General features: G+C 39.5%; 1 protein-coding gene and 1 non-coding gene across 2 annotated transcripts; both read right to left on the bottom strand.

Annotated features, from left to right (window-relative positions):
• Positions 1 to 36,852: 36,852 nt before the first annotated feature.
• On the bottom strand, positions 36,853 to 112,407 carry LOC124617417 (U11/U12 small nuclear ribonucleoprotein 48 kDa protein-like). The gene is made up of 6 exons (XM_047145262.1): positions 112,191 to 112,407; positions 99,226 to 99,394; positions 93,086 to 93,136; positions 50,053 to 50,203; positions 40,333 to 40,462; positions 36,853 to 37,985 (listed from the first exon to the last, which is right to left on the bottom strand). The coding sequence occupies exons 1-6, from the start codon at positions 112,314 to 112,316 to the stop codon at positions 36,966 to 36,968; spliced, it is 1,647 nt and encodes a 548-aa protein (XP_047001218.1). The 5' UTR covers positions 112,317 to 112,407; the 3' UTR covers positions 36,853 to 36,965.
• Positions 112,408 to 113,458: 1,051 nt separating this feature from the next.
• Trnas-uga lies at positions 113,459 to 113,533 on the bottom strand. The gene has a single exon. It is a non-coding gene; the product is annotated as a tRNA-Ser (tRNA).
• Positions 113,534 to 144,179: the final 30,646 nt, after the last annotated feature.

The following is a 144,179-nucleotide window of genomic DNA, read 5'->3' as shown; positions in this document are numbered from 1 at the left end:
AGTCAACATTATTCCATTCACACATCATGTTCGATAGACCCCATCGCAAGAAATAATTTTCAGCAATGGAGATTGTGTCAAGATAAACATGATGAAATGCCTCTGTAATGTACAGATCGTTAAGGGTAGATAATATTTGTTATCTTTTAAAGGTCATACTCTACCTCATAATTAAGAATTTTTTGAATTAGTGTCTTACATAATTACTCTGGTGGAAATTGCAGGCTGTGAGGAGAGATGCCATGTATTTATGCAGAGAGAGAATGTGTGACCATGTTTAAGGTTCATAGTAAAGATTTATATTGTGGCTCCATAAAAATAGCTGTCCATATTAAACACACAAGCCAAAAATACTGTCCCCATTTTATTTTAATCTCTCACATTTTGTTATTTTTGCTGTTATTCCAGCCTTCAGGCATGTTATTGGATTGAGATCTTCTGTGGTTTTTAGTTGGTAGCTCATTCAGCTTTTCCCTGGCTTGCCATATAACAATTTTAATCATTTTCATCTCATTTTGCAGTGTCAGGTTTAACGTAATGTCCACTGCAATTTTCTGTGGGCTGCTCTTTCACACTGGAGATATATCAATGGCAATATGGATAGCTTATCGCAGATGTAGTCTGTGCAGACGTACATGTATGACACTGCCCTCATATATCCCTAAATCTGTTAATGTGTGGTGGTTTATTCACCACTGACTTCAAGTGGTATGCTAAGAATTCTTATATTTCTGATACCTGTGGCTGTGTTAGTGACTGTTCAAGGGGGTAATCATAAAGTTTTAATTTTCACTCTGACACACTACAATTACATAATTTTTGTTTGTTTGCAGTAATATGTCTGTGGTTCTTGTAACAATGAAATCTCACACCACAGTACAAAAATTCACTACTTTAGGCGCCAAAAGAAGATGGTGGAGCCCACTAACAAAGTGGAGTATCGTTTTCTGCATTTGAAGGGCAACAACAGGCCTAGTTGGTAGAAGTGTACAGAAACAATACAGAAGCATATGTCACAGCAGTACATGCAACAGGTGCTTCACCCTGTGGTCAAACAAGTCTCAATAATGCGCATGAAACGGCAGACCACCCTTCTGTGAAGTACAGGGAATCACAAGATGACTTGCAAATTCCAATTGAGGTGACAATGGAAAAAGTGAAAATCAGTCATAGATCAGTTCTCAGCATATTACATGACAGTTTGCTTCAGCTGCTTCATCTTCAGCAATGAAGCAACATTTTTTGTGAATGGCACAGTGAACAGGCACTATACCGAATCCAAGGACAGAGAATTCTCATGCTATTGTGCAGCGCATTCAGCATTCACGAGAAGTTAATGAATTCTGTGCAGTCTCGTCATTTAAACTTTACAGTCCTTTTTTTCTTTCGTGAAAAGACCATTAAAGGACACTTGTATCTGGTTGTGCATGTAAACTGGCTCATGCCACAACTGGAAACTGACAGTGTGGGCTTCATCCACCAACTTCCATCACGATATTCATGAATTCTTAAACAGGGAACTGAGAAACTGATTGATCAGTCGTGGTGTGTAGATGATCAGCATTTCATGTCATGGCTTCGAACATTTCCTGATCTAATCCCACGTTTTTGTATGTGTTAATGCCTGCTCTACCAACAAACCTATCAGAACTGCAGACTCATATCAACAGTGTTTTTGAACAGGTTGATAGGGAAGAAATTGACTATCGATTTGATATCTGCAGAATCAGTAGTGGGGTACATGTGGAGCACTTATAACTTGTAAAAAAAAAGTTTGAGTTGTTCTACTTGTGTGCAATGTCCTGTGACAAAATGTCAAATAATATACCTATATCAAATATGTGAAATCACTTCTGTCATTTGTAATAACCTTGTATACCACCCACAAAGCCAACTGTATTTCACATACAGGCATGACTTACAACCCCCCTTACAGTTCAGTCATAACAGTTTTGTCTGGAAAGTGTGAGGGTTCATTCCATTCCAACACTAAGTTTTCATTTTTCATGAAGTGTGTACTTTTCCTTGGAGCCAAAGATTTATTCTGGAAACAACCCTACATTGTGGCTGAGTATTTTCCTTTGGAGTCAAAGTTTTATCCTGGAAACAGCATCTAGGTTGTGGCTAAGCTATATCTCCATAATATCCTTTCTCCCAAGGAGTATTTTTGGGTGTTCAGGAGAGCTTCTGTGAAGTTTGAAAAGTGGGATTCAGGTAGTGGCAGAACTGAAATTGTGAAGGTTAGTTGCAAGTCATATCTGAACAGGTCAATTAGTAAGAGCTTTACAGTGAGAGGCTTTAAATTACTGTATGAAATTCCTGTACAGAGTAACAGGATTTTACCACAATAAAGTCTTTCCACATAGATTTCAACATCTGAACTTGCAGAAAAGTGCAAACCTTTCTGTAAAATTGTTGAAAAAATGTTAAAACAAATTTAAATTAGTTTTCTGTTCATGTCACTGAATGACTGCTGCCATTCTGTTTGAATGAGTCCTCATTATTAACCACGACTATCACAATGGAATATTACATATCTACTGAGATAGAAGAGTTATAATCAAGCTGCATACAACAGCCTCCATGAATTTCAAAAGCAGACAATCTGGTCATTCCGACTGTTCTTTTCTACAGTAAGGACACTGTTTTGGATGCAAAAACCTGAAAAAAATATGACACTATATAACAGACCAAAATTAGACCAAGAAAACAACCATCCACAGTTCATTGGAGAATATTCTTACAGTGGAGACAATGGCTTCCACTTTCTGCATTTTTCATCTATCTTCAGTCATAATAATTTTAAATGTTTGACTTGATGTGGTCTGGCCAGTCTGTGATAATAATTATAATCATTTGTGTTGTGTTGCAGTTAGACAGGTTGGCAGCCCTGCAGCCAGGCGACTAGCGCGAGTTTTGGTGTTCTCGTAAAGATAAGTTATTTTAGATTATAAAACATATAGATTAGTACTGATTACGTGGTAAATAAGTGTATTAGTGTGCCGTTTAAGTGTACCATTAAAGGTTTCACTTTTCTTTACGTAATATAGCAGAAAACGCGAAAAGACCGTACAGTCGTATTTTTTGTTTACGTTCTGCTGCAGCAAACCTATAGAATTTCGCTTAGTTGTTCCTTGCTCTCTCCAGCAATTTAACTTAGCTTACCTCTTCATTATTTAACTAGCATTTCCGGAAAGTAGCGTAAAGTTTAACTTGTTGTTTCAGAAACTTTGCACTTTTGTTTTTGTTTACACACAGTTGCGTATAGGCCAAATTTGTGTAACCATATTTTCGTGTTTATCTGTAATTTAACTGACTTATTCTTAATCAACTATTACGTTTATCATGAGTGAAAAGTGCTTGACTTGCCGTAGAATTGTTAGGTCGGGGCTTTGGTGTGATGGGTGCTGTAGTTTTTTCCATGTGGGTGACTGTAGTGGCGTGGGAATAGGGGAAGTAAATGAGACTCATCAGTGGTTTTGTAGGATTTGTAGTAGAGATAGGAAGATACTGGAACAGGAGGGGAAAATTGCTGCCCTTCAGGCTGAATTAGACAAGGCCATGGGAGATCTTGACAGGTTAAGGAGGGAGAAGGGTAAAGAGAGGTGGGAAGTGGCAACAGGCAACAGGAGGAACAGGCCTAGAACTTTGTCTGACAGCTTTATGGTGAATGTGGAAAATAGATTTGACCTGTTGCTTCAGTTAGAAGCTGGTGAGCCTCAAGCAGTTGCAGGTGTAGACAGGGCACAACAAACTTTCAGCAGCAGATTGAAAAGTAAGAATGTAGGGAAATCAGAAAAGAGAAAGAAAGTGTTGTTGTTAGGTAGTTCCCATGGAAGAGGTGTTGGCCAACTCTTGCAGGATGAACTAGGATCAGAATACCAGGTCACCAATTTTTTTAAACCTAGTGCTGGTCTGGAGCAGGTGACAGAGGATTTAGGATCACTTTGCAAAGATTTCACTAAGGAAGACACCGTGGTTATAGTGGGTGGGGCAGGTAACAGTATTGACAGAAATCCTGGGTACAGTATAGAGTGTGACCTGGCGAAGATTGCATCAGCATCAAAGCATACTAGTGTTGAGTTTGTATCTGTTCTTGGGCGCCATGACCGACCTCATTTGAACTCTTCTGTCAAGAGAGTTAATTTGGAGCTGGAACGGCTGCTCATGTCGGGTGCGGGGTCACACATTGGTGTGGTTCATGTTGATTCTCTCAGTAGGTGGGATTATACTAGGCATGGCCTTCACCTCAACAGGAAGGGGAAGGGTAAATTGGCTGGGGAAATAGCAGGAAAGTTAAAGGGCGGAGGCACTGTCATGAGTGGTAAAATACCAGTGGTTATAGGATTCAGAAAAGACCCTTTTTTAGGGTAGAGAGGACAGAAAGAAAGCAAATTTTAAGAGAGGTTAGAACTGAGACAAACCTTCAGTTTGAAAAAGAAATCAAAAAACATAATTCCAGCTTATTACATCAGCATAAACAGCCATTGGTTAAGAATTTTCAACTGTCAGCAGATATTTTAACTCCACCCAATTTTAACTCAGACAATGTGAAATGTCAGCTATCTTTATTGCATCAAAATATTCGAGGACTGAGAAATAAAATTAATGAATTAACTATATGCATAGATGAATTAGAGTCTTCAAACCCAGCTGACATAATCTGCCTCTCTGAACATCATGTGACCACTGGTATAGAACTTTTAAGTGTTACAGGGTTTAGGTTAGCATCTCACTTTCGTAGATCAGAAATGGAGAAAGGAGGAGTTGCCACATTCATCAGGAACTGTCATAAATTTAAGAACATAGACATTCATAAATTTTGCCTAGAACAGCATATGGAAGCATGTGCAACAGAATTAGATTTTCACAAAAAATCTTTCATAATATTAAGTGTATATCGAGCACCTGCAGGTAACTTTAATCTGTTTGTAAACCACCTTGAAGCTGTACTGGCCCATTTAATAACCAAAAACAAAGAAATAGTGGTTGCTGGTGATTTCAATGTAGATTTCCTTAAAGACTCTCCGAATAAGAACTTATTTGAGTTAGTAACACTATCATTCAACTTAATTCCCACAGTAAAGTTCCCCACTAGGATAGCCACTTGCTCACAAACAGCCATTGATAATATCTTTATAGAAAAGTCCAATGAACAAAATTATATTACAAAACCAATAGCCAATGGCCTCTCAGACCATGACATGCAGTTCCTTCTGTTAAATGTTAATACTGAACAGGATATAAAATCTGTTAAATCTGAGCTCAAGAGGGTAATCAGTAAGCCAAAAATTGATTATTTTAGGACACTCCTCAGAGACATTCACTGGACTGATGTTTACAGTGCTCATGGCATGAATGAAAAATATAACATTTTTGCTAATAAAGTGCTTACCTTATTTGAACACTGCTTTCCCCCAAAACTTACCAAGGTTAGAGGAAAATCTACAAAGAAGCCATGGATTACTCGAGGAATAAGGGTATCTTGTAAAACAAAAAGAAAACTGTATCTGTCAATCCGAAACATTTCCAATGTTGATGCTATAGCACATTATAAGAAATACTGCAAAATATTAAAGACTGTAATATGGATGTCAAAGCAAATATATTACAAGGAAAAGATAGTCATATCAGATAACAAAATAAAGACAATATGGGATATAGTGAAGGAGGAGACCGGTAGGACCAGACATGAAGAGGAACAAATAGCATTAAGAGTAAATGATACATTGGTGACAGATGTGTATAGTGTTGCAGAACTTTTTAACAAACATTTTATAACTGTTACTGAAAAGATGGGGTTGTCAGGTTCGGTAGATGCTGCTATGGATTACCTTAGACCAGACATTTCAAGTAATTTCCATAATATGAATTTGACCCTCACTACCCCAACAGAAATAATGTCCATCATAAAATCTTTAAAATCAAAAACATCTAGTGGGTATGATGAAATATCAACAAAGTTAATTAAAGAATGTGATTCTGAACTAAGTAACATATTAAGCTATCTGTGTAACCAGTCGTTTATCAGTGGAATATTTCCTGAATGGCTGAAATATGCTGAAGTTAAGCCACTGTTTAAGAAGGGAGATAAAGAAATAGCATCAAATTTCCGTCCAATTTCACTGTTACCAGCATTCTCAAAAATTTTCGAAAAAGTAATGTACTGTCGTCTTTATAACCATCTTATCTCAAATAACATACTGTCAAAGTCACAGTTTGGATTTCTAAAAGGTTCTGATATTGAGAAGGCTATCTTCACTTACAGTGAAAATGTGCTTAATTCATTAGACAAAAAATTGCAGGCAACTGGTATATTTTGTGATCTATCAAAGGCATTTGACTGTGTAAATCACAATATCCTTTTAAGTAAACTAGAATATTATAGTGTAACAGGAAATGCTGCAAAATGGTTCAAATCTTATATCTCTGGCAGGAAACAAAGGGTGTTATTAGGAAAGAGCTTGATACATGTCTATCAGGCATCATCCAACTGGGAACTAGTTACTTGTGGGGTCCCACAAGGTTCCATTTTGGGGCCCTTACTTTTTCTTGTGTATATCAATGACCTTTCATCAGTAACATTACCAGGTGCCAAGTTTGTTTTGTTTGCCGATGATACAAACATTGCAATAAATAGCAAATCAAGTGTAGTCTTAGAAAGATCAGCCAATAAAATATTTGTGGACATTAATCACTGGTTCCTAGCCAATTCTTTGTCACTAAACTTTGAAAAAACACACTACATGCAGTTCAGAACTTGTAAGGGGTGTCCCAAGAGTATATGTCTAACATATGATGACAAGAAGATAGAAGAAGTGGACAGTGTTAAATTCTTGGGATTACAGCTTGATAATAAATTCAATTGGGAGGAGCACACCACAGAACTGCTGAAGCGTCTTAACAAATCTCTGTTTGCAATGCGAATTTTGTCAGACGTAGGGGATATAAAAATGAAAAAGCTGGCATACTATGCTTACTTTCATTCCATAATGTCATATGGGATTATTTTTTGGGGTAATTCATCAAGCCAAGCTAAAGTTTTCCGGGCACAAAAACGTGCAGTAAGAATTATATGTGGTGTGAACTCAAGAACATCCTGCAGAAGCCTGTTTAGGGAACTAGGGATACTAACTACAGCTTCCCAGTATATTTATTCCTTAATGAAATTTGTCATTAAAAATATATCACTTTTTCAAACCAACAGCTCAATTCATGGAATCAATACTAGAAATAAGAATAATCTTCACAAGAATTTAAAGTCACTTAGTCTTGTACAAAAAGGTGTGCATTATTCAGGAACACACATTTTCAATAACTTGCCAGCAGCCATAAAAAGCTTAACAACCAATGAAATTCAGTTTAAGAGAAGCCTAAAGGATTTATTGGTGGCCAACTCCTTCTACTCCATTGATGAATTTCTTAGTAAAACCAACTGATTTGTATATAAGTACAACATAACTTCTGCACAATTTCAGTGCAGTAATGTGTTCACTGAAAATTTGTGTGTGTGTGTGTGTGTGTGTGTGTGTGTGTGTGTGTGTGTGTAAGTATAATCTAACTTCTGCACCATTTCAGTGCAGTAATGTGTTCATTGTAAATAAGTATTACAGTAGTTGTATTACATGTTTATTACCTCATAAATAAATAAAAAACGTTTTTTATTTTAAATTCAGTGCATTAGTATTTGTAAAATGACTCTTAGTGTTCATTAAAAATGACGATCATTCCACTTGGGACCTGTGGAATGGTACATTAGTTTATTTGTTTTAGTTGTAAATATTTGTCATGTATTGTTGTTTTTCTGACATGTTCCACATCCAGGAGGACCTCCTCACTACGGATCAATTGGAATGAAAGTAAATCTAATCGAATCTAATCTAAGTGTATAGCTGACAACTTTTGAAAAGGGCTATAAGTAAAACTCACACGTGACAAAAAATCTAACGATTTTTGACATAACCCAGCTTGACAAAAATAATAATACTTCTGAGCTACAAGATACAATAATTCATGTTCTAAACAGGATACTTCAATGAAATCAAATCATCATAAGCCAATGATTTTTAGATGAATATAACAATCAAGAAGAAATCCATGGTAAACAGCTGCAGCTGTGGTGAATATTGGTCTGAAGCATACATAACAGGACTTCCCTAATAAATTAAGCAGATACGCAATAATTGAAAAAAGCTTTACACACTAAAACTTGTAACACAGACAAAAAATAATGTGATGTGTACTGCAAACTACATGCTAGTTTGACTTTAAGTCATAGTTGTGGACTTTTTAGCTTCCTGAAAAAAGTCTGGAGAAAACATTTTGTTATGACAGGAAATAGAACGCCTGGTCTTTAAAATAGAAAGACTCCAGAGATTCGTTGGACATGGATGATCTGAATTCTGTTCTATTTTTCTTCACAAGGCTGAAAATGCTTTCACATTCTGGGATTTGGTGAGTATAGAGAGCATTACTCTAGAAATTCGGTTATACTTAAGAAGTCCATCAGCTCCATGAATTCTTGATATTTGTGCCCAACTGGAATCACTTGCAGCATCTTGATTTGCAGCCAAAGTGTCATCTACCTGAAGACCTGTGAACTGCCTCTGAAGCTCATTCACCATCTCATCTGTTGTTTCATTCTCTCCCCCACATATTACGAGAGGAAACTTTTCCAAGAAAAACGAATGGAAGAAATGTGTATCTACAATTTTGTCTAACCTAGCAACTTGAGCATGCTTTAACCCGTCATCTTGAGTGGAAACTTGTTGATGATATAGTCACAGGCAGTACAAAAGTAGTTTCTTACTGATGAGAACAAAAGGGATTTATGTGTATCCTGGAGATCATTGACTATGTTCGAAGTCTCAATGCCAATAACTAACTCATCGTCACTTCTTTGATTTTGAAGCAAGTTGTACTGAACTTCAAGCAAATGAGGAGCTTTTGATGATTTTTGACTTAACGAATTTGGTGAACAACTGCTTTAGCAAATCCATTAGAAATTCTAATAAAAAGTGAACTCGTGGGGAAGAAGTCTGAATGGCAACATTCAATTTAGCAAATACAGGAATAGTCACATGAAGGAAAATGCAAAATGCCATGTTCCAGTTTGAGGAGAAACAAAAACAATTTTTCCTCACATGTTGTATCATAAGTCTTTAATTTTTAGGATGGGAGTGTCACATTTGGAAGAATAAAGATATTCTTGTAGGGGCAATAGCAGAATCAAGAATTGTCATCTCTTTGGATCCACGTCGTTCAGTTCTAGGTATTTTGAAAGATGTCAGTCTTGTAGAAATGTTATGGGTACATAATATTACTTCTTCCTTGAAAAAAGAAAGAAGCAAATCCCACTGGTCCAGTAGTCTGTCCAAACATTTGTCTCAAGATAACCACCTAGTATACACATGCTTCAGAATTTTCTTTGCCTCTTTATTGTGAGAGTTCTGAAATTTCTGAAGACATTCTTTTCTTTTGACACTCTTCTCTAAGAAATAAAATATAATCAGCAAGGATCTCATTCACTTTAAGTGATAATCTTCCAGCATCTTTTTCAGCTGCTAGATTAATCAGGTGACAAATGCAACCTATGATGCCAATACCTGGCTGAACTTCCTTCAGAACTGCTGGATCCCCATTTTTTGTGTTCTATCATAACAGCAGCATTGTTGGAGCAGAAAGCGACAGTTTTCAGTTGGTTATGAGAATCTAGCTGTGATAAAATCAGGTTACCTATGTTTTGCCCTATTGAATCCCTGTCTAACGCTGGTCTGGGTAGCACAGTGTTCACTACTTTTTCCCACAGAATATCATAGAATATAATAACAATAGGATGCAACTTGGCATTGTATCACTGCTTCCATCAATTGCCAAAGAAAATGGTCCATTCTGAAGGCACTTAAAAACTTCAGATGATGCAGTTTTTGCTATTTTATTTACAATGCATGTTGTTTTCATGTGTCCACAACTATATTTCTTTGCAACTTCTGATGTGGGAGACATCTCCTTAGAGTACCAGCATGATCAGCCACACTTAAGGGCACATGGTGTTCCACTGAAAAGGAAGTAAACAGACAGTCCACCCTAATTACATCACTGTCAACGTTTCCAGATTTGGCAAAAAATGTGATTTTCTTGTTATTTCCCCTTGATTTAACATAACTTATGTGTTCACCATGCTTCAGGTGATAACTTAAATTGTTTCTTCCACCATGTGCTATATTAATATCACACCCACATACTAATACTGTGCAAAAGGCAAATTTTCCTCCCTTTCTTGATTTTAATATGAATGGAAAATCAACAGAATATGATTCTTTAACTGTCTGGAAGTTCTGTTTCTTGATGGATTTATTCATGAATCCTACAACAGGAATATAATGTATAAAAATGTCCAAGAACAAACGTCACATAAACTTACAACATGAACACTCAAAAACCATTTAATGAACACGATGCCAACCTTGGAAGAAAGAATATGCACATGGAAAAAAAACCATACACACACTTGGAACAAATGTAATTAGTTCACACATGGTCAAAGAATATAGGTTAAATCACAATGAGTGAACTCAGCGGAACAAAGAATTTGTGGAGCAGAGCCTGTCGACACATTTACTTGGAAGAACAAGAACTGTTATCCCTGCTTTAAATTCAATTCCAATGACAAAACCAACATCACGGTTAAAAGCACCAATCATATCACAGAATGAGTTATTGACTACTACAGACTTGCCTTCAACCCATGCAAACAATTGACCAAACAGAAATGGAGTGCTTACCGAACGTTAACGTTTCAAATTTTTGTCCGCAAAGTTGTAAAATGCTGCAGTTTCGTAAATTTTACAGATAAATGTAAAAGTTGCCATGTTTGAAATCTGTTGTCTATTTTTAAGTCCAGATCCCAACATTTCTTTCTTTAAATTTAATTCTGGTAATCAGTTTCAGTCTCTAAGGTCATACTCAGACCAAAGGCTCGAGATGGCCTGAGGAGCCAGTTCACAGAGCCACTGTGTAGCACTAACTGACACGTCACAAACTACTTTTTTTCTTATTTATTTATTTATTTATTTAAAGAAACTGTCTGGGCTGCTTTTCATTAAAATATTAAACATGACTGCTGTCATTCCACAACAGCATCAAAAATTTTATATATAAGCCATGAGCTCATTTCACATAGTACACTATTTGCTAACTCATTTACACTCTATTCCTTGAGATTCATATTTTGACAATAAACAATTTATTTTGAAGAGTGGTGGCTTGCTAAAACAATGTAAAGAACAAAACACTTACCATTTACTACAGTACCCAACAGCAAAGCAGAGAGAGCCAAATCTTAGTCCTTTCACATTGGTCTTACGACAGTATTTCATGATTTCCAAAATTTCACCAAATGTTAGAGCACTTTAAATCAAAATATTATTTATCATGACCCAGGAGCCCTCAGCACTTTTAGTACTGTGGTCAGGGAGATGCAAGCACGAAGTACAAGCATGTCGGAAACGTATGAGACAAGTTGGCTAGCTGCATCACCATCTCCAACACCAAGGAATACATAACACCAGCTGCTGGGATGATTCACCAGTGCTGAAGATGCCCTTGGTGTAATACAGCATGATGGAGCACAGAGGAGTCTGGTAGCTTCTCTGTTGTTCTTATTGTGATAAGCTCCACATACCTCTCTTGGCTACATTGTTGTTTTCATCGAGTGCTGACACAGACTTACATTTAGAGTCCAGTCACAGCCCACTCTCCCAAAAAAACGAGAAGGTGGCCCAACTTATTGCCTTGGTTTAGTGAAGAGCAAATGCTATTTTCACTGGATGCCTTCCTATAAGTACCCAGGGAACTTACTAAAGTTAATTCATACCCCTTGCCTCACGTCCTCTTCAGCTCCATGAAGGATGCTAGTAAGATATTTAAAAAATTCCCATTACTTTATGTCTCTCCCCTGGACAGGTAAAAAATGGGGCCCATTATTTCAGAAAAGAAAATTGCACTGAAAGCTAAGGAGCCAGTGGCAGTATTATTCCGCCACTGTATCTGGAAGCTGTCCACTGGGCAAACACCAAGCAGAATGGTGCAATGGTTAGCACACTGGACTCAAATTCTGGAGAATGTTGATTCAAAGCCCCATCAGGCCATCCAGATATAGATTTTCCAGTATTTCTCTTAACCATTTAAGGCAAATGCGAGATGGCTTCTTTCAAAAAGGCACAGCAAATTTCCTCCCGATCCTTCCCCAATCCTAGCTTGTGCTCCGTCTCTAATGACCTTGTTATTTATGGTGCATTAAACTTTGTTCTTCCTTCTTGGCCATATACCCCTTTCCAACAAGAAAGCACTGTAAAGTCATCCCTGTTGGGTTTCAGTGCTTTTGAACACATACCCTCTTCTGCAGAATAGTTCAAGCAAACATTAGCATGAGATGAATTTCATGCAAACAAAATTTTCAATAAAGGTCTCCTACCACATCATTTTTTCTTAATTTGAATAATTTGAGCTCACATTAGCTTCTAAAATCATTCAATAATCATTAACAAAGTGGAATGAGGTGAAAAGGAACAACAGACCCCATCTCAGGCCCATACACATGGAGAAACTTTTTAATATCTGCAGTGGCCTCTCTCGACCAAAACCAAATTGTTCATTTTAAACATTACAGCTTTTGCCTTTTTGTCATGTTATGTCACTTGGTTTGTGGCTCTGTTTTCCATTCTACATAAAGCTTCAAGTCCTAGTTGTGTTGTCGTTAAAGTTTGCAGTAGTGGAAAATAACCTCCTCCTCAATAATATTTGAGGGCTTTTTTTCCAAACATCAGTTCATGTGGAGGGACACTCATTGATTCATGCCACAAATGACTTATGATTTATGTAAAGGTCCCCAAATAATTAGCCCACATTTCACCTCAGTAAGCTTAGGAAAATATGATGAAATGCGAACATCTTTGGCCTGCTTGCTTTCAAGCAGGGCAGTAAATTTCCTGCAAGAAACTGCGGTCCATTGTCTGTTAAAAGTGCTGTTGGCAAGCCCACATGCACAAAATAATTCTCCTGTAGTTTACTTCCTAATACTGATGCTGTAGCCCTCCTGATCAGGTAAAATCTCATATATTTTGAGTATGGGTTCAATACAACAAAAATAAAGACCACCCACCACAAAAAGCATGTATGGGACCAAAGAGATCTACCGCAATAAGCTGTCATGGCCCCTGAGGTATGAAACTGTATATATTTGCTTGAAAAGGTATGGATACAGATCTGTTTCTCTCACACTAAACACAGGCAGTTACCCACTTCTATTCTCCGTCCCATAAGTCATTGAACATCACTGTCTCCTGTACTTTGGCAATGCATTTTCGCATCTTGTAATACCCATAACAGCATCGGAATGCTCATCAGGAAAACACAACTTTCATTCTTCCCTACCAGCCTTCCTTCTCCTAAATAACACATCCTTATTTGTATTTGACTTCAACTTTTGGGAGTTTCTTTGAATGTAGGAACTATTTAAATATATTCATTTGCATTCTGCTCTCTCCCCACAAACTTTTCATACCTCTGATTTCACATTAAATAAAACAAGTTTAGTCCCTCCAGTCACTCTTCCTGATAATCACCTTCCCTACAGACTGGTAATCATGACAAAGCATCTAGAGTTATGCTGCTTTTTCTCTTCACAAACCTAATTTCCATATCAAATTGTTACAAATATAACATCCACCTACCAAAGCGAAAATGCCTCAAGCTGTATCTCTTCAGGAAACTATGGGTTTTGTGGTCAGTAAAAACAACAGTTTGATAACCCAGCAAATTTAAGAAAACCATACATTATAGCTGATGCATCTTGCTCAGAAACCATGTAATTCTTTTCCACGGCAGATACTGTTTTGGCGGCAAAGGCTGCAGGATATAGAAGATACACTGACTGCTGAGGCCAGACTGTGAGCAAAATTGCATGATGGGAGAAGTAATCTGGTTGGTGACGGTAAGGAGGAGACTGGGGTGGAGCAGGTGTAGTATGTAGGAGTGGAGGATGTAAAAGTGTTGCTTGTGGGAGAATAGAGGGATGAGATTGGAGAGGGGGGAGGGGGGACGACACTTACTAACAATGGTTGAGGCCCAGAGGATTACAGGAATGAAGGATATACTGTATGGGGAGCTCCCACCTGCACTGTTCAGAAACACTGGTGTTGGTAGGAGGGTTCCAGATGTCACAGGTTTTGAAGCAGTCATTGACATGAGGAACAGTGTGTTGGGCAGTGTGCTCAGCAACTGGGTGGTCCACCTGTTTCTTGGCCACAGTTTTCAGTGGCTATTCATGTGGACTGACAGCTTTTTGGTTTTCATGCCCAGGTAGAATGTAGCACAGTGGTTGCAGCTCAGCCTGTACCCACATGACTGGATTCACAGGTAGCCCTGCCTCTGATGGGATACTTAAGGACAGGACTGCAGTAGGTGTTGATGGATGGATGTGTGGTATAGGTCTCGCATCTAGGTCTGTCACATGGATATGAACCATAAGGCACGGGTTAGGGAGTAGGGGTTCTGTTGGGTTCGCTAGGATACTGTATAGGTTCACAGGGTAGCAGAATACCACTGTAGGAGGGGTGAGAAAGATGTTGGTAGGACATTTCTCATTTCACGGCACACTGAGAGGTAGTCGGAAACCTGGTGGAGAATGTGATTCAGTTGCTCCAGTCCTGAGTGGTACTGAGAAATGAGAGCAATGCTCCTCTGTGGCCGGATGGTGAGACTTTGGGAGCTGGTGGGTGACTGGACAGATAAGGCACGGGAGATCTGTTTCTGTACAAGGCTGGGAGGGTAATTACAATCCTTGAAGGTCTCAGTGAGGCCCTTGGTGTATTTCAAGAGGGACTGCTCATCACTACAGACACACAGGTGGCTAGGCTGTATGGAAGTGACTTCTTGGCATGGAATGGGTGGCAGTTGTCAAAGTGGAGGTACTGTTGATGGTTGATAGGTTTGATATGGATATAAGTACTAGTATAGTCAGTCATCTTTGAGGTGGATCAACATCGAGGTAGGTGGCTGAGGGTGGAAATGATGTCATCAATGAATCTGAAGTATGTGAGGGGTTTGGGATCCTGGGTGGTTGGTACGGGTCCCTCTAGATGGTCCATGAATAGGTTCGCAAAGGGTGGTGCCATGCAGATGCCCACTGCTCTACCCTATATTTGTTTGTAGGATAAATTTGGTTGTGGTGACTGGGAAGGAGGTTGTAGGTTTTGAATCCTTTGAGTACTGGGAAAGGTAGTGTTCAATACTCGCAATGCCATGGGAATTAAGGATGTTAGTGTGAACGGAGGGGGCATCAATAGTGAAAAGCAGGGCAGCGTGTGGTAAAGAAATAGGAACTGTTGGGAGTCGGTGGAGAAAATGGTTGGTACCTTTTATGTAGGATGGTAGCTTGTGGGTAATAGGCTGAAGGCATTGGTCTATGAGAGCAGAAATTCTCTCAGTGAAGGCACAGGAACTGGCCACAATGGGGCGTGCTGGATGGTTGGATTTATTGACTTTAGGAAACAGGTAGAAGGTTAGAGTGTAAGGAGTGGTACGGGTGAGGAGAGAGAGAGACTCCAGGAACAGGTTCTGGGGTGGATCTAAGAATTTGAGGAGATACTGCGGATTGTGTTGGATTTCTAGAATGGGGTCACTGTGGCAGGGTTTGTAGGTGGATTGTGGTTTGTTATGTGGATGTAAGGTTACCTTACATGTTGAAAGATTTAGGGAATGATGGTGAGGCAAGGTTTGAGATTAAGAAATTCTGAAAATTTAACAATTCTGATTTGGGACAGTGGGGTTGGATCACGATTGGATGGTGGGGTGAAGCGAGGTGTGCAGGGTTCAATGGCTACATCAGTACCTCCATCCACTTCAAACCTACCAACACCAGCAATACCTCCACTTCAACAGCTGCCACCCATTCCATAACAAAAAGTCCCTTCCCATTGCCGTCACATTTGCAGTGATGTGCAGTCCTTCTCGAAATATACCAAAGGTCTCACTGAGACCAACCTTGCACAGAAACAGATCTGTACATCTCTCCAATCACTCACCACCTCCCAAAGTCCCACCATCTGCCCACAAGGGAGCATTCCCCTTGTGACTCAGTACCACCCAGGACTGGAGCAACTGAATCAAAGTCTCTGTCGGTATTTCGACTACCTCTCGTCATGCCCTGAAATGAGGGATGTCCTACCCACATCCTCCCCATCCCTCCCACAATGGTTTTCTGCCACTCACTGAAACTACACAATACCCTCATCCATACCTAAACAACCCCTATTCCTACCCCTTGCTTCATGGCTCATATTCCTTCAATAGACCTAGATGCAAGATCTGTCCCATACTTCCACCCACCACCACCACCTACTCCTGTCACAAGCATCACCTATCCCATCAAAGGAAGCACCACCTGCGAAATCAGTCATGTGATCTACAAGCTAAGCTGCAAACAATGTGCTGCATTCTACAAGGGCGTACTGTACGCATGAAATCTACTGACAAACTGTGGCCACGACGCAACTAGACCATTCAGTCACTGAGCATGCTGCCCAACACAGCATTTGTCATTTCAACGGCTACTTCACAGCCTGGATTCTTACTACCAACACCAGCTTTTCTGAATCACACAGGTGAGAACTTTCCCTGCAGTAAATACTTCATTCCCATAACCCTCCTGGCCTCAACCTTCATTGGTCACTATCCTTCACCCACCTATCCGTCCCCTATCCCCATTACATAGCCTTCAATTCCAGCAATGCACCCACAGTCTTTACACTTCTCTCCTTCTCTGATTCCCCCCCCCCCCCACCTCTTGCCCCCCATAGCTGCCCTACCCTCTTCCCACCTCATCCTTGTATGCTCCCACAAGCAGTACTTACTGACCGCTACCCCTACCCTGCTCTCTTTCTCTTCCCCCTCCCCCCCCCCTCCCCCAATCCTGTCCAAGCCTCCTCCTTACCGTCACATCACCACCAAGATTGATTCTCACAATATGCACTGTTGCTTGCAGTCTGGCCTCAACATCCAGAGACAGTGGTCATGTGGGAGAGTTGCGTTTGCTTGATCCAGAAGGAGGTCTTTTGGCTGAAAGCTTACTTGTTTAGCAATCTTTTTGTGACCCAACAATCTACTAAATTGTGAGTGAGTAGCAATACTTTCATTGCATTCTGAAACAACAACCAGAGGGTTTATGTAGTCTTATATGAATAATGATGATGACTTTTCTAAAGAATAGAAATATTTTTGTTCAGTCCAGATCAAGCAAACTGTGCATTAAAACGTATATTTTCCTAAGCTATCAAACTTCTTGATTTTGCATTAATGTTCCTAATACCTTTAGTTAAGAGGAGAACTCACCATCTTTATAGTACATTCAGTCTTAAAAATCCTATATAATCTTTTATAAAAATTGTAGATTTTTGATAATAATATTTGTATTCAAAACTTTCTTCCTGACATTTTTTTAATTTCCTGACCAGTGCGTTGTTTCTACACCTGTTTCAGAAAATTTTTTTCAGCTAGCACTTTGAATACTCCGATAGAACATGAAAAACAGCTGGTTTCCTTAAGTTCTTTCCAACACTGCACTTGCCTAGAAAGGTTATCTGTCATTTTAATAGGACCTCCTACAACTACAGAAATTTGTGCTTGTAAATGTCTAAGGTCCAGAGAAGAGATTATGTGAGTTGTAGATGGATATTGTGCATATCTTCAAGAATAACACTTCAAGAATAAAATCAAGAATAACATTCCAAGGATAAAACCTACATACTAAAAAATGTTGGACAATGCACGCTGATCTGAATGGGAGGTACACGAAAAAAAAAAAAAAAAAAAAAAAAAAAAAGAAAAAAAAAAAAAAAAAAAAAAAAAAAGAAAAAAAAAAAGAATTTTTAAACTATTTAATATCTCATTGCATGTACAGTAACTTTCTACTTTGCCCTCACAGTAATTTCAGTGAAAGTAGTGGTTTCTCATTTCACTAGTTCATTTATTATTACTTCTCAACAAAGCACCAAGGATTTTTAATTAGTAAGCAAAGGATATCTGATCACAGTTAATGTATCAATAACGTATAAATGACTTTTACTTAAATTTGCTTCACTTATCAAATAACTTACCTATTGTAGCAGCCTTTGTGTTTCGAAGAATATTAAAATCAGTGGTTTCTACAAAATACAGAAATGTTACAATTAAAAGGGTGACAATCATCTTTGTACACAGGAAGAGTATCCAAAGTGTGTGTTCAGGGTTCTGCAGTAGGGTACTGACTGCAACATTTTCAGCTAATCAAAAGGAAGCAATACTGCCATGTCACTTTATCAAACCACTATCTGTGACTGGAGAAAGTTACTTATCAATCTGTGCTCTCTCGCATAAGTAATTTCAACATTAGCATGCCTTAGCTTCCAAAAACAAGCCCAACTTCCTGATAAAAACTACACAAGACTCTATCTGCTAATGAGTCATAGTAATTTCAACCAATTATGTGCCCCCATCACTGGTAATGTCTGTAGTAATTATGTGAGAGCCATATAAGTCAGCTTCAATTCAGCACATGCCCAATCGAGAGTTGCTCCATTCAATTAGTGTTGAAGCACATTTTCTTCACAAAACACATATGCTTGTTAGAATTGTTGGCATGTTTAAATGAGACAGAAGGAACAGATCACATCACAAGTGACAGCATACGCACATGAAATACCACATAATGGACACAACGAATGCCAGTGATGCCAAACAAAAAGCTGACAATTTTGAAAAAGTGAATATTATATGACAAATAAGTTTCCACACACTTTCTATTACTTGTAGAGTGGACATTTAATTTTTCCTCCAAAATAAAATGCTCTTTCTTGTTTGTAGTAACAATGATTGAACCATCCACACTAATTTCATACAAGACAAATAGCAAAGCTTCTGCCACCAACTAAATTAAATCTACATTTACACTCCCCAAAGTATGTGAGGGAGGGTACTTCTGAGACCATCGCCATCCATTTACACATTTCCTGTTGCCACTTCATTGGAAACACTGTAAACTTTTTTTGAATCTTTGAATGAATAAGTGCCAGTTTAACAAGGACTAAGCTTTAAATATCCTTTGCAATAGCTTAGAGGTATAAAGAAACACACCCTCCCTGGTCTAACTTGTGGAGCATTCTGATGGATTCTATCTTAATACAATGTCGTTAGAGCATTATGTTGCCTAAGTGAGGAAAGACAACCAAACCTCTTACTTCTAGCTGATCAATGCATGGTGCTGTAGTTCACCTTCTTTGGTTTTTTTTTAACCTTTCTGAGTATTTCACCAGGCAGTGCAGTAATTTGGAAAACGGGTTTAATTATAAAGTCACGAAATAATTCTCATCACGAAGCAGTGTTGTCACAGTAGCAATATACACAAGTGGAAACTATGCCACAGGATATTAATAAAGTATAAATAATATTTAACAACAGACTGGCTGCAACAACAAGAAAAGGCGCGTACATTCGCAAGTGAGTGAGCCGTCTAATAACTACTGCATTTGGGGATGATGGTAAGAAATTGCAATTATTGTAAAAGTTACTCACATATGACAAATAAATGGTAAAGACAGACACACACACGTATTTTCTTAGATTTACCTTTTTTTGTGGCCTGATTACAAAGAATATTGGTTATGGTGGAAACAAGAATCAGATAAAAATTATAACAAAAGGAATTGGACTTCGTTAGAAAAAGAGAAATGATGAAGATTGCACTTATTAGTGTTGCAGTAAATGACCAAATTAAAAAATACGGAAATGACAGCCACAAGGGAAGAAATGGACATGTTCACCTACCATCACTTTCGTAATGCGCCGTCACGAAGATTGCCGCAGCTATCTGTATCCATCTTGTATAAATAATAACAATATTGGTGCAGGAGAATGTTTTATTAGGCTTACACAAATAATGATAAATGCGGAGATTTAGTTACACAGCGTTCTCAGCAAATGGGAATTTCCTATGGCTCTATTGAAACAGCTATGAAATTGGTAAAGTTGCAGCCCTATAAAATAGCACCTGTGCACAGTCTTAAACTTGGTAACCCGGAAAAGAGATTGAAGTTCTGTGAAAGGATTTTGAATATGGTGCAAGACAGAGAAATTGACCATAACCTAACTTTCTTTTTGGATGAATCATGGTTCCAGTGGGTATGTTCATTTACAAAATAACACAGCCACCTGATTCAGCTCATATCTGGGAGGTCACTTTTGTACATCCTAAAATAAGAAACTTTTCAGATATTTTGGCTCAACGACCTCTGAAGTTCATAGTGAGCAATAAGACCCAAAACTGACAGGATTGATAAATAATTCAAAATTGAGCATTTTTCATCATCGTATATGCGAATCACACACACACATTTTCTAGGGAAATGGGGATATAAACTTGTTTGATCGCTGTTATGCACAGATAAGATAAAGGCTATTAAATAAAAGTGTCATGGTCTAGCTACAAAGGCATCCACAGCCTTCCGAGATGCGCTGTGTGTGTGTGTGTGTGTGTGTGTGTGTGTGTGTGTGTTTTAGGTTTTAGTAAAGAATTAAAACTTTAAGCCTTGTTGTATGAAAACAGATCCAAGTGAGACTGTTGTGAAGACAAGCATTCAACACAGGAAAGAACTGTTGTCACAGCTGGTAGTATACATAAAATAATGGATTTAAACATTATGCTTTATTCAATCATAGCATCTGGAAAATTGTTGCCTAAAGCTTCTAGTACTTACAAGAAACCAATGATTAATTTGGTCCTCAGTGTGTAGAAAAGTCAACTGTTTAACTGACTCGTTAAAAAATGTTTATGTAACTTGCTCCAAATCCAGGAAACTGACAAATCCAATTTACAACACATATCTTGAGAACATTTTAAAACCATAAGTTGCAGATAACAAGTTTTGTCTAATATTGATCCCTAGTGTGGACAGACTCAGACCATCATGTACAACTGTATGATTATAAATGACAAGGGTGCTTCAGCTTAGATGACAGAAGTAATATTGCCAAACTGTAGAACTGTGTGCCAGCCATGTGATGTTCATTTTTATTGCCTAGCTAAAAACTTTATTTTGACACTTCAACATTGCAATCTGGTTCTGGAAACCTGGCAGGAACTGCCCAACAGTTTAGGTGCAATAATGTTTCACAGTGTAATTCAAGACCAACTTTCAGCACTGATTTTTTGGCGATGTTACTGTAGGCACGACATGCATCAATTGCAAATCCTGAAAAAGAAATCTTTTTAAACATAAACTAAGTCTGTCTTCTGTCAAATCGTTGGAAGGAATGATCTACTTGCACCAAGACTGCATTCTTCACATTTTATTGGCTTTGAATGTTTATTTGACTTGGAGATTACAATTACAAATAACTTACATTGGAATGATCAGATAGATAATGTTGTGGGGAAAGCAAACCAAAGAGTGTGATTTATTGGCAGAACACTTAGAAAATGTAACAGGTCTGCTAAAGAGACTGCTTATGATACGCTTGTTCTCCCTCTTCTGGTCCCATTTTTTAATACCACAAAATATGGGAGAGAGTGCCACAGATATGATACAGGAATTGCAGTGGCAGTCATTAAAACAAAGGCGTTTTTCACTGTGGGAGGACCTTCTCATGAAATTTCAATCACCAACTTTCTCCTCAGAGTGAGAAAATATTTTGTTGGCACCCACTTACATAGGGAGAAATCACCCTAACAATAAAATAAGAGAAATCAGAGCTTGCATGGGAAAATTTAATTGTTCGTTTTTCCTGTGTGCTGTTTGAGAGTGGAACAACAGTGAAGTAGCTTAACGGTGCTCTGATGAACCCTCTGCCAGGCAGTTAAGTGTGAATTGCAGAGTAATCATGTTGATGCAACTGTAGACGAGTACCATCCATCTACCTGTTCAAAGGAAATTGAGGACATGTAACAGAGTTAGTGGAAGAGAACTTTTAAAGCGACCAGGATTAAATGTTTAAAACATTGGAGGTATGAATTAAACACCACCTTCAGTCACAACTTTTTTTTTGTTTTATTAACTACACGATGCATTTCGGACCCTGTGTGCCCATCGTCAGGTGTAATTTGTCTTAATACATATTTTATTTCTTCTCCTGAATGAGGAGAAGAAATGAGGAATTCAGGAGAAGAAATAAAACATGTATTAAGACAAATTACACCTGACGATGGACCCACAGGCTCTGAAATGCATCGTGTAGTTAATAAAACACGAAAAAGTTGTTACTGAAGGCATTGTTTAATTCATACCGCCAGTGTTTTGAATACAGTCATGTTTTAAGCTGCAAAATATGGATAAAATTAAATTAAATGTTTAATTCTTTACTTGTCAATGTCATCTGAGAAATTTAGTTGCCTACTTTATTATTCTTTATTGATTCACTTTAGTGATTAACCCACCTATTCCTACTAATTTCAAAACAGAAAAGAATACACATTTGGAAACCAAACACCGTGTGAGGGTGAAAATATGGGACTTAATAATTCAGGAGTTCATAAAACACTTGCTCTGTAACAGCTGATTTAATTGACAAATCATGGCTAGTTGATATGCAATCAAGTTTAAATTATGATATTATGGTTAGTCAGAGTACTGACCCAGTTCTGGCCTTGATATGTTTGGATTTTTTTGTTAGAGATGCTTCTGGGGCGTCTTGCAGTGGAGAAAAACCATCTTATGGTGAAACCATATCATCATAAGTAGCTACAGAGTCTACAGCGTTGTGTGTCGCACCACTGAGCCCCTCCACTATGAAGTTCCATGACGGTGGTCAATGCTGACCTAAGAGTGTTGAATGAAGTAAAGGGGAATTCTTTCAATAGCCTTGGAAGAGTCAGTCATACTTGTATTACTAACAAGTTGTAATCTGAGTTGTGAATTCAAGTCTGTTTGTAATCTGACAAATAAAACCAGATAATCTTCCTGAATAGTTCTTCTTTGTAAAAAGCAATTTTCACGTAGAACGTATGGAAGAAGTGGTGAGTTCCGTGAGTTGAAGGTAAAAGTGAGCATCAAATGGCGAAACCATTGCAACAGCCAGATGCTTTGGTCACTACACCAGCAGCACTTGCAATGAACAGTCTTTACCTTACGGGTGCATAAGTGGCAGTTGTAAAAGTTTCTTGCCTCGATTTCCAGAAATACACACTTTTGTGGATCTAAACATGATGAAAAATGCTCAGTTTATAATTACCCATCGATCCAGTCAATTCTGAGTTGATTGTGTGACATGAACTTTAGGGGTGGTTTTCTCAACAATACCTTACAGTATTTTATTTTGAACTTTAGGTGTGGTTTTCTCAAAAATATCTTACAGTATTTTATTTTAGTTTGTACATAAGTGACCTGCCAAACACGAGCTAAATTGCTTGGCTGTGTCTGAGGTCCTCCCCCTGTCAGTGAACCAAGATTTATTTGTAATACATGACTCCCAGGATCATTTATTCAACAATTATTATGGACAACAGGCCTGCCATTGATAGTATACAATACAGCAGGGTCACGCACACTTGTGTACCTAAAAATACTAGTTAAATGAATGTGAATGCCATTTTAAATGGTCTTTTATATCTAACAAAATTATCTTTTACATGTGATCTTCAAATAAAAAAATTAATTTATAAAATGATTTTTCTTCTTCAGTCACTTTTTACTAATACTTAATAGCACAAAACGTTTTGGCAGCATGCTGCCATCATCAGACTGTTTTCGTTATTCCTAATGTTCCCTATGAGATCAAAGTTATGCCATCTGGGCTACCTGATGCTCCAGCCTGCTTCGGACATAGGATGGACAACCTCCTTCGATACCTCATATGGTCTATCGTTATTTGCTAATTGAATGACATTGTCGTTTTTTAAGACATTCAAGGAACATCTACTGTAAGCCACCTGACAACTGTGTTGAAGTGTGTTCAGACTGCAGGACTCAAACTGTATCTGAAGATGTCCTCTTCATTGAAATAGAAATACAAGTCTTGGGGCACCTAGTTAATGGGAAGGGAGTACGCCAGAGAAAATCAGACCAGTCACAGATTTTCCAACTCTTTGGCACATTTGTGATGTGATAAATTTGGTCAAATTGTGTCTTACTACTGGCAGTTCATAAAGGATTTGCAAGTACTGTTGCAGGGAGACACCAAACTGTCCTGGAACAAGGTACAATAAAAATCCTTCCTTGTCCATAAGGAGGTGCTAACATCTTTTCCAGCTCTGGCAATTTATGACAAGAACACCAAAACAGAACTTCACACAAGCACTAATAGTTAAGGGATAGCTACAGTCCTAGTTCAGATTCAGGAAGGTGATGATAAGATGACTGCTTATGCATGCACAGTACTCTCGTAGTCCGAGACAAACTACTCTACGAATGAAAAAGAGTGCCTTGCAGTTGTTTAAGCAATCAACAAGTTCCAATCATGTTTATTTGGCAGATCATTCACCATTGTGATGGATCACCATTCCCTTTGTTGGCTGATTTGCCTGAAAGTTCTGGCGATTCAACTAGTGATATGGTCATTGTGTGTGTGTGTGTGTGTGTGTGTGTGTGTGTGTGTGTGTGTGTGTGTGTGTTTTTAAGTCATCAGTCTTCTGACTGGTTTGATGCAGCCCGCCATGAACTTCTCTCCTGTGCCAATCTCTTCACGTCAGAGTAGCACTTGCAACCTAAAAACCTTAATTATTTGCTGGATGTATTCCAGTCTCTTGTTTTCTTCTACAGTTTACACCTTCTACAGCTCCCTCTAGTACCACAGAAGTAATTCCCTGATGTCTTAACATATGCCCCCATCCTGTCCCTTCTTCTTGTTAGTGTCTTCCATATGTTCCTTTCCTCATCGATTCTCCAGAGAACCTCCCTTATCCCTTACCTCATCAGTACACATAATTTTCAACATCCATCTACAACACCCCACTTCAAATGCTTCAGTGGTTTTCCCACAGTCCATGTTTCGCTAACACACACTGCTGTCATCCAAACGTACATTCTTAGAAATAACTTCCTCAAATTACGGCCTGTGTTTGATACTAGTAGACTTCTCTTGGCCAGGAATGCCCTCTTGCCAGTGCTTGTCTGCTTTTGATGTCCTCCTTGCTCCAACCGTCATGGTTTATTTTGCTGCCTAGGTAGAAGAATTCCTTGACTTCATCTACTTCTTGATTATCAAAACCAATTTTTAAGTTTCTCGCTGTTCTCGTTTCTGCTACTTCTCATTACTTTCGTCTTTATTCGATTTACTCTCAATCCACATTCTGTACTCAAGACTGTTCATTCCAATCAGCAGATCATGAAATTATTCTTCACTTTCACTCAGGGCAGCAATGTCATCAGTGAACTGTATCATTAATATCCTCTCACCTTAAATTTTGATTCCACTCCTGAGCTTTTCTTTTAATTCCATCATTGCTCTTTGAAGCACAGATTGAACAGTAGGAGCAAAAGATTACATCCCTGTCTTACACCCTTTTTAATTGGAACACTTTGTTCTTGGTCGTCCACTCCTACTATTCCCTCTTGGCTCCTGTTCATATTGTATATTATCTGTCTCTCCCTATAGCTTACCCCTATTTTTCTCAGAATTTTTAATATTTTGTGCCACTTTACATTGTCAAACGCTTTTCCCAGGTCAACAAATCCTATGAAAGTGTCTTGATTTTTCTTCAGTCTTGCTTCCATTATCAACCGCCATGTCAGATTTGCTTCTCTGGTGCCTTTACCTCTCCTAAAGCAAAACTGATCATCATCTAACACACACACAATTTTCTTTTCCGTCTTCTGTATATTATTCTTGTAAGCAACTTGGCTGCATAAGCTGTTAAGCTGATTGTGCGATAAGTCTCTCATTTGTCAGCTCTTGCAGTCTTCAGAATTATGTGGATGATATTTTTCAAAAAGGCAGATGGTATGTAGCCAGACTCATACATTCTACACACCAACGTGAAAAGTCATTTTGTTGCCACTTCCCCCCCAGGTTTCAGGAATTCTGATAGAATGTTATCTATCCCATCTGCTTTATTTGATCTTAAATCCTCCAAACGTCTCTTAAATTCTGATTCTGATTCTAATACTGGATCCCTTATCTCTTCTAAATTGACTCTTGTTTCTTCTTCTATCACATTAGACAAATCTTCCTCCTCATAGAGGCCTTCAATGTACTCTTTCCACCTATCTGCTCTCTCCTCTGTATTTAACAGTGGAGCTCCCAATGCACCCCTAATGTTACCATCCTTGCTTTTAGTTTCATCGAAATTTGTTTTGACTTTCCTATATCCTGACTCAGTCCTCCCGACAATCATTTCTTTTTTGATTTCTTTACATTTTTCATGCAGCCATTTTGTCTTAGCTTCCCTGCATTTGCTATTAATTTCATTCCCCAGTGACTTATATTTCTGCATTCCAGAACAATTTTGTACTTCCTTCTTTCATCGCTCAACTGAAGTATTTCCTCAGTTACCTATGGTTACTTCGCAGTTACCTTCTTTGTACCTATGTTATCCTTTGTAACTTCTGTGACTGTCCTTTTTAGAGATTTCCATTCCTCTTCAACTGAACTGCTTTGAAGAACTTCAAGCATATCTCAGCATTACTTAGTACTTCTGTATCCCACTTCTTTCTGTATGTATTGATTCTCCCTGCCTGGCTGTAAAGATGAAGATGCTAACTGCCTTTCAAGGAATTGTTTGGTGGAACGCAACACCATAAATGAAATCTCAGTAATTACTGTGCTGAATGATATTTATGCTGAAAAGAGAGGAGATCCAGCATTTCGGAAAACCATATCTCTGATGGAGGAAGAAATGGTCAAAGAAGGGTTCCAATGAATAAATGGAACACTGTATAAGAGGAACTATGAACCAATGGATCGAAAATGGTTGCTTGTCATCCTAGCTCATCTACGGCCAACTAACCTGCAATTTTTCCATGAAACTTCAACATCTGGTCACTTGTGATTCAAAAAGATTCGTGACAATAGCAGGCCCTAGTATCACGGGCCAGGTCTTTACCAATCCTTTAGACAATGTATGGGCCACTGTAAGGAATGCCAGTAGCAGAAACAGATGCTGCAATTACCTCCAGGGTGTCTGGTACCAATTCCACCTGCAGCAACACCATTCCACCAAATTGGAATCAATCTCTTGGAGAGCTTCCTGAAGTTGACAAACGGAAATTAATGGATAATAGTCTGCATCAACTACCTCACCTGCTACACTGTGGTGATCGTGGAATAATTTCCCAGCCAAGACTTGTGTCAAAGGTAATTTCAGATCATGACATAGCAAACATGCTCTCCTGTGAGCTTCTGTAAAGTTTGGAAGGTAGGAGACGAGATACTGGCAGAAGTAAAGCTGTGAGGACGGGGCGTGAGTCATGCTAGCTTAGATGGTAGAGCACTTGCCCTCAAAAGGCAAAGGTCCCAAGTTTGAGTCTCAGTCCGGCACACAGCTTTAATCTGCCAGGAAGTTTCGTATCACTGCACACTCCGCTGCAGAGTGAAAATCTTATTCTGGAAACATCCTCCAGGCTGTGGTTAAGCCATGTCTCCGCAATATCCTTTCTTTCAGGAGTGCTAGTTCTGCAGGATTGCACGAGAGCTTCTGTGAAGTTTGGAAGGTAGGAGACAGGATACTGGCAGAAGTAAAGCTGTGAGGACAGGGCGTGAGTCGTGCTTGGGTAGTTCAGATGGTAGAGCACATGTTCGCAAAAGGCAAAGGTCCCGAGTTCGAGTCTTGGTCCGGCACACAGTTTTAATCTGCCAGGAAGTTTCATATCAGCGCACACTCTGTTGCAGAGTGAAAATCTCAAGATGACAAGTGCCTACCGCCTACTGACACACCTACCATCTACTGATGAATGGACTCACAAAACATCTTATTAATATGTTGGCAAATATGCTCTTGATGTATGGTGATGTTGAACAGAGAGACTGGGATAAAATACTACCTGTCTTAAGATTTGCATACAACACAGTAAAGCATGATATTAGTGGCTTCACTCCATTCTTTCTGTTACATGGTCAGCAGGCTGAAATGACAATGGGTACACTGTTGCCACTTCAACTCTGGATGACTACGTGAAACATCTCATCACCAGGATCAAACAAGCAAGACAGCGGACTTGCATATGGACTCTGGATGCCCAGGAGAAGGACCGAGAGCACTATAACACCAAGCACCAGTCAGGGAGATACAGCTCATAAGATATGGTGTGGTATGGATTTTTATGCTTGTGTGGAAAGTGTGACTATTGGAAAAATTAATAAAGTGCTACTTTGGGCCATATCATACCCTTCATTGCCAGTCAGATGTCACACAAGAATTTGAAGATTATGACCCTTCACCAAGAAGATAAAAGCACACAGACCATGTCCGTGTCCTCTGTATGACATCCCACTACAGTCCTGAGACACAGATCAACACTGGGAGCTTCTCATTCAGTTTCCTTGAAGACACGCTCTAAGACTGAAAATCTTCAAAGGGAGGGGCTACCTTCAATGCTCATAGTAGTGAAGAGGTCGTGACAAGTTGACCAGAACTCAAGGATTCACCTGTACGGTCATACAGAGGACCATTATTAAGGGGTTGGGTTGTTTAAGGGAGAGGAGACCAGACAGCGAGTTCATCGGTCTCATCAGGTTTGGGAAGGATGGGGAAGGAATTCGGCCGTGCCTTTTCAAAGGAACCATCCCGGCATTTGCCTGGAGCGATTTACAGAAATCACGAAAGACTAAATCAGGATGGCTGGATGTGGGATTGTACTGTCGTCCTCCCGAATGCAAGTCCAGTGTGATAACCACTGCGCCACCTCGCTCGGTCCATTATCGAGATCTAGATCCAGGGTACTGTAGCAGGCTTCAATGAGAACTTCTGAAACAGCAGGTGGTTATTTCTCCAGCAGAGGGAGCACTGCTGTGCTGCATGCAATGTGACATTGTGATCAGCCGCTGACTGACATGTGAAACAGTTACCAGTTCAAATGCAATCACCAGCTGTTATTTGTTATATAGTATTTGCCATCTCCGGAAAGTCCATGAAATTTCTTAAGTTTGTGTATTCTGGAATATGCAGTGTTTCTGTAAACAGCAGCATCCACTGTCCAGGAGTTCTCTCCTGCTTGTTATTATGTTGTGTTTGTAATAAAGATGATAATCATGTAATCATGCTATCAGATTTGGAATTGTGATTGTGGTTACAATGCGACAATATTCTGATAGTAAAATAGCCCCCATTAAGATCCCCAAGCAGAGCCTATTCAGGAGGATCTCGTTATTAGGAAAAACAAAACTGGCATTCTATGGGTCACAGGGTGACATGTTAGGTCTCTTGACTGGGAAGATAAGGTATAGAATTTGAAAAGAAAAATGGATGGGTGGAAGATAGATTTGGTGAGAATCAGATTAGTGAACTGCGGTTGCAGCAAGTACAGGCTTTCTAGTAATGAGAGTATAGGGTTATCAACATAAATTCAAACAGTGTTGTGCGTGAGTCGGTCTAATAATGAATAAGAAAATAGGAATAGCATCTTGGCCAAGATAGACAAAAAGCTTAATTAAAACTTAATAGTTCCACAGATAACGAAGAGATTTTATAGATGTATGATGAGATAAAAGAAATTATTCAGTTTGTTAAGGGAGAAGACAATGATTAGAATTTAATAGTAGGAAAAGAAAGACAAGGAAAATAGTAAGCGAAGCTGGACTGAGTGAAAGGAATGAATAGGGAAGCCCCTTGGAAGAATTTTGCTCAGATCACAATTTAATTCACACAAACTCTTTGTCATAAGTGATTATGCAGTGGAACAACAAATTAAGAAATCAGATTTTAAAACTGAGAACAGAACTCAGATAAAAATTCATTGGGCACAAAATGCAGATTGAAAATACAAAAACAACAGAAAGGAAGGAAACTGGTCGTGGATAAATTGAAAGAACTAATGGTTGTTACTGTTTCAAAGGGCAATTATTGACAAACAGAAGAAAGGAATGGAATACAAGATGTATGAGTAGCTTTGAGAAGCCAAATAGTGAAGGTAGCAGAGGATCAAGTAGGCAATGAGATAAGGCCCACCAGAAATCATTGGATAGCACACTAGATACTCAATTTAATTGATGGAAGAAGAAAATATAAAATTTCAGAAAATTAGGTAGGTGGAAGGGAATGCAGATGTCTAAAAACTGACAAGGGGGGGGGGGGGGGGGGCACAATGCTGGGATCACAGATTTACTTCAAACATTGTGCTTCTCCAGTAGGCCATAAAAACAAGATAATATGCAAGCAGTAAGGTGCACTACTCTGGCAATTCCGAGAAAATCGCAAGAGAAGTTTTGTGTGTCTATTACGTAAGGGACATATCTGTATATAAGTGCAGAATGTGACAGTTCATAGTGGTCAAGTGGTTAGCATTCGAGCTTACTAAGATGAACATGTATGAGGTGATGGTTCGACTCCCGCTCAAACTTAATTTTAAATCTATACTTATTTCATCATTGTTCATATTATTTAATTTATATGACATTTGAGAGGTAATATAATAAAAAAAAACCAATTGTGTTTCCAAGGAGTTTTAGCGAATTTCATGTTATTCGACTACTTACAACTTTTAATTAAATTTAAGTATTAGAACAAACATATCTATTACAATGAAATGAAAACCCTTAGTTGCTTACAGGCGTTGACATACACCAATGGGGACAGATGAAAGTGTACGCCCTAACCGGGAATCGAACCCGGGATCACCTGCTTACATGGCAGACACTCTATCCATCTGAGCCACTGAGGACACAGAGGATAGTGCAACTGCAAGGATTTATCTCTGGCATGCCTCCAGCGAAACCCACATGCTCAACGTATTGTCCCGCACTACATTCATAGTGCCCTCGCCCATTATACTCATTACTCACGGCGCATTGCCGATTCCCGGCACTGTTTGTGCATCCACACAGAAGAAGTAGATGGTTAAGTGGCCGGTGAGCCATAACTATACAGGATGGTCCATTGATTGTGACTGGGCCACATAACTCACGAAATAAGCGTCAAATGAAAAAAACTACAAAGAACGAAACTTGTCTAGCTTGAAGTGGTAAACCAGATGGTGCTATGGTTGGCCCCATTTTTTATTACATATTCATGTAGTACATAAGGAAATATGAATGTTTTAGATGGATCACATTTTTTGCCTTGTGATAGATGGTGCTGTAATAGTCACAATTTTAGACGAACAGTTGGTAACAGGTAGGTTTTTTAAATTAAAATACAGAATGTAGGTACGTTTGAACATTTTATTTCAGTTGATCGAATGTGATACATGTACCTTTGTGAAATTATCATTTCTGAGAATGCATGCTGTTACAGCGTGATTACCTGTAAATACCACATTAATGCAATAAATGCTCAAAATGATGTCTGTCAACCTCAATGCATTTGGCAATACGTGTAAGGACATTCCTCTCAACAGCGAGTAGTTCGCCTTCTGTAATGTTTGCACATGCATTGACAATGCACTGATGCATGTTGTCAGGCATTGTCGGTGGATCACAATAGCAAATATCCTTTAACTTTCCCTACAGAAAGAAATCCGGGGACGTCCAATCGACGACAATCCACCTGTAATGAAATATGCTATTCAATACCGCTTCAACCGCACGCGAGCTATGTGCTGGACATCCAGAATGTTGGAAGTACATTCTGTCATGCAGTTAAACATCTTGTAGTAACATCGGTAGAACATTACATAGGAAATCAGCATACACCGCACAATTTAGATTGCCTTCGATAAAATGGGGGCCAATTATCCTTCCTCCCATAATGCCGCACCAAACATTAACCCACCAAGGTCGCTGATGTTCCACATATCGCAGCCATCATGGATTTTCCATTGCCCAATAGTGCATATTATGCCGATTTACGTTACCGCTGTTGGTGAATGATGCTTCATCGCTAAAAATCGCAAAAAATCTGTCATCGTTCCGTAATTTCTCTTGTGCCCAGTGGCAGAACTGTACACGACGTTCAAAGTCGTCACCATGAAATTCCTGGTGCACAGAAATATGGTACGGGTGCAATCAATGTTGATGTAGCATTCTCAACATCGACATTTATGAGATTCCCGATTCTCGCGCAATTTGTCTGCTACTGATATGCGGATTATCCGCGACAGCAGCTAAAACACCTACTTGGGCATCATCATTTGTTGCAGGTCATGGTTGATGTTTCACATGTAGTTGAACACTTCCTGTTTCATTAAATAACATAACTATCTGGGGAACGGTCCGGACACTTGGATGATGTCGTCCAGGATACCGAGCAGCATACATAGCACACGCCCGTTGGGCATTTTGATCAACACGATATCGACCTTTTCCGCAATTTGTAAATGGTCCATTTTAACACGGGTAATGTATCACGAAACAAGTGCCGTCCGCACTGGCGGAATGTTACGTGATACCATGTACTTATACATTTGTAACTATTACAGCGTCATCTACCACAATGCAAAAAAAGTGGGCCAACTAAAACATTCATATTTCTTTATATACTATACGAATATGTAATAAAAAAATGGGGGTTCCTATTTTAAAAAATGCAGTTGATATCCGTTTGACCTATGGCAGTGCCATCTAGCAAACCAACCATAGCGCCATCTGGTTTCCCCCTTCAAATTAGACAAGTTTCGTTCTTTGTAGTTTTTTCGTTTGACACTTATTTCGTGAGATATCTGGCCTGGTCATGATCAATGGACCACCCTGTATATATACACTAAGATGGTATCTGTTCTTTTGGATATGTCCGAAAGAACAGATACCATCGGTGACCATGCAGCTCGTTAGAATAAATTACAATGAAATGAAAACCCTTAGCTGCTTACAGGTGTCGACATACATCAATGGGGACAGATGAAAATGTACGCCCCAACCGGGACTCGAACCCGGGATCTCCTGCTTACATGGCGGATGCTCTATCCATCTGAGCCACCGAGGACACAGAGGATAGTGCCACTGCAGGGATTTATCTCTGGCACGCCTCCTGCGAAACCCACATGCTCAACGTATTGTCCCGCACTACATTCGTAGTGCCCCCACCCATTATACTCATTACTCGCGGCGCACTGCCGATTCCTGTAAGAGTTCGGGCACTGTTTGTGCATCGGCACAGAAGAAGATGGTGAAGTGGCCAGTGAGCCTTAACTACATATATGTACTAATATATACTATACTAACATATATACTAATATAAATATACTTATAACTATCAACAAGTAAATGAAGAAATGCAAAGAGTTTTCCTGAAAAAGTATGCTTGTCATGATTTGCGAAATCCCTTACACACGCAATCTGGTACGGTACCCGGAACTACTTTGCACCTCGATGCTTTGAGCAGTAGGCACAGAAGCAGGTGCCATTTGGCAGTTAACTTGTGTAGCAGTAAGATGTTGCTGATGTAGCAAGAATGAAAAGTGGATGGGCAAATTTTATGAATATCACAGAATTTACACTTGCACTACAAAATAAATAGCTGAGCATGAGTCAAACAGTCACTTCAAACACGTTCGTCTTACGAACCTCGAACGCAAACCATTGACCACTGTGTACTCTAACATCCAGCACCTATGCACAGATACATCAGTTACATAATACATGCATAAAACTTCTCTAGCGATTTCTCAGAATTGCCAGAGTAGTGCCTCTTACTACCTGCACATTATGTTGTTTGAGTGACTTACTAAAAGTGTATAAAGTTTGAAGTAAATCCGTGATCCCAACGTCATGGTCTCCCCTCATGACATCAACAGAATATGCAAAACAGGAGGCATATATGACTGTGGGCAAGACAGATGCTAAAGAGAACTAAATTGAACTCCATCCAAACAGGCCTCAGAAGGCCCAATGGTACCAACTAGTCACCGTGTCATTCTCTGCCAATTTGTGGTGTCGGATGCAGGTACGGAGAGGCACACAGCACTCTCCTGGCCGATGTCAGTTTTCGTGACCGGAGAAAGGTAAATGCAATCTACAGAAGAATTACAGAGACCTTACGAGAACAGAGACACAGCTGTGTGGATATCAAGCCAGTATCGAGTAAGGAAGGGAAACGTGAAAGGCATACATACAAAGGGTATACATGGGAAATGAACTCGAAGACAATATTACAGAAAGTGACACTGCACTGAAAGTACTACAGAGAAACAAGAGCCCAGGAGTAAACAATTTTTCCTCATATTATTGAGGTCCTTGGGAGAGCCAGCCATAATAAAACTATTCCACCGCTTATGAAAGATGTATGACATACAAAAAATATCCACAGGATTTCAACATGAATGTAATAATTCCTGTTCCAAAGAAGGCCGGTTTCAATAGGTGTGAATATTACCAAGCCATATGGTTAATAAGTCATACTTGCCAAACAGTAGCACAAATTATTTACGAAAGAATGGAAAGAGTGGCAGAAGCTGATGTCAGAAAAAGATCAGTTTGGCTACCAGAAAAATGTATGACCCCATAAGCAATACTGATGCTACAACTACTCGTAAGAGGCTAGACTGAAAAAAAAAAGGTAAACTACGTATACAGCATTTGTTGATTTACAGAAAACTTTTGATGAATTGTGACTGGAATACACTGAAATTCTGAAGTACCAGGATTAAATACACAGAGTGAAAGTTATTTACAGCTTGTGCAAAAGACAGACTGCATTTATAAGAATCAAGTACAAAAGGGAATAGCTGAGATGGGAATTAAACATCCCTGATGTTATTCAGTCTGCACTGAGCAAGCAGTACAGAAAAACCAAGAAGAAATTTGTTAAGGGGATCAATGCTCCAAGGAGAAGAAATAAAAACAATAAGGTGTGCTGATGGCGAGATTCCGTAAGGAACAGCGTAAAATGTAGATCAATTGTACAGAATGTATAGTACCTTGAAAAGAGGAAATATGATGACATTAACAAGCGTAATGGAATGCTGTCAAATTAATTCAAATGATCCTGAGGTAATCAGGTTACGAGATGAGACATTAAAAGTAACAGAGCTTTGCTATTTTGAAGGAAGAAAAAGTGGGGTTAAATGCTGCATCAACACCAAGGTCATTACAGACAGGACACAATCTCAGATTGTTTCAAGGATGGGGTGGAAATCAGCTGTGCACTTTCAAATGAAACATTCCACAATTTGTCTGGAGTACATCTGATAAAATTAAATTTTTCTTGAGGCATTGGAGTGTCATCTTCATCTTCGATAATGACGGAAGCTGAAGAAATTAATTAAAATTTGTGCCAACTGGGACTTGTACTGGGGTCTCCTTGTGCTAGCTACCTGGATCCTCGTGCCACCGCAGCCATATAGCAGAAACAGCTGCACGGACTACCCTAGTCGAGTGCTCTCCCTAACACACATTTAAATTCACATCTTCAGCTTATTTTCCCTTTCCAGATCGCCACTATTGCTGAGGCTCTCTGTTATTATAAAAGCATTGCAGCATTGGAGGTAATGGGGAAATCATTAATTTCTTCAGCTTTTGTTATTATCGCAGATAAATATGTGACTCAAATATCTCAACAAAAATTTCATTATATCATATCTATAGATCACATATGTTTGAGGTACAGGCAGGATTTCCCCATTACGTCCAATGCTGGGGTGATATTCCAATACCGGAGAGTCTCGGCAGTAGTGATAATCTAAGAAGGGTAAAATAAGCTTAAGAAGTGAACTGGAGTTTGTGTTAGGGAGAGCACTGGAATAGGGTGCATCATGCAGCTGTGTTAGCTATAATGCTGTGGTGGTGTAATTACTAGCACACCTGTCTATATGCAGGGAGACCCAAGTTCAAGTCTCAGCTGTGGCACAAACTTTTAATTCATTTTTTCAGCTTCTGTCATTGCCTGGAATAATTTAGGGAAATCACAGAAAATATAAATTTGGATTGCTAGATGTTGACTTTAACTTCTGTCCTCCTGAATGTGAGCACAGTGGGCCACCTCACTCGGTTCTTTATTTGCGGACCAAAATAACTTATAAAGGCTGAGCTAGAGAGGATATAAAATGCAGACACTCTATAGCAAGACAAGTGTTCCTAAAAGAGAAAAATATTTTACCACTGAATAAAAAATTTAAGTGGTAGGAAGCCCTCGCTGAAAGTATTTCCCTGAAATGTAGCCTTAGACAGAAAAATGTTGAATATTAGATGGAAAAATTGGACAGCAAATGAAGAGGTATGGAATCAAAATGAGCTTTATGGCACTAACTGACTACAAGAAGTTGACTGAAAACATCCTGAGGCATCCAGGGATACACTTTGCTGTTGGAGGGATGCGTGAGAGGTAAAAATTGTAGACGGACACCAACGTTTGATTACAGTATGCAAATTAAATTGGATGTAGGTAGCAACATTTATGCAGAGATGATGAGACTTGCACAGGACAGGATAGTAGGGAGAGCTGAAGAAATCAGTCTTTGGGCAAAAGATCACAACAACATATGTCAGTGACAAAATGTCCTCAGCATAGTCACGACAGAATCTCTTAATTCATAAATAATCTAGGCCCTACTTGTGGTTGCATGCAGACGCTACACGTTCACACTGATTACACTGGAAGTACATACTTTCTAAGCATTAATTCCATTTATTTTTTTGATGCACAAAGCCGTAAAAGTGGTTATACCTACAAAAGCAAAAGTAATTATTCAAGGACATTTTATATGGGCAGGTAGATTGAATCACAGAAATTAAAAAATATTAGCACTTTATTTACAAGAACAAAGAAAGAATAAACTAATGTTTTAACATATTTTCCTTTTGTCAAAAGTTTTAAAGAGTGCCAGGTTTCTGAGTTTCTTAACTCACAGAATGACTAAAAAACAAAGACAATCAATTACAATGCTCTGGCACCTCTGATTCATCTTAAATTGCCTTCAGTCAGATGAGCTACGATCTTCATATTTAGATTTTTTCTTCTTTTTCTTTTTCTTGTGGTGTCTGCTTTTCTTCTCAGACCCTTCTTTCTCCTCCTTGGTTTGCTTCCAATATGAATAATAACTATTAGAGATACTCTCTTCCTTATCATGAACATACTCCTCTTCTGATGCATAAGTGTGGGCAGTTTTATGTTCTTGAGCCGTTTGCTTGCCGTACGAAAATTCACTACTCTCTGAGTCACTTCTGTGAAAGTTCCTGCTCACTGCTTTCAATTTATACTGTTTGTGTTTTACATCATGGTATTTTTGTTTCTCAGAGTCACATTTGCTTGTTTCACCATACTCAAATTCGTTAGTGCTCATAGTCTCATACATTCTTTTCTTTCCATCTTTGATTCTCTTCTCTGATCTAGAAAATGAACTTTCGTGTGACCTGTGAGATTCACATCTATGGCCATGTTTTTTGTGATGTTTGCTACGTTCTGTTTCATAATAAGTAGATTCCACTTTTCTTGCTCTTTCATTGTCTCCACTTTCCCAGTCACTACTCTCAGATCTCTCTCTCTTTCTTTTGTAGTACCAATTAGTATTTTTTTCTCTTCTACTTTCACTTTGAGTGCCTGAATGATCATCATAAAGAACCTGACTCATGTCTGTATTTGTTGAACTCTGTTCATACTTATCATATCTTAAACCAGCATCTCTTCTGTAAGACCCATTATGAACCTTCGACTCAGGGTCCCTCTTCCTAGAACCATATTTATCCTTTGTGTACCATTCCTGTGAATCATGCCTTCGTAACCTAGAAAAATCTCCACTGCTGTCATAAGCATTTGTTTCACTTTTTGTGTCACGATTATTCCGCTTCCATTCCGGTATATCGATCTCAGTTGTATCATTCTCCACTTTTATAATATTAGTTTCTGAACTTCTTGTACTTCCAACATCTTCTTCGTTTTCTTTACTATTGATTTCCCGAAGGAAATCCATCTGATTTTGTATAACTTCCCGTAATATCTGCAAGAAGAAAAAGACAAGTAAACACATGCACAAAGCATATCTTTGACACTTATAGGTTAGTTAGGAATAAAGTAATCCACTGAACAGCCATTACAAGTATTATATGATTCATGGAACTGTGAGATTCATAGTGACAGATTTTAAGTAATGGTACTACTAGCATGTCAAGGCCAAAGAACTATCACAAATGGCAAAGGAAATTAAGAAACTATAGAATAACAAAATAAGTGTAAAATATACAAAAGCAGACTTATTTTTGATGAGAGTTTTAATCAGAAAGTACCAGTTAAGAGACTCATGGTATGGTTACTGGAGGATCAGATCAGAAATATACCATACATTTACACTTACAAGAGGATAACTTGGCAATAGGATTTTCATAATTTTTTATGTTTATGGTGTGTGAAGTTCAGAACTCAAATATCAGTCCCCCAAAGCAGTTCAAGTCAACTCGCAAAAAGGCTTGAGAAAGTCGACTTTGAAGTTTTCTAAGGAAGTGTCATTCATTATTGTTAAGGTGTTTTTGTTGACAGACCACATGGCTTAAAGGCTAATGTTGGAGATTGGTAATGGGATAATCAATGGATTGCTGGTTCAAGCCTCACTTTGGTCAGTTTCTATCTCTTTTCCCCCCTGTTCAGTTCAAATATCTATATCATTCAAATACAAAATCCATCAAATATATGCTAATTAACAAATATCTAATCATCATGTTTTATAAAAATGTATCCAGTCGTTGCCCCTAGTCTTAATATGTCTAAAGGAAACAACAAGGTCCTTTGGACGTAGGTTTCAAAAATTGGTCGACAAGCAAAACAAAAAAATATCAAAATGTCAGAGTCATGACATCGAAATTGGCAAACGTGACTTCAAAGCTATATAAAGATTTTTTTAATCAACAGTGTAAAGCCATATGTAAAAAAGGAAAGGTTTCTCTTACTTACTTATTCCTGGGATGGACAAATCTATTCCGCATCGCACAATGAAATTTTATTAAATGGTAGACATCTGACTACTTACACTGCACAAGTACTTCCACCAACATGAACCTTATTAGTAATTCCTAGCGACATTTATTTGCACCGTGAAGTAAAAACTTAATTAAGCAATTATAAAACTGCACCTACCTGATCAAATAAGAATGCAAATTCAATGATGGAAAAATTGCATAAAAATTCATTCAATTGTTCATCAATTGTCCTCACCAGTCTTTGATGAAATGATCAGATTTGTGTGGTTCACTTCACAACTTTGCTTTATTCTCATCTTTATGAATGTGAATGACGTTCGCTTTCCAACAGATATCTTGAAAAACGAAATTTACACCTGTAAAAATGCAGCATTTGTTTGGTGTGCTCAGTGCCATGAAAATGACTGTTCTCCATGGTTTTACGATGCTTATCACTCTGGTTCTACACCTACATCTACATCTATACTCAGAAAACCACCAGGCAGAGGGTAGATACATCACATTGTGCCAGTTATTAGGCTTTCTTCCTGTTCCATTCATGTTTAGGACGTGGGAAGAATGACTGTTTGAATGCCTTTGTGCATAAAGTAATTATTCTAATCTTATCCTCATGATTTCTATGTGAGCGATACATGGGGGTTGTGGTACGTCCCTAGCGTAATCATGTAAATCATTTAAAGCTGGTCTTGAAGCTTTGTTAATGTATTTTCTCAGGATAGTTTACATCTATCTTCAAGAATCTGCCAGTTCTGTTCCCTCAGTCTCACTGTGTCAATCTCCCACAGATTAAACACAACTGTGAGCATTTGTGCAGCACTTATCTGTATACATTCAATATCCCTGTTATTCCTATATGGTATGGAATCCACACACTTCAACAATTTTCTAGAACTGGATGCACAAGTGATTTGTAAGCAATCTCATTTGTAGGCTGATTGCACTTCCCCGGTATTCTACCAGTAAACCGAACTGTACCAACTGCTTTTTCCTATGACTGACCCTATGTGATCATTCCATTCCATATCCCTACAAAGTGTTCTTGCCTCATGCGTCCTTCTCTACCAGCTTACCACCTCTAGCTGCCCTGACAGCTGCTCTCAATAATTGATCATCAATAACTAGTCTCGTCACTGCTATGACGTGCGTGTGTGTGTGTGTGTGTGTGTGTGTGTGTGTGTGTGTGTGTACTTTTGCAAGAAAAAGAGCAAGAGCTGGAGCTTGAAAGCTAGTGTGACGACTCATTTCTGTTATGGGTTCCTATATGCCATACATCAGTCTGTTATAGGTGAGTTGTTAGCTTTCCTCTATTTTATGTATTGTTCCATCAAGGAATTTGCATTGTTGTTAGGTATTAAAATAAGTTGCGCAGTATACCTCAACATGGCTTTTTCGGTTAGTATGAACTTTCTTGCTACGATAACTAATTCTTCGTCGCTTTGCATCCCTCATTTCCATTAACAACTCCAACTTCGTTTTTGCACGTGTTCCCTCGTCCTTCTTATAGCTGTAAACATAAATGAAAAACTTTAAATCAAATTACAATTCAGTCACTAAACATTAATGAAATAATGTATTAAACCACAACAAAACAGAAATTTTCCACTAACAAACTAAACCTTACACAAAGAAAATAAAAACATAAAACAAAACCCTTTTAAGGAAACCAAAGGAATGATCCAACTGGCATATATTTTTAGTATAGTAATCAGAGTTGTAGCAATCAATAAAATACACAATGGCCCTTGTAGAGCAGTCCACAGTTACAGCACCCTTACAGTGCAAACAATGCTTACATCCACAAATATCATGAGGCTTCTGTCAGTTCATTTTTACAACATCAAGAGTGTACTACAATATTATGTACTATAGAACATACAATCCCACAGCTTTCTGTGCTTCTTGTTGCGAGAGGAGGTAGACTCTCCATAACACATTGTGTTCTCCTGTAAATGCTGCAGCCATTATATAAGTTAACTATTGCTACTACACACAAGATTTTCTTACCTACAGATCTTAAATGGCTGTGTCTGAAGTAGTTATATATTCAGGAGCCAGGACTGACGACAAATATCACTGCATAATTTTCAGTGTTGAATGTTGTTGTTGTTGTTTTTTGTGGTCTTCAGTCCAGAGACTGGTTTAATGCGGCTCTCCATGCTACCCTATCCTGTGCAAGCTTCATCATCTCCAAGTACTTACTGCAACCTACATCCTTCTGAATCTGCTTATTGTATTCATCTCTTGGTCTCCCTCTCCAATTTTTACCCTCAACGCTGCCCTCCAATATTAAATTGGTCACCCCTTAATGCCTCAGAACATGTCCTACCAATCAGTTCCTTCTTCTTGCCAAGTTGTGCCACAAATTCCTCTTCTCCTTAATTCTATTCAGTACCTCCTCATAAGTCACATGATCTATCAATCTAATCTTCAGCATTCTTCTGTAGCACCACATTTCAAAAGCTTCTATTCTCTTCTTGTCTAAACTATTTATCATACATGTTTCACTTCCATAAATGGCTACACTCCATACAAACACTTTCAGAAAAGATTTGCTGTCACTTAAATCTATACTCGATATTAACAAATTTCTCTTCTTCAGAAACGCCTTCCTTGCCATTGGCAGTCTACAATTTATATCCTCTCTACTTCAACTACCATCAATTATTTTGCTCCCCAAATAGCAACACATCTACTACTTCAAATGTCTCACTTCCTAATCCAATTCCCTCAGCACCACCTGATTTAATTTGACTACATTCCATTACCCTCATTTTGCTTTTGTTGGTGTTAATCTTACATCCACCTTTCAAGACTCTGAGCATTCCGTTCAACTGCTCTTCCAGGTCCTTTGCTGTCTCTGACAGAATGACAATGTCCTTGGCAAACCTCGAAGTTTTTATTTCTTCTCCATGGATTTTAATTCCTACTCCAAATTTTTCTTTTGTTTCCTTTACTGCCTGTTCAATATACAAACTGAATAACATCAGGGATATGCCAAAACCCTGTCTCACTCCATTCCCAACCACTGCTTCCCTTTCATGCCCCTTGACTCTTATAACCACCATCTGGTTTCTGTACAAACTGTAAAATGCCTTTCATTCCCTGCATTTGATCCCTGCCACCTTCAGAATTTGAAAGAGACTATTCCAGTCAACATTGTCAAAAGCTTTCTCTAAATCTACAATGCTGAATATCAGTTCATTATTACTGTGCAGGGTCATTCAAATAAGACAATGGTCACCCACAAACGGCACATGGACCTACAAACTGACAGCATTACGAAGAAGTAGTCTGATAACCAGCGTGACCTCTCAATATAAATTCAATGTGATTAACTTTGACAATGACTTGGATCCACCATTCATTTACAAAATATATAAGTGCCAGCTCCAGTGGCTGTTACCCAACATACCTCAGGACATTGAATACGTGTGTAATAATCTCCAAGTGAATAAGTGTGTAATAATCTCTAAGCGAATAATAATCTCCAACTGGCCTGCATCAGAATTTTATAATTGTACATCAGAGTGTTATGCATCTCTCAGGGCATGCAGCTTCACAACATTTCTGTTGTGCCTTCCAAGAGTTAGATTTCCGATATGTGTTTATTATGTATTATAAATTAGGTGTGGTTTTGTTCATTGTTTCATTGGTAAAGTACCATTAACACATCTAAAGGTCTTGCGATCAGTACTTGGTCAATTTTTATCTGTCACTTATCACTTCTTTCATCTCTAACAATAGTTGTTAATGTGATAAATGCACCTTGGTTCTGAGTCCATGTTAAGGGGAGGAGCCCTATGACTGGCTAGGTAAGTCAGTTTGAAGGTCAGAGGAATACAATGGCATGCCAACTCCAATAGGACCATGATTATAGTCTCAGTAAAATTACTTGGTAGTTGACACTTCACATGTTGGAGCTGTCATTCTCCAATCAGAGTGCACACTGTCACACTTGACCTGTTCACTTTTGCCAAACTGTCACAACAAATGGTCAGTTCACTTACACTGTTGGCCCTAGTGCTGTACATTAAACTTGAATATTTTGCTACAAGGTTTGCGTTTATTTGTTTTTAGTGTGATTGTCACATCTGATGAAATGCAAAAGAAAAGAGAGAGACCCAGGACTCTGGATGCAAAACACATCAGGAAAGAAAGTCGGGCAACGAATTGCGCTTAAAAGACACTAGCTCGTGTGTAATGTGTGGGAATGCTTTGAGTAGGAGGTGGAAAATTAGAGACACCTCTTACCAGTTCCAAGGTAATCACACAAACCACAGCCACAGTTAATGCTAGAGAATCAATTGTATTTCGAACTGGTAAAGAAAAAACAAAAAGGAAAGAAGTGAAACAGGACTCTCTTATCTTCACACACTTGGGAAGAACAGAAGTATTCAGAAATGAGTAACAAATCTGGATTCCTTCCCACAAGAAGCAAGTCAGTGTCACATATATGATTATAATCATAACAAAGATCGGCCTACATTAAATAAGCTTTGTACGACATTGCGTGAGGGCGAACTTTTTGAAGGCAGCAAATCGTTGTCATGACAGATTCTGCAGAGTCTCAGTTTTAAATACAAAAATATTTCAGGATGTAAAATGTAGGTGGGATGAGAAGACACAGTCAGATGATTGAATTCCTTAGCCAATGACCACCAACACTATTGAACGTCACCGTATGATTCATACCATCTTGCTCATTATGTTTGTTTGACCTCCAACAGTCCCCTCCTGTATTTCATAATAGAGCAACCAACAACTTTATAGCCTGAACAATTCTTTCTTTTTTGGTTGAAAGAACAGGAATTAGTAGTCATAAGGCTGTTATAGCATCACTGACTTTGGGTGTCAGCAGGAATATAAGAGAGCTAGGAAGATATTTCTGCTTGTTAAATGTGACATGAAACAGATTTTAGACTACCTGGGCAATCATCATCAAACACTCATCCACAAGACTGAGAATACTGAGTATAAACAGACTACCTGGGCAATCATCATCAAGCACTCATCCACAAGACTGAGAATACTGAGTATAAACAGACAAACTTCAAGACAGTATGTCTTGCATAGGTATGTAATGGGTACAATTGGAAGGAGTGGGGAAAAACCATGGAGGTTCAAGGCAGTGTTAGAAAGCTGCTCCAAAAGCAAAGAGAGCTCTGCTGCATATTTAAACACAAACAAAGCCTCTTGGAGCAGGGCAAAGTGGAGGGGTGGGGAGGCGATCGAGACCTGAACCAATCCAAAATTAGCGTAAGGATAGCCTATGTGATGCATTCAACAAATTCAAAAGTAAATTTCTATCTACTGATCATACAGCAAGCCCTAAGGAGTTTGGTCTTACATTAAATCAGTAATGGATCAAAGCCATCTGTTCACACACTCACTGACCATAATGGCACTGAAACAGAAGATTTTTTCCAAAAATGTTTCACTGAGGAAAACTGTACTATGTTCCCTCCTTCCAATTGCTGCATGAATACTAAAATGACAGATATTGAAATAAGTGAGTGCCGGATAAAAAATCAACTAAAATAGCTCAACAGAGGAAAGGTGATTGAACCTGATGGGTTGCCTATGTAAATCTAAGAGGGCTATTCAGAAAGTAAGATCCAACTGGTCATGGAATGGAAACCACAGTGAAAATCAAAAATGTTTTACTTGCTACAGTTGGCTACACCTTCCAGCTACGGGGTTGCCCAGAACATAATGCACTGCATTTTTTTTTCAACAATTCTTTATTGAACATAATGAGAATTACACACACAACAGAATGGTGTTCTATCTACACACCCTGTTTTTCCACATAATCTCCATTCCATTCTATGGTCTCCCTCCAGCACAAAACAAGCCCTTGTCAGTACCAACCCTTGTCCTGGTGGCGGAGACAGTGCTTCACTGTATGAATCACCCTCTCAAAGTCCTACAAATGTCTTCCACGAATGACACCCTTTTAATGGCCCACACAAGTGGTAATCCAAGGGGGCTTGGTCAAGGCTGTAGGGTGGATGGGGTAACACTATCCACCTCTTTTTTGGGATGTGTTCAGCAGTCCTCAGACTTGTGTGGGACTGAGTGTCATCATGTTGCAGCAAAATATCTCCTGGGTTGCTGTGCCGCGTAAGTCACCAGAAGTGTGTCTTGAGTTTTGTTAATATGTTGGCATATGCTTCTGAGTTAATGGTACCACATATTGGCTTCACATCAATGAGAATCACACCTTCACAGTCCCAGAGCATGATGATCATGATCCTACCAGCGGAAGCAGTTACTTTGAATTTTTTCTTCTGTGGGGAGTGGGAATGGAGCCATTCCATCGAATGTCGTTTTGTTTTGGGTTCAAAATGGTGAACCCAGGTTTCATCACTTGTCACAATCCAAGACGAGAACACCTCCCCCTCAGCTTCAAAACGTTGCAACAAATCAAGACAACCATTTTTTCTGTGCAATTTGTGATCCACTGTTAGACACTGTGGGATCCATCTTGCACACCCTTTTGAATATCCAAGAGTGTGGATAACTGCATTCACACTTCCTTTGTTGATTGACAGATGCAGCATCAACTACCGACTTGTAATGCATCTGCCCTTGCGAATGACAGCATCAGCTTGCTGCAACTTGTCAGGTGTGACAGCCGTGGATGTTCTCCCCGACAGTTGCAAATCGTGGAGATCCGCCGAACCACCTACTGATGACCTGACCCTGCGTGAACAGCAACTAACTGTAATTCTGTCGACAGCAGATGCTCATTAGACTTTGCACAAGCGTTTGTGAATATTTCCCACAGTTTCTTTCACTGCAGTCAGAAATTCAATAATGGCACATTGCTTGTAACATACGTAACTTACAGACACCATTTTGAAACTGTCCTGCAACTACGTTATCTGTCAGAAGTCACAGACACTTGGCGTGCTCACTCAGGAAACTTCAAATAACACATATGTAACATTTTGCATTCGTAACATTGTTTGCAGCCGAGAAAAAAAATGTAGTGCATTACTTTCTGGGAAACCCTCATACTTCTCTACATAGTCACCAGACATTTGTCTTAGTGTGGTACCAACTTTCCGAGCAGACATGAAAATCTGGCCTATATGGTGAGTAGTCAGACATTTCTCACTGAAAACATTGTAGGGATGTTCTCATTGCCCCTGCACTGTGAGTCTGAGAACTGTAGGGCAGCAGGCAATGCACGACAGTTATATTCTGCGAGCTGGATGAAATCACACGAAATCTCTGTGGCAAAGCATGCTGGGATAATTTTACTTCCCCTCTTGTTTTGCCATCTGCCTCCTAAAATTCATTTTTTTCAGTTTTAACTGATTATCATTAACATACGTGAATATAATCTGCATTTTCATGAAAGAGAAAGGTTAACCCTTAGTCCAAGTATATAACACCAGATCTAATTTTGTGCTTAGTTTTATGTATGTAATTGATTTTCTAATTTATTTTGACTATTACTAGTTAGTATCTTTTATTACAGTGTCTAATCAGTAATTGTTTCGTAACGTGAATTCTGTTGTTGACATATAAACAAATATAAATTCTATACTAATTATAAACATTTGGAAGACGAAATACTAGTAATCTTAAAGTATCTATTTGCCTCTACTCGAAAAAATGTTAGCAAAATCAGCCCTTCATTAATTCCAAAGTACTTAACAGCTTTGTCAAAAGTATTGTTTACATAACGATGTATGTTAATTTCATCATTTAAACAAATAATTCAGCCTAAACCTTGTAGTAGAAGAAACTGTTAAAAGGAACAAATTTTTTTATGTATTCAGTTAATTTAATGAGTTAAGTTTTAGTTGTAATTTCAGTAAATTAAGCTTCAAACAATGTGTGGTTTAGGCCCCTATTATTGTGGTGATATGTAAGGGCCCGATTTTTGGTCCCGAGACAATCAGTCCACGGCCGAGTTTCAGATGAGGAACTTGTGTTGGTTGAAACGACATCAATGTATCAACTTAACAATGAAATAAGTGTTACACCAATAGGCTGTGTGTTAAAGCAATTTATTCGTAAGACTGTGAACTGTATGGTTAGGTTTTTACTGCTTGCTGATGTTCAACAGGAAACTATTGTAGCAGTATGTGGATGTTCGCCTGCAAACTATTAATGAGGCTTATCAAAAGTTGGACAATAGTGCACTGGACATATATAACTGTGTATGATTGGGGGGTTGTGAAAAGTGAAAGTAAAAGACTGTGAATGGCAACTGTGCATCTGTCGACTACATCATTTACAGTAGACAGTAGCTGCACATCCAAACCCTAATTTTTCAGCCAGTACATCGACACTGAGGTCAATCAAAGAAGAAATACAGTAGGCAAATTGCTACATCTCCCACAGACACTCATACTTGGTGGGAGACACTATTTTCTATGCATCTTTGTGTGCTCACTGTGCACTCAGAACTGAAAAGAGCAACATGACATGATCAATGAGCATAGTGTTGAACCCATTTATGTAAATCTTCATTGGATTTTCACTGAGGTTTCCATTTGGCGACTGATTGGACCTCACTTTCTGAACAGCCCTCGAACATACAGTACGTGAAAGAAATTATCTTCTTCCAGCAGTAGTATACTGTTAATCAAAGGAAGTATGAAGTGTTCCTACTGACTGGAAACATAAGCACTCATTCCGCATTTTCCAGAAAAGTTTTCAACCTGACACAAAAAAAACAATGGGTCATAGAATTTTGAAATACTGTTTTATGCTTGTGTATTTTGATCTCTCTGGTGACCAAAAATCTGTTTTATAGGAATCAACACAGATTATGTAAACAACAGTTGCATGAAACACAGATCGCTCTGGTCATCCAAGGATCCAGAAGTAAGTAGATTCTGGCACCCATGTTGATGCCATAGTCTTGACTTCCAAAAGGTGTTCGATAAAGCTTGCAGTGTTACCTAATGAATGAAATATTTGCATATGGAATATCAGACTAGATTTATGAGTGGAATGAGAAGTTCCTAGCAATTACAATACAGAATGTCATTCTTAACGGTCAGAAATCTTCAGAGGCAAAATTAACTCCAGGCATGCCAGAAAGGATTTTTATACGATCATTATTGTGCACAGTGAAAGTGGTACACAAAGTACCCTTCACCATACACTATAATGTGGTTTGCTGAGGATGGATGTGGATGCCGGTCTTTCTCGATAGTGCTCTGGTTTTGAAAGGCACTTTCATGTTTTCATTTCAAACAGTTGGGCATTTGGATTTTGATTATTCCCACAAAAGAAAGAATGGAAAGAAATATTTATGGGGAGTGGCGAATATACGTAGAATTCCTAAGGAAAGTTATGTATGAACAATAACATTATACAATAAAAATTTGAATTAATGGAAAGCTACTCAAAAATTACTGATGGAAAGATTTAATTTCATGTACACAATGAAATACATCTCTTCCAGATTCAATTTTCACTCTGCAGTGGAGTGTGCACTGATATGAAAGTTCCTGGCAGGATTAAAACTGTGTTAACACTGTTCACTTTACTTCATGGGACCTTCATCATGATTTTTTGTATCCAGGCCTCATTCAAAAAGAGTGACACAATGAGAAATGTAACAATTACTGCAACCTTTACAGCCTACTAAATGCAGAAATAAGTCAAAGCATTAATATCTTACAATTAGTCATAGTCTTATGTGTTTAATTAACCTAAATTGTTGCCCAAGATGAACACACATCATGAATACATAAGAGAAAATAAATTGATAGTACGGAAAGTTCTCACAGAACGTACATATTTTAGGAGTCGAGGGGATCATTCTGTGAATAGCAGAAGCATTGAGTCACGTGAGTATAAACCGAGAAGAAAAACACTGGGAACAAGGCTGAATGACAATACAGGAGAGAGAAAGTTACGAGACAGTAACAAAGGGAGGTCGATAAAAGGTTTAGGATAGAAGAAAGCCACTAGGTAGTATAAATAGTAACGAAAGTTCAGGCAGAATGTAGATAATTTAAGAGTAAAGAAGACCACTCACTGAATAAGCGTTGGACTGATGACAGGCACACACATGAAAGAGAAAGCTCCACAATTATTTATGAAAACTAAATTAATGCAATTCAGTTATAAAAATAGTTAAAACAGAACACAAAGTAATTAATTTTAATGCAAACCATTTAACTCTAGTCAACACATAATGTAAACGGTATTACCCTCTGTTACATGGTGTTACCATTTGGTAACTAACTGTAAATTTACTTATAATGCTAAGGAAACTGCTTGTATATGCATGATGTTGACATCTGGCAACAAATACAATCTGGCTGCTTGAAAGTAACTGAAAGAGTAAATTATTTTTGACATTTAGATCACAAGTAGTTACATTTTTAAGGTATGTAAAATGATTTTTAATGATATCACAGATTTTGTTTCCATATCTCTGTAACACAATGATTAATAAATAACAAATACTTTCAGTTTGTCGCTATATGGCAACAGTTACTGAATAAATCTAAATTTATATTTTCAACCTGTTACATAGTATTTTGTGTTCCAGATATTTTTTTCACTTTAATTGGTCCCCTAAAAAGGGTCATGCAATACAGGGTTAATTTCTGTCATAGAAATAATTAAAAATATTTCATATGTTGACTAAGAATATTATGAAAAGGATAGTTGCTACTCACCATATAGTGGAAATGCAGAGTTGCAGACATGCACTACAAAAAGGCTATCAGAAAATGAGTTTTCAACCAACAAGGGCTTCATTGGAGATGAAAAACACACACACACACACACACACACACACACACACACACACACTCTCATGCAAACGCAACACATACATGACCGCAGTCTCTGGTGTGTGTGTGTGTGTGTGTGTGTGTGTGTGTGTGTGTATGTGTTCAAAGGAAGCTCATTTTCTGAAAGTCTTTTTGTTGCTCATGTCTGCGACTCAGCATCTCCGCTATATAGTGAGTGGGAAACAACCTTTTGTAATAGTGTTACACTCAAAACCGGATTTTCCATGACTGAATATCTTAACTAAGAGCACAAAAGTTTCAGGTACTACGAGACTTTATAAACAAATGAAATAAATAATATATGATATCAACTTACGAGATACTGAGCTCGTCTGCTTTCAGAAATGCTGGAGGCATTGTATTTGCAACCGCATAATTATAAAGAGCGAGCCTTTCAGAACTGCTAAAGTCGGACATTAGCCTCTCTGCTGTCTGTGGCACATTTCTCGCCTCAAGTGTTGAATTATCTGAAAAAATACCATTTCATCACATTTACAACAAATCTATTTGTCAACTGCATCACTGTGACTTAAGTTCATCACAACAACTTCATTACAACAATATTATGTTTATGCTCATCATGAAATACAAAATAATGATGAAGGACACATTATCTTTGCTGTCAGCCTTGTACAATAACATTCTAATGGGATATCTATTTTTTTTTTTCATCATTTTAAATCATGTTGTTTTGAGAACTAAATGAAGATAGTTCATCCCATCCTCCATCGAATATTTCATACAACATGAATTAAATCAAAATTGGTTGCTGCTCATGACACAGAGGAAGCAATCAGTGGCAGACAATAACATTTAAATGTAGGCTACACTGATGCACAAAATCAGATTTACACACACACACACACACAAACACACACAGAGCATTTGTTGCTTCTAGCCACTGAGCCTGAGGCCTGACTTATCACATGTAACTCTATTTTATAACATACTTACATTAATTTACTTCCTCTCAGGCCTCAGAGCCCAAAGACGACAGAGGTAGTGTGTATGAGTTCTGCATGTAAGAACATTTGTGTGTTTTTCTAAACCTGAAGAAGGACTTCGTCCATTAGCTTAGCCTAGTTTTAAATGTGCCTATCTGCTGCTCAACATTTCCTTTACGTGGGAAGCAGTAATCTAGTCTAATCTGCATTGTTGTTATTCCAGTTAGGATTTTCAATTGTTTAAATACTTCATACAATTTAACAGACTAAATATGTCTGCCTGTTTGAACTACACAACAAATCAAGATTGATAACTCAGCTATGCCAATTTGCTTCTAAATTTACATCTATACTCTGCAAACCACTGTGAAATGCATAGCAGAGGGTACTTTTATTGCACCATTTATTAGTAGCTTTTTCCTTTCTATTTGTATACAGAGCATGGAAAGAGTGCTTACTTGGAGGCCTTTGTATGTACTGTAATAAACCCTATTCTCTTTGTGTTCGCTATGGTGGTGATACTTAGGGCTTGTTGTATATTCCTAGATTCATCACTTAAAGCTGCTTCTAGAAACTTTCCAAGTAGGCTTTTATGGGACAGTTCGCATCTGTCTTCAAGACTCCACCACTTCACTTCGCTTAAACTCTCTGCGACACACTCCCAAATGTCAAACAAACCAGTCACAATAAGTGCTGCCCTTCTTTGTATATGTTCAATATCCCCCGTTAGTACTATTTGGAACACATCGTACATACTTGAGCAATACTCTAGGATAGGTGGTATGAATGTTTGGCATACAATCACCTTTGTAGACCGATTTCATTTCCCTAGTATTCTACCACCTGCTTTACCTATGGGATCATTCAATTTCATATCTCTACAGATTGTTACTCCCAGGGATTTGTACAAGTTGATTGATTCCAACTGTGACTCACTGATATTGTATCGTAGGATAATGAGTGTTTTTTTTATTTTATTTTGTAAAGTGCACAAAAATATGTTTCTGTACATTTCAAGCAAGTACGCAATCTTTGCATGAAATCTTATTGAGATCTGACTGAATATTTGGGCTCCTTCTTTTAGATAGAATTTCAATAGAGACAACTGCATCACCCGCGAAAAGTCTAAGATCATCTGCAAGGTCATTAATATACAATGTGAACAGTAAGGGTACCAACTTGCTTCCTTGGGGAACGCTTGAAGTTACTTCTACATCTGTTGATGATTCTACAGCCAAGATAACATGCTGTCTCATCTCCACCAAGAAATTCTCAATTCAGTGACAAATCTCAATCAATACACCATATGATCATACTTTCGATAATAAATGTATGTGTGGTACTGACTCAAATGCCTTTCAGAAGTCAAGAAATACTGCATCTACAAGACTGTCCTGATCGATGACTTTCAGGGTGTCGTGTGAGAAAAGTGAGAGTTGAGTTTCACACAAATGATGTTTTCAGAATCCGTGCAGGTTGACATGGTGGAAGTCATTCTGTTTGAGGCATCTCATAACATTTTAGCCCCAAAAATGTTCTAAGATTCCACAACAAATACATGTCAAATATATTGGATGGTACTTTTGTGGATCACTTATGATGCCCTTCTTGCATATGGGTGTGACCTGTGCTTTCTTCTAACTACTGGGCACAGTTTTCATTTGGAAGGATTTTCAGTACATTTTGTTTAAAACAGGGGCTAACACAGCCACAAATTCAATATAGAATCTGATATGGATTCCATCAGGCAGCTCTGGAGCTTTGTTCAGTTTTAAATATTCCTGATATTTTTCAATGCCACTTACACTAATATCTTTTTCACTCATCTTTGCAGTTAGTTATTATCATGTTACACAGATCATTTGCATGGTACATCATAATGATGTGGAAAGAGTTATTTTACATTCAAATTACACATTCATTTGTAAGTGTGGCTAAATGCTGATCATTTAAAAGGTGGTGTGTTTTTTCTTTTTTTAGAAATTCAGATTGAAGTTAGTAATTCCTACCCACCACCTTCTATACATTATAACTACAGAAATTCTTCAACAGAACGGAAAGAGTTATCCAGCAGTAACTTTTTCAGTTTGTTATCAAATTTTACTTTGCTGACTATCGGACACTTTATATCATTGGATAAGTTATCAAAAATGTTGGTTGCAGTATTGTGCACCCCTTTCTGCACCAAGACAAACCTTAATATGGAGTACTGAATGTAATTTTACATTCTGGTACTGTAATTATGTACATCACTGTTCCTTTTGAGCTACAGTGGATTATTTACAACAAACTTCATGGGAAATAAATATTCTGTGAAACAGTTGTCAGAATGCCCAGCTCCCTAAATAGATGTCTACAAGATGATCATCGGTGAGCACCGCATACTGTTCTTACAACATGTTTTTGAGCAATGACGAGTTCTTTCTTAAACATGAGTTATTACAGAACATCATTCCATAAGTCACTCAATGAAACTATGCAAAATATGTCAACTTAGTGATTCGTCTCTCCCAAAGATTTGCAATGATTCTAAGTTATTTTATACATTTCAAAATCATCTTTTTCCAGTTTAAATTCTCACCATTATGGATAGCTAAAGTTTTTGAAATTTCTTTGATAGTTGTTATTTCCACACTACATATCATACATATACATTTTTTTTATAGAACCTCTAAATGTGCAGAACTGAATACGTTGTGTCTTTCTGAAATTTACAGTAAGACCCTTTACGGAAAACCAGTCAACAATAGCTTTAAGATACTATTTACCATTTCTTCTGTTGCAGTATGCATGCTTGGGTTGGTTAGAACAGTAGTGTTATCTGCAAAAAGCACTAAATCTGCTTGTTGTATACTGGACAAAATATCGTTTACACATACGAGGAACAACAGCGAATCTAAAACTGAGCCTTGGGGAACCCTATATGTGTTTTCTCCTCAGTCAGAAGAATCTTCCCTGATTACATTGGTTGAATTATTAAGTACAACTTACTGTATTCTTTTGGTTAGATATGACGTTATCCATTGGTTGGCTACACCACCAATTGCATAAAACTTCTGTTTGTCTAGATGAAAACTGTGATTCACAAAATCAAATACCTTTGATATGTTCCAAAAAATACTAACCGGTATTATTTTGTTATTTAATGCTGGTAAATTTGATGAGTGAATGTGTAAGTAGCAGGGCTGATGATAAAATATCAATATATCGATATTTTTTCCAAAAGATATCGATATATATTGGCAATATTTTTGTCACTTATATATTGATATCGAAATGGCAATATCAAGTGCCAGTATTTTAATTTTATATCAAATTTTTCACAATTTTCAATACATATTTGAAGTTTTTTTTTTTTAATTGTAGTAGAACATAATATTACTTTCACTGTGTGAAGGATTCTTTCTACTTTTTCAGCTTTCATCACGTCCAGTCTTTCCCTCTGACTGTTTGAAGCAAGTACATATGGCCCAAAGAAGAAGTCCAATTGCACTGAGGGACGGCAGTGAGAGTGGAATAACAAGGTATCTGATATGAAGAAATAGCACACCAATTGTGTTAAAAAAACAAATTTATATAAAATTAGTGCACTATTTCTTCACATCAGCACTCTTCACAAATGCTTGCTGAAACTGATAAACAAAAATCTAAATGACAAGATTGGACTTTGCAGTGGAAGGAGACGTGAGAGGAAATGCTGATGTAATCGGCGCTTGGTGCTACCGACAAAAACTGCACTGTTTAACTTCACCACACTATTTTGACCCAACTGCTAGGTCATTGGTGTTTGTAGAAATGAAAAGACAGGGACATCAGCAAGAAGAGTTCCAGAGAAATCACATACGTGACAAAACCGAACGATGGACCCATCAAACACCTTCTATTTTGTCACTTACCTGTAGTTACCATTGTTAGCAAAGTGATTATCACCAAGCATGAAAATGTAAACGTGCATTTTTTTCCCTTCAATTCTTGCTCTACAGGGGATAAGCAGGCTGCTACATCATTTATGTACAGAATATCTAATAATAAATCAATACTTAAATATACAGCTCTAAAACTGGCAGTGTATTTACAAAGTGCACCCGATATTTTTGCCGTTGATATATCAATAATCAACGTACCAAAGGCCGAGACATTTTCTTAATTATTGATATATCGGATTCCCGATATTTTTAAAAAATATCAACAGTCCTAGTAAGTGGCATTCTCAATTGAGCAATTCTTCTGAAATTCAAATTATGATTCATTGAGGATATTATTATTGCTCAGGTGGGATGCTATTCTAGAATACATCACCTTAAAAATTTTGGAAAAAGGTGTCAGTACTGGAACAGGTCAGCAGTTATTGACATCACTATCACCTTTCTTATAGAGGGGTTTCACAATGACATACGAGACATAATCAAAAAGTAATGGGATTTTTTTAATTTTACAAGTTTTACAAATCTGATTTTCAAAACTTTTTTTTATCTGGTTGGCACACAAGCTCCTGATGTATGTTTGCATTTTCAGTTGTAATGAATATTTAGTTTGTGGTTGACAGCCGGGAAGGTTATAGTTTTCGTGTTTTCAAGTTCTTGGCGGATTTTTACTTACAAAAAAGATGGATCGAAGAATTTGCATTAAATTTTTCTTGAAAAATCGAATTAAGTGCAGCATGACATTCGAAATATTGACTGTGGCTTTTGGCGAATCTATTATGAGTAAGACAAGAGTTTATGAGTGGTATAAATGTTTCTAAGAGGGTCAAGAAGGCTTTGAAGACAATGACTGATCTGGATGCACTAGCTCATCAATTACTGATGACAATGTGGAAGAAATTTAAAAAAAAAAAAAAAAAAAAAAAATGGTTCTAGAAAACTGCCGAATCACTGAAAGACGGGTTGCTGATTATGTCAGCAAATCCTTTGGCTTAAGCCAAGCAATTTTTTCAGATGTTTTGCACATGAAACAGATTGTAACAAAGCTTGTTCCAAAATTGTTGAATTTCAACCAAGAATGTCATGTACACATTGCTCAGTACGACATCGAAACCAAGGCTCAATCGCCTCAATGGAAGCTGCCTTGGGGACGGGGAGGGGGGGGGGGGGGGGGGGCAAAAAAAAGTTCAGACACATGGGAAGTTCTCCTCACTGTTTTTTTAAAATTACAATGGGGTGTTGCATCATGTGTTCCTGCCTTATGGTCATACAGTGACTAAGGAATACTGCCTGAAACTTACGTGCTGTTTGTATGACCAGGACTGTGGCAAAAGCGCTCGTGGAAATTGCATCATGATAATGCTCCCACTCACACCTCAATGCTTGTTCGTGATTTTTTGGCAAAAAACAAATCAACTTTTTTCTACTATCAAAGCTGAAGGGAACTATGAAAGAACATCATTTTGCCACCATTGCTGAGATGATAACAGAATCGCTGAAGGAGCTGAAACCCACAAAGGTAAGTTAGTTCCAGAAGTGTCTCCAAGATTGGAAAAAGTGCTGGCAGAAGTTATTATATCTGAGAGGGATTACTTGACGGGGATGTAGTTGATTTCCATTGCCTTTTGATCATACCCTATGTTTCAATCTCTCTGGAAAAATGCCATGAGTTAGTGATGCATTACATATTTAATGTAAGGTTTATTATACGTGTATGAATCTTTAGCACTCTGCTTGGAACACAATCAAATCCAGATGAGTTTCTATTTTTTAGAGAATATATAATTTTCTTAATTTCAGAAGGTGAAGTTGGTGAAACATTCACGTGACTGAATTTTAAGAGAGTTTTTTTTTTTTCAGTGAACTGCTGCAATTCTTTTCTTGAATAGTTTGTCCTTATATTTTCAACTATATTTAAGAAATGATTGTTAAACATATCTGATATATGTGACTGATCATTTGTAGCCCTTCCATTTTATTCAACAGTGATGTTATCCTGTTCTGTGGCCTGTTATCATGCCTCTCATTTCACTACATTCTGTATAGCCTGTTGTCGGAAATACTGATTTCTGGCATGAGGTCAATTTTCCTTTATTATTTAAATAACTTTTCTCAGTAATTTTGAGTGGTTTTTGTAGTGTGAGACTATTGCAGGATCACACAGTTTCTTTTCTTTTCCTTTTTTCTTTTGTTATATGGCTGTTTAATGTCCTTTCTAACAAGTTCATTCGGAAAGTTAATTTCAAATAATTATTAAAATTTGTCTTGTAATAGATTAAATTTTATGTTAATATTTGTTTCATAATAAATGAAGTGGTATGTGTGTTAAATTGGGGCAACACTCCTAGGTTTCCCATTCTAAAGGAACATTTGAAAATGGATGCAAGCATTTCTGCTTTTGTTTTCCTACCCTTAATTTCAATTCCTGTCTCATCCATGAGCTCCTGGACACTAATTTTTGTACCACACACAGCTTTGATATACAACCAACACTTCTTTGGCTTTTGTGATATGACAATATTCTGCTGCAGCAGATGTTGAAGGGTTCTTGCTTTGCCTTCTTGACAGCCAAACACGTTTTATTCAGCACTTCTCTGCCTATAGCCCTATGCTTTGTTTTAAAACTACTAAGCTGTAGTCTCTATTTCCTTGGATGTTTGTTTATAACGACTGCATAGTATGAAGGATCGCTCCCACCATGAATTGTTCTATTCACTACATATCTATCAAGTGCATGGTCAATTGTTCTTTTAAAGCTGTAGATCATCTACATGCTCCTGATCTGAGCAAAAGTTTCAAATTCCTCACTAAGATATGACACTACTCTTCATTACCTAAGTTTACTTAGCATATAAAATCTTTCTACTCATTTTATTTTCATTTTTACTTTAGTAATCAATGTTGCTACAACTGTCTTATCGACACTGATACCAGCTCTAACATGGACATTCTCTTAAAGATCATGTTTATTTGCTGCCATTTGATTCCATATATTTTCATCGTGTATGGTGATCCAGTCTATCTATTCTAGGCAGTTTTCAGAGAAGCTGTTCAGTAATGTTTTGCTGGGTGTGAATGTGTTAAGGGGATAGTCTACAAAAACTGTTTTTAGCTTGAAATGTTTTCTGGGATGTCTATTTTATTGTAGTATTCATCCTGACTTCCTAAGAAACTCCATTACTGAGTTACAAAGCGATTTGTGAAAGTGTCTCTGAAAACCACTCACAGTGTGGAAAAAATAGCTGACATGTAATTTTAGTGACGGTGTTAGAGATATAAAAGAAATTATGAATTTCCTCGATCTTGAGACTAGAGCAGCCTGTTAAACTTCTGCACAAAAGCATATGAAAATCATACTGAGCAAGCAGAGTAGCGGATGACAGAAGCTGACAGAGGACCGCAGTACCATCAAGGCCACATGGAAGATGGAAGAGGACCTGCTTTTGGATCTGGGGGGATTGCAGTAAGGTCCAGGGATTGCTGACTGGGGAGTTAAAAACAAAAAAATGTAACCCAAAGCTTCAAATACGTTTTTCCTGAAACTGTATTTTTCAAATTGGCGGTAAACATAACTAGAGAACAATACAAACAATTTTGATTGGAATTTGATGTCAGCATTCAAAACTGAATTCTCTATCAGTGTACAGAGCCAATTTGTGACATCTTCAAAAATCTATTATTTTCAGTGCATGCTTTTGTCTTAATTTTGTGAATGACCATATGACATTCATTTCAGCACATCACAATTTTGTTGGACCTTAATATTTTTCAATTATCCTATGTTTTCTGATAGAAAATGTATTGCAAATGACTTATAAAAAATTATTTTGTTACAGGTCCAATAGGAGGACTTCGGAAATTCCTGCCGACACCAATGTTCCAACTGCTAGGGGTCATTCCATCTGGTGCTGCAGTTGCAGGAAGCATCCAATGTGGGCACAAAAAGATTTGTTAAAGACAAAAGTGTAGGGTGTACAACCATATCATCATCCTTTTATTTTACTTGAAAAAAATCACTAAAATCACATATTTTTCATGCATTCAAAGTGAGCTACCCCCTTAAATGTACTGTAATGTAAAATTTTGCACTTCACAAAACCCAGAAAAGTAGTATCGTGTAACTACAATAGCAATGAGCCACAACTGAAATCTGTCGGGTCACACACACAACACATTCGCATCTCAGGGTGAGGTCACTGAATGCAACATGAAAAGGGGCAGAGGAAGACCTTTCATTTTGCAACAGTTGGCAGTGTGCAGGTCTTCTTGGCTGCTACATCCAGCCAATAATTATTGTAAGTAAATGAATGTCTCTTGAATGAACTTAACTGCCTTCCCTGTTCACTAAATGCACTGGGTGGCTTGCAGTTCATACAAGACTTCAGCCCAGTTGAAATTTTATAGACTGAATATGTCTCGTCTGTTCTAGAGCCCTCAAAATACAGAGTGTCTGTAAACTGAAGTGGGAGCAGCACTTGCAGTGGGAGAAGTGGCCTTCCCAGAAGAACATTACAACTGACATACAGGATCACTAAGGATGTGTTTCTCATATTAATTACAAACAATGGAAACTCCAGGAAGGAATAATGACAATATTATGAGAAGGATAGTTGTTACTCACCATAAACGAGGGCTGTTCAATAAAGAATGATCTTTTTTTTTATGGTTATAATTTCTCGCGCTATGATAGTCTATTAGCTTAATATGCAACAAATATGCCGCAGTAGTTTCATTGTCCGGACTCCTGGTTCCCGCCTGTGAGAGGCAGGCAAGGTCAGACATGTTCAGTATCACCTACCACTGCAATGGAGGTAACACACGAGGAACAATATGCCACTTTGAAATTCTCCTTTCGTCTCAACAAATCTTAGCTGAGGCCTATACAATGTTTCAGGAGGCTTATGGAGAGTTTGTTCTTCCCCACAGCACAGTTCGAATGTGGTTTAAAATGTTTAAAGAGGGGAGACAATCAATTTCAAAGGAAGGTGGACCCAGTACTCCAGTTACTGCTCTTATGGAAGAAAACATCAATACTGCTGCTGTCATTGTGAGAGAGGATCGACAACTTACCTTAAGATCACTTTCTGAAATACTGAACATTTCATTGAGTGCCACCCACACGGTGACAGAAAAAATTACACGATCTGTGCACAGTGGGTTCTAAGACTGCTGATTCCCAAACAAAAGGACACTTGAGTGCTGGTCTGCATGCAGTTAAAGTTGATATTAGAGGAAGATTCGGAGTTTGTTTCAAATGTAATCACTGCTGATGAAACATGGCTACATCATTTTGACCCTGAGAGCAAATAGCAAAGCTCAGGGTGAAATCTCCTTCATCACCGACTGCAAAAAAGCAAAAGTGGTTGCTTCCGCTGGGAAAGTTGTGGTCATCTCATTCGTTGATATTCATGGAATGGTTTATCAGCATGTTGTACCTGCACACACACCAGTAACTGGACAATACTACAGGGATGTCCTGAAAACATTGAAAGTCCGTATCAGGCGCAAAAGACCACAATTCCGTGAAGCGGACTGGATGCTGCACCACGATAAAGTGCGGCCGCATATTACCAATGTTCTTGCTGAATATCTCGCAAAAATCAATGTGAAGTGCATCCCTCACCCTCCCTATAGTCTGGATTTAGCCCTAAGTGACATTTTTCTATTCCCTAACATGAAGAAAAGCCATTATCAAACATCAGAAGCAATGGTGAAGGCTGCAGAGGCGATTTTGAAGGACCTCTCAAAAAAATGGTTCCCAGGATGTATTTGGAGACTGGCAGAAATGCAGGGACAAGTGCCTCACATTCATGGGAGACTACTTTGAGAAAGACCATCAAAATTACGAGGATGAGTAAAACTAAGTTGTCAAAACAAAAAAGATCATTCTTTATTGAACAGCTCTCGTAGCAGAGATGCTGAGTTGCAGATAGGCACAACACAAAGAATGTCAAACAAAGCTTTTGGCTAAACAGGCCTTCATCAGAATAGACAACACAGTCTCTGGCTGCCAAGGCCAGACCTGTCAGTTGCACTTGCACGAATGTGTGTTTGTATGTTGTCAGTTCTGATGAAGGCCTGTTTGGCCAAGAGCTTTGCATCTGCAACTCAGCGTCTCCACTATATAATGAGTAGCAACTATCCTTTACATAATACTGTCACATTAGTTACTATAGTCTGATTAAAATTACTTGTTCGTTATGTCAGTCACTTGCTGCTGCGGTGCTGCTACAACGGCTGGCAGTCATCTCTCAATTAAAGGTGACACACAAACACACTGGGACAGTTCATAAGCACTGTTACTTACATGTAACAGGGAGCAACAGTAGCAGCAGTCAGCTTGAGGCATGATGGGAATGCAAGATGCTTTGTCAACAGCCGATTCTAAGTTAAGAATGACTAAACTCTGGCAGATGACACATTTTGTAGACTTGAATTTAAAGTCATCTCCTAACCTAATCACAATCTCAAGTATGAGCAATGTGTCTGAGAAAACGGTGATCAACAACCTGTAGCAGAACTATTAATCACAATCGCTTTGTTCACTGTGATAAAGCTAACATCTACAAGACAATTTCTTTTTCGGCACTAAAAGCAAACGGTAATTTCTCACTTTCGTTAGCTACCAGAAACTATCATCACATTGGCTACACAAGCTGACATTACTAACTAATGATCAGTCCTGGATGGCACTCAGCTACAGGTTACAGATGAAAAAAGAATGACATGAAGAAAATATAAGAGCAAATAAAAAAATCAATATGATGAGAAAATGATGCAGCAAAGGATTACAAATAAATACTAGATTTAAATCAATTAACATAATGAAAATAATAATCAAAATCTTTTTGATAAAGATTGAAAAAAATAATAATTGCAGCATCTGACATGATTCAAACTGCTGACCTTCTACATATGAGGAAAGCAACTTAATAGCTCAGTCTCACATAATGTTGTACAAAGTTATCTAATGTAGACCGATCTCTGTGATGAGGATAATTGTATATGTAACACTGATTTGCATCTTGTGAAAAAACCCAATAGTGTTTGGCTAGTGCTGTGTATGAAATGTGCATACTTCATTACCACTGTCGCGTGTGGTGTTTTTGGTGTGGTTATCGTGTCTGATGAAATGTGAAGTAAAAGGGGAATACACAGGATTCAGGACCCAAACATATCAAGAAAGAAAGTCACACAAGGAACTGGAAGTGAACTGACCATTCGTGGTAGTTTTGCAATGGCAAACAGTTCAGACATGATGTTGAGCACTCTGACTAGACGAAACCAGCTCCAATGCATGAAGTGTCAACCGACAAGTAATTTTAATCAGAATATAATGTCTGTATTTGGTACAATGTTAATGCATTTAGCATAAAATAAACATTTCCCAGACACATCTGCACACTGTTTTACCACTGATTTAAAAGGCCTGTTGACAAGCAAAACAGGTCATTGAGTCTTGTTGCAATGTAGAAAGGTGGAAAGTGTGGAGGCCCGCCCACTCACTCTCCAGTTTACAGGCAAACTACAGTATGATGATCTTTCCTTTACTGACAGATGACATCACTGTCACAACTGACTGTATGTTTTAGTATTATTACCAGTATTTCAATTTCTGGTTTCAAGTGCAACTGAGAAAAACATCACAGGGTATGTCAGACACGTTCACATAACATGTCACTGTTAAAATATATCAAACATTTCTGTATATATAAACCAGATTTCTCATCATAAAATATGAGAAGAAATCATAGGCAGGGCTTACATTTAACACTGCAAAGACAAATACACATTTACATAGAATGCTGTTTAATACCAGTGAACATAGTGCCGTGGTATACAGAAAACATGTTTAAGCAAGAACTGGCACGTCAAAAACTATGTCATAATTAGATGCTTCTTTTCATGACTGGTCGAAAAGCACAAGAGACTGTGGTGTGTTGCTACTGCATTTAGGACAGACTCAACATTCTGCAACAGTAGGAACTGTTATGGCTTCCATGGGTACTACATACACAATTTCATTGTTTCACATTCACATATGCCCGGGAACCTAGCAAACGAAGGTATTCTGAACAGACTGGACTAGCTTCTTTGCTGTCTACGTGCACAGGATGCACTGAACGCACTGAAGGAATCAGACCAGATGTCTTTTCTCAGAGGCAGAAGTCTGTTTTTGTAAACTCTGCATTCTTGTTTGTTTATTTGTTGGCTTTTGGAAATGGCAATGCAGCTTCATTGTGTGATGCGCTGATGTTTTCTGAATCACTAACATTTTCCGAGTCATTTGCTATAATTGCTTAGCAATACTGATGACATTTGATTTGCTGGCCACTGGTCTTCCAGCATTAAACAATGCAGTATGTTTGTTCACAACACTGCGACTATTTTTGCAAGTAGAGTTCTTGTGCCACAATATTTTCTGCCAACACTAATATTAGGAATGGGCAGCTTCATTGTGAAAGCATATTATTTTAAGAAGTCAGGGGCTGAACTGCTTTAATTACTCTCTTTGTGTCAAGAGTATAACATGCGCAGTGTGTCTTTGATCTCCTGGATATATTTCTCCACAATAAAATGTGGGGACTATGAGCTGACCTGAGTGTGTTAACAGTTCTTTTTTTCTTTTTCTTTTTTGTGCAACAACTAGCACCCACATTGCCCAGTCGATAAACACTAAAAAAGATTGAATAGAGGAAAAAATGCATGTTGTTGCAAATTTTTGTATAGTGGTCGGAGGGAGAGCAATGAACAACATACTAAAAAGCTGACCTCTAGGGTGTGAGTGTGGGTGTGGGGGGTCACTTAGAAGTCACTTTGCTTGGCTTTTCTCGAATAACTAAAAAACGGTGCTTTTTAGCACAAATGTTTCCCAGTACAAAATTAAACTACCACAATTACACAAATCTAAGTCTCACCTGAATCTAAGCCACACCCAAAAATGAGATACGGAATCTAAGATACAAAAAAGTACCCGGATCTCAGCTGCATGAGAAAAATGAGAATCGAAATTCAAGGGGGAAAAAGTTTGTCGTACTTCAAAATCAAAACAAAATTGGTTCATCCTAATAAGAGATAAAAAATAGGTAGAATGGATGAATAAACAGCTGCAGTAGTTTGGGTTTTACAATTAGCAGTGGAGCTTAAGCAACATTATTTTGTAGATTAATTTACTCTTTCAAACAGTTAAAACCACATAACTTGTCTGCACATAGTTTATGGTCATAGAAGGTTTAAAATCAACTCAAGCACAAGATTAATATGAATTTAAACATTACATTATATGTAAATTATTCTGCATTTGCCATTGCCTCACTTGGAATCGTTAGACAGACATTATTTATATGAGATAACAGCTAACACAGAAGAATATATGGTATAATGTTTAAAATTCTTATTATTCTTATGGTGAAGAGAGTTGTGATTCACGATTCATAGGAACCATCTCTTGTCACGGGTAGGAAAACATCCAACATATAGCACCAGCCACATTAATGTTAAATCATAAACACAGGTTTGCCAATTGGCTTTTTGTAGTAGATTCTTAGTTAAAACTTCACATGTATGACTAGCAGCACCTACAAAATAGAATGAAAATAACTTAGAAATTAAAAGTAAAAATATAAAACAAAATTTTATTGCATTCATAACACAAATTTTACGAAATGTTTAAAATATCAAATGGACAATTCTGAATGACTATCACTCGATTCCTTGCTGCTCAGTTCTTCGCACAGAGCATAATTGTTGCGTTTCATTTTTTGAAAGTCAGCCAATTTAATTGTATTTAAGCTTGTCCTTAAATGATTTATTCAAACAGATGTCAAGTGGTTGCAGAATTGATGTTATCCCACTGGAATAACTGCAAAGTCCGTTTTGCTTTCTAATAATTTTCGTTTTACTGCAGATGTTGTATGGCCTGCATACGCATCTAACTCCAGCAGACTGTGTTAATGAAACACTGTGCTGGGACGATGTTTCCGTACAAGTCTAATACATTCTAATACCACATCCTTCAAAAACCACCCACTTTCATTTTCTCGTATAATTATAGCTTTTGGAAACACTTCCAATTTTGGTACAGTCTTTCACTTGGAAACTATGAATGGGGGTAATTTATGTCCATCTGCTATGTTAGCAAGCATGAGGGACATCCGCTGTTCCCCCTGCTCACCCACCGAATGTCAGAATACTTATATCTTTCTTTCCTCTGGTTCCAACTGTATAAGTCAATGGCAAGTCAAAATATATGGGTGTTTGGCCAGCATTCCCTGCCTGCCAATAAGGTACTGGTTTTTAGTGCGCCACCTGATTATGAAGTGCTGAAATTTCACAAGTTTTTCTTCATAATTTTTCGACAGCTCCAGTGCAACTGAAGTTCACCTCCAAAGTTAAAAGCCCCAATGCTTCATAAAAGGACCCACACAGTTGTGGCTAGGCTTAAAATTTTTGATTTTTCCACTCAAGCAATTTTATGTGGCCTAATTTATAAATTTTCAGCGTTCACAGGCAGACATTTCTGATGCTGTTCCTTGACAAACTCATTTAAAATTACTTCGAGAACATGATATTGGCCACATTTTGGTGCACTAAAGGATTTTCTGCTACTGGAATACTCAAATAATTTGTCTCTTTACAGTCGCCATCGTCTGACATTGTTCTCATCAATTCTGTATTGCAGACCTGCAGCATATCCTGAAGCGTTATGCATTGTTGGTATTTAAGTAAAGAAATTTGTTACTGTTGCTACAAATATTTGAAAGGCCACTACACTGGGAGACGAACAATACTGAATTTCTATTTCCTTCACTGGAGATGGTTAAAAATCAAGGGTCAAAACTAAAAATAAAAAAAGGTAAAATCATTTTCTATTGCTTTTTTACTAGCACAGAGGTTTTGCATCAGTATTTATCTTTGTTCCTGGAAAGCATGCTTGTCTATGGCAAAAGTTAGCTGTGTAATTAATGCATTACCAGAAAATTACTACACTTCTCCCACAATAATTGTGTTATTGTTGGACTTAATAAATCTCTTCCATCCAGGAATTTCTGGCACTTGTTGAATGGGCTGCACTGAGTGGAGCAACTTAATACACATCCACAGTACGTCTTGCTTGGTGGATGCGAATATGTCTGATAGAATGGGAATGATCTTGTTGATGTCTAGAACTGTAATCTGCTGTAATGCATTGCTTGACTTGTAATGGAATATCTGAAACACCTATGTGACCTACTTCTTTTGAAGAGAAAGCCAATTTAAGCCTCTGGCCCTCTTCAGATGTTGGGAGAGCTGAGGCTGGAATTCTGCATTTGATACCCCCTTCCTGTGAAATGTATTCCAGCCTCTGGCAGTGGACACAATAAAATTGGCTTTGTCAAATACATATTGACAGCATATTTCACTTTTGGCACATTCTTTAGTGTATTAGACAGATGACAGTGCCAGCCATTGAGCTTTCTTTTTGCTTAATAGCTCACTTACCACTGCAAATAGGGACTCATTTAATAAATTGAAAATAACTCTCCTACGTAAATACAAGATCAGTGAAGTTAATTTGTCTACTCACATAAGAGAACTGGACAGACACATGGTCTGTCTGTAAACTAAAAAACAAGCAGCACTCATGGGGGGAGGGGGAAGTTGCCTTTCCCAAAAGCACACTACAGTTGCCATACAGTAGTGTAAGTCATATGTGTATTCCATGTGCCCATGTAGTGTTAATACACTCTGTGGAACAGAAGCACAACTGGGCATGATCTGCACACTGCATTGCCTGTGATTCATAAGATATGCTGCACAAGTGTCACTATAAGTTGGTGAAATACCCTGTAGTTGTGCCTGGTGACACAGTGGGGTGTAGAGAGAGGGGCGACTCAGCTGCTCGCTCTTCAGTTTGCAGATTTATGAAGAAAGAAAATGCGTAACCACAATCTGGTGATCTACTTTCTCTCATACATCTACCCTCCGCCACCCCCCTTCTCCAGCACAACCCACCCCAGAACACAACATAATTTATAATACTGTTCACTGCAGTTAGATGTGGTACACACATTTTTTTTAAATTTATGTCATTCAACAACAAATATTAATTTTATGCCTTTGAAACCTTTTTAATAATCTGAAATTTTTCCATTCCTTTCAGTGCAGAAACTGTTAGTCCTAGAGATAAAGTGAAGAGAACCTTTTTTGCAGGAAATTTAATGTAGTTTAATTTTGTAGTGGGACACACTTTTTTTAAGAGCTGTGATTTTCATGTTATTTATGAAAAATCTAAAACAAGTGACCTTAAAGTGAAGCCATGCTCATACTCCACTTGACCGTTCAGGATTTTTAGTATGCTGCTCATGGCAATCCCTTCTACCACTGTACACAATTTTGCAACTACTCAAACTTTTTCCCCTAATTTTCCTTCGTTGACTGAGTTAAGTTATTATGTGAGAATATTGCTTAAAAACTGTTACACACATGGCCAACAGGCTCTGAACATAGCAATAAATGTGGCTTGAATTTGAGGTTCGGTATCAGATACCAGAAACAATACTTAGACAGTAGAATTTTAATATGTAATACCAACAGGTTTTGTAACCAACAACATACAAAAAATACATAATACGTATTAGAAATAGAATGTGACTTTCTAAAACAGACTTATTTCACAATACCACACAAGCACTCAAAAATTAGCTGCATTTTACTTGTGTATTACTGTGATATACACAAAGCAAGTGATGACTGAAAAATTGTAGCAAACAATTTCAAAAATCAAGAAGTGTCAGGACAGATAAATACTCAATGAAATATGATGCCTAAATTGGAGTTACTATGCAAGAGAAATGTTCTCATCCCTATACTGCCAAGACAACTTTGGATGCAGAACCTAAATCCTGGAGTATGAGATGGCCATTTATTCTCTTTACATGACTCAGAACCATCTATTGTTACCCACCTGAACCAGTTAGATGTAATTAGTTGACTGAATCTCAAGAGCAGTTTTTGTTCTCTTTTGTGTATTTCAGCACCACTCTGTCCTGCATTTCTCTCCAGTCACTGTATGTCTTGTAAAATATATAACTATGTAGTGGAGATGATTCATTTGTGTCTTATGAATAATAGTCACAAGGTTATTGGCAATTAGACATATATTTTCACTACCGTTACCCATACCACTCGACCCCAGTACATTGAATTATTTCACCCACTCTGAAAGTCAAAATTCCATTGTCTAATCACTTGCTCCACTTCTACACAGAGCTGCTTACAAATGCTTTTCAAAACCATCCTTGTTCCAGTGCATTGCATCAGCAACAATAACTTTTCTTTTGCGAATAATTCAGTGTGTCTGCCACTACTATGTAGACTATTAAATACTATCACATAATTTTTCCTATCACATAATTTTTCCATCCAAACAGATTACATTCCTTAAAAACAAAAATCAGTTTGATAGGAATTATTGGAATACTTGTATATGTATACTGTTTTACACCATAAAATCTGTAAAATAGTAATAAACACACTAATAACAGCTCCACATTATTTCTACACAATTCCAAAATTAGCTCTTTGGTTAAAATCAAATCTAAATTGAAAATAAAGAAATTAATTAATCACTAATTACAAAGACACCCTTGCTGGGCTAGGTTTGTAGGAGATGTCATGAAAATCCATATATATTAATAAAAGATTTTCGTAGCTTCGAACAAAATCATTTCACTCATATTAAACATAAAAAAGCAATTCCTACAAATCATTATAATGGTGACTACTAACAGAAGTTGTTATCTCTTCTGGAAAGAGTAGTGTCACTATCTGTAAGCAATTAGCACAGATTACTTTCCAGGTTTTTTTTCTGTTATCTGTCTCTTCTATTTCCTGTTTAATCATCACAGAGAATAATATAATAGGGTTGATTTTTATTATTTCAGTATTCTTTCTAATAATTTGTATGCTTACACTGAAAACCAGTAAAATTGCCACAGAGCATGAGAGGGTTTTCTTCCTGTTATCCTATCTGGGTTTCTCCCTTGACCAGGATTTTGGTAGACTATTCCTATGCTTTTTCTTGTATCCTTACGCTTTCTTAGTTTCTTTTCCTCCATCTATTTCCTATCTTGTATCACAACTAGCCTCTAATTATGAAAGCTAACAGTTTCGCTTCTTTCTGTATGTTTCCCTCTGCTACCACTTGGTAAGATTTTGTCTATCCATATTACAAACATATGCAACCCATTGTTCACTTTTGTAGATATAATAATATTTTATTCAATCTCCAGAGAAGGAAAGTTGTTTTTAGTGACTGAATAACTGGCAACAGAAGCATGAAACATTATAAGGAAACAACCGAATCAGTTGTAAGAGACTCTTTTTGATGTCTGAGTTTCCAAAGGCTTCATTTACTGTTTCAATTTATTTACTGTGTATGGGACAGACACAACCACCTTGTCCTTAAGCATGGAGAACTCACATTCTCACTTAATTCTGTGCAATCTCATACAGTCTTTCATTCTCATTTCACTCTTCATCATAAATACTACCGCACACTGGCATGGCCACTGAATCAACATAATCCATGTCACTGTCATGACGATATACAACACAGCTTATTGTATCACAGCAATAGATCTTGCTTTGCAAGTTTTTAGATTTAGAGCATTTTGGGAAACTAACTTCCTCAAGATGGTTCATTTAGCATTGAGAAACAGTTTCCTCAAATGTCTAATTTTGTCAGCAAACATTTCTTCATGAGTCATCACAATAAATAATGATATGCCTAACACATGCAGTTCCATGTCTTGCTGTAGCAGCATCATAATACAACATACAGTTGTGTGATGCACAATACCATTTTGTTTGTGGGACTGGGATTTCTCAGCGTTGTTTCAGTGACAGTACGTCTATATACTATATTCAAACTGGAAATTGAAACATTTCTCACTCCTACTGTGACTACACACATGACATTATTTAATTACTTAGTTTTTCATTTACTCTCTGCAACTGGTGAAAACTGTCTCATGCAGTACATTAACTTACATCTGTATTCGAAAATCAGATATTTGTTTAAAGGATATGAAAAAGGATACCGCAGCTGAAAAGGTTTACTTTTTCTTTCAAGCAACAGAATCCATATGTAATCAGACACAATATGCTGAAAAATAAAAGAGTGATTGATAAATTTTAGCTCAGTACATAAAAAGGTAAATCAGATTCCTAACTTTTTTAACATTTAAGACTATAAACTCAATACTGAGAAATTGTATTAAGAGAATTAACAGTATTTCTAGAATATATTTACACAAAATAATTTAGCAAACTCAAAGATTACTGAAATATACTACCAGCTTAAATACGTGTCTTTAAAAATCTTTGCAGCAGATTAAAATCTCACTCCTGTGCAGACAGATAACCTGAAGTATGTCATATGAAAGGCACCGAATTTAATAATAATAATAAATAAATGTTTCCTTAATCTTAAACACTTATTTTTCAGAAAATGAGGGGTAATGATGAACAAATATGATATCCTTTAGAACTAATTTAATTAGAATGTATGACACTGAGATGTGTAAGATGTAGCTCAAAAACAGAGACTTGGCAGAGGCAGTGAAGGTGAAATGCAGAAGTTGGCATTTAAGGAGCAAAATGAAAACTAAATGAACGGGTGATAACAAATTGATAGTACAGCAAAAGCTGAGATGAAATACTAATTGAACAAAACTTGCAATGTGAATGCAAGCCACCCCCCCCCCCCCCTCACTCACTCACTCACACACACACACACACACACACACACACACACACACACACACACAGAGTGATAGAGAGAAGAAGAGAGAATATTACTTGAAACATACGAAGAGTGGAGACCACTGAAAATCGAAATCAGTGAACATGTCCTGACAACGACAAGGTCACTGGAGACCAAACACAAAATTGGACTGTAATGGGAATTCACCCTGCCCTTTCAAGAGAATGATCTAGGGAGTCATGGAAATCACAAAAGCCCTAAACCAGAATAGCCTGATGAGGATTTAAAAAGCTGGTGTCCTGATTTTGAGTCCAGTGCCTTACCATTTACTCACTGAGTGACTCAGAGTAAGGACAGAAGTTTCAGAGACTTTTCTGCTAAGGGCTTGGAGGTGATACTGAAGGTGAGGAATCACTGGAATGCCTGGAGTATAGGTGATTTCAGGGAAAAGCAGGTATCCACTGTGCCTACGGGCAGAATTGTTCGAGGCAGTGTTCACTATTAAGTCTGTTTCTTGTGGGTGGGACAGGGTGATGTAGTAGACTATTGTTGTGAAGTATTGGGATGTGATTGTGCCTCTGGTTTGGCACGAAAGAGAAATGTTCTAGGAGTGGTAGGTTAAATAAAGTGGCGAAGGTGGGTTTATTGGCTAGGAAGAGTGTTTGCTGAGGGCAATGTTGTGGCTGACAGTTGTAGGAAAGTGACACTTTATATGAAGTTTTTGACCAATATAGTGGACTGCTTCCTGAGGTGGTGTGAATGTTTTGCTGATGTTTATGGCTGGCTTCAAAGAGAACAAGTCATTATATGCTTACAGAAACAGGTAATGAAATGTATATAATTTCAAGTATACAGGAGCAGTTGGGAGTTTCAATATATAAGGTTGGATTAAGGTTTGGCCACAGAATGTAGTATAAGAACAGATTGATATAAAGGTGAACTGCATCTGGAGATGGGAACTTTTAACATAAGACCTTTAGGGGAGGTACCAAAAATCAAGCAGGACTGGAGAAAAATTTGAGGAACTCTAACTTGGATATGGCAAAAGGCAGACTTGCTGAAATAGCTTATCTGATACTTTTTTCTTTCTTGTCAGCTTGGTGTCTGAATAAACTGCTCCCCATACCTTTCAAATCTCTCCCAACACATTTCTATTGTCTCACTGAAAACAGAAACTAGTTTTCTTAAACTTATGAGAATTATTTTGCTTTTCAAAGATTTCTAGGGGCAGTATTGGGTGTTGTACCTCATGAAGGTATGGGCTGGACCATCCTTGAGTTTTTGAATAGTGTATTTTCATTGTTGTTGTCGTGGTCTTCAGTCCAGAGACTGATTTGATGCAGCTCTCCATCCTACTCTATCCTGTGAAAGCTTCTTCATCTCCAAGTAACTACAGCACCCTACAGCCTTCTGAATCTGCTTAGTTCATCTCCTGGTCGCCCTCTACGATTTTTACCCTCCACGCTGCCCTCCAATACTAAATTGGTCATCCCTCGGTGCCTCAGAACATGTCCTACCAACCGATGCCTTCTTCTAGTCAAGTTGTGCAGCAAATTCCTCTTCTCCTCAATTCTCTTCAGTACCTCCTCATTAGTTACATGATCCATGCATTTAATCTTCAGCATTCTTCTTTAGCACCACATTTTGAAAGCCTCCATTCTCTTCTTTTCTAAACTATTTATAGTCCATGGTTCCCATCCATACATGGCTACACTCCATACAATTACTCTGAGAAATGACATCCTGACACTTAAATCTATACTTGACGTTAACAAATTTCTCTTCTTCAGAAACGCTTTCCTTGCCATTGCCGGTCTACATTTTATATCCTCTCTACTTTGACCACCATCAGTTATTTTGCTTCCCAAATAGCAAAACACATTTACTACTTAAAGTGTCTCATTTCCTAATCTAATTCCCTCGGCATCACCCGATTTAATTCAACTACACTCCATTATCCTTGTTTTACTTTTGTTAATGTTCATCTTATATCCTCCATCAAGACACTGTCCATTCCGTTCAACTGCTCTTCCAGGTCCTTTGCTGTCTCTGACAGAATTACAATGTCATCGCCAAACCTCAAAGCTTTTATTTCTTCTACCTGGACTTTAATTCCTACTCCACTTTTTTCTTTTGTTTCCTTTACTGCTTGCTCATTGTACAGACTGAATAACATCAGGGATAGACTACAACCCTGTCTCACTCCCTACTCAACCACTGCTTCCCTTTCATGCCCTTGACTCTTGTAACTGCCATTTGGTTTCTGTTCAAATTGTAAATAGCCTTTCGATCCCTTTATTTGACCCCTGCAACCTACAGAATTTGAAAGACAGTATTCCAGTCAACATTGTCAAAAGCTTTCTCTAAGTCGACAAATGTTAGAAATGTAGGTTTGCTTTTCCTTAACCTATCTTCTAAGACAAAATGTGGGGTCAGTATTGCTGACTTATTAAGCTGATGGTTCGGTAATTTTCACACCTGTCAACACCTGCTTTCTTTGGGACTGGAATTATTATATTCTTCTTGAAGTCTAAGGGTATTTCACCTGTCTCATACATCTTGCTCACCAGATGGTAAGAGTTTTGTCAGGGCTGGCTCTCCCAAGGCTATCAGTAGTTCTAATGAAGTGTTGTCTCCTCCCGGGACCTTGTTTCCAGTGCTCTGTCAAATTCTTCCCACAGTATCATATCTCCCATTTCATCTTCACTTACATCCTCTTCCATTTCCATAATATTGCCCTCAAGTACATCGCCCTTGTATAGACGTGCTCTATCCTCCTTCCATCTTTCTGCTTTCCCTTCTTTGCTTAGAACTGGTTTTCCATCTAAGCTCTTGATATTCATACAATTGGTTCTCATTTCTCCAAAGGTCTCTTTAATTTTCCTGTAGGCAGTATCTATCTTACACCGAGTGATAAATGCCTCTACATCCTTACATTTGTCCTCTAGCCATCCCTACTTAGCCATTTTGCACTTCCTGTCGATCTCATTTTTGAGGCGTTTGTATTCCATTTTGTCAGCTTCATTTACTGCATTTTTATATTTTCTCCTTTCATCAATTAAAATTCAATATCTCTTCTGTAACCCAAAGATTTCTACTAGGGATGGTCTTTTTAACTACTTTATCCTCTGCTACCTTCACTATTTCATCTCTCACAGCTACCCTTCTTCTTCTACTGTATTTCCTTCCCCTGTTCTTGTCAATCATTCCCTAATGCTCTCTCTGAAACTCTCTACAACCTCTGGTTCTTTCAGTTTATCTAGGTCCCATCAACTTAAATTCCCACCTTTTTTGTCATTTCTTCAATTTTAGTCCATAGTTCATAACCAATAAATTGTGGTCAGAGTAACCAATAAATTGTGGTCAGAGTCCACATCTACCCCTGGATGTGACTTACAATTTAAAACCTGGTTCCTAAACCTCTGTGTTATCATTATATAATCTATCTGAAACCTTCCAGTGTCTCCAGGCCTCATCAATGTATAGAACATTCTTTCATTATTCTTAAACCAGGTGTCAACGTGCAAGTCACCGAAGTGGCGTCAAATCGAAAGACTTGCACCTGGCGAACGGTATACCTGACGGGAGGTCCTAGTCACACAACATTTATTATTTAGCTATGATTAAATTATGTTCTGTGCAAAATTCTAGCAGGTGGCTTCCTCTTTCATTCCTTACCCAATTTCATATTCACCTACTACTTTTCCTTCTCTTCTTTTTCCTACTACCAAATTCCAGTCCCCCATGACTATTAAATTCTCGTCTCCCTTTACTATCTCAATAATTTCTTTTATCTTATCACACAGTTCTTCAATCTCTTTGTCATCTGCAGAGCTAGCTGGCATATAAACTTGTACTACTGTGGTAGGCGTGGGCTTCGTATCTATCTTGCCTACAACCATGCATTCACTATGTTATTTGTAGTAGCTTACCCGCATTCCTATTTTTTTATTCATTATTAAACCTACTCCTGGATTACCCCTATTTGATTTTGTATTTATAACCCTATATTTACCTGACGAGAAGTCTTGTTCCTACTGCCACTGAACTTCGCTAATTCCCACTATATCTAACTTTAACCTATCCATTTCCCTTTTTAAATTTTCTAACCTACCTGCCCGGTTAAGTGATCTGACATTCCACGTTCCAATCCATAGAATGCTATTTTTCTTTCTCCTGATAATGACAACCTCATGTGTAGTCACCGCTCAGAGATCCGAATGGGGGACTATTTTACCTCCAGAATATTTTACCCAAGAGGACGCCATCATCATACAGTAAAGCTGCATTCCCTCAGAAAAAGTTAGGGCCGTAGTTTTGCCTTGCTTTCAGCCATTTTCAGTGCCAGCACAGCAAGGCCATTTTGATTAATGTTACAAGGCCAGATCAGTCAATCATCCAGACTGTTGCCCCTGCAACTACTGAAAAGGCTGCTGCCCCTCCTCAGGAACCACACATTTGTCTGGCTTCTCAACAGATACCCCTCTGTTGTGGTTGCATCTACGGTACGGCTAACTGCGTTGCTGAGGCACACAAGCATCCCCACCTAGGACAAGGTCCATGGTTCATGAGGGGGGGGGGGGGGGGGGGGAGTGAGTATATTCATACTAGACATCAAATAAGAGATATATAAATCTACAGTTACTCATACTGTAACTCTCAGGGGAACATTAACTTAGAGGGTTTGTCCCTAGGTGGCAGATCAGAGAAAGCTCGCTGAGTTCCTGGTTGATGAAGGGTACAAGAGAAATAAAACACCTTCTGTGAACTAACAAAGTTGTAAAGAAAACTCTAATAACAAATCAAGCTATGATAGGACCAGCAAGCCAGTAGTGGATAAAATTACATACTTTCAAACATACAATAAGTCTCCCAACAGATGAATACAATGGAAGATAACCTAGGTATTCTCTATGACAAGATTTGGTTCAATGAACACACAGGTGCTGACAGGATAAAGAGTGACAATCTTGATGAATAGGAGGATACTTGATATTCTACGACAGTCAGAAACGAGGTGAAAGATAAAGGACGTATGGCACTGAGCATTGGATATAGGCTGCACTGGAGTGGGAATGAGGAAGAAGGAAGCCAGTGAATGGCAGTAGTAATGAGCACAGGATTGAAAGAGGTGGTGAAGTGACAGGATGATGACGATTAGAGTGAAAATAAAAGGCAAAAGGAAGGCTTTGAAAAGTCTGCAAATGTATGCACCCTAAGTTAGATGTTTTGCAAAAGGACAAGCAGGAATTTGAAGAGGAAATTCAGGGACAACTAACTGAACAGAAAATCACAATAATGAGACACCTAAATGCAGTCAGGGTTGCCACAAGTTTCCCCAGGTGAAATTCCCTGATATTTCCCCGATTTCCAGACAAGTTTTAGAATTTTTCCCCGACAAATTTTAAGATTGATTGATTGACTGATTAATTGGAGGGTTATGGGACCAAACAGCAAGGTCATTACCCCCACAATTCCAAAATTACTCACAGAAGCAAAGGGTCTGCTAAAAGTGGATGGAACCAATCAGGGGAGTCAAACTATAAACCAAGGAAGTTAAAACACACACAGTAAACGGCATAAAATGTTAGACCAAAACTAAAAACTGGAAAAAAGAGTGGTCTTTCCACGGGGGAGTTGTCATGGGGTCCCAGACCGAGAAAACATGAAGAGAGGCCCCAATCGCAACCACATTGCCTCTGGTTCAGGAGTAAAGCAAAACCTTATATCTGGAAATAACCACTTTCATGGAGGAAACTGAGGACCAGTTCACCCATCCATGAATTGTCTGCTAATATTAAAATTAAGAAAGACTATACTTAGCATGATGGACCAAAAGAAGGGAACATTCCACCAATATGTGGGATACTGTCAGTCTGGCTCCACAACCATATTGTGGGGGTGGTGCACATGCACTACACATGAAGAAACATTGGGTGAGCCTGGTACGACCAATGTGTAGACGGCATGAAGCAGTGGACTCCTTCCAAGAGGAGTGGAAGGAAAAAGCACCAAAGTGTAGTGGTCTCCTTGATTGTGCAAGTTTATTACTGAGAGCAGTGGCGCACACCAGATGTCATACCACTTTTGGGCAAGAGAGAATTGACATAGATCTGCATATCCACATCTGGAGTCATGAAAGGGAATGGAGGATGAGTATCAGCTTATCTTGCCAAATGGTCAGCCAGTTCATTCCCTGCTACCCATATGACTTGTGAGCCAGAGAAAGACAAGTGAGCAGGTGGCACGGCCAAGTTAGGAGAGAAGGTCATGGATAGCAGGGGCAAAAGGATGGTGAAAGTAGCAGGCTGCTCAATGAGTCGGTACACATTAAAACATTGTGGAGGGAGGCCTGAGTAACAAAATTACGGGCCATGGTAATGGCTAGCAGTTCTGCTGTGAACACACTACATGATTCTGGCAGTAAATAGTGTTCTAAGCCAGTAGGAGATGTGAAAGCGTATCCCACTTTATCTATGATCTTAGAACCATCAGAGCAGAAGATGGTAGCATCCTGGAGCTCTTCAGAGTGGAAGGAGCCGCTGAACTATAAACCTGACTTCCATAATCTAGCGTGGAGAAAACCTGAGCTAAGTAAAGATGGAGAAGAGTAGCATGGTCTGCACACCAAGATGTGTGGGGCCAGGAGGTGGAGAGCACTAAGCTTCCGCAAGCATGTCATCCTCAGGCGGCGAATATGGGGTAGCCATGTCAGCTTTTCAAAAAAAGGCCCAAGAAACAGGACTGTGCTGCAACATCTAGGAGCTGGTTGCCTAAATAAAATTCTGGATGAGGGTGTGCTGTGAATTGATGACAAAAATGCAAAACCCGCATTTTGGAGGGAGAAAACTGGAAGCCATGGGAGATGGCCCACACAGAGGTCTGTCAGATGGCGCCTTGGAGCCAGCACTCAGCAAGCGCTACCAAGTGGGCGCTGCATCAGATGCAAAAATCGTCGACATACAATGCCAGGGCAACCTGAGGACCAACAGAGATTACAGCCCCATTGATGACTATGAGGAACAGTGTGACACTTAATACAGAATCCTGTGGGATACCGCTCTCCTGAATCTGGGATACCATTCTCCTGAATCTGAGGGGTGCAACGTGAAGTGCCAACTGAATCCAGAAGAGCGGGTGGGATAAAAATTTGCAAATAAAAATCTGAAGGGGGCCACAAAAGCCCCGGTTTTGGATGGTAACTAAAATGCGAAGGCGCCAAGTCATGTCATATGCCTTATGTGGGTCACAGAAGACCATGGCAAGGTGTTGAAGTTAGTAAAACCCTGTTGGATTGCAGTTTCCAATTTGAGTAAATGGTGAGTTGGAGACTATCCTTCCTGGAAGCCACACTGATACAGGGACAAAAGGCCCTGAGATTCGAGTACCCAACAAAATCAGAAGATAACTATCCTCTCAAGCAATTTACAAAGTGCATTCATCAGGCTAATTGGGCAGTAGCTGTCAAGAGACATTGGGTTCTTCCCAGGCTTAAGGATAGGGATAACTATACTGTCTCACCATTGTGAGGGGAAGGCACCCGTGAGCCAAATGTGGTTGAAGACCCTGAGTAGATATTGCCTCTGTGTAATGTCCAAGTGTTGGATCATCTGGTTGTGGATGGAATCTGGGCCGGGGGCCATGTCATGTGAAGAGGTAACAGCCTGCAAGAAGGGGGTCTGTGCAACTCTCGTGTTTTTGCTGCAGAATAGATGGCAGGATAGGAAGAGGATGCCGATGTTGTCGCAAAGTGTGTCACGAGGTGTTTTGCAAGGACCAATGGATCAGTAGATAGAGCACCTTTGAGGGTAAGCCCCTGGGCAGTTGACTGTAGTTGGTAGCCCAGAAGGCTACAGCGCTTGGACCAAACCTGTGATGAAGAGCCAAATGTCCCCAAGGAGGAAACACAGCGCTCCCAGGATTCCTTTTTACTCCACTTAATAAGGTATCAAGACCTAACATGGAGACGCTTAAAAATGAGGAAGTTGATCTGTGAAGGGTGTTGTTTAAATCGCTGCAGTGTCCGTCAGCTGTCCTGGATAGTGACTGCTACATGCTTGGTCCACTACTGAGTGGTCGGTGATGAATAGGGATAGGGGGACAGCAGTGCCAGCAACGTGAAGAATAGTGGCAGAGATGCCCTGCATGACTGCATCAATGCAATTAACAACACAGGGTGACCAACGTAGGTGAGCCATGAGAGCAGGGGAGGAGATTGTGAGACTGATAGCAGTAAAGGTGCCATGATTGGCACTGAAGTGGGTAGGGGAACCGTCATTGAAGAGTGACAAATCAAAGTCTGTAGTAAGTTGGTCAAGTACAAGACCCCTACCCGATGAAGTGGCAGTCATGGGGTGGTGGGCATTGAAGTCTCCAAGACAAGATATGGGGGGCAGGAGTTGCTGTATTAAGATAGATAGTTCAACCAAGAAAGTGGCCTACCTGGAGGGAGGTAGACATTGCAAATTGTAAATGCCAGAGTCATCTTCATTCTAACCACTATCACTTCCAGGTCGGTATGTAGGGGGATCCAGTCACTAATGAAATAGGTGTGAACCAGAGTGCAGACCCGTCCAGACGCTATCCTGGGGCATACACAGTTCCAAAAGAATGGCCAATAACACAAAATGTTAGACAGTGGTCAACAAGAATTGAGTTTCTTGAAGAGCAAGACAGAATGAAGAGTAGGAGGAAACAACGCGTTGTATTTGTGGGAGGTGGCGATAATATCCATTGCAATTCCACTGGATTATCATGTGGTGACAGTTCAGATGAGACATAAAGAAGCTGAGGGGAGGTCTTGTCACTTGGTAGGTGGTCGTTACCAACGAGGATATGGTGACATCCATACAAACTGGCTCTGATTCAGGATGAGGTGGAGGGGGCGAAGCCCTCTGGGAAGCCTCATCCTTTGACCTTTGCTGCTTCTTCTTCTTCTCTCTCGGAGGGAAGGAGGAGGCATTATCAGTAATGGAATAGATTGCAGTGATTGGACAGAAAGCAAGTACATCTGGGGCCCTCGGAGTGTGGGTCTCTCCTCTGATCCGAGGGTGCAAGCTTCCTCCCTGAGAAAATGGGGAGGGCTGTTCCAAGACAGAGGCCCATCCCTAGCAGGAGCCAGAGAAGAGGACGTTTTCCCTGCTGAGGAGGAGGAGGAGGAGGAGGAGGAGTTCCTAGAGGGAAAGGAATGAGAGCCGCCGAAGGTGAGGAAAGGGAAGGGTAGCAGGATGGGGGTAAGGAGGAGAGTGAGGAGGGGAAGTGTAACTAAGGCAAAGGTAAAGGAGAGATTTACAAGGTGAAGTCTGCCAAATTTCTTTCGAGCCTCAAAGTAGCTGAGACGGTCAAGGGTCTTTATTTCCTGAATACATTTTTCCTTCATGCACAATGGACACACTGGTTAGTGGGGAGAATGGCCACCAGCAAAGTTTACACAGTTAGGTGGTGGGGTGCAAGGGCTCCCCACATGAAGAGGGCAGCTACCAGCCACCACAGATGAGAGAGGAACCGCATCGCGAGGACATGTGGCCGAACTTGAGGAATGCATGGGAGGTGGAATGTACAGTTTCACATCATCACATCTGTACACCATTACCTTGACATTCTTGAGCAGGGTATCTTCCTCAAATGCCACAATGAAAGCGCAAGTGTCTACACGATGGCCCTTAGGGCCTTTCTGGACATGCCAGATGAAATGAATGTCATGTTGTTCCAGATTAGCAGTAAGTTCATCATCGAACTTGAGGAGAAGGTCCCTATGGAAAATTAAATCCTGTGTCACACTCAGTGACTTATGAGGATCGATAGCCACGGGGTTGTCTCCTAAATGGTCACAGGCACAGAGGAATACTGGCTGAAGTTGTCTTTATAAGCAGAGAGCCAGATATCATCTTATGAATGACTCAACTTCACTGAACTTGTCCTCAGTACGTTCCACAAAGAAAAGAGGTTTGATGGTGGCAAAAGTCTCCCTGCTGGTCCTCGTACAGACCAGGAATTGTGGAAAGAGTTTTGTCCCAAACCAATGTGTCTGGCCCTCCTCCCAGGGTGTATCCAAGGAGGGTAAGGCTGGAAAAGCAGAAACAGGAACTGAGACAGAAATACGTTACGGAAAACTTGTGGCCACAGTAGAGCGGCCAGAGAGTTTAACACATTTCGTGTGCCAAATATCCGCCCTGGTACCAACCACTCCAAACAGGGGCCCATCTTGTGGGTGCCACCCAGCCACAGCAATGGTCGCCTGGCAGGACGGTCGTTGCCGGGAGTTCCGATGCCCCGAAAAGATGGGCAACCAATTCTATGCTTGCACAAGGCGTTCATAGTACTGGTACCAGCAGTGTGAGCCCTGTGGTATCAGGGGGCTCAGCCAGATGGCTACATAAAGCACCACCACACGGACTGGCTACCGAGATAGAGACAGAAGGGTTTTGGCAGGGGAGGGAGGGAAAGGGGGAAAAAGGGTGAGGGAGAGGAGGAGGAGGAGTGGAACCCACGCCAAAGACGGTAGGAAGGGAATTCTTCCCCATCTGGCTCAAACAACGGATTTCAAATTTGGAGATGGAAGTCAAACTCCTGAGAGGGACCAAAAAGGAGGAGTAAAAGTAACCAACCAAAATTGCAAGCGAAGCTTAGTCATGAAGATAGTCAGGCTGACATAAAGAAGAATGCCAAGAGACGGAAAGGTAGGGGCAAAGTAAAAGGAAGAAGGGCAGGGAAGGAAAAGGAAGGGGAAGGGAAAGCAGCCCGGAAAAGAATAAAGGCTGCAATAGCTCAGGCACCCGTTCACGCCACACACATGCGCACGAAAGAGCTGTTGGCCCCCTGGAGGGATAAATTTTGAGATCTCAAGGGTAAGTAAAGACATAAGTTGACAAAAAAAATGTACGGACTTCTGTGTTTCTAAACATGTGAGCAAAAATCTTAGGTACTAACATCAACATCTTTTGCAATGAACTGTTTTTAGATTGAGAAAACAAGCCAAATGGTATACATATATTTTTTTCATTAAGACCACTGATGTTCTTTTATGTCAATAAAACTAAACACATTTGATGACAAATATACATATTTCATTGAAGTCACAAGATAGATTTAAAATAGCTCCACTGATTTCAGAAATAACCTCAGAAAAAAAATAGGCCTCTTGAAAGAAGTGTATAAGGCACGAGAGAGTTGTGTAAACCAACACTATACGTGACTGCCAATAAAATGTTGGTTCTACTATGTTTGTTATAGTCAGTTATTGCCCACGGTGTTATGTCTATTATTTTACAGGAATTATGTGGTTTTTCTTTAACGAAATATGTGTGTACATAGTGCCCAAACTGCCAGTGACTGCCATAATTTTCTTCATCTTATCATCCATACTTTCTAATATATATATAAACTACTTTCAAATTGCCAAAATTGCTAGAATAAATAAAATGTCTATAAAATGCCGCACTGTACAATGTTCTTGCTGTGAGACAGTTGCAATTCCTGAAATCCATTGCCAGTGGCCTCTGGCCTGCCAAGGAGCACCACAGTCCTGAGTCCATGGATAAACCACGAAAATCTGCCGCATTACGCCACACATGAACAGATCTGGCTTGCAGGCAGATCAGTGAGACTAGATCCAACGGACAGGGCCTGCACATCAGTGGGAAATGATGGGCTTCAGATTGGCGGGCCTCATCCATAAGAGATACCCATAGAAAAGGCCTATGGTTTTGGTCCATCATGGAAGCCCACTGGTGTGACCAGCTATTTAAATGTCACAGAACCATGTTGACGAAATAAGACCACAAAGATCAATCCCTGTTATAGATAACTTGTGTGAATACTCTCAAAATCAATACTAATGAGGATAGGTAGCAACTCACCGTAAAGATGATCACTGAGCTTCAGACAGGCACATAGAAATGACAATGACACTCTCACAACTAAATTTTTGGCCATAGCCTTTGTCAGAAAATGAGAACACAAACACTTTTACACAATTATTCAGAAACAACTCACGCACACATGACAGGCAGTAAGAATGAAGGGGTAGGGAAGCAGCTCATGAGCTCATGTACCCAGCTGCGCCCAGCCAGTGACAATGAATGACATCTCAGCAAACAAATCATTTCATCTGCTCAGACAAAAATGATATTTTTCCAGTTTTTTTTTTTAATTTCCTTGATATTTTCCTTATGTGTTTGAAATTCCCTGATTTCCAGAACTTGTGGCAACCCTGTGCAGACACAAGCAAGGAAAGAGAAAGGTGTGAGGATGTAGATGTCAAGTTGATACCTTCTGAAGTCCTACATGGTGATCATAGTCAGAGAGGAGGACACCAAAAGGAACAAAAAGGTCCTCTAGAGAAAGGGTAAAACTAAGAAGAGGGGCATAATAATGGAAAATGTCAGGAGGCATAATAATGGGAAATGTTGGCACGATCAATACAGAAGAAAAGAAACGAGAATGTATAGGAAATCAACGAGATGCAGAAAGAATATTTCTGAAGAGTTATGAAAGCCCAATGGAAATATAAAAGAGGAAAATGAGGAGCCTGGGGGTGTAAGAATGTCAAGATGGACCTATTGTGGACAAAAGCAGACAAAGCGATAAAGGGCACAAAAGGAAGAAAAGTGTCTGGACTGTGTTGTATAAGAGTGGAGATTATGAGAGTAGCTGGCACTATTGGAGTGATGTGGCTCTATCAAGTGATAAGAACACCAATGAAAGAGAAGAGGGCACCTGAAGACTGAGAAAGGGGAATCTTGGTGTCTATTTTTAAGAAGGACTGCAGGAAACTGTGTCACAATTATAGGGGAGTTGCTTTCATGTGTGATGCTGCCCAGGTATTTGAGAAGATCCTGGAAAAGTTAGTATGGTAGATAGTAGGAGTAGGAGGAAGAGGAACAATATTGGTTGACAGAGGAGCTTAATTTCTAGTTTTATTTATTTATTTCATATGGCTTTAAATAGAGCATCAGATCACATCAGTAATACAGCATCAGATTACATCTTACATTTTGAGAGAAAAGATATATGTACAGTACATACTTATTATAAGATAAAATACTGATAACGACTAGCCTCCATGTGGTGCATCCCGGACAATGTGACTTGTGAAGGCGAAATAGTCTACAATACCAGCTGCTGGACCTAAATCGGATTTCCCAGGTTTCTAGAAAAACAGCATAATGAACACCAAAGCAAATGCTAAAACAAACAACTCTTCTCAGAATGTTAATTTCTAGCATAAGGCAGCTTCAAGAGAGAGAATACAAATATGGCAAGGATTTAATAATGATGTTCCTGGACATTGTGAAAGTGTATGGTAGTGTGAAAAGAAGTTAAATCTAGGAAAACCTTCAGAAAAATAGAAATAGAAGGCTGACCATAAGAAAAATAAAGGAAATACGAGGGTTGGAACTTTAATACTGGCAACTATTTATTTACAGCTCGTACAAAATAGATACATGTTTCAAAGTTTTACCCATTGCCAGCAATGTGGAAGTCGTAGGATACCCTTAGCAGTGCTAGTTGTGTTGACAGTTCGAGTGGCACGGTCTATTGCCCAATGAATTTGTAGCAGTTCTGAAGCGGAAGCCGTGAAGTGTTTCCTTCAGTTTAGAAATCGAGTTGAACTCACGAGGGCTTAAGTCAGGGGAGTGCAGTAGATGGTATAGCACTTAGCAGCCCCATCAGTCAAACAAATCAGTACCAGTTTGCATCCACACACTGTCCTGTAAAATGATGTTCAGATCCTGCAGAAAGTGTCACCACTTCTTTCTCTATGCTGTTCATTTCTGGAACACAACCTACGACCAGCTTAGAGACAGAAGTGATGACACTTTCTGCAGGACCTGACCATCATTTTGCAGGACAATGCTCAAGTATGTACAGTACAAGCTGTCATTGATTTGTTTGACTGATGGGGCTGCTAAGTGCTATACCACCTATTGTACTCACCTGACTTAAGCAGGATACTGAGATAGGCTCATGAAATGACAATGGGAGCAAGATACCTACAGAAAGACCCAGAGGCAGATGGATTGTTGGAGTGAAGGGTTGTGTGAATACAAGACTAGAAGACTAAGACAGAGTTGGGAGAGAAAAACAGTGGGAGGACGGAGAAAGCTGGAATGGCCTATGTACCAAATTGACCAAGCCCAGGGCTGAAAACTGGAGAAGCTCATGATGTACTGTAAACTACAGGAACATCAAACTCTTACTATGTATGAATGGTCCAAGAAAGGAAACCTTACTGACAATTTATTAGTCATGTTATACACACTGCAGCAAGACAACCAAAACTTAAATACTTTTTTGTGGCCCAACACATCCCCCCATTACCAGAGTATGGAATGTTAACAGAGATCACTTTCTAACATATTCCATTATTAGGAAAGTTCAGGATGGAATAACAACAATATTATGAAAAGGTCAGATTGCTACTCACAACACAGAGGCAGCACTGAGACAGCACACAGGCACAATGAAAAGACTGCTAAACATTTAAGCTTTTGGCCAAAAGACCTCCTTTGGAATAAGTATGCGCACAGCCCTCTCCACCCCTTCCCCCAGACACACACACACACACACACACACACACACACACACACACACACACACACACACACACACACACACACACAGCCATTCTCTCTGGCCGGCTACTGTGGCCCAACTGCAGACTGCAAATGCATCTCACTGAGCAGCAATGTGTGTTAGGTGGTGGTGGTGGTGGTGGTAAGGAGGCAGTGTGGGATAAGGAGGGGGAAGGATATGATGATAGCGATGGGGGAAGGTGTTGTGCTGCCTCTGAGAGTAAGCAGGGACATGATGAAGTCAGGATAGGGCTGCTATGGGAGCAGAAAAGGAAGAAGGTACAGGAGAGAAATAGAGCCAGGGAAAAGCCAAGTGGTTGCACTCACACAACAGGAGGCGTGCATATTGCTGGTTTGGGAGTGGGGACGGGATTGGCAGTTGGATGACAGGGACTGGCAAAGGTTGAGGCCAGGCAGATTACGGGAACAAAGGCTATGTTGTAGAGAGGGTTCCCACCTGCGCAATTATGAAAAGCACGTATTGGTAGGAAGGATCCAGATCGCACAGACTATGAAGCAGTCACTGAAGTCGAGCACATTGTGTTGGGCAGCATGTTCAGCAACTGGGTAGTCCATCTGTCTCTTGGTCACAGTTTGGTGATAGTCATTCATGTGGGCACACAGTTTGTTACTTGTCATCCCCACATAGAAAGCAGTGCAGTAGTTGCAGTTTTGTTTGTAGATCACATGGCTGCTTTTGCAGATAGCTCTGGTTTTGGTGTCTGTGACAGGACTTGAGTAGCGGGTGGTGGTAAGGTGTATAGGGCAGTTCCTGCATCTAGGTCTATTACAGGGATGTGACTATAAAGCAAGGGTTTGGGAGCAGGGGTAGAGTCAGGACGAACAAGGATACCACACAGGTTTGGTGGATGGCAGAATACCACTGCGGGAGGGATGGGGAGGATAGTACATAGCATATTCCTCATGTCAGGGCAAGAGGAGATGTAGTCAAAATCCTGGCAAAGAATGTGATTCAACTGCTCCAGTCCTGGATGGCACTGAGTGACAACTGGAGTGCTCCTTCATGGCCAGGTGATGGGTATGTGTGAGGTGGTAGCTGACTGGAGAGGCTGGACGGAGGAGATCAGTTTCTAAACGAGGTCGGGAAGGTAATTTCGGCCTGTGAAGACCTCAGTGAGACCCTTGGTACATTTGAAGAGGGACTGCTTGCCATTACAGATGCGATGAACATAGGTGGCTATACTGTATGGAAGGGACTGTATGGAAGGGACTTCTTGCTATGGAATAGGTGGCAGCTGTGAAACTGATGTATAGTTGGTGGATGGTAGGGCTAGTCTGAATACAGGTACTGATGTAGCCATCCTTGACGTGGAGGTCAACAGTACGGAATGTGACTTATTTGGTGGAGGAGGAACGTGGACAGGGTGTTCTCACCCTCTGTTCAACCCATGAAGATGTTGCCATTCAACATGAACCAGGTGAAGAGTTTGGTATTCTTGGTGTTTAGGAAGAATTCCTCTAGGTGTCCCATGAATAAGTTGGCATAGGATGACGTCATGTTGTCAACGGCCTTGCCACAGTGGTAACACCGAATTTAAGCACTGTCACGCTTAGCTAGCGCTTGGATGGGTGACCTATTTGGTCTTCCAAGTGCTTTTGGCAAGCAGGGTGCATTCAGCCCTCGTGACACAAATTGAGGAGGTACTTGATTGAGAAGTAGCAGCTCTGGTCACGAAAACTAACAACGGCTGGGAAAGAGGTGTGTTGAGCGCATGCCCTCTATATTCACATCCAGTGACCCCTATCAGCAGAGGATGACACAGCGGTCGGTCAGTACCAATGGGTCTTCCAGGGCCCGTTCGGACAAAGTTTCAGGATGGTGCCTTGTAAGTGCCCACCGCTGTACCCCAGGTTCATTTGTAGGTGATGCCTTCAAAGGAGAAGTAACTGTATGGGAGGATATAGCTGGTCATGGTGACCAGTAAAGAGGTCATAGGATCGGGAGTCAGTCGGGCATTGGGAAAGGTGTTGTTCAATACCAGCAATTCCCTGGGTTAATATCCAAGTCTTGCCACTATTGAACAATATGTAAAGGGAGGTGGCATCAACAGTTAAGAGCTTGGTGCTGGCTGCTAAAGGAACAGGTATTGTGGAGAGTTGGTGGTAGAAATGGTTGGTGTCTTTTATATAGGATAGATTACAGGTAATAGGCTGAAGGTGCTGATCAATGAGAGGAGAGATTCTCTCAGTGAGTGCACAGAAATTGGTCACAATGGGGTGTCCAGGGTGGCTGAGTTTATGGATGAATCTGACAGCCAGCAGGGTCCCTCCACCAGGTAATCCCTGCAGTTCATAACTTCAGTGATGGAACCTTAGGTGGCAGTTAGGATTACAGGTTGGCATAATTTTTTAGGTGGTGGACTGCAGTTCTTTCTGCAGATGTAAGGCTGGTTCACATGTTAAGAGATTTCAGGAATGATGATGAGACCAGATTCAAGGTTAGCAAATTCTAGAAAGTTAACTGAGGAAGGTTTGGGGGCAATTGGGATGGATCATGTTTGTGCAGAGGAGTGAACTGAATCAGGATTCAATATTGATTTTGGATTGGGTCCAATTGGTGGGGTTAGTGGGAAAAAATTGTTTCAATTGTAAGGACAGGGAGAAGAAAAGAAGAGCTTTTAAAAAGTCCATTGTGATTGAATATGGGAGTGGGATGAACGGTAAGGGCTTCGGAAAACACTGATACTTCTGTGGGACAGAGGCTTTTGGAGGTCAGATTCATGACTGTAGATTGGGTCTTTTTAGGTTCTAGATTCGGTATGGTGGTGGGATGTAGTTTCTGAGGGTGTGGTAAATGTAGTAGGTCTGTGAGGCAGGGCTTGTCAGCTATGAGGGGATGCAGTGGAGGTTTGAGGGCTCCTCTTATGGTGATGGATAATGGTAATCCATGGCAGGAGTAGGAGACGAACAGGTTGGAGAGGTTTTTGAGGTGGGGTTGTGCATGCTGCTCTGTGTCTTGGAGGATAAGAGTTTCAATCTGGGAAATGGAATGAGGGAATTAGGAATTGCAGAGCTGGAGAGTTTTATGGATGGAGAGGAGGTATTGCAAGGATATTTGGACCTGATTTATATAGTTTTGCAGGACTAGGTTGGTGAGAGATAAGGACTGACAGAATTTGAAAAGGTACAGATCACTGTGTACAGAAGGGTTGCAACTAGAAATGGATAATTTGTTGGTCAGGCTAGGCCACGTTTGGGTGCTTTCTATTTCTGAAGAAGGCCTTTCAGCCAAAAGCTTAAATGTTTAGCAGTCTTTTTATTGTGACTAACTGTGACTTGTCGGCATCCTGCTTATGGTGGGTGGCAGTCTATCATTTTCATAACATTACCATCACATTTCTCTGTCATTTTTTCCACCTTTACTAGTGGCAATTTTTTGTTCAGTTTTTCCTATCCTAGTGCCATTTCTTCCTCTACTCTTTCCTGTTTATACAAACCAGTGTTCTTTTCCTATTCTCCTCTTGTTCTCTTTCTGTCACCATCCTTTTTTTTCTTTCAATAAATCAAAACAAACCACTGATCTCAGACCCATTTTTTTAATTATTTTACTTTATTGTACCATTTATCTTCCCTTTTCTGCTCAACTCTGCTTCTGCTTCATTTTCTAAATGCTCTTGTTTGTAATAGTAATTTCCTTCCAGTCTAACAGACAGTTCATCTTCCTTTTCTTGTTTAACCTACAATAAATATTTTCTTTTTCCAAAGGTCTGTGTAATTAATATTGTGACTTGTAGCAACCATCTTGCTTCAACCACTGTAGTTTCATTGTTAGGCCATGAATGATTCATACCTATGCTAATGGCACCTACAGCTTTATATCTAACCTCATTATTTAAATACTTGAAATCTTTTGCAATTTGCTTTGTTTCTCGTGATTCCTCTCATTTAACCAGTTATTAATATATTTCAGATTAAAAATGTGTAATTTATTCCATGATTATTTTTATTTGAAAATAATAACACTAGGAAAACCTTTTTTATTCAGTTTCCCTGTTTATATGTATCGCTGACACTTTCATCTGCACCTAATGCCAAGCATTAACATTTTGCCCCACTCACAGTCCATACTGTCTCAGAATTCACAGTGTACCAATAGTACTTTCTACATCTACATCTACATTGATACTCCGCAAGCCACCCAACGGTGTGTGGCGGAGGGCACTTTACGTGCCACTGTCATTACCTCCCTTTCCTGTTCCAGTCGCGTATGGTTCGCGGGAAGAACGACTGTCTGAAAGCCTCCGTGCGCGCTCTAATCTCTCTAATTTTACATTCGTGATCTCCTCGGGAGGTATAAGTAGGGGGAAGCAATATATTCGATACCTCATCCAGAAACGCACCCTCTCGAAACCTGGACAGCAAGCTACACCGCGATGCAGAGCGCCTCTCTTGCAGAGTCTGCCACTTGAGTTTATTAAACATCTCCGTAACGCTATCACGGTTACCAAATAACCCGGTGACGAAACACGCCGCTCTTCTTTGGATCTTTTCTATCTCCTCCATCAACCCGACCTGGTACGGATCCCACACTGATGAGCAATACTCAAGTATAGGTCGAACGAGTGTTTTGTAAGCCACCTCCTTTGTTGATGGACTACATTTTCTAAGCACTCTCCCAATGAATCTCAACCTGGTACCCGCCTTACCAACAATTAACTTTTATATGATCATTCCACTTCAAATCGTTCCGTACGCATACTCCCAGATATTTTACAGAAGTAACTGCTACCAGTGTTTGTTCCGCTATCATATAATCATACAATAAAGGATCCTTCTTTCTATGTATTCGCAATACATTACATTTGTCTATGTTAAGGGTCAGTTGCCACTCCCTGCACCAAGTGCCTATCCGCTGCAGATCTTCCTGTATTTCGCTACAATTTTCTAATGCAGCAACTTCTCTGTATACTACAGCATCATCCGCGAAAAGCCGCATGGAACTTCCGACACTATCTACTAAGTCATTTATATATATTGTGAAAAGCAATGGTCCCATAACACTCCCCTGTGGCACGCCAGAGGTTACTTTAACGTCTGTAGACGTCTCTCCATTGATAACAACATGCTGTGTTCTGTTTGCTAAAAACTCTTCAATCCAGCCACACAGCTGGTCTGATATTCCGTAGGCTCTTACTTTGTTTATCAGGCGACAGTGCGGAACTGTATCGAACGCCTTCCGGAAGTCAAGAAAAATAGCATCTACCTGGGAGCCTGTATCTAATATTTTCTGGGTCTCATGAACAAATAAGGCGAGTTGGGTCTCACACGATCGCTGTTTCCGGAATCCATGTTGATTCCTACATAGTAGATTCTGGGTTTCCAGAAATGACATGATACGCGAGCAAAAAACATGTTCTAAAATTCTACAAGAGATCGACGTAAGAGATATAGGTCTATAGTTTTGCGCATCTGCTCGACGACCCTTCTTGAAGACTGGGACTATCTGTGCTCTTTTCCAATCATTTGGAACCCTCCGTTCCTCTAGAGACTTGTGGTACACGGCTGTTAGAAGGGGGGCAAGTTCTTTCGCGTACTCTGTGTAGAATCGAATTGGTATCCCGTCAGGTCCAGTGGACTTTCCTCTATTGAGTGATTCCAGTTGCTTTTCTATTCCTTGGACACTTATTTCGATGTCAGCCATTTTTTCGTTTGTGCGAGGATTTAGAGAAGGAACTGCAGTGCGGTCTTCCTCTGTGAAACAGCTTTGGAAAAAGGTGTTTAGTATTTCAGCTTTACGCGTGTCATCCTCTGTTTCAATGCCATCATCATCCCGTAGTGTCTGGATATGCTGTTTTGAGCCACTTACTGATTTAACGTAAGACCAGAACTTCCTAGGATTTTCTGTCAAGTCGGTACATAGAATTTTACTTTCGAATTCAATGAACGCTTCACGCATAGCCCTCCTTACGCTAACTTTGACATCGTTTAGCTTCTGTTTGTCTGAGAGGTTTTGGCTGCGTTTAAACTTGGAGTGGAGCTCTCTTTGCTTTCGCAGTAGTTTCCTAACTTTGCTGTTGTACCAAGGTGGGTTTTTCCCGTCCCTCACAGTTTTACTCGGCACGTACCTGTCTAAAACGCATTTTACGATTGCCTTGAACTTTTTCCATAAACACTCAACATTGTCAGTGTCGGAACAGAAATTTTCGTTTTGATCTGTTAGGTAGTCTGAAATCTGCCTTCTATTACTCTTGCTAAACAGATAAACCTTCCTCCCTTTTTTTATATTCCTATTAACTTCCATATTCAGGGATGCTGCAACGGCCTTATGATCACTGATTCCCTGTTCTGTACATACAGAGTCGAAAAGTTCGGGTCTGTTTGTTATCAGTAGGTCCAAGATGTTATCTCCACGAGTCGGTTCTCTGTTTAATTGCTCGAGGTAATTTTCGGATAGTGCACTCAGTATAATGTCACTCGATGCTCTGTCCCTACCACCCGTCCTAAACATCTGAGTGTCCCAGTCTATATCTGGTAAATTGAAATCTCCACCTAAGACTATAACATGCTGAGAAAATTTATGTGAAATGTATTCCAAATTTTCTCTCAGTTGTTCTGCCACTAATGCTGCTGAGTCGGGAGGTCGGTAAAAGGAGCCAATTATTAACCTAGTTCGGTTGTTTAGTGTAACCTCCACCCATAATAATTCACAGGAACTATCCACTTCTACTTCACTACAGGATAAACTACTACTAACAGCGACGAACACTCCACCACCGGTTGCATGCAATCTATCTTTTCTAAACACCGTCTGTACCTTTGTAAAAATTTTGGCAGAATTTATCTCTGGCTTAAGCCAGCTTTCTGTACTTATAACGAACTTTCATACTCAGCCCCTCATTTCTTCTCTCTCTCTCTCTCTCTCTCTCTCTCTCTCTCTCTCTCTCTCTCTTTATTGTTATTACTATAAATATAGGCAGTAGGCTGTGGCATAAAAGGTCTGTGTCCACTAGCAAGTAACTTCTGCATGCACTTGCTGCAAGTACTCAGAGAAGCGTTTGCACTACAGTTGAGTTGTGAAACAGATAAGCATTCCAGCATTATTACTATTACTGAAGAAAAATTGTGATGAAAAACAAAGTCAGAAAAAGGAAATGTTTGGGTGAAGATTTGGAAACCACTGAATGAACTTCACTCAGATTAAAAGCTTTCTGAGAATGTTTTATGCAAGCTCTGAACGTCTTCTGTCCATAGTACAATCAAATATTCAAGAACAGGGTACAAATGTGCAGCAAGCTATAGCACCAAGAGATCGTCTTCTAATTACTCTTTGATTTCTGCAAATGTATTTATTACTTTTACACTAACATTACAAATTCAGTGAAATTTTAATACATCTGCACTGGTATTCTACTTGCCCTTCTGGTGAAACAAAGTAATCAATAAATCCATTTCACACTTCCTTGACTTACTATGGCCAGTTGTAAATTTTAAGGCTTCCATGGCACACCTTTATGCCTTTCTCCTCGTCAACACTGATATTTCTACACTGCTATTGAATCCACAGAAGTTCTGAAAGTTTGAGAAAAACTTCTAGCAACTGGCAAGTTGCAAGGTGCAAGAAACGGTTCCCAATAACCTGTGGAAGCTCCTTCTGGAACTTGATGAAACGTTGGGAAGTTGGTTTGCTGGGGATGTGTCCAAGTCGAAGAACTTACAGAAGTAGCTTCTAGTAGCTTCTGGAAGTGACTTGAAGAAGTTTACTTGCTAGTGGACACACACCTTAAGAACTTGTGACTCGTACGATTTGAAAATGTTTTGTAATTTCTTCTTATCTTTAATTTTATTTTCACCATTCACATTCACCAACAATAATGGTACTCTTTGTTTGAAAGTTCCTTACAATATTTCATGAAATAAATAACCTTAAATATATACTTCAGTTCTAAACATAAGTTTGGTTTTCGCACCTCTGCAGCATCTTTTAATAACCCACACCATTGAAAAAGAATTACATTCTTGCACAGCAGACATACAGTGACCAACATCTACACATTTCTTAAAACTGCATTTTACTGTAACAGTATTTCCCTCGAATAAGATAAAGACTATGTGATTTATCGATTAGCCAAATAATCAATAAACAAGCCTGGTTACATTCTTTTGAGAAAAAATAAAAATGTTACTTTGTATCTCTTACCTTCTGATTTGGGAGTTATTTGTTTCAAAAGATACAACTGGCGCTGCTTATCTGAAATATTAAGAAAAATGAACTAATAATGATTATGATAATGATGATAATAATAATAATAATAATAATAATAATAATAATAATAATAATGTGTTCACTGGCCTGGCAAAAATTTTGTAAAACATTCATCTGAGTGCACATTTATTTAATTTTATGAGAACATACGTTATTGTGGGCACTGTCCATAAAGTTAAAAATTCTTCAATCACAGTATTGTCACTGAACAGCCAGTCAATCATGAACTTTTACAGCAATACATGTAAGAAGTGTCTTTTTCTAAATGTGTGAAATTCTGACAGTGCATCACAGTGTGAAGCCAGTTTCCAGAGGAAAGCCTCAGCAAGAATGATAAAACACTGGATCTAAAGATTCTGGAAAGAATGACACAGTGCCAAATCCCAAATACTGTTATTTAAAAATTCTTAAGTACAATTTCCAAAGGTGAGAGAAAGAATCACACATAGACAAAATATAAAATACTCTCAATAGTTCAGGGATAAATTGAGCCAAATTTTGTTAGATTAGTGAAGTCAATAGGAATACTGAAGGATCCAAAAAACCAAGTCTCAAGACACCTGCATCTACCAGGTACTACGGAACTCTGAATCGTGTGTCTAAAAATTCACAAACAGAAAAAGAATCGCAACACCAAGAAGGAGCTGTGTGACAAACAAAAATTGTTAGGCATGTTTCTACATCTGAAAGATTATACCTATTCAAATTTCTCACCAGTCACATAAGAGAGACGCTAGTAGCACTACTATGAGGATGCAAATAGGCTAATGCTTTATCAGTCATGAGCGATAATTACCTTTAAGATTGGACATGGTGAATTGATGTTAGCCAAGAATGCCTTTAAGGCAGCAAAGACACCATTATTAACACCTCATGGAATTTTAACAAGGTCATGTCACAGGTTTATGAGAAGCTGGATGTTCCTTCTGCGACAGCGCACAAAGACTCGGTATGAATGTGACCACTGTACATGTTGTTGGCAGCAGTGGTCACAAGAATGTATGGTCGTAAGGAGACCGGGCTGCAAACGGCCAAGTGGCACTAGCGAGAGGGAAGACTCATGTATGGCATAGGGCTCTGGGGCACTGCAGTGAATCTGTGACAGCAATTTGAGCAGCAGTTGGCATCACAGTGATGCAATGAATTGTTACAAATCAGTTACTTCGAGAACAGCTACAAGTCAGAAATCCTGTAGTGTGCATTCCACTGACCCCGAGCCACCACTATTTGCAACTTCTGTGCAGTCCAGTGAGAGTTCACCAGAGGGCAGGGTGGGGGTCTGTTGTGTTTTCTAATGCAAGCTGGTTCCACCTCAGTGCCAGTGATGTCCTTGTGTTGCATAGGAGGAAGCCAGGTGAGGACCTGCGCCCAATCTGTCTATGTGCTGGATACGTTGAATCTACACCTGGAGTTGTAGTCTGGGGTGTGATTTTGTATGACAGAAGGAGCACTCTCTTGGTTATCCCATGCACCCCGACTGTAAAACTGTATGTCAGTCTGGTCATTTGACCTGCTGTGTTGCCATTCACGAACAGCACGAGGTGGGGAAGGGCAGGCCATTGTGATTCTTCGCTCAATATGTGTTCTGACATGTTCCACATCCTGGAGGACCTCCTCACTATGAATAAATTGGAATGAAAGTAAATCTAATCTAAACTAAATCTAATCTTGACAGTTCAGTTATTCCATGTTGATTCCCATTTGGAAGTTCGGTAAATATATCCTACGGGTCGGTAGTGGTAACTACAACCCATAGGTAATTTAAGGAAGCATCCCTGTTTCACATAAATGATGCTCTTTTTCTTCTGCACATCATAATGTTCTATTTTCATTTTTTTATGCTTCATAAGGCCGCTTCAGTGTCATGTTTACTCTAACTAAAATGAACACAGAAATGAAACTGCATAAAACTAAAGTAATGTTTACTGTTTACGTAAATATGTAATTCTTTGGTTTTTTTTCAATTTCATAAGTGATGATACCAAGAAGAGAGAGATGCGTAAGATGCCATCTCTGACTCCACCCAGAGCAACAAAAGTAATGGGCGTGACACCTTGTGGAATACACGTCAATTATACCAAGCTGTGGATTCCAAAGAATAATCCAACTGTGAAACATAGCAGAAAAAAACACCAAAGAATTAATATTGAGAAAAAAAAGGAATATACAAAACGAACTTAAGCTTCAATATCTGAAAAGTACGTTAATTAAAAGGTAAGTTGACAACAACAGGCACTGTTATTTTAATGAAAGTTTACAACCAGCCTAGCTCATAGCAGTAAAGCTATCTCCCAAGTTAAAATTTTCTACCAGCAAAACCAAATTTACAATGCAAATTCAAACAGATGCATTATTTTCAGGCCCTCTGAGGTTTACACAAAGAAGTTCGCATAATAGGGAAAGTCACGTTTACGATTTAACATTCACAAACAGCAATGTACCAAGTAGTGTTATTGCTGCCAGGTGGCTCAAAATTCTCATTTGCATGCACACCAAAAATATCTGAATTATTCTTCTTTTGTGGCCTCATTGCGCAACTTCACTCAGTCATTTTCTGGTCATCTTCTTCAGTAGGTTTTCTTTCGGAATTGCCCAATATCTTTCATTCTTTATGATCTTTTTCGTCCTTCCTCATCTGTGAGATTCTTCTGTTTTATGACTCTGATACCTTAACCAGGCTTGGTGTCTATCTACCACTGTTCTACCACATACATCGTTCTCTCTGAATTGTAATAATTCCATCTGGCCTTTAATAAATTTATACTGTATTACATATGAAGACTACGAAAACGAGAACACAAAATAAATAATTGCCAGCACTGGGATTCTTGTGTGTGTCCTTGTTAATTCTGTAGGTAACACTGGTGTGCTAGCAGTGTTTTGCTATAGGCTTACATCAGTTCATTGTACGAGGGTTGCCCAGAAAGTAATGCACCACATTATTTTTCCTTTAATGAGAAATACACACATGAAAGAATGGTGCTTTATTACACACCATATTTTTCCATATAATCTCCATCCCGTTCTGTGGCCTTCCTCCTGTGCAAAACAAAACCATGTATGCCCTGTTGGGACCAATCCTTGTCCTGATGGCAGAGCCAGTGCTTCACTGTGTAAATCACCATTGCTTTCTGATGACCTCACCCTCGGTGCCCAGCTACTAACTGTACTTTTGTCAACAGCAGAAGCTCCACAGACTTTGCACAAGCGTTTGTGAATATTCCCCACAGTTTCTTTCTCTGCAGTGAGAAATTCAACAACAGAACATTGCTAGTAACATACATCACCTAAAGACACCATTTTGAAACTGCACTGCAGCAACACAATCTGCCAGAAGTGATGGAAACTTGGCGCTCACTCAGAGACTTCAAATAACACATATGTACCATTTTGCATTCATAGCATTGTTTTCAGCTGAGGAAACAAAAGCGGTGCATTGCATTCTGGGCAAGCCTTATAATAATTCTGCAGAGCTTAGCCATTACCACGTGTAGCGTTGTTGTTAGACAAAAAGAGATTGCCCATAGCCTGATAATAGCTGGTAGCTAACAACAGGAATTAGTGAATGGAGGATTATCACAATATTCCTTTTGCATTTTAGATTTACATATACATTCCTTAATACAGAGCTATTGGCTGAGATGGGAGCAAAGTACTTGGTAGCACTACATGTGAATGAGAGAGAGAGAGAGAGAGAGAGAGAGAGAGAGAGAGAGAGAGAGAGAGTGGGGGGGGGGGGGGTGAGGGGGGAGAGTTGTTTATCATGAACAACCTGGATTTTAGTTTATGGAGCTTCTTATAGATAACTAGATGGTTTTCACTGAATGCAAAGATCTTGCATCATTTCACATTAAGATTAGTGACACATACTTAGAAATAGTGTTGCAAATGTAAGGAACAGCAATATGCAAGGACATGAATTGAAACACTTGGGTAGGTTAAACTGTCAGTAAAATAAAGAGCAGGTTTCAGTTTATCGGTAAATTTAAAATTATTTATGAATACACTGCTCGCACATCATGCAGACCAGTTTATGATGGAAAGTACTTAATCCAAATGAGTAAATATTACTCAGCATTACTTACAAATAGGTTCAAATGCATACAGGGTGCTGTAGTATGCGGAGTTGGAAAGATCTGCACAGGGTAGACTAGCATGAAGTGGTGCATCAAACCCATCTCCATACAGAAGACCACAACATTATATTAAATCCATTCATGTTGGTCCACTTTTGCATACTAAGTTAAAACAGGGTTTATATTACAACTTTGTGACATCAATTAAATCAACACAAATTGGCAATGTATTGTATCATTACCTTTGGGTTTATTATCTTTTGTTATGTACCAACAGGGCACACATAGTTTGCATGTGGGCATGAAAAAGTGTATAATTTGGTGGCATTACATCAAATGCGATATTTGGTGGCTGGTTAGTAGTATGTGTGGTATTGGAATTTTCGTGTCAACAGTCTTGCTTACCACAAGACAGGGTATTTGAGCACACTGTGAGAAATGTAATGAAGATGGGAACAATATTGAATCCAAAATAATACCATACTTCTTTCTGATGGCACAAGTCAGTGAAGATTCTGGAAGAATTCTGAAATGTCTGCAAATGGAAATAAAAACCAAACTGTGTTATCAAACTAACTTACATCTTACATCTCATCTTAATGCAAGTGAATTATTTCAAAGTGAAGTTGGTCTGCTAAGAAAAACGATATTCTAGTAGGAGCACAACAGTTTTATCATACAAATGCTTAATGAAACAAGGATATCACTCTGAAGTGCAAGAAATTTCTTGATGTGAATCCAAAGCAGCTGCAAACAGATACCAATAAAAGAAAAATTGAATGATTTGATCAACCTCGTCTCGAATCATTCCAGCAATGAGTGAAAGAAATTAGATGATTGACAAGCGTACAAAAAGTTATTTCCAGAACAGTCAAATAGAGCTACTGAAACAAAACAGCAGTTATTGTGAAATAAAGCAATCAGACACATTATCAGCTGAGATAAGTGTTACTGTGATCAAAATGATACCTAAAAGAAATACCTCCATGATCGGAATTTACTTTCTCACTTGAGGAAAATTAACTTCACTGTATAATTCCTTATCTTGTATCTCTAGTAGTTTTCCAGATGGGGTGAGAGGGGAGGGGGGAGGGGGGAGGGAGAGAGGGAGTGGGAGAGGGAGGGAGGGAGAGGGGTAAAGAGTAGATAGTGTTTAGCTTTGGGAACCACAGACACATTGTAATGTCAGTCAAAGAATTCCACAACTTAGACTTAATAATGTGCAATACTTCAGTAACATTTGCAGTACACATTATTTTTTTGCTACTGGTTTATTAGTAGGAAAAGGCATAAGCTTTGTCAGAACACAAGTAGTCAGTAATCTATCAGACCATATTAAATTCTTATGAATAATGTGTTGGAAATTGAATTGAGCAAGTGTCTGTTGAATTTTTCTATTCCGCTGGAGAGTATCTTCGTAGAACTTCTGAAACTTAATATTTTATTTTATTCTGTGAGGAATATAGGTACTGCACTTGAATAAAATGTACATCCCTGACATCTTCAGCATACTTCTGAGAGCCTTCTACCTTCAACTGAATACAGCTAATGAAATTTAACCAAAGAGGCCATTTCGTAAAAATTCTCCATCAAAACTAGTAAAGCCCAAAGTAAATGCATCAATTTTATGTTCATTTATATATATCAGAAAAGTGTTCTGAAAGAAGACAATGGGATAACTACTACTGGAAGTTATTTGGTCTTCTGATTACATCCAAAATATGTGAGCTTGTTTTTCACCTTTCCACTAATTGGAAAAAAAAGAAAAATGTTATTGAATTTTGCCATTTTTCAACAAAAATTCCTTATAATAAGATGCAATAGTACAGTACCCTGTTAGCTACAATTGTATACCACTTTTAATTTATAGAATATGGCTGCATTAAAAATGGTTTCTTCCTTTTAATAATAACCACACATTTGTGCAGACAAAGAATTTGTACTTGATTTCTTTATACTGTACATCCACATTAAAAAATTCAGAACACTTATACTCACCAAGAACAATAGTAGATCTGTTGTGCTCAGTTACTTCTGGCAATGGCACATCTGCATCACTGTAACCTTCATTTTTCCACTTGCAACGAGTAACATGTTTGGACATTCTTTCATTTGGTACCCTGTGTTGGCTACTTATTGGGCAAGTCGCCATACTACTTGAAATGTCCTGGAAAGTGTCAGTAAACAAACTGTCATGGTATTCAATTCATCCTTTCCCAAACTAGAGTGTAACACATACAACAAGGCACAAAATAAAAACTGCTGATATGGTGCAGTTTCAAAGTTGCTTTCTGTAGTTACTGCAAACAGCAGAATCACTAAACATTACCCTCAAAACAGTTTTAATCTCAGTTAGAGGATCATTCATAAATGGATTTATTCTCATTTACTTTCATAGTTCTTAAAATACACAACTCTGCATAGTATTAAGGAGGCACAGAAAAGTTATTTTCTGCTACGCACCTCTGCAGTCTCAAATGTGTTTTATCTATTTTATAAGGTGACACAAATGTGAGGGCATATAACTGCCTTTGCTCAGTGCTTATTTGTTTGTTAGTGTAGGTATGCCAGTATGCCTATTCTACAGGGTGGAGAAAAACTGTGTCACGAAATTTTAACCCTGGATAGCTGATGTCAGTAGCAACCAGAATTACTAATGTTGTGTGGGTCGACAATGCACAATTTTTAAACTATAGAAACTAGGCGCCACGCGCTCCAAATAGACATGGGGTTGCCCTGTTGCTGTTCGTCAGTTGATGAGCAGCGTTATGGTTGTCGGTTCACACATACAAACGTCCCCCCCCCCCCCTCACTGCTGCAACGTGATATGCACATGTGTTGAATAGGTCTTGCTGTTTGTCTCCACCTCACGTCAGAGGTATTCACACGTAAGCTTCACTTCGGAGCACACACACGTCACCTGCAATTTAGTCATACAGTAAGCATGGCAGCACAGCATCTGTTTGAAGAAGAACAAGATATGGTTTTTGTTTATGGACTAACCGACGGTAATGCGCAGGAAGCTTGACGGTTGAATGAGGAACAGTACCCAGCAAGATGCCACACACACCCATAAACGCTCATAGCAATTCACCGGCGGCTTGGGGAAACAGGCTCATTAGCAGGATATCATGGTGAAGCTGGAAGACCCTGAACACAACAGGATGCTACACTTGAAGAAACTGTTCTCGAGTGCTTCGAGGAAGCACCTACGAGAAGTACTCAAGTGTTTGGACACGACATGGGGGTCACTATCAGTTAGTCTGGGTGGTCTTGAGGGATGACAGCCAGCATCCATTTAGTTTTCACCGTGTCCAAGACCTAAATCCTGTGGCGGACAATGAATACAGGCTAGGGTTTCTGCGATGTGTTGCACGAGATCCTCACTTCGCACCATTGTGTTTTTTACTGATGAGTGCATCTCCCACCGGGACGGCCTTTACAACACTCAAAACGTTCATTACTGGGCAAGGGGAAATCCTCATGTCACACATGTCCACAGACACCAGGTACGGTTTTCTTTGAACATTTAGGCAGGCATTAAGGGTGACCATCTGATTGGGCTGGTCCATCTACCTCCTCAACTTACCGGGGCAAATTAGGTTCACTTTTTGCAAGAAACTCTACCCGGCCTGCTAGAAGATGTTCCCCTGGACATTTGGCTACGCATGTGGTTGCAGCATGATGGGGCACTCGCACATAACAGCCATGTTGCGTGCGGATATTAAATGAACTCTTCAACGACTGGGTAATTGGGAGAGGTGCTCGTATGACATGGCCCCCACGATCACCAGACCTCATGCCGCCGGACATTTTCCTGTGGGGATTCTTCAAGGTTCTAGTTCACACATCCAGACACGAACCACCAAGAAACAAAGAGGAATTAATGGATAGCATTCAGCATGCCAGCAATCACATCAGGGTAATGACAGGAATCTTTGAAAGAATTTGGCAAAACAAAATTCGACGTTAACAAGCTTGTGTCGTGTCAGAGTGTCGCTAGTTAGAGCACCTGCTTTAAGCAAACAATGTCCTAGCTACAAAAAAGGCCCTTTTCAGGGCCAACACAATTTGTAAAAGGCTTTCTGTATGCAAACTAACGGCTGTTGACAGGTTGATTCCCTGTATGTCTTATCATGAAACTACAATGGATGTGTTGGGACCCCATCAGGATTCGCCCCCCGGGTGGAAGACCGGCACATTACCACCGAGCGTGCAGGTCACCTTGGATACATCACAAACTCCAGCAGGCAAAGCATTCACGGTCATGCATTGTCCAGAGCATCCGGCAAACAGGGCAATTCCATGGCCAATCGGAGCGTATGGCACCAAGTTTCTGTAGTTTAAAAATTGTGTGTTGTCGACCTACATGACATTAGTAATTTTGGTTCCTACTAGCATAAGCTATCCAGGGTGAAAATTTTGTGACACTAAGTTTCTCCACCATGTATTAGACAATGAACTATTACAACCCCTCTACACACACACACACACACACACACACACACACACACACACACACACACACACACAGAGAGGGAACAGAACACAACACTGGCCCTCTTTTGCGTCTACGTGATTTTTTTGGAATGTTGGCTGTAGTGACAGACTGGCGTAAGTTAGGTTGAAAGGCGACAATTTGGTTGTAAGTTGGCAAAGCAAATAAATGTGAATACAATATCTTAGTTGCAGTAACATAATAATTTGTGGTGCAATCTTAAGTCTAGGTTAGGTAAAAGATTACAGTCTGTGAGTTGGTAAAAGGGTATCACAGGTGTCAATTATATATCAAACACATTAGCCTGTTATAACTTACCTCTATGTGCCACACTGTAAATTCCTGCATTTAGTTCGATTTACACCCCATCTTTAAACCAATGGCTCATATTGGTTGGAAAACGTATGAAATGTTAATAGAATACTAGAAAACTTTCAAGTGGATTACAAATAATGGAAAAAGGAAAGGTAAGCAATCACTGTACAATTGAGATATTGAGCAGTGGACAGGCACACGAACAAGACTGAAATTGTCACTAAGCATGAATGTGCATTCCTATCCTGCAACTCTGTGATCCTCTCATGTGCCTGTAACTGCTTATCTATTCAGTGAGTTTACTCTTTTCATTATTTAAAGGTGTGGAATGTCAAGAATGGAAATGAGCTGGAGTGCGACAGTGGACCCGTCCTGAAATTTTGGTTGTGATAAGAGTGTGATCTGTTCCTTAGCCAGAAGTCTATGTCAGGTTGGAAGGTGATAACTGAGTGTGGGCTAGCGAAGCTAAAGAATGCAAATATATGTTGTGATAATACACTGATCCCCACTTTATCACATTTAAAGTGCTTTGTCAATTTTATGGCAACTTTTTCATAAAAACTGAAACACGGTAAATTCATAAGACATATAGTGTCTGTTACATAATGGGAACATGTGCATATGTATTTGTATGTCAGCTTGTCAAAGTATTTCTTCTGAAAGTTGGCAAATTTTTTGTTCCCTTTTGTGTGTGCCTCTCAACAACTCCAAGCTTCTGTTATACAGCGAGTGATCTCCTTTAGTACTAAATTTTATACGTTCTGCCAGAACTTTCCCCACTATATAAGTGCACACAGGCATTCTTAGCTACTGTAACCAGGCGTAATGAATATAAAACAGTTTATGATACTTGAGTACGCAAATATCATTACAATACTATAGAGCAGAAGTACTCAAATACTACATAGTGAAATATTTATTGATTGGTTCTCCTAAGAATTTTATCACTGTAGTAAAGGACTGGGTGATAAAAAGGTCATTTCATGGTTAGATGTGTGACATTTTGACAAAAATACATTTGCAAAAAGCATCATGGATAGCACAACTTACCTGCTAAAATTTTTAATTGCTTACATTTTACTAGCCTGTATCTTAAGTAATTCACGCAAGAACTTTGAACAAGTTAAGGCAAACACAGATAATGTAAACAAAATTGAAATTTTTCTTGCATTGTGATGAATGGAACCACTTCTTTTCCAGAAAGTAGAAATGTTATTACAACTGGTACATCAATTTTTCACACCCCCATCAACCATGGAACTAGCCGTAGTTGGAGAGGCTTGTGTGCCTCAGCAATGCAGACAGCCATACCATAGGTGCAACCACAACAGAGGGGTATCTGTTGAGAGGTCAGACAAATGTGTGGTTCCTGAGGAGGGGCAGCAGCCCTTTCAGTAACAGCAGGGGGCAACAGTCTGGATAATTGACTGATCTGGCCTTGTAACATTAATAAAAATGGACTTGCTGTGCTGGTACTGCGAATGGCTGAAAGCAAGGGGAAAGTAGAGCCCTAACTATTCCCGAGGGCATGCAGCTTTACTGTATGATGATGGCGTCCTCTTGGGTAAAATATTCCGGAGGTAAAATAGTTCCCCATTCGGACCTCCGGGCGGGGACTACTCAGGGCAACGTCATTTTCAGGCGAAACAAAATTGGAGTTCTATGGATCGGAGTATGGAATGTCAGATCCCTTAATCAGGCATGTAGGTTAGAAAATCTAAAAAGGGAAATGGATAGGTTAAAGCTATATATAGTGCGAATTAGTGAAGTTCGGTGGCAGGAGGAACAAGACTTCTGGCCAGGTGAATACAGGATTATAAATACAAAATCAAATAAGGGTAATGCAGGAGTAGGTTTAGTAATGAATAAAAAAATAGGAGTGCAGCTAAGCTACTACGAAAAGCATAGTGAATGCATTATTGTAGCCAAGATAGAAACGAAGCCCATGCCTACCACAGTAGTAGTTAAATGCCAACTAGCTCTGCAGATGATGAAGAGATTCATGAATGATGGAATAAAAGAAATTATTCAGATAGTTAAGGGAGATGAAAATTTAGTAGTCATGGGGGAACGGAATGTGATTGTAGGAAAAGGAAGAGAAGGAAAAGTAGTAGGTGAATACAGACAGGAGGGTAAGGAATGAAAGAGGAAGCCGTGTGGTAGAATTTTGCACAGAGCATCACTTAATTGTAGCTAACACTTGGTTTAAGAATCATGAAAGAATGTTGCATACGTGGATGAGACCTGGATACACTGGAAGGTTTCAGATGGATTATATAATGGTAAGAAAGGGATTTAGAAACCAGGTTTTAAATTGTAAGGCATTTCCAAGGGCAGATGTGGACTCTAACCACAATCTATTGGTTATAATTTGTAAATTAAAATCAAAGAACCTGCGAAAAAGGCGGGAATTTAAGGAGATGGGACGTGGATAAACTGAAAGAACCAGAGGTTGTAGAGAGTTTCAGAGGGAGGATTAGGGAATGATTGACAAGAACAGGGGAAGGAAATACAGTAGAAGAAGAAGGGTATCTTTGAGAGATGAAATAGTGAAGGTAGCAGATGATAAAGTAGGTAAAAAGACCATTGCTAGTAGAAATCTTTGGGTTACAGAACAGATATTGAATTTAATTGATGAAAGGAGAAGATATAAAAATGCAGTAAATGAAGCTGGCAAAAAGGAAAACAAACGTCTCAAAAATGAGATCAACAGGAAGTGCAAAATGGCTAAGCAGGGATGGCTAGAGGACAAATGTAAGGATGTGGAGGCCTATATCAGTAGGGGTACGATAGATACTGCCTACAGGAAAATTAAAGAGGCCTTTGGAGAAATGAGAACCAATTGTATGAATATCAAGAGTTCAGATGGAAAACTAGTTCTAAGCAAAGAAAGAAAAGCAGAAAGATGGAAGGATAGAGAGCGTCTATACAAGGGTGATGTACTTGAGGGCAATATTATGGAAATGGAAGAGGACATAGGTGAAGATGAAATGGGAGATATGATACTGCCCGAAGAATCTGACAGACCACTGGAAGACCTAAGTCAACACAAGGTCCTGGGAGTAGACAATATTCCAGTAGAACTACTGATAGACTCGGGAGAGCCAGCTCTGACAGAACTCTACCATCTGGTCAAAATACCCTTAGACTTCAAGAAAAATATAATAATTCCAATCCCAAAGAAAGCAGTTGTTGACAGGTGTGACAATTACCGAACTATCGGTTTAATAAGTCATGTCTGCAAAATAGTGAAACGAATTCTTTACTGACAAATGGAAAAACTGGTAGAAGCTACCCTAGGGGAAGATCAGTTTGGATTCTGTAGAAATGGTGGAACTTGTGAGGCAATACTAACCCTAAAACTTACCTTAGAAGATAGATTAAGTAAAGGCAAACCTACACTTCTAGCATTTGTAGACTTAGAGAAAGTTTTGGACAATGTTGACTGGAATACTTCCTTTCAAATTCTGAAGGTTGCAGGGGTGAGATCTAGGGAGCGAAAGGCTATTTACAATTTGTACAGAAACCAGATGGCAGTTACATGAGTCGGGGGGCACGAAAGGGAAGCAGTGGTTGAGAAGGGAGTGAGACAGGGTTGTAGCCTGTCCCTGACGTCATTCAATCTATACACTGAGCAAGCAGTACAGAAAACAAATGAAAAATGTGGAGTAGGAATTAAAATCCATGGAGAAGAATTAACTACTTTGAGGTTTACCAATGACATTCTGATTCTGTGACAGATAGCAAAGGACCTGGTAGAGCAGTTGAACAGAATGGACAGTGTCTTGAAAGGAAGATATAAGAAGAACATCAACAAAAGTAAAATGAGGATAATGGAATGTAGTGTCTCGAAAGGAGGATATAAGAAGAACATCAACAAAAGCAAAATGAGGATAATGGAATGCTGTGTAATTAAATCAGATGATGAGGGAATTAGATTATGAAATCAGACACTTAATGTGGTAGATGAGTTTGCTAAATGGAACAGGACATAGATGAAGATGAGAAGAGTGATATGATATTGCGTGAAGAATTTGAAAAAGCACTGAAAGACAGTCGAAACAAGGTCCTGGGAGTAGACAACATTCCATTAGAGATACTGAAAGCTCTGGGAGAGGAAACCATGACAAAACTCTTCCATTTGGTGAGCAAGGTGTAGGATGCAGGCGAAATATCCTCAGACCTCAGGAAGAATGTAATAATTCCAATCCCAAAGAAAGCAGGTGTTGACAGATGTGAAAATTACCGAACTATCAGTTTAATAAGCCACGGCTGCAAAATACTAACACGAATTCTGTACAGACGAATGGAAAAACTGGTAGAAGCCGACCTCAGGGAAGATCAGTTTGGATTCCGTCTAAATGTTGGAACACGTGAGGCAATACTGACCCTATGACTTATCTTAGAAAATGGATTAAGGAAAGGCAAACTGACATTTCTAGCATTTGTAGACTTAGAGATAGCTATTGACAATGTTGACTGGAATACTCTGTTTCAAATTCTGATGGTGGCAGGGGTAAAATACAGGGAGGGAAAGGCTATTTACAATTTGTACAGAAACCAGATGCCAGTTATAAGAGTCGAGGGGCATGAAAGGGAAGCAGTGGTTGGGAAGGGAGTGAGACAGGGTTATAGCCTATCCCCGATGGGGTCGACAGAAGCGTCCGATCCCACGCGTCGGCTTTGACCCGTGACGTAAGGGTGTTGTCGTGTGTGACGTCATGACGGCGCGGAGTTTGGTTTGAGTGTGGCTGTCTCCAGTTCTGTTTTATCTTATTTTATTTACTTTTCTGATCTGTTCGTTCTATCTCGTGAGATTTTTTTTTTTTTTAATTTAAAAACACTTATTACTTGTTTTAATTATCTGTTTCCTCGAATTTCTGTTTTAGTTTATTATATTTATCTTTCTGATCTGTTCGTTCTATCCCGTGAGATTTTTTTTTTTTAAGACAAAAAAAACTAATCAGCTACTGAAGCATCTTTATCTTCTATGGGTTGCAGGGGTTACGACCCCTGGGGAGGTGGGTGGGTATTCACACATGGCTGTCTTCACTTACACGTTGTAGCAACGCAAGGCGTCTAAATTTGTTTATATTTAGTTTGCCCCCCACCCAAAACACCCCATTTCCCGCGCTTGTCCCGTTAGTGTCATTAGGCTTCTTGTGGAAAGTGTGTGTGTTTGTTTTAGTTTCCGCCATATTTGTGACGCCATGGGTCAAAGCAGACGGGTGGGATCGAACGCTTCCGTATTTCCCCCCCCCCCCCCCCCAATTCCCCCCCCCCCCCTCGATGTTATTCAATCTGTATATTGAGCAAGATGTAAAGGAAACAAAAGAAAAATTCGCAGTAGGAATTAAAATCCAATGAGAAGAAATAAAAACTTTGAGGTTTGTCGATGACATAGTATTTCTGTCAGAGACAGCAAAGGACCTGGAAGAGCAGCTGAACGGAATGGACAGTGTCTTGAAAGGAGACACAGGGCTATTACAAATGATTGAAGCGATTTCATAAATTCACTGTAGCTCCATTCATTGACATATGGTCACGACACACTACAGATACGTAGAAAAACTCATAAAGTTTTGTTCGGCTGAAGCCGCACTTCAGGTTTCTGCGCTCAAGAGCGCAGTGAGACAAAATGGCGACAGGAGCCGAGAAAGCATATGTCGTGCTTGAAATGCGCTCACATCAGTCAGTCATAACAGTGCAACGACACTTCAGGACGAAGTTCAACAAAGATCCATCAACTGCTAACTCCATTCGACAATGGTATGCGCAGTTTAAAGCTTCTGGATGCCTCTGTAAGGGGAAATCAACGGGTCGGCCTGCAGTGTGCGAAGAAACGGTTGAACGCGTGCGGGCAAGTTTCATGCGTAGCCCGCGGAAGTGGACGAATAAAGCAAGCAGGCAGCTGAACGTACCACAGCCGACGGTCTGGAAAATCTTACGGAAAAGGCTAAAGCAGAAGCCTTACCGTTTACAATTGCTACAAGCCCTGACACCCGATGACAAAGTCAAACGCTTTGAATTTTCGGCGCGGTTGCAACAGCTCATGGAAGAGGATGCGTTCAATGCGAAACTGGTTTCAGTGATGAAGCAACATTTTTTCTTAATGGTGAAGTGAACAGACACAGTGTGCGAATCTGGGCGGTAGAGAATCCTCACGCATTCATGCAGCAAATTCGCAATTCACCAAAAGTTAACGTGTTTTGTGCAATGTCACGGTTTAAAGTTTACGGCCCCTTTTTCTTCTGCGAAAAAAACGTTACAGGACACGTGTATCTGGACATGCTGGAAAATTGGCTCATGCCACAACTGGAGACCGACAGCGCCGACTTCATCTTTCAACAGGATGGTGCTCCACCGCAATTCCATCATGATGTTCGGCATTTCTTAAACAGGAGATTGGAAAACCGATGGATCGGTTGTGGTGGAGATCATGATCAGCAATTCATGTCATGGCCTCCACGATCTCCCGACTTAACCCCATGCGATTTCTTTCTGTGGGGTTATGTGAAAGATTCAGTGTTTAAACCTCCTCTACCAAGAAACGTACCAGAACTGCGACCTTGCATCAACGATGCTTTCGAACTCATTGATGGGGACATGCTGCGCCGAGTGTGGGAGGAACTTGATTATCGGCTTGATGTCTGCCGAATCATTAAAGGGGCACATATCGAACACTTGTGAATGCCTAAAAAAACTTTTTGAGTTTTTGTATGTGTGTGCAAAGCATTGTGAAAATATCTCAAATAATAAAGTTATTGTAGAGCTGTGAAATCGCTTCAATCTTTTGTAATAACCCTGTATATGATGAACATCAACAAAAGCAAAACGAGGACAATGGAATGTAGTCGAATTAAATTGGGTGATGCTGAGGGAATTAGATTAGGAAATGAGACACTTTAAGTAGTAAATGTGTTTTGCTATTTGGGGAGCAAAATAACTGACGACGGTTGAAGTAGGGAGGGTATAAAATGTATACTGGCAATGGCAAGAAAAGCATTTCTGAAGAATAGAAATTTGTTAACATCGAGTATAGATTTAAGTGTCAGGAATTCATTTCTGAAAGTATTTGTATGGAGTGTAGCCATGTATGGATGTGTAACATGGACCATAAATAGTTTAAAGAGGAAGAGAATAGAAGCTTTCGAAATGTGGTGCTAAAGAAGAATGCTGAAGATTAGATGGATAGATTATGTAACTAATGAGGAGGTACTGAAGAGAATTGGGGAGAAGAGGAATTTGTGGCACAACTTGACTAAAAGAAGGGATCAGTTGGTAGGACATGTTCTGAGGCATCAAGGGATCACCAATTTAGTACTGGAGGGCAGTGTGGAGGGAAAAAATCATAGAGCGAGACCAAGAGATGAATACATTAAGCAGATTCAGAAGGATGTAGGGTGCAGTATTCACAGGATAGAGTAGCATGGTGAGCTGCGTCAAACCAGTCTCTGCCCTGAAGGCAACAACAACAACATCAAATTGAGTGAAATACTGTTTCACTGCAAATTCTGTGTTCGCTTTTAGTACAAAAGAATAGAAATTTCTCTAAACATGCATACCATAATTAAATTCCAGTTTGAAAATGGTGTGTGTGTGTGTGTGTTTACATTGCACGAAATGGGAGAAATGAAAGGGAATTTACCACAGAAATGAACATAAAAACACTCAAACAATTCAAAACATGCAATATAAAATGGGGGAAAAATAGGTGTACGAGTGTGCATTTATTACTAAAATACAAATTGGTCTTCGTTTCTGACAAATAAGAAGCTTGACTTTCTTCACAATTACTTACATGTCTTCCCAAGACTTGTCTTTATTTACTAGTCAAATCCAATACTCCCCACTGGAATGCACATAGCTGAGTGAAATTTTGTTAGTTTCTTCCTCACATTCCTTCACTTCTACAAAACAACCCTGCTTCCCACATAAAAAGTACAAAATCCCATGGCTTAATGTTAATGGTATCTTTGCTAGATGTGAAATTTTCCTTTGCATCTTCTTCTTTGACTTTTTGCTACAACCAAATTGTCAATAATTCTTCTTTTTCAGAGGTTACAGATACTTTCAACACCGTTCCTTAGCAGATGCTATCACATAATGAACTTTAAAGGGATGGAATTGGTTGCACATTTTTCCTCCAGGTCTTGAAGAAAGGTTTAAGGAATGCCCCAACAGAATATTTGCTATGCGGCAAATCATCACTTATAATGGCATAATTGAGGACAATACCATATTTTAACTGAACAAAATTAGTGAAAATAGCATTCTGTTGCTAATGCCGGAGAGCACTTTGAATTTCAAATTTGCTCACAGCAGTGGAGTTTCCTGAAAAATCCACCTGAACAAATGCATCATGATTTACAAATGTTATCTTTACATCTTCATAGTGCCCGAGACTGATTTCTTTTCACATTATAATGAAGTCTGAATGTTGGCAACTGCATCTGTATTTCTTCCACATAGCCAGCTACAAATCCAGCTTCCATCACAATTTGTGGATGTCCATCATCATCTTTCTATTGAGGCCACTGTATTTCATTATGAATTGTTTCTTCATCACTGAAATATTTTGGATAGAGCTCCCATTGTGTCTTTTTTACCTGTCGGACATACCCTCAAAGTCTTCATGGTCAAATATAAGGATGACTATTAATTCTTTTATCCTGTATGGAAATACTCGTAACTCTTTTTCCCATACTTTCCACCAAAAATTCATGTTCGCATGGTATCTAAATACTCGTGTGTCATGGAGCAACTCTTCAATGGCTTCAGCAATAGTCATCATCTTTCTGTGTTTCTGTACCACTTCTTCCTTCTCAGTTTGGGGAACTTCATTCTTTTTAACTTGTTCCGTGCAGCTAATTTCATCACACAGATAAAACTGGACCACATTAGCCCTTTTTCTTCATTCAGACTTTATGTCCCTTTTTGAATTTACAAGCTAGATTCAGCTTTCTTGTAAGTTTTGGTACCTCGTCAACAAATAATAATGCTACCACTGTTTCACGTTTCCTTGTGTCTGTCTTACCTCATGATTTTTGCTTTTCTACATGCTGCTGCTGTCTTATCCTGTCCTGCTCACACTTGAGGTTAAACGTCTATCAGTTCAAAGTGATTGTTTTTCTTTCACCCTTTGTAATTTGAACCTTTCATGCTCTTTTGATCGATGTTCTGCATACTTCACTGGATCATGTTTAAGTTTTTCTCTTAACACGATTTCCCGGCACATGACATTCTTAAAATGTCAAATAGTTTACACAGCAAAAGATCAAATACATAAATAATTACTTAATTCACATAATGTGTAACACTTAAACATATATGTTAATATAACGGAGTTAAGTAGCGTCACACAAGTCTTAGGCACAAAAGAGTGGCAGTATAAAGAAAAATTGTCACAGAAAAATATTGACCATGTGCACAAACTTACTTTCAGGAGCTTTCAAACTGATAAGTTCATTCCGTTTGTCAGAACATAAAAAAAAAAAATCACGTTTGTCTTGCAAGTGTGACAAAGGATTGTTAAGTTCTCATTTGTTACGGTAGAAATGGGAAAATCGCTCTATTTGCTTCAAAATTTCACTGAAAATTCTGCAAGTTATGAACACACAGTGTGGCACATGGTAACAAAAGAGCAGGTGATCAAGGTAATCAATTGACAACCTGTAAATGCCCTTTACCGAGCAGTTCTACAAAGATGAAGTAGAAATATGTCTACAAGTAGAAACAAAATAACGATATTTTAAAAAAAAATAAGTTGTTTGATTGTGAGAAAAGTTGTTATTGCAACTACTTCGAACTATTATTATTTGTTGGTATAAAGGCATCCTTCACATAGAATCACCCATTTGTAAGTTACATAAATGGATAGCGTAAGATTGTGACAACCTGCTCGCCTTCCAGCATTCATGAAATATTCGGTTATCGTGAATTACGACTTTCTTATCTATGGCGTCGACGGAGGACTATGTTTGGTTTAAAGAGGACAATTTGGCTGTGAAAGTGCGATCAGTACAAATATACTACTACAGTACATTTCGAGCATGTTAACATGCAAACGTCATAAACATTACTAATGTGGTTTTCTTAGGGAGTGCACTGTTACGTTTGCTTAGATATTTCAGGTACTTCACAAACATACCGTCGTAAGTATATGATCCCTGTCCCATTCTAACGCTTCTAAAATACTATCCACACTTTCATAAGAAGAGTCGATGAACTTCTTCAGATCTTCAAGCTCATTATCACGTTCTTGCATCTCTTCCATTTTCCATGCGAAATATACTATGTCACTTTAATAACTATGAAACAAAACATTTACATTATCTCTCATTACTTTACGAAAACAAACACTTCCATAGATATTAGCCATACGTTGGACACTGTCTCAATCAGTGCCAAAGATGCTTCTCAAGCTGCGCGGTTGTCACTGAAATAATAACGATAGTTTTTTTACATTTTTATCAATCCCTTACACATTGAAACTTCCTGGCAGATTAAAACTGTGTGCCCGACCGAGACTCGAACTCGGGACCTTTGCCTTTCGCGGGCAAGTGCTCTACCAATTGAGCTACCGAAGCACGACTCACGCCCGGTACTCACAGCTTTACTTCTGCCAGTACCTCGTCTCCTACCTTCCAAACTTTACAGAAGCTCTCCTGCGAACCTTGCAGAACTAGCACTCCTGAAAGAAAGGATATTGCGGAGACATGGCTTAGCCACAGCCAGGGGGATGTTTCCAGAATGAGATTTTCACTCTGCAGCGGAGTGTGCGCTGATATGAAACTTCCTGGCAGATTAAAACTGTGTGCCCGACCGAGACTCGAACTCGGGACCTTTGCCTTTCGCGGGCAAGTGCTCTACCAACTGAGCTACCGAAGCACGACTCACGCCCGGTACTCACAGCTTTACTTCTGCCAGTACCTCGTCTCCTACCTTCCAAACTTTACAGAAGCTCTCCTGCGAACCTTGCAGAACTAGCACTCCTGAAAGAAAGGATATTGCGGAGACATGGCTTAGCCACAGCCAGGGGGATGTTTCCAGAATGAGATTTTCACTCTGCAGCGGAGTGTGCGCTGATATGAAACTTCCTGGCAGATTAAAACTGTGTGCCCGACCGAGACTCGAACTCGGGACCTTTGCCTTTCGCGGGCAAGTGCTCTACCAACTGAGCTACCGAAGCACGACTCACGCCCGGTACTCACAGCTTTACTTCTGCCAGTACCTCGTCTCCTACCTTCCAAACTTTACAGAAGCTCTCCTGCGAACCTTGCAGAACTAGCACTCCTGAAAGAAAGGATATTGCGGAGACATGGCTTAGCCACAGCCAGGGGGATGTTTCCAGAATGAGATTTTCACTCTGCAGCGGAGTGTGCGCTGATATGAAACTTCCTGGCAGATTAAAACTGTGTGCCCGACCGAGACTCGAACTCGGGACCTTTGCCTTTCACGGGCAAGTGCTCTACCAACTGAGCTACCGAAGCACGACTCACGCCCGGTACTCGTGCTTCGGTAGCTCAGTTGGTAGAGCACTTGCCCGCGAAAGGCAAAGGTCCGGAGTTCGAGTCTCGGTCGGGCACACAGTTTTAATCTGCCAGGAAGTTTCATATCAGCGCACACTCCGCTGCAGAGTGAAAATCTCATTCTGGAAACATCCCCCTGGCTGTGGCTAATCCATGTCTCCACAATATCCTTTCTTTCAGGAGTGCTAGTTCTGCAAGGTTCGCAGGAGAGCTTCTGTAAAGTTTGGAAGGTAGGAGACGAGGTACTGGCAGAAGTAAAGCTGTGAGTACCGGGCGTGAGTCGTGCTTCGGTAGCTCAGTTGGTAGAGCACTTGCCCGCGAAAGGCAAAGGTCCCGAGTTCGAGTCTCGGTCGGGCACACAGTTTTAATCTGCCAGGAAGTTTCATATCAGCGCACACTCCGCTGCAGAGTGAAAATCTCATTCTGGGCCCTTACATATTGTTATTCCTCTTTCTTTTTCGTATCTCTCGTGCTGTACCGATGGCTTCTCCTTGAATCCAAGACAACTCGTAGAAAGTTACAGCTATCGGTATCTAATAGATGGTATTGTATCTGTTTATTTATTTATTTATTTAGCCATCCGTTGACATTTTAAAATGTATGGATGTTGTCAGTTGTGTACATTCAAATATTTATACAGTTTGTTGTTACATGTAGCTAAACATTGTGACATATAAGTTATTTATAATCATTTTTGCTCCTTATCAAAATACTGTGAAGCAAAAGCTATTTACAATCATTTTGTACTAAAGAATTCACTTATAGTGTAAAAGCAATGTTCCTACAAAAACAGTTTCAGATTTTTTCTAAAGTGGTACATGTTATCTGCTTCTTTTAATTTCTGTGGCAGTTTGTTATACGGTTTTACACCATCATACAAGAAGCTATTTTGAGTCTTATGTTCATTCTTCCTGTCTAGGTGAAGACAGTGACTAGTTCTTGTACTATAGTTATGAAAATTGCTATTTGTGCTATAATTTTCTATATTTTTCTTGATGTACACTATGTTTTGGAACATAAATTCACAAGGAACAGTTAGAATTTTTAACATTTTGAAAAGTTCTCTGCTTTTTGTTATAATTCTTATTGCTCTCTTTTGCATTTTAGATACTGTTTGTAAATTCTGAGCACTGTTTCCCCAGAAAATAATACCATAACTGATTACTGAATGAACATAACTAAAGTATACAGTTCTCAAACATTCACTACTGCATGCGGATACAAGGACTCTAAGTGTATAACATGTTGTAGATATCTTTTTCGAGAGTTTCATAGCATGTTCATTCCACTTCATTTGGCTGTCAATGTGCAACCCTAAGAATTTTGTTGTAGGTACATCATCTATGGAGATGTTATCTAGTTTTAAATTTAAGGGACTCTGTTTTCTGTTCATTCTAAAGCATATCGTATTTGTTTTCTTTATGTTGAGAGTTACTTTGTTTTCCTAAGACCATTTGTGAACATCCCTCAACACTTCAGTAGAATTTTCCAACATTTGTGCTGGTGTCTTGCTGGTGATTACTATGTTGCTGTCATCCCCAACCAATATCTTCTCTCCACGGCTGATATGTTGCGGGAAATCTTTTATATACACCAGAAATAATACAGGGCCTAGAACACTTCCTTGAGGGACCCCAATACTGATATATTGTGGATCAGATATATGTTTCTCAATGTACTTTGATCCACTGGAGACATATGTGATCTCTACTGACTGCTCTGTTTCCTAGATATGAACGAAACCATTTGAGAATCACTCCACTTACTCCTAGTGCCTCTAATTTATGCAACAGCTTCTGGTGGTCAACTGTACCAAATGCCTTAGACAGGTCTAGGAAAAGGCCAGTTACATAGCTGTCCTCATCTAGTGCTTCTAAAACTGTTTTTGTAAATTGTGCTATTGCAGATTCTGTACCTCCGCCAGGCCTGAAACCATGCTGGTCATTGCAGAGGACGTTGAATTTACTTATATAGCTCAAAAGCCTGTTTTTCATTATTGTTTCCATTACTTTGGAAAAGCATGACAATAGGGCTATTGGTCTGTAGTTCTCAACATTTTCTACATCATCTTTCTTGTGAACTGGTAAAATTTTGGCATGCTTCAGATAGTCATGGAAGCAACCAGTTTTGAAGGATTCATTTATGATTTCTGTTAGTGGCGCTATGATACCGTTTATGCATTTTTTCAGCACACACATTGGAATTTCATCTAAACCTGCCGAGTTTTTGTTCTTTAATTGCCTTAAAACGTTGCATACTTCCTCCTCAGTAGCTGGAAGCAATATCATTAAGTTTGCTATATGCTTCTGTATTGGTTGATTAGCACCTTTTGGAAAATTTTTCTGTAAGTTCGGTGCAATGCTGCTAAAGTAGGGATTCACATAATTAGCCATTTCTTTTGGGTTACTTTCTAAGTTTTCCTTGTTCCCGATTTGTGTGTTTGTACCTCTCTGCTTCACAGTTCCTGTTTCTTTTTTCACTACAGCCCATGTAGCTTTACTTTTATTATTAGGTAAATTTATGAACCTATCGTTGGCTGATTTTTTTGCAGTGTTGAGTACCTTCCTGTAGATCCTTTTGTAGTTTTTGTAGTAGTGCAAAGAAACTAGATCACTATTGTCGTTTTCAATGGTGTTTACGTATTTGCAAGTTTGAGTACTTTTTCCAATTCCTTTAGTGATCCATTTATTGTTGGTGGGTGTTCCAATGGGAATTACTGCTTTGGGGAATGTTTCTTCAAATTTTAATTTAAACTCAGACATAAAATCGGAGAACTTGATATTCACTTTAGTTTCTATGTATACTCCTTCCCAACATTCATGTGCTAACTTAAAGGAAAACTCTTGCACAGCTGATGGAGAGTAAACTCTTTTATATACATGCAGTTTTGATTCTTTTTTTACACAAGCTTTTACTTTTATAATCTGACATAGATGGTCAGACAGTCCCAGATTTTTGACAAGTACATCACAGTTTTCTCTGCATACATCTGTAGCTACATGGGCAATGGTAGATGATGAATGTGTGGTTATTCTTGCTACACAGTTGACTAGTGATGATAGACCAAAACTATGTGGGATATTCATAAATGTGTTACTGGTGTCATATGTTTTATTTGTATTTATGTTAAAGTCCCCACACAAAAGGATATTATGTTTCAGAGTCAACGCTAGTTCTAGGCTTTGTATAAGTTTTGAAAAGAATATTTCTAAATTGCCACTGGGATAACAATATACACATAATATAGTTAGTTTCTTGGGAAAATTTATAGCAACTATCTCTATTGCTGACACTTCAAAGTCTTTGTCTACACTTATTATGATAAAATCATTTCTGACTTTAAATTCAATGCCATTCTTAACATAAATACATGATCCTCCACCTTTCATTGTGTTTCTGCAATAAGAACATGCTTGGATATATGAAGGTAAATTAATATATAAGATTTCACTTTCTTTACACCAATGCTCTGTAATACAGATAACAGTGCTGTCTAAGATTTGTAACTCGACTCCCAGCTGTTGCACTTTGTTTTTTACGCACTGAATATTTTGGTGGCGTACTGTTAGACTTTTAATGTTACTTATCTTGGTGGCTTCTAAAAAATTCTTCAAATGGGAAGGACGTGTCCTTTTCCATCTACTTGCTGCCCCATGGATGGTTGTTTCCATGTCTGCTGCTGCTCCTGCTATTGCTGGGATTTCTGCTGTTACTGCTGTCTGCGATGCTGCTGTTGATGGTGACGCTGTTGTTGGCATTGATGTTCCGATTATTGTTTGTACTGCTGCTCCTGCTATTGCTGGGATTTCTGTTGTTACTGCTGTCTGTGATGCTGCTGTTGATGGTGGTGCTGTTGTTGGCATTTTTGCTTCGATTATTGCTTGTACTGCTGCATTTTGTGTAACTGCTATTGATTGTGTTTTTTCTGTTGCTTTTTCTGTTGCTGGTATCATCTGTGATGAGATGGCTTCTCCGTTTTGAGTTGATACAATAATAGGCATGATGTTGTTTTTTGTGTACATTATCTCAGCCATCTCATTTATTCTAGATCCTATGACCTTCTTCCCATGAATATTTAAATGCATACCATGCCTGGTGAAGTGTTCCCTTCCCAAGAATTTCACATCTAGGAAGTTTGTGTTTCTGTATGCTTTGCATATTTTGTGAAATTGTCTGTCGATCTTAATAATTTCCTGGTTGACACATGACGTTTCTATTAGGTCATTGCTGTGTGGTATTCCGGTCACTATTACACTTTCATTTTTTACTGTATCTAGGGTTTTCCAGATGTCACGGACGGCACTTTTTAGTTCATTGCAATAAACATCATTTGCACCACCAATTATAACTAAAACCCGATTTTCTTGTGTAGTGTTATCACACTGTATGTTCCTTATAACTACGTTCACAGGGGCCTCAGGTTTTACATAGCTGGTAGCTCTAAGATTGTGTTTGTTTTGCAAGATTTTTCCGAGATCGCGACCATGATTGTCTGAGTAAACAACTAACTTGGATTTCCTAAGATATGTATTTCTGCCATTACTGCCTTTTGGGGCAATGCTATTTCTATACTTTCGTATATCAGCAGCATCTGTTAGATGGCAATCAGTATCATTAAAGTCTTCCTTGTTTGCTTTTACACTGTCTAGAATGGCGAAATTGTTCTGTAGTTTTTTAGACCTAGGCCTACTGTAAGCACTTTCTGATTCACAGTTTTTGTTTTCAAGAGGATTCCTCAATAATTGCTTTAGATTTTCCAGAAATTCTAGGTATTTTCTAGTTGCGTTTATATCACAATAGAGCACATGTAACACATTTAGTTCAATTCCGGCACTGCACATTTCCGCTGCTACTTGGAGACCGTTACACAGTTGACCATAATCACAGGAGATTTTATCAGAGTTAGTTTCACAAAACAACTTGACTGGTACCATTTATGTGTTAGTGAGCATGCTCTAATACCTTTTTCCACTATAATATCACATGAACAACACTTTACTGATGATAATAACTCAAAATTTACGGAGTAATTTACCACAGTCTATATATATGCCGCCATCTTAACTTTAACATCTGATCTTGTTGTCTACAAAGCAGCTTATTCATAAGACACTAGACAAGTCTAGTTATAAGTATACAGCTGTTAGATCGCAGTTTTGACAATACTTGGTCACAACAGTTAAGATTAGGTATTTTGGGTATGATAAATTTATTAATCGTGCATAACAATGTTTCATTCTGACAGTGCGTTAATTCTGTAAGTATTAGCTGCTCAAGTTTACTGCATTGTCTTAACCTATCTCGACTATCTCCATACAAATCAGGGTAGTAAGTATTATATTCAAATGTTTTATGTTTTTATATTATACTTACTGACATGTTCCACACCCACGAGAATCGTCTCACTTTTTCGATCTCTGGAAAGATAACTGAACGTGATCTAATCTAGAAAGTCATTTCTAGGCACACTTATTTAAGGTTACAATAATACACTTTATACAAAAGTGTTTATATAACACACTTCATAAATTTAAACGTTCTTGAATGGAGTAAACTCAGTAATGCTGTAAATATGACATTCGAGATTTTCCAAAGGTATTGACCTCAGAAATTGTTTTTAAGTTTTTTGGAGGTCTGTTAAAAAGCCTAACTCCCATATGAAAAGTACCTTTTCGGCACAGAGCTGTGCTAATTTGGGTTATATGGAAGTTTCTGTTATCTCTGATAAAGTGATCATAAAATCACAGTTTCTCTGCAGTCTGCGGTCCTTACCTATTACATTTATTTTAAAGAATAAAAGGGTTTCCCTCATATATACACATAAAACTGGAGGAATACAAGATTTCTTAAACAGAGGTTTACAAGAGTCTCTAGGCTTGCACACAAACAAGATTCTAATGGCCGTTTTTGTAGATAAAAGTGCTGTTAGCTGTTTACAGTTTCCCCAGAAGGTGACCTCTTATTTAGGAAGAGAAAGAAAGTAGACATAGTATGCATTTATTACTGTTTTCTCACTACAGCGTGATTTTAGTGAGCAAAGAAGGTAACATGTTCTGCTCAGTTCTGCATTGAGATACTCAATATGCCTATTCCATCTGACACTACTCTGAAGCCACAGTCCTAAAAATTTGGTTTCGGTAATGTTACCAACTAGATCGTCATTGATCGAGAGCGATGGGATAAATATGTCATTGTTAGGAGCATTGTGGAATTTTAGTGCAATGGTTCTTTTACTGCTTGTTACAACCTGATTATTCTGTGCCCAGCATCTAAGTTGTTTTGTGACCATATTTATTGACTGCAGTAACTGTTCATTGCTGTCACCCTTTAGTAGAATCGTGATGTCGTCTGCAAATATGATTGTTTTATGTGTATCAACAATTAAGCTTAGATCATTTCTGTACAGAAAGAACAGAAGGGGTTTCATTGCTGATCCCTGGGGTATATCACATTTAATTTGATTATAGTCAGATAAGTGTTCGGATACAGTTTTTAGTCGGATATTTGTGTACTTGATGCACACTGTCTGCTTATGATTAGTCAGACAGGAACTGATCCAGTTCTTGGACAGACCTTGAATACCCTATCTTTCAAGCTTTGATAGAATTTTATAATCCACGATGTCAAAAGCTTTTGACAAGCCAATAAACAGGGTTAGGAAGCTCGTGAAGTGCAGCTGTCGTTGACCTCTTATTTCTGAATCTATTTTGTTCGTTACATAGGATGTTTCTGTTCTTAAATTTCGTAAGTTCGTCACACATAACTTTTTTAAATACTTTAGAGATGCAGGAGATTGTGATGGGCCTGTTGTTATTTACATTATCTTTCTCACCATTTTTATATACTGAAATAACTTTTGATGTTTTCAGTACATCAGGGAAAGTGCCTGCCTGAAGTGAGCAGTCACATAAGTGTGTGAGTATTTCAACTAGGTTCATGCACTCTTCTTCAATATTGTTGCAGGTATACCATCAATACCTGCAGGGTACGAATTTTTTAGTATTAAGATGTGACACAGTGTTCCTTCAATCATATAAAAAGACAAATAAGACTTCACAAAACCAAATGCTGAAGCAACAATTCTTTGCTCCACATTACTCTGCCGCAGCTAGTTGCCTGAGTTGTGGCAGATACAGCAATGTTTCTTTTATGTAGGTTTCTGTCAGTTTCCAGACAGATTAAAATTTTTCTTTAACAAAAGGTTTTTCTAAATAGGGAGAAGGAGATAATATACACAATTACAGGCCCATTTCCTCGCTACCACGTGTTTCTGAGCTATTTGAGAAGCCAGTGCATAAGCATGTAGAAACACATGTCTGTAGGCTAAGCACAATTTGTTGTCAGATTCACGATTTGGCTCTAGGAAGGAGGTAACAACAAAAAAAGACAATTTATTATTTGATGTGTAATGCACTCTCAGAGGCAAATGACTAATTGAAAACTGTAGGCACTGTCTTTTATTTAACAATAGCATTTCATTGAATGGGCCATGCATGATTCTGAAACAGGTTGAGGCCCTGTGCCATTAAGAATACAGTTCACCAGCAGTCATTTCACACTTCTCAAATAGCAACAAAAGCTTTTCCAGTGTCAACAAATGGGAATCATGTTTGAAGTTGATTGAAGTGCTGTACAGTAATGAGCTGCTACATCTACATCTATACTCTACAAACTACTGTGAGGCGCATGGCAAAGGGTGCATCCCATTGTACTTGTTATTAGGTTTCTTCCTGTTCTATTCATGTATGGAGTGTGGGAAGACCGATTGTTTGAATGCCTTTATGCATTCAGCAATTATTCTAATCTTATCCTCATGAGCCCTATGTGAACAATAAGTAGGGGGTTGTAGTATATCACTCAAGTAATCGTTTAAAGCCTGTTCTTGAAACGTTGTTAACAGATTTTCTTGGAATAGTTTAAGTCTATCCCCAAGAGTCTTCCAGTTCAGTTCCTTCAGTATCTCCGTGACACTCTCCCAAGGATCAAACAAACTTGTGACCATTCATGCTGCCCTAATCTGTATATGTTCAATATCCCCTATTAGTCCTATTTAGTATGGGTCCCACACTCTTGAGCAATATTCTAGAACCTGTCACATGAGTGATTTATATGCAATCTCCTTTGTATACCGATTGCACATCCTCAGTATTCTATCAATAAACCGAAACCTACCACCTGATTTACACATAACTGAATCTATGTGATCATTGCATGAATGTTACGCCCAGGTATTTGGATGAGTTGACCGATTCCAACAGCGACTCATTGATATTATAGTCATAGGATACTAAGTTATTTCGTTTTTTGAAGTGTAAAATTTTACATTTCGTAACATTTAGAGCAAGTTGCCAATCTCTGCACCACCAGATTCTGTAGCAATTCTTCTCTTTTATTGTAGAACAATGATCTGTCACAAAATATAAAATATGATTCAAAAATGTTTGATGACACAAGTATGTCTGTGTAAGGTGAAAGATGTAACCTAAGTAATTTAGTAAATAGGGAGATGAGTAACATTAAATTTTGACTTACAGGCAAAATATTGTCTCTTAACTGTAACCAAACATAGAATATGCAATTTCTGACATTAAAGCTCTCATAAAGCCTAAATTTCATTAATGCAGAGGAATCAAATAATCAGTGAAGTCAACTATGGTCGAATATGTTAAATAGTTTTGAATGATAATATATGAAAAGTTATCTTGGAAATATCATACACCAGAACTTCTATAGGAACAAAACAACAACACCCACTGTCATCAACAGTCGCAAAGAATATCACAGTTGAAAAGCAGTGAGTCAGAACAATTCAGAGTATCAGTTCACAAAATTGAGTCAGATGTTACTAAAATCTCTTGGAATCTCGGTCATATTTGTATATGGACAACATCATACCATTTATAATTAATACTAAATAGCTGCTCAAAAGATAGTGAAAGCTCAAAAGAAAAAAATTCGCATACAGAATATGTTTCCCTCATCATGGTGCTGAAAAGTGTACACTATTCTTCAAGTTACATTTTCTACAGATCTTCAATAGAAGTAAAAATTCTGTGACTGATCTTACTTTTTAGATACGCATCTGCATCTACATGACTACTCAGCAATTCACATTTAAGTGTCTGGCAGAGGGTTCATCGAACCACTTTCACTCAAATTCTCTACTGTTTCACTCTTGAACAGCGTGTGGGAAAGACAAATGCTTAAATCTTTCCCTACAAGATATGATTCTCTTATATTATTACAATGATCATTTCTCTCTATGTAGGTGGGAGTCAAAAAAATATATTCGCATTGAGAGGGGAACATTGGAGATCGAAATTTTTGGAAAGATTTCGCCATAACGAAAAACGCCTTTGTTTTCATGACTGCTACCTCAAAGCACATATCAAATCCATGGCGCTCTCTCCCTATTTCGAAATAATACAAAACGAGCTGCCCTTCTTGGATTTTTTTCGATGTCCTCCACCAATCTAATCTGGTAACGATACTACATCAGACTGCTATACTCCAGCAGAGGACAGATAAGTGTAGTGTATGCAGTCAGTTTATATTGAAATCTACTTGTTGCTTACTCTATCTGCCTTAAACAGGAGTAGCAGCAGTTGTTTAAATCTTTCCACTCTATCTATCTTGGTGTTCATTTTATAATTGAGTTGGTTTCCTACATAACATGAATAAAATCAGTGAAGTTTATAAATTTATATCGAATAAAAAGCTAGTTCTAACCTATGAGTCTATTGATAAGCTTAAATTATCCACTGTGATGTGCCTTACAGCTTTTTGTCTTTATTACAGTAAAGACTGGCTGTGACTGATAATTCGCTATAATGCCACTAAAAACATTCAAACCAAATCAGATCCATTTATTTGGTTTGAATGTCCATTAACAACCAATGGCTCTTGTTGAAGCAATGATATATAAGGAGTCTTAATAAAATTTTAATTATCCCTTTGAAGGCATAAAGTTTCTAATTAATTAATTTTTTACAGGTTTATATCTGCAGTTCTGGTACACCCCAAAATTTCCACACAACATTAGTGTAGCATGCGACTACAGGAGCCAAAACACAATGATGCTGCAGCCCATTGGTAAAGCTTTCCATCGTTCAGTAATTCATTTTCTGCATTTCAAGGTGAACAACACTGTAACAATCCAAGTTGAGTTGGTGAAAGTGTTCAGAAACAATGCACCATCAAATGATGTAATGGTTCAGTGGAACAGATACTTCTGGTGTGGTTAACCAAGTTTGAATGACGAAGATCAAACTGCCAGACCACCTCTCTGTGAATCAGTGTGAGCTAGACTTTTGAGTACGATTCAGTTTTATGTGCAGAATCCACAGCTGTGATACATATGTAAATTGTAGTTGAAAGGGGGTGAAAGGGAAGGAAATTATGATATCAGCTGCATTGGGACTTTATGCAGAATCAGCAGTGATGAGTGAAAATGTTTCTCGGTCTGGGACTCGAATCTGTAATCGCTTGCTTACTGGGTAATAGTAAGCGCCATCAGAAAACGGTTTCTATTGTAAATGCAAGGACTGTCTTGACATGTTTCCCAACCAACTCACGCTCCCACCTAGTACCACCTGTCTGCAGTCCCCATCCATATGCTCCATGCTCGCTAATTTTTAGATTCCCACAGGAGGCCAAAAGTAACTATGCATGTGCACTGAAGGTTGTGGATTTATTGCCCATCAAGACGAATAAATTATGTCAATGCATGGTGTCTGTTCTTTAAGAAAACTGCCTAATAAGCAGAAGATCTTGGGTTTGTATCACAGTCCGGCACACATTTTCACTCCTTGCCACTGATTCTACATTAAGTCCCAAGGCATCTGTTCCTCCCCTTTCCTTTCCTTCCTTCCCTCCACCTGTCCCCCACCTAAAATTTATGTAATATGTATCACAACAAGAACAGACACCACTTATTCATATAATTGTTTCCACTTGACAGGAAATGAACCCACAACCTTCAGTGTGTATGCACACTTACATTCGACCTCCTGCAGGAATCTAAAAATTAGCGAGCATGAAGGACGTAATGCTATGACAAGAAAATAATGTGCCAAGATCATCTCCTGTGTTCAAAACGTCACTCATCATGGTTGGATGCAGACTGAGTTACACAGGTGGATCAAGGGGAGGCTATGAAGATTGTATGGGGCATAGTTGCAAGTTTATGGTCCTAGAGCTAGTTTTCCGAACAGTCTAGAGTTATTAAAAGGGGCACAGCAGCAAGTTCACCACCAGTGGATGTCCTTAGTTTGTGCAACAGCGAAGTGCAAGACTATGTTTTATAAGTTTTCTAGAGCAAATCGTATGTGAATCAAAGAACATTGTGCAGTAGGAACCAACCAAATGAGGCAATGTATTTGGAGGATGGAGTCCGCTCTGTTATACCATCCTGATTTAGGTTTCCTGTGGTTTTTCTAAGTCAAATTCTTGGGTGGTTCCCTCATTAAGGCTATGATCGACCACCAGACATACCCTCATAGAAGCATACATTTACATTCCGTGTGTATGTATATTTTGAGTAATTTATTTTCATTGTATTATGATGACAAATCCTACATCATTGTGAGATGAATCCTGGGTGCATAAATAAATAAAAAGTGAAGACCCAATCGTCATCAGGCAAATTGATGCTAAGTGTTTTAGGGACTGCCAAGGTGTGATGCTTGTGAAAGAAAACTGTTGCAGTAGCATACTATGACTCCTGACGAAGTTACAGTAGGCTGTCAAGGGGGCTCCACACCTCACCTCGTTCTGATACACGACACAGTAGCATATGTTGCTTTTTTCGGCCATCAAATTTTTTGACATCCTTTCCACAACTGCGATGCATTCTTCTGTTATGGTATGAGATGGAACTACCAACCAAGGTGTCCACCAAGTCATCCATCATTGGTAAAACGTGTCGCATTGAAGGATGAATAACAGGACACAGTTTTATTTTTTATAGGTAGTAATTATAAATTTAGACTACCTCTCATATGGTAACAATCCACAGCACAGCAAAAGATTGTATTTTATGTGCATTAAGAGGCTTAAAGTTGGCCACTATATTTCATATTTTAAGCTGGGTGTAGGCAAGAGACGCTGTTAGAATGAGCAATCAGTCAGTCACTAACCAATGTTGCTCAGCACTCATTTAGCTCCAGGCACCTCACATGTGCTACATATCATCTGATAATTTCCACATCGCATTTATAGCAAATCATCCAGGCTCTTTAATTGAGAAAAGGTCAGTCATTAATAATTTGGATAAATGTCCAGGATTCTAATGAAATTACCTATTTAGTGAACTTGCTGTTCATGTTCAATTGTGCTACATACATAAAGGGAAACATGTGTGAGCCAGTTGGCTGGCAGAGTCTATCACATACATTCCATAGCTATGAATTAATGTCTGTCCACTGGCTACAGACAAATAATTGGCTATTCTCAACACACTACTTAATGTAAGCCAGTACTGCTTGCCTCCTAATACACTAAGAGTGTTTTAGCACTCCAAAGCGTTTGCTTGTTGTTGCAGAAAAACTGATTATGTTGCAGTGGGGCTATTTCCCCCACCCCCTCCCCCTCCTTGGGTGTAACTTTCCTCCAACTCTGAAAAAATTTCAGTCCTATCTAGCATCTATTCTAATAAACATTTTGGAACAGTTTTCATTCTGTCCAGCAGTTGACAGTTTCTGCTGGATCAAATGTTTCAGTTTTCCGCCACTCACTGTCATCGATATTTTATGCAACCAAATCTGTACTACTGTATTTTTTATGTTTTTTTTTGTCTGGAAAAGTGGCACTTTGCTACTAGAAAATTAATTAAATGGAAGGCAAATGTCATTCTTTCATGTATAGAAATTAGCTATTGTCTAGAATATATCCACAAAATTGCAATCAAAGCGTAATTTATCACTGTATGATCGAGATCAACCATGAAGATTATTTTCTGGGAAAATAAGGGGAAACTTTGCATCACAAACAAAATGAATCAAAGTACATAATATTTTCATTACTTTGTTTTAGACTTGACTCAGCTTGGGATAAATCTTATTACATTCAAAATGAGCACTGTTAAGGGATTAATGCTGTTATAGCATGGTACGAGTGTAAACGAGAGCTAGGACCCAGCCACAATACAGTTTACAGTAACGAAAATCTGAAAGAGTGTCTGAAATCCATAAAAAATGGAATATTTGTTTGAAATGTCACAAAATGCTTCTAACCAGTGTCAGGTACTAGTAAAAAAGAAGAGAGAAATTCAGACAGTGCCTGATTATTCTATTTGCAGAACAAATTTTTGATGAAAGAAGATTGGGAATCAAAAAGAAGAAATCAAATGTAAGTTTTAGCAGCGTTTATAGAAAATGAAGAGAGCCTAGCAAAACCACATCACAAGCTGTGGCTACAAAGTCTGAAATTGAACATTAACCTGGTGTTATTGAAAGTTTTATTGAAGATGATGCAACTTTAAATATCATCATTTTCAAGAACTGGATGTTGTAGTTGAAGGCATAAATCCCTCACAATTATTCAACTAAAAAGCATTTCCTTAGTACCAGAGTTGGTTGATGCTGATGAATTTTTGAAACATATTTTCCTGGTATTGTCACTGAGATTCTGACACACTGGCATACCTAATGAAATATAGGCCTTTTCTTTGATAACAAAATAACATTAAATTTTGTTCATGTTCGTTAATTTTTTTACATATTAAGTAAAAAAGTTGCACTATCCTGAATTTTTATTATTTTGTGCCTTTAATATCAAGAAGAACATAAATGTCAATACATAAATGACCTACAAGGTAACAAAATAAATTTTACAGAGGGTAACATTGCCCCACAATATTATCATATCATAAAATAATGTTTACCTTGTGTGAAGCAAAGAAACCTATTCCAGGAGCTACCTTGCTCCAATATTTGAACATTATAAAAAGACAAAAATAAATCTTTGATGTATTTGTATGTTACTAGTTGGCTTTTACAGCATTTTAGAATAGAATAATCTCATTTTCAAAAGTAAGTTTACAAAATTACTATACATTAGATGATTCTGTTTGATAAACTGACCAGAAGCACAACAAAATTCCCCAGCTTTAAGATATTATATATTTTTTTCAATTTGTGCTGTATATGAGAACATTTCAAATGGTTTGAACAATTTACATTACAGTTTGGGAAATTTTGAGCTTGTCATGAGCCTCTGATCGTCCAGTGGCCTACAGATATCAATCAGAACTCGTTCTGGAAAGGGAAATGTTTAGTGAAGGCAGCTTTCAAGAAACCCTGGGCTGGACAATTTCCTGATCATACAGAATGAAAAAATGCTAGTAGTTCACTACAAATATCATAAGTAATATAACTAATATGCTGTACTCATGATTTCTAAACATATCAAAATTTAGTTTCAAAGTAGTATTAACACATAAATAAAAAATTAAGTCTTCTCTTTCTCATTCTCTGTTTGTAATATATGAATTTACCATTTAAACATGAAATGAATTTTTAAATGATCGTTTAAATGCAGTGTAGTATGTTCAATTCAAGTTCATATAAGAAAAGAGAAAAATTTTTTGAATGCGTGTTTTACATTGCTCTTTGCAGCTTTCACAAGCCCTTCATTGACCCTCCTCTGTTTCAGAAAATCACCACAGCTTTCGGACAAGCTCACTCGTATTTGAAGTTCTCTTTTCACTATATTTATGAACATCTGGTTTCTTTCTTCTGACCACTGGTTCTTCATCACACTGAAGAGTCGTTTCACAAATGAGTTGATGGTAGCAGCTGAAAATACAAGGGGCCTTCAATAAGTAATGCAACACATTTTTTCCCTGAAAGCAGATTTGTTTTATACAGGCCTGCGATACACCTTATTATTCCCCAATCTTTGGGCTATAAAAGCCTATATTTCAACACAATCTCTGCTCAGTGCGACAGCCCTACTCCACCTCACTAGCAGGGCCAGTATGTCTGCACAGCACCGCTCTACTGGTCGACATCAGAGCCAATGTCTTGCTGCATCAATAACCATGTACTGCTTCCTGCAGTGTGCATCCTTCAGTAGGACAAACAGAGGGAAGTTGGAAGATCTGGACTTCAGGACAGATGAGGAAGAACAGTCTAATGAAGTTCTGTGAGCTCCTCCCAGGTGTACAAATTTTTTTGATGGCTTGTTTTGTCATGGAGAAGGAGAGTCATTTACATTTTTGTGGCGATGAACAAGCTGAAGTCGTTTCTTCAGTTACCTGAGGGTAGTACAATACATTTCTGAATTGATTGTTGCATCATGAGGGAGGACATTGAAAGGATAACCACTTCAGACACACAGAAGACTGTCGCCATACTTTACTGGCTGAGGGTGCAGCTTTCAGCTTTTTCTTTGGAGGAGAGGTGGTGTGGCCTCACTCCATGTATTGCCATTTTGTTTCGGTTTGATGTCGTGAAATCATATTTCTTCACTCATCACGACATTCGACAAAAAATTTGTCATCACCAGCTCTGTAACATGCAAGCAATTTCGCATGAATGGTCCTTCAATGCTCTTTATGGTCTTCGGTTAGGTGGCTCGGAACCCACCTTTGAGTACTCTAAATGGTGGACATGTGTGTCAGCACCATTAACAGACATATCCAGCTGTGCGGCGAGGTGTTTGATTGTGATTCATTGATCACCTCGAATGAGAGTGTCCACGCGTACCAACACTGCAGTAGCCACATCTGTATGCAGTCAGCTGGCACATTGGAGATCAGACAGGTTTGTCCGACCTTGTTGTGATGGTGGCACATGCTTCATCCAATGACTTACAGCGCTTTTGTTAACTGCCTGCTCCCCATAGACATTCTACAAGCGCCTATGAATATCTGTGATGCTCTAGTTTTCTGCGAAAAGGAACATCTCTCTGCTTGGAACACACTTCTTTACAGGCAATTTTGAAGGCTACATGTAGTGCAGCCAGCGATCGGAACTTCATGAAACTACAGGGGTTGAAGTGATAATATTCCACGATGCCCCACAACAAATTCCACGTTTCCCAACCAAAACTGGCTGAGAAAAAAAAGGAAAAACTTGTTGCATTACTTATTGAACGCCCCTCATATGTGTGATATAAGCCTAAGCAACTGGGAATGAGAGACGTCAGTTGTGGCCTCTTGCATGAAGAAATCTATCCAGGTCTGGTCTTCTGTTTTACTTTTATCAGGTTTAGCACATTAATTCTGGAAATCACAGAATTCACTGTATAACTGATCTTCATCCAAGTTGAAATTCAGTCGGGGTCGGTGCATACATGGACATCAGTCCTGGCAACGGGAACGGTGGTGACGTTTGTGTCGGCGGTAGCGGCGCATCATCGATCTCCACTGGCACCACGACGACGCTGACTCCGACGGGCAGTGTGGCAGAGATGACTGCTATTGCCGACCCCAGAAGCCTTCTGCGTCTGTGGGCAAAAGTTCTACAACAGAATCACTGACATAAGAGCGCCGCAGCAGGTTCTGGTGATGCCAGTGAACTCCGGTGGAACCTTGAAGTTTGTAAGTGGAACGACATAAGACCTGCGTGATAATATCGTGATGCCGGTACTATTTCTCGGCAAAGACGCGAAAGAAAACTTTGTCGTACAGCAAAAACTTTGTCTGACCTGGCAGAACGAATTGTTTCCACGGAGGTCGTATGGTACAGTGACGATGAGTGTAATAATTCTGCCAGTGAAGTCCCATCACAGGACGACGAACAGGAGGAGGAGGAAAAATATTTAAGGCATGCTCCCATCTGTGAGAGGGTTCGAGTTTCTTAATGTGATTTTTGAACATTTGATCGAATAGTTCAGCTTCACCATTAGACTGAGGGCGCAAAGGAGGAGTATTACGTGATGTACGCCATTGTCCACACAAAACTGAGACAAGGACCTCAGGAAGACCTTCTAAACAAAAAATAGAAGACAAGGCCGATTCAGTACTAACGGTAGCAGTGGATGTCATGAGGACAACAAAATCAAATTTACTGTATATGTCGACTACCAATAACCATCGCGTGTTCCAGAATCGACCTAGAGTAGCAGCGGTGTGGATTGATGTTCTGCACAAACATTGTAACGAGATTAATTTGCTAAATCTGGGTGTACATGCCCTGGCAAGTACAACTACGTCAGGCGAGTTGATTTGTGCGAGCTGTGCCTCAGTGACCTTGGTTCAACAATGACAAAACTTCCTGCTGAAGGAAACGGAGGATGACAAACCGTGCATCATCATTCTGTGTATTCAGCAGCATCACACCTGACCATGCGTATAGTGCCTGACGATGGTGAAAGTAGAATGTGCCACTGTGTTGGGAATTCTATCAAACTACACGGCCATCCATGGTGCACATATTGTAAAACTACCCAAAGAGCTGTGTCAGAAGCAGTTGCTCCAGCAATACATCGAAAGTCAAGAGGAAAATTTTGAAGAATTTCAAAATTTTGAGTATATCAATTTGATAACGTAATTCCTCAGGCAAATCAAACACTGACCGATAACTGAGACAACAAGTCAGCATTTGAATGTTGTGCAGAGCCCAACATCTCAGTTTTGGCTCAAAAAATGGCTCTGAGCACTATGGGACTCAACGGCTGAGGTCATTAGTCCCCTAGAACTTAGAACTAGTTAAACCTAACTAACCTAAGGACATCACAAACATCCATGCCCGAGGCAGGATTCGAACCTGCGACCGTAGCGGTCTTGCGGTTCCAGACTGCAGCGCCTTTAACCGCACGGCCACTTCGGCTGGCTCCCAGTTTTGGCCCTGTCTGCTGTGGGACAGGCTTGGAAGGATTGAACAAAGCCATTAAAGGCTGATGATCTGTAATCAAACAGAACTTATGACTGTACAAATATTGGTGGAACTCGATAGCACCATAGATAATAGCGAGGGCCTCTTTTTCAAACCAGCAATAACTACACTACGCTTTGTTGATATTTTTAGACTCAAAAGCAATTGGTCGATCAGATGGACCAATTATATGGGAGAGCACAGCTCCAATCCTGTAAGAAGATGCATCTAGAGCTATTACAGCAGGCTTAGCTGGATTAGAACGAATCAATGATGACTTAACAATGTATTTTTTTAATTGCTGAAGCGCATCTTGACCACACAAAGACAACACCTTTTGGTGCATCCAATTCAGAAATTTGAGCTTCGGTTGCAATAAACTTAAAGCATAGTGCTTAGAAGGAGAAGTGGCATTACTTCTGTTTTCGTGATATCTCTTATAACGGCAGTTGCTGCGCAGCCGTCGCTGGTGGTTGGCTAAAGTAGATTTCTAACAGTGCGGCTTGTCAGACACACTTAGAATTGTTGTTGTGATGTTGTTTCGTGACGTTAAGGAACAGTTTATCAAAAAGTACAAGTGGAGTAATATTTTAGTGTGTTTTTGTAGACTTTTTCCGCAAAAGTGATCCCGAGAATTTTAGTGACAGTGAAAACACAGAACTATTCATGAGAGATACGAACACTGTAACATAACAGATGCACTCAACTCTACAATGTCAAATAACTCATTCAACAAAGATTCCCCATCATACCAGATATTAATTGACTTTTAAGAAACCATTTTCTCAGAAAACAACACATTTTTTCAATCAGAACAATGGAATCTCTGTCACACTAAAGAGTACATACGAAGCTCCTCATTATTTATGGTCCAAAGGTACGTACTGACAGAAAAATTCAACCAGGACCCTCTGGAACGTCATTCTGCAATTTTGAGGTCTGTGGGTTTTGACAACCATCCATCAACTGTAGATTATCTGCAAGAAAATATGTTACAGTCCATGTATGTCCCCATTAAGATGGTTATCTCTGCATCTGGGAACTGGGACCCAAATTCAGATGCATTTATGTGTTAAAGAAATGGAAGTACGAAATAAACATATTAACTTATCTGCTGAGGATGAAATTAAGGACAAAATGGTGATAGCGGATTGGGAGAATGATCTTCCTATTCCATATAAAGACAACATTCCAAAACAATGTTTAGTTTATCACATAGCAGGTTACACTATCAAGAACCTTAATAAAAAGAGGAGCTGTGTGAAGTGTGCTTAAATCCTTGTGAATGAAATGCCGTCTAACACAAAAGTTGCAACCTTCACTACCACAAAGAACTTCGGCTCAGTAAATGGCCTTTCTTGTTTGACTTATCCATCCCAAAGTGCTTTCAACATTCTTTTACGTGTTGAAGTAGTCCTTGAAAAGAAACTGTGTTCTATCTCGAATGTATGGGCTAATATATTTCATGTTCGTTTCGACAGCATTGACGAAATTGTTTTAGGAATATAATTTACAAAGTTGTTGCAACAAAAGCCAGACCTTTCCAGCTGCTTTTTATTTCGCACGAAAGAAATCAGCAAAGAACTCTTGTCAGTGAAGACTGTGAAGTCTCTCCAAAGTTTCTCACAACTCACAGCTACAAATTACATGGGTGAGTTTATATAATCTTTTATCTCCTATGTTTCATTCTGTATTATTGTTTGGTATGTGCCCCTAAGATGACTTTTTTATGTAGAGCTGTATTTCAATCTTTGTCATTACATTTTATTTGCTTATTATGCGTTACCAGACGTTTCATAATTACCTTGAAGGACGTCGACGTTTTATATTTTAGTGCATGTGGCCTACTGCACTTACCTTGTCTTGTTGTTGTTGTTGTTGTGGTCTTCGGTCCTGACAAGGGAACCTCCCCATCGCACCCCCCTCAGATTTAGTTATAAGTTGGCACAGTGGATAGGCCTTGAAAAACTGAACACAGATCAATGGAGAAAACAGGAAGAAGTTGTGTGGAACTAGGAAAAAAATAGGCATCATATACAAACTGAGTAGTCCATGTGTAAGATATGCAGCATTAAGGAGATTGTGTGCTCAGGAGCGCCGTGGTCTCGTGGTTAGCGTGAGCAAATGCAGAAAGAGAGGACCTTGGTTCAAGTCTTGCCTAGAGTGAAAATTTTAATTTTTTATTTTCAGACAATTATCAAAGTTCAGGCACTCACACAAAATCAACATCGATCTCCAAAATTCCAGGACATGTTCAGATTTGCTTGAACATATGCAGGATTTGACGGTCTACACACGGAAAAATTTGAAAACGTTAAAAACATGTTTTGACAGAACACAGGGAAAACTGAGCGACTGTGGAACTGTTGCATTCATTTGTTGCAGTTTATGTGACAAACTCTTATGTTTTCATCACTTTTTTTGGGACTGATTACCACAACCACAAGAAAACCTAAATCGGGCAAGGTAGAAGAATCTTTTTACCCATTCGCCAAGTGTACAAGTTAGGTGGGTCGTCAACCTATTCCTGTCATGTGACGCACATGCCGTCACCAGTGTCGTATAGAATATATCAGATGTGTTTTCCTGTGGAGGAATCGGTTGACCTATGACCTTGCGACCAAATGTTTTCGGTTCCCATCGGAGGGGCACGTCCTTTCGTCTACTGATCGCACAGTTTTGCGGTGCGGTCGCAAAACACAGACACTAAAGTTATTATAGTGGACAGAGACGTCAATGAACAAACGGACAGATCATAACTTTGCGAAAGTAAAGAAAGTAAAATTTTCGCTCGAGGGAAGACTTGAACCAAGAACCTTTTGTTACGCAGGTGCACACGTTAACCACGGGACCACGACGAACCTGAACTTACACTATCCTTTGTGTTGCCTATCTTGCAGATGGACTAGTCAGTTTGTATATTTTGCTTATTTTTTTCATAGTTTCATACAACTTCTTCCTGTTTTCTCGAGTGATCTGTGTTCAGTGGTTCAAGGCCTATCCACTGTGCCAACGTATAACTAAATCTGAGGGGGGTGCGATGGGGAGGTTCCCTTGTGAGACTGGTTTGATGCAGCCAGCTCTCCATGCTACTATATCCTGTGCAACCTTCATCATCTCCAAGTACTTACTGCAACCTACATCCTTCTGAATCTGCTTATTGTATTCATCTCTTGGTCTCCCTCTCCAATTTTTACCCTCCACACTGCCCTCCAATATTAAATTGGTCACCCCTTAATGCCTCAGAACATGTCCTACCAATCGGTCCCTTCTTCTTGTCAAGTCGTGCCACAAATTCCTCTTCCCCTTAATTCTATTCAGTACCTCCTCATAAGTCACATGATCTATCAATCTAATCTTCAGCATTCTTCTGTAGCACCACATTTCAAAAGCTTCTATTCTCTTCTTGTCTAAACTACACTCCTGGAAATTGAAATAAGAACACCGTGAATTCATTGTCCCAGGAAGGGGAAACTTTATTGACACATTCCTGGGGTCAGATACATCACATGATCACACTGACAGAACCACAGGCACACAGACACAGGCAACAGAGCATGCACAATGTCGGCACTAGTACAGTGTATATCCACCTTTCGCAGCAATGGAGGCTGCTATTCTCCCATGGAAACGATCGTAGAGATGCTGGATGTAGTCCTGTGGAACGGCTTGCCATGCCATTTCCACCTGGCGCCTCAGTTGGACCAGCGTTCGTGCTGGACGTGCAGACCGCGTGAGACGACGCTTCATCCAGTCCCAAACATGCTCAATGGGGTCAGATCCGGAGATCTTGCTGGCTAGGGTAGTTGACTTACACCTTCTAGAGCACGTTGGGTGGCACGGGATACATGCGGACGTGCATTGTCCTGTTGGAACAGCAAGTTCCCTTGCCGGTCTAGGAATGGTAGAACGATGGGTTCGATGACGGTTTGGATGTACCGTGCACTATTCAGTGTCCCCTCGACGATCACCAGTGGTGTACGGCCAGTGTAGGAGATCGCTCCCCACACCATGAGGCCGTGTGTTGGCCCTGTGTGCCTCGGTCGTATGCAGTCCTGATTGTGGCGCTCACCTGCACGGCGCCAAACACGCATACGACCATCATTGGCACCAAGGCAGAAGCGACTCTCATCGCTGAAGACGACACGTCTCCATTCGTCCCTCCATTCACGCTTGTCGCGACACCACTGGAGGCGGGCTGCACGATGTTGGGGCGTGAGCGGAAGACGGCCTAACGGTGTGCGGGACCGTAGCCCAGCTTCGTGGAGACGGTTGCGAATGGTCCTCGCCGATACCCCAGGAGCAACAGTGTCCCTAATTTGCTGGGAAGTGGTGGTGCGGTCCCCTACGGCACTGCGTAGGATCCTACGGTCTTGGCGTGCATCCGTGCGTCGCTGCGGTCCGGTCCCAGGTCGACGGGCACGTGCACCTTCCGCCGACCACTGGCGACAACATCGATGTACTGTGGAGACCTCACGCCCCACGTGTTGAGCAATTCGGCGGTACGTCCACCCGGCCTCCCGCATGCCCACTATACACCCTCGCTCAAAGTCCGTCAACTGCATATACGGTTCACGTCCACGCTGTCGCGGCATGCTACCAGTGTTAAAGACTACGATGGAGCTCCGTATGCCACGGCAAACTGGCTGACACTGACGGCGGCGGTGCACAAATGCTGCGCAGCTAGCGCCATTCGACGGCCAACACCGCGGTTCCTGGTGTGTCCGCTGTGCCGTGCGTGTGATCATTGCTTGTACAGCCCTCTCGCAGTGTCCGGAGCAAGTATGGTGGGTCTGACACACCGGTGTCAATGTGTTCTTTTTTCCATTTCCAGGAGTGTATTTATCATACATGTTTCACTTCCATACATGGCTATACTCCATACAAACACTTTCAGAAAAGACTTGCTGTCACTTAAATCTATACTCGATATTAACAAATTTCTCTTCTTCAGAAACGCTTTCCTTGCCATTGCCAGTCTACATTTTATATCCTCTCTACTTCGACCATCATCAGTTATTTTGCTCCCCAAATAGCAAAACTCCTTTACTACTTTAAGTGTCTCATTTCCTAATCTAACTCCCTCAGCATCACCCGATTTAATTCGACTACATTCCATTATCCTCGTTTTGGTTTTGTTGATGTTCATCTTATACCCTCCTTTCAAGACACTGTCCATTCCGTTCAACTGCTCTTCCAAGTCCTTTGGTGTCTCCGACAGAATTACAATGTCATCGACGAACCTGAACGTTTTTATTTCTTCTCCATGGACTTTAATACCTGCTCCAAATTTTTCTTTTGTTTCCTTTACTGCTTGCTCAATATACAGATTGAATAACATCGGGGACAGGCTACAACCCTGTCTCGCTCCCTTCCCAACCACTGCTTCCCTTTCATGCCCCTCGACTCTTATAACTGCCATCTGGTTTCTGTACAAATTGTAAATAGCCTTTCGTTCCCTGTATTTTACTCCTGCCACCTTTAGAATTTGAAAGAGAGTATTCCAGTCAACATTGTCAAACGCTTTCTCTAAGTCTACAAATGCTAGAGACGTAGGTTTGCCTTTCCTTAATCTATTTTCTAAGATAAGTCGTAGGGTCAGTATTGCCTCACGTGTTCCAACATTTCTGCGGAATCAAAACCGATCTTCCGCGAGGTCGGCTTCTACCAGTTTTTCCATTCGTCTGTAAAGAATTCGCGTTAGTATTTTGCAGCTGTGATTTATTAAACTGATAGTTCGGTAAGTTTCACATCTGTCAACACCTGCGTTCTTTGGGATTGGAATTATTATATTCTTGTTGAAGTCTGAGGTTATTTCGCCTGTTTCATACATCTTGCTCACCAGATGGTAGAGTTTTGTCAGGACTGGCTCTCCCAAGGCCGTCAGTAGCTCTAATGGAATGTTGTCTACTCCGGGGGCCTTGTTTCGACTTAGGTCTTTCAGTGCTCTGTCAAACTCTTCATGCAGTATCATATCTCCCATTTCATCTTCATCTACATCCACTTCCATTTCCATAATATTGTCTTTAAGTACATCGCCTTTGTATAGCCGTTCTACATACTCCTTCCACTTTTCTGCTTTCCCTTCTTTGCTTAGAACTGGGCTTCCATGAAAGCTCTTTATATTCATGCAAGTGGTTCTCCTTTCTCCAAAGGTCTCTTTAATTTTCCTGTAGGTAGTATCTATCTTACCCCTCGTGAGATAAGCCTCTACATCCTTACATTTGTCCTCTAGCCATCCCTGCTTAGCCATTTTGCACTTCCTGTCGATCTCATTTTTGAAATGTTTGTATTCCTTTTTGCCTGCTTCACTTACTGCATTTTTATATTTTCTCCTTTCATCAATTAAATTCAATATTTCTTCTGTTACCTAAGGGTTTCTACTATCCCTCGTCTTTTTACCTATCTGATCCTCTGCTGCCTTCACTATTTCATCCCTCAAAGCTACCCATTCTTCTTCTACTGTATTTCTTTCCCCCATTCCTGTCAATTGTTCCCTTATGTTCTCCCTGAAACCCTGTACAACCTCTGGTATAGTCAGTTTATCCAGGTCCCATCTCCTTAAATTCCCACCTTTTTGCAGGTTCTTCAGTTTTAATCTACAGTTCATAACCAATAGATTGTGGGCAGAGTCCACATCTGCTCCTGGAAATGTCTTACTATTTAAAACCTGGTTCCTAAATCTCTGTCTTACCATTATATAATCTATCAGGTTGTCTTCTAGTATCTCCAGGGTTCTTCCATGTATACAACCTTCTTTCATGATTCTTGAACCAAGTGTTAGCTATGATTAAGTTATGCTCTGTGCAAAATTCTAGCAGGCGGCTTCCTCTTTCATTTCTTAGCTCCAATCCATATTCACCTACTATGTTTCATTCTCTCCCTTTTCCTACTCTCGAATTCCAGTCACCCATGAATATTAAATTTTCATCTCCCTTCACTACCTAATAATTATTTTTTTTATCTCATCATACATTTCATCAATTTCTTCGTCATCTGCAGAGCTAGTTGGCATATAAACTTGTACTACTGTAGTGGGCGTGGGCTTTGTGTCTATCTTGCCCACAATAATGGGTTCACTATGCTGTTTGTAGTAGCTTACCCATAATCCTATTTTTTTAATTCATTATTAAACCTACTCCTGCATTACCCCTTTTGATTTTGTATTTATAACCCTATATTCACCTGACCAAAAGTCTTGTTCCTCCTGCCACCGAACTTCACTAATTCCCACTATATCTAACTTTAACCTATCCATTTCCCTTTTTAAATTTTCTAACCTACCTCCCCAATTAAGGGATCTGACATTCCACCCTCCGATCCGTAGAACGCCAGTTTTCTTTCTCCTGATAACGACATCCGAATGGGGGACTATTTTACCTCCAGAATATTTTACCCGAGAGGACGCCATTATCATTTAATCATACAGTAAAGCTGCATGCCCTCGGGAAAAATTACGGCTGTAGTTTCCCCTTGCTTTCAGCCGTTTGCAGTACCAGAACAGCAAGTGCATTTTGGTTAGTGTTACAGGGCCAGATCAGTCAATCATCCAGACTGTTGCCCCTGCAACTACTGAAAAGTCTGCTGCCCCTCTTCAGGAACCACATGTTTGTCTTACCACACCTTGTCTTAATCTTGTCAATTACAGCGTTTTAAAACTGTGTACGATCCGACTAGTACAGAGGTGTGTATTGAAACGTTCCCCAACTAGCGCTAAGCGACGGTAGAGCCGCCTAGCGCTAGGCTTGAGAAACTTGTCGAGTGTCTACACTTCTTTTCTTCTTCAAGACGCTATGCTTAAAGTATTATGTGAGCTTCCCCATGAGGACTTGGAGTTCCTTTACTTTATGGGGCGCCAGCAAATCTTTAATGGCAGACAAGTGTAAACTAGCAGGATGAATAACCTGTGCATTTATAATAAGTACTAAATATTCAAGTTCTTCATGGGAGAAGGAGCACTTTTCATTGTCACACTTCTAACCAGCCACAGCAAGGGCTTGAAACAAAATTCGAAATTCGCCAAATGTTCAGCGGGCATGTGACCCACAACGACAAAATAGTCTAAATAGTTTGTGCATGAAGGGACCTATACCGTTAATTGTTCCAGGATCTGCTGAAAAACAGGAGGAGTGAAGCACTTTCAAACGATAGTCTTTGAAACTGGAACAAACCTAGGTGTGTGTTGACACAAAATGTTGCTTGGGCTGCTCATCCAGTGGGAAATGTAAATATGTCTCATCTTAGTCTTCAAAAAGAATCTGTCCTGTCGTGTCCTAATCTGTCCACTAACTCCTCTGGTCATGAGAAAGGAATGAAGCCATGACAGGTTGTGGGTCTACTGTGGCTTTGAATTCAGCACACAAACGCAAAGTTTCTTATGAGTTTTTGAGAATGACTAAGAGGGATGGCCAGTGACTTGCATAAATGGGTTGTATCACCTCATTGTGTTCCCATCGTTGCAATTCCAGAGTAACTGTAGTCTTTGAAACTGGAACAAACCTAGGTGAGGGTTGACCACAAAACGTTGCTTAGAATGCTAAATCAGTGGTAAATGTAAGTGTGTCTCATCTTATAGCGTGGGGAAGTGGGCTTCCAGTTGTGCGCAATATTCACACCTGTCATCTTCTTTGCTGTCAAGCTACTGAAGCTTGGAAGTAGCAACCAGTTGTGGAACTGATTGGTGCAACAGCAACATAGTCATTTGTTGGATACTGAATGGCTATCGTTCAATCTGCGGCCCCTGAAACTGACAAACTTCGTTTAGAGACATTTCTTGTGGGGTCTCTGACATGGTTAAACATTCTATATTAGACAGAAACAGACGAATGTGCAAATATCAGATACCACACACACACACACACACACACACACACAAATTATTAGTAATCTATTAAAACTTAAGAAGGCAAATATTTAATTATGGGAACAATTATTGTACTAACAGATGACATGTACTTGATACTTTCACTGACACTTATTGTATATAGCACCTTGTTCATTGCAGACTGCTAGTTTCACATCAGATTATACACTCCTGGAAATTGAAATAAGAACACCGTGAATTCATTGTCCCAGGAAGGGGAAACTTCATTGACACATTCCTGGGGTCAGATACATCACATGATCACACTGACAGAACCACAGGCACATAGACACAGGCAACAGAGCATGCACAATGTCGGCACTAGTACAGTGTATATCCACCTTTCGCAGCAATGCAGGCTGCTATTCTCCCATGGAGACGATCGTAGAGATGCTGGATGTAGTCCTGTGGAACGGCTTGCCATGCCATTTCCACCTGGCGCCTCAGTTGGACCAGCGTTTGTGCTGGACGTGCAGACCGCGTGAGACGACGCTTCATCCAGTCCCAAACATGCTCAATGGGGGACAGATCCGGAGATCTTGCTGGCCAGGGTAGTTGACTTACACCTTCTAGAGCACGTTGGGTGGCACGGGATACATGCGGACGTGCATTGTCCTGTTGGAACAGCAAGTTCCCTTGCCGGTCTAGGAATGGTAGAACGATGGGTTCGATGACGGTTTGGATGTACCGTGCACTATTCAGTGTCCCCTCGACGATCACCAGTGGTGTACGGCCAGTGTAGGAGATCGCTCCCCACACCATGATGCCGGGTGTTGGCCCTGTGTGCCTCGGTCGTATGCAGTCCTGATTGTGGCGCTCACCTGCACGGCGCCAAACACGCATACGACCATCATTGGCACCAAGGCAGAAGCGACTCTCATCGCTGAAGACGACACGTCTCCATTCGTCCCTCCATTCACGCCTGTCGCGACACCACTGGAGGCGGGCTGCACGATGTTGGGGCGTGAGCGGAAGACGGCCTAACGGTGTGCGGGACCGTAGCCCAGCTTCATGGGGACGGTTGCGAATGGTCCTCGCCGATACCCCAGGAGCAACAGTGTCCCTAATTTGCTGGGAAGTAGCGGTGCGGTCCCCTACGGCACTGCGTAGGATCCTACGGTCTTGGCGTGCATCCGTACGTCGCTGCGGTCCGGTCCCAGGTCGACGGGCACGTGCACCTTCCGCCGACCACTGGCGACAACATCGATGTACTGTGGAGACCTCACGCCCCACGTGTTGAGCAATTCGGCGGTACGTCCACCCGGCCTCCCGCATGCCCACTATACGCCCTCGCTCAAAGTCCGTCAACTGCACATACGGTTCACGTCCACGCTGTCGCGGCATGCTACCAGTGTTAAAGACTGCGATGGAGCTCCGTATGCCACGGCAAACAGGCTGACACTGACGGCGGCGGTGCACAAATGCTGCGCAGCTAGCGCCATTCGACGGCCAACACCGCGGTTCCTGGTGTGTCCGCTGTGCCGTGCGTGTGATCATTGCTTGTACAGCCCTCTCGCAGTGTCCGGAGCAAGTATGGTGGGTCTGACACACCGGTGTCAATGTGTTCTTTTTTCCATTTCCAGGAGTGTAATTGATATGGTAATTTTTGAAAGGACCTCACTCCAAAATCTTACGTTTTCAGGAACAAAGGAAAACGTTCTGCAGGTGCATATATGGGGCTTTCCGATGTTTGAAGAATGGAGTAAAATTGATATTCTGTCATTACTGCACTTGCCAGATTTTGCAATCTCTTTGAAATAAATCTCCCAATTCTTGGAATAAGGTACTTTTCTTGAGGAAGTAATTCATATGCATGTTCTGTTTACGTTTTTAGAACTGTTTTAAATTGTTTCTTTTTGTATCCATTCAATTTAACAGTATTTTTAACTCTAATCAAGGTATGTACAAAATGGTTCCATTGATCATCATCTGCAGCAGTTACAGCAGGAGAGTGATACGTAGGCCATTTCATCAAATCATCATGGAAATATCTAAATTCATGTGGCATACGTTGAAGGTCTTGCATTTTGTTCTTGTTAATAGCCACTGGTACAGAGTACGCTTTTTCAGAATTAAAAGCAACAGACACTTGCAGAAATAAAGATCGAATTATGCTTCTGTAGTCTTATGTATTCAGAAGCCACAACACCTGGCTGTAACTTACAACATTCAAAATGCATAAAGGTACATGGTTGAAACATGACTTATGGTATATTGGAATATGTCTACGTTTTGATTCGTTCGACAACCCTTTCATGTAGTACATTGGCCATCACATAGAAAAGTTGTACGTATTTTCAGTGTCTATTAAGACCAATTCACACTGGCCGTCACGTCACATCCCGTCTAAACATACTGCAGTGCATTTGAAATGGCGGTATCCATACTGGCCGTCCCGTCCCATCACGTCACGTCACTGTCAAGGTTTCTCTGGAGGAAAGTTTTGATAACTGGCATCATCCGTCCGTTGCTGATCACATGATCCACAAGCTCGTTTCCTCCCAATACACGGCCATTGGCAGACCTCCATATTTCGTTTCGTCCTGGTTTTCGTGGTTGATATCAGTTGTTCGTTATAAACTGTTTCGTTACGTTATTTCTTTTGTTAAAATTTATAATCAGTGACGACAGATTAATTGAAGCAGTGATACGGTAATCTAGATTGTACAATACGATCATACTAAATTACGTGCCCTCTATTACATTTATAAAGTGGATTTTTATAAATACTAGTACTGTATGTAATATTTACATTGAAATGGATTGCAACATGGCTGCTACTTGAAGAGAAAAAAAGTATCTTGTGTAGAATCAGATGATTAGTGAGTGGAATTTATCTGTATGTTGTCAGGCATTTCTAGTGTTACATAAAGAAATGCACTGAAAACCCTCAGACACTGCGAACTGTTTGTTTAAATATATTTTTGTGGCACGCCTATTTAATGTTAAGCAGCTCTCTGAACTGTGTGCGATACAGTTATGCAACTATCATTGGTCAATATTTATGTGGTTTCATTAGCTAACCCCAGTACAAATAAGGCACTTGAGCTACTAAAAGCCAAGTACAGCATGTGAAGAAAACTTATGTATCTTGAAGGGAAAGGTATTGAGAGAGATGCGGCTAGTGCACAAAAATTTTAACTGGACTAGCAACTAAAGTTAACCACAAACCGAATTTTCATGGGATGTGATTGCAGCTCGTAACACTATGTTCCTTTTAGTAATTCTGGGGGAATTTGACATAACGAATGAACGAAATGATGCCTCCACTTCCCAAAATATAAAAAGCCGATTCCTCTTCTCCACGCTCCTTGTGCACTACTGGCCATTAAAATTGTTACACCCAGAAGAAATGTAGATGATAAACGGGTATTCATTGGACAAATATATTAGAACTGACATGTGATTACATTTTCACGCATTTTGGGTGCATAGATCCTGAGAAATCAGTACCCAGAACAACCACCTCTGGCCGTAATAACGGCCTTTATACGCCTGGGCATTGAGTCAAACAGAGCTTGGATGGCGTGTACAGGTACAGCTAGCTACACATGCAGCTTCAACACGATACCACAGTTCATCAAGATTAGTGACTGGCGTATCGTGACGAGCCAGCTGCTCGGCCACCATTGACCAGACGTTTTCAATTGGTAAGAGATCTGGAGAATGTGCTGGCCAGGGCAGCAGTCGAACATTTTCTGTATCCAGAAAGGCCCGTACAGGACCTGCAACATGCGGTCGTGCATTATCCTGCTGAAATGCAGGGTTTCGCAGGGATCGATGGAGGGTAGAGCCACGGGTCGTAACACATCTGAAATGTAACGTCCACTGTTCAAAGTGCCGTCAATGCGAATAAGAGGTGACCGAGACATGTAACCAATGGAACCCCATACAATCACGCCGGGTGATACGCCGGTACGGCGATG

The sequence above is a fragment of the Schistocerca americana genome, chromosome 1 (assembly GCF_021461395.2).
Source record: "Schistocerca americana isolate TAMUIC-IGC-003095 chromosome 1, iqSchAmer2.1, whole genome shotgun sequence".
NCBI lineage: Eukaryota > Metazoa > Arthropoda > Insecta > Orthoptera > Acrididae > Schistocerca > Schistocerca americana.
This window is presented reverse-complemented; position numbering and strand designations above follow the sequence as displayed.

Excerpts from the sequence above, each read along its gene's own strand:
- LOC124617417 (XM_047145262.1), bottom strand. The coding sequence starts at position 112,316 with ATGGAAGAGATGCAAGAACGTGATAATGAGCTTGAAGATCTGAAGAAG. Across the intron at positions 93,137-99,225 it reads CAGATCTACTATTGTTCTTG|ATAAGCAGCGCCAGTTGTAT; the intron begins GTGAGTATAAGT and ends TTAATATTTCAG. Across the intron at positions 40,463-50,052 it reads GCAGACGAGCTCAGTATCTC|CTATAAGAAGGACGAGGGAA; the intron begins GTAAGTTGATAT and ends TTATGTTTACAG.